This window comes from Pelophylax lessonae (assembly GCF_965119305.1).
Source record: "Pelophylax lessonae genome assembly, chromosome: 2".
Taxonomy (NCBI): Eukaryota; Metazoa; Chordata; class Amphibia; order Anura; family Ranidae; genus Pelophylax; species Pelophylax lessonae.
In genome coordinates, this window is record NC_138769.1 from 443,963,451 (window position 1) to 444,081,230 (window position 117,780).

Below are 117,780 nucleotides of genomic sequence, written 5' to 3' on the forward strand. Positions count from 1 at the left end.
AATCTCCCATAAAGGAGAACAGAATGATTTTCCAGACCTCATGAATTCGCAACTCATGCTGTATAGTATAAATGGATGATTGAAAGGGTGGGTGCCACAGAAGGAAAATGACACATATCCATAAACAAAAGACTTCAGGAGACACTAGATCAGAAAATCCTTTCATTGATGACAGGTATGTAGACTGGATCCTAAATAAGTTACACAAAAACACACTTTAGATTTATTACAACCAATAAAAAGGCTTTAATTCCTCTTATTATGTATATACTCAGCACAGTACATAACGCTATAATTATGTTATTTGCTTTAGGTCTAAATGTAAACAAGGGGGAAAAAAAAATAAAAAATCAGCAGCCTTTGGTCAGACTAAAGGGCATATTTATAAAGACATTCACCACATCTTTGCCCTAGTTATAGATTGGAATTAGGCGTAAAATTAAACCTATAATGAGAAACCTCCTGTTGTTCATTATAGGTTCCTCCTGTCTGAAAATACCTGGCTGTTATGGCTTCAATAGTTTTTTGATACACTAACCTAAACCAGCGATGGAGATTAGGCTGTCTGGGTTCAATATGACCCTCTTCTCTGCATCTGTTCCAGGTCAGTGGCTCAAGATATTGATGTCAGACATCCAGGCAGCTAGTATTTCTACCAGTACAGGTTCCCTGGGATTCAAAGATGTTCGATTTTCCTCTTATGGTTAAACGTCATCACTGTTTGTTTATTTTTTTCCCAATACAACCAGCTCTATAGAGCACATACTGTACATATGTGCTGTACCTTCACCAACATCTGTCATTTCATGGAAAATTGCTTACTGCACTATTCAGCTTGGTTTTAATGTGGCAAATGTAACCTTTCGTTGTGTAAATTTACTTAACGAAAATTACATGTTTAAAAGGCATTTCAAAGCTTGATACTATAAAACCTCTAAATTCAGCATGTGCAAAGCATATGTTCCTGCAATCCCTAACGTCCAAACAGATGTTGCTAGGCAATGCATTGGTATAGCAGGCTCTTTAGAAGCTCAAAGATGGGTAATTCTCACATCAGATCGGATGCTTTTTCAGTGAAATTAGTGAAGAGGTGTCAGGTTACCTTATCCTCAGTAAAGCCTGGTACTAACTTTTATTTAATTCAACCCAGTGAACTAAAAAACTGTGGTTAGTACAGTGATCTTCCTGCTGAGCGATTGTGTTCTGACAGGGGAACTGCGCCCCCCCCCCCCCCCCCCCCCACCAAAACACAATAGTCAGTGCTTGCAGCCTGATCAGATGCTGGTTTTCTAGCGTGCCTGATCGACAGAAGCCGGACATTTGGCCAGCCTCTGTTAGACAGGCTGGTGTACACACGGGCCAAATGTCAGACAACTTCTGTTGAACCGGCTGATATTCAGCCCGTGTACTAAGCTTTAGGCTCAGAAAGTCTCATCTACTTGAAGATTGTGCTTTCCCTCAAGACAAGGCATCTGATGCTGAACTAGTGCAAATTGTATCAGCACTCCTGTCCTACTAGCAAGGACATTTTACACCTTGTCAGAGAGGATCTAGAGCTGCAGATGTGTAGGAATAGGGCTTTGCCTTTGCTGCTTGTAGATTTTGTACTTTGCAGGGAATGCCACATTCAGATTTTTTTGGCTTCAGTCATCTCTGCTTCTCTAGGATGATTCTGGATAAGATTCTGAAACATGAGCAAACATGTTTTAATCAAATAAATACACGTTACACGTTTCCAGAGCAGCAAGTTAAAGCAGTAAGAAACCAGGGGTGGCACTACCAATTGCAACAAAAAACCTATATTTTATGACTGCTGCACAAGATGTCCAATGCATATTAAGGAATGTGTAAATGTAGGGCAACAAGAATACAGTGCACTTCTACATAATGTAAAATATTACCGTTATAATGGTTTTGATTTGACCCACAATTCATATTAATATGCAGTACTTGCATGTTCTCCCTGGCCCTAGTATATGTGAGAGTATGTATGCATGTGAGACAAGGACCTTAGATTGTAAGCTCCTTGAGCACAGGGGCTAATGTGAATGAGCAGTATGTAAAGCACTGTGTAAATTGTTCTATAAATACCTTTAATAACAAAATAAAAAAAAAAGTTTAGTATCATAAAAACCATTATGAATTAATGGTACTATATAAATTCATATACCAGTTTGTACTCTGTAAAAATTACCTTATAAAATCTCGACAAACATAAAGGGACAATTTCCAAGGCCAGATAATTAGTAGATTGAGCTAAACAGAATCTTCTCTATCCTGTGCCATTTGAAAAAGATTCACAGCAGATGAAAAATAGTCTACTGTACATTTGAAATATTTGCCATTAAAAACATTTTCGAACACATTCGCCAAATTATAGGTGCGCTAAAGGTTACCAGCGAATGTGCTACAAAAATGATTAGCCAGGTCTTTATAAATATGCCCCTAGGTAATGAATGAAACCTTTAAATAATCAGCGAGTTATGAGCATATCCACAGAAAGCTGGGCAGTGCTGTAATGTTTACATGTTTATCCACTACAACAGAACCTCTTAATCACGGCAATCACACAGATTCCTGAGCTGAATCCAAAACAAAGCATTATCTCTGCGGGGGGCGCGGATTCCTGAGTGGAGTGGAATCCAGCAGAAGAGAACTTGTTCATCGCTGTGGGGGTCCCAGATTGGAAGGTGGATCACAAGTAACAGAACTTGTTCATTGCTGCAGTCTATACAGATTCCTGAGGCAGATATCCAGAATCAGCGCTATCATGAACAAAATGTTAGAGGATTAAGTACCAGAACACAGGTAACATCCCCTCTAATAAGTGCTTTGCTTGTGTCTTTGTTCATGTTTTCATGAATACATGTAAGAGAGGAGGCAAGAGCAGCCAAACGTAAACATAGCCAACGTCCATGCTGCTACAGTCCAGTACAATATAATATAGATTCCAGATTTCAGCCGAAATATATATCACCTCCAAGAGAAGCACTGAATTCAATGATTACCCCATGTGTAATCAGAGTGGTCTGCATATTAATGTGTCATTTGACCTTAGATTTAACATGTAACAAGTGCCATATGCATTTCTTGGGGAAAGGGTTTGAATATTAAGAAAACAAAGGATATGAATCAGAAGGTTGTAGGCTTGCCATCCTCCTCTCATTAAACCAACTGTCAGTTCATGGCTTGTTTAAACCCGTAAAATTAGAAACAAGTTCTAGCACGTCTTGAAAGGTCCTAGGTGAGGAAGGCTAGTGGGAAGAAGAGCTTCCAGAATTCTGTGTCTGTTCCCCTGTATCTTCGCTGCCAGGATCATCTGCAGAGGAAGAAACAATTATATGTTATATGAAATATTGCTGCACCAATCCCAGTACATTCACTAATTCAACATTAATAGTCTGAGAACCTGAGGTTTCACCACTACAGGCTGGCAGCCTGTAAACTCTGCGAGGCGGACCAAGTTGGACAGGGCACTGCCCAGCACTAGTGTTCAGGGTCATATTCTCCCAGGGACAAATACCCACAAGGCAAGCAGTCTGCATGAGGCCTTAGGTGTAAATAATATTCTGGGCATGTGTTTGTGGTAAATACACCAGAGATTCTTGGCTTCAACTACATGAAATCGCATGAGCAATTCCATACACAAACACAGAAAACGGTGTGCTACCCAAGGCAACCAACCATACAGGAAAACATCATATCTTAACATCAGGCCAAAATATGGCAAGATAAATATCCTTATAAATAATTTTAGACAATTACAAAAACTTAAAAGAAATTAAAGCAGTATTAAGTCCAAAAACAAAAATGTAATATTTTGCAGATTACCAATCTTTAATGGCACCTAAACATTACTTATACATGTCTGTGCTAAAATGTACTTGTAGTAAAAAGTATCCTGTTCTTTGGCTTGTTTCCTTTGTGTGAAATGCCTGGTGATCCTGCCAGTCCCTCTGCTTTCCTATTTTAATTTGACCACACCAGGCATGGAAGCACATCCAGCCCAGCGTGGTCAGTTAGCTTCTTTGCTTTCTATTTCGGAGCACAGCCTGCCTGTAATCAAAATGGTCAGAATTCTGCTGACATACAACCCTGAACAGCAATTTGCTTGAGGCTACGTTTACATCTTGGCATTGCTATTTACAGGCGTTTTTACAGGCATGGTTGTGCAAGCGTTTTTAGGTTGACTAGTGACCATTGGAAAAAAATAAAAACGCCTGTAATCTGCCCAAAAAGAAGCTCATATACTTTGAGCATTGGGCATTTTGCTTAAAAACGTCAAAACGCTCAGATGTGAACAGGGGCCATTGAAATTAATAGGATTTGTCTTGTTGGGCATTATTTGAGCTGATCCTAGAGCAGAAAAATGCCCCAAAAAGCCTACATGTGAACTTAGCCTGAAAGATCAGTGTGCTGCTCTCCCTCTTGCTGACTGACACCCCTCCTGCATAGCTCTTCACTGAACCACAGTTCTCTACTTCCTGCTGACTCAATTCCCTCATCCACACATTAGAGGTGGATGGGGGAATCTTGCCTGCTGAGGTATTGTATTCTGACAGTGGGTAGACTTCTTCACCTTCAGGATACACTGATCAGCACTGCTGGCTACAGCAAGGAAAATCTGACACAGAGATAGGAGCTGGGGATGTAGGGGAAGATGGAACGGGGGTTGGGGTGCAGGCCACTGTATGGGTTGATTTTGTCTAAACCTTGGAGTTGGGTTTAAGACCGCTAAGCAGCCTTTGCGGTATGTGAACCATCACTTGCAATTTCATAATGACACTTTTTATTTTACCTGAATATGGAGAGTTTGAACTATTACAACTCATTGATAGCCATCCACCAATTTTCTCTCTAGGAGGTGGAGTTTAGAGTGAGCTCTTTGTCAAACCACTTCTTCTGTAAATCCACTGGAGGTTTTACAAGTGTTCCTAGCAGGGGACATATGGTCGATTCTACATTCCTAAAACATGCTGAAAGTTGTTTCGTAATGGAACAAGGATCGCAATTTCACAAAATGAAACTCTTTAAAAGCTAGTCTGTCTGGGAACGGAATTGTAAGCAGATAGATATTTAACAAGAGAAGGGAAAAAAAAAAAAAAAAGGGGGGACAGTCACCATATGCTGTGAAAACACCTCTAGAAAACATAAAAAAACTGCTATGAACAAATCATACATACAGATTTTTCAAACCCAAGCAAGTGATTATTACCTAAAACCCAATAGCTACAGAGAATGTAAACAATGTGTATTTTCATACAGCTTGTTTTTTGTTTCACTTCATACAGCATTGAAAACATCCATCCACTGGTAAATCCTAATTTAAGGTGGCTATACATGGTTTTCTCCATTCACACTAAGCTAGGTAGATGGAGGAATCCCACCGCTGGGACATTGTATTCTGACAGCTGCACCCGCCACTGGCAGAATTTGCTTGGAAGAGGCTGCTATGGATTGTGAAGGAATGTGATGAACACTTGTGAATTAAGCAAAATGTCTATTTTTCTATGTCTGTTTCTCTGTATATGTACATATCTTTTTTTCTGAATTCCTTACTCAAAATGGCCGTTACTAGATACCTCCTCCATCGAAATTGAATTTTGTGAGGAAGATGGAGCCTTGGCACGGTGCCTTCAAGAGAAGAGAACATTCATAAGGGGACTACCTTATAATGGACATGACTAATCAGAAAGCTGCAAAAAATCAGTATTATGCTAATATTATGCTTATGACGTACTAACATATGACACCGCCTACTAACTATTTAACTCGCTGTACATTAGAAATAAACAGGAAGTATCATTTACCTGAACAATGTGTGTCAGTGTGATCTCCTCGTGCATGCACCCTAATTACCTATCTAATCAGATCCAGCAGCAAGAAATCTATTTTGAGCCTGATTGAGGTTCGCAAATCTTTACAGGATGATGACAAATTGACAAGTATTTAGGAATTATAATTGCATAGGTTGACTGTTCAAACCTACTAGAAAATGTTGGTTGGATTGAAAAACAAACACTGGCTTGGCCAGGAGACAAGCACTCACCAAGCAATGCCGTAGTCTCCCCTGCATCCTCCTTGGCACTACTACACTGCTGTAGAGTGTCACCTGTCGAAGAAGTAGGCAGGTTGTTTATTTCACTTCGGTTCTCCTCTTGGGCAAAACTTAAAGTCCCCACTGAAAGGCTGCTGCCAGCAATGGATTCAGGGACAGGAATTTCCAGAGGTTCTTCAGGCTCCACCTGTAAAAAAATTTTAAGAGACTTAATTAGGCTACTACAGAAATCACAACCTCAGTGTTAAGGCTTACATACTGATAGCATGTTCTTATGTTACATCAGTATCTCCATGCACATAACTAGAAGACTAGAAGAGCCGCAGCATAGATTATATGGACAGCAATACAGATTTGACAGAGGTTTTAAAACTTTTTTGCTTTATCCAAAACAAAATAAAACATTTTGGCTGGAGTTATGCTGTAAAGAGGATATAATCACTTCTCTCACCTGATTTGCACATATATGAATCTGGTACTGCTTTCCATAGGCAGTTCTGAACATTACAGAATTAACACTTTTTATCAAGCGCAACAGAAAATGAATATTTACCATCCTGAAGAAGCCAATCTCTTGAAGGTCCATGTCATGTTGCAGTTAAAGTGGTTGTAAACCCTTCTATACCCAGTGAAGTGACTGGCCTCAGGTGCTACACAGAGATTAAAAAAATCCTCCTACACAAGTTGTACCCGTTTATCTGCAGTTTTTCCTCACTACATCTGTTTAATTACTTTACCGCTGAGTACCGTAGTACTACTGCGGCAAAGTGGCTCGTTATCGTCAGACTCCTCCCCCTGTAGGCGGCGCTCGCGCGCTGTTTTCATTCACAGCGGGAGTCGGGCCGGGGGAGGAGCAGCGGCGATAAAATTAACCCCTTCCCTGCCAGTGTCATTTTTACAGTAACAGTGCATATTTATAGCACTGATTACTGCAGTAATGTCACTGGTACCCCCAAAAGTGTCAAAAATGTCAGTCAAGGGTCCGATCTGTCCACCGCAATGGCGCAGTCCTGCAAAAAAAAAAAAAAAAAAAAAAAAAAAAAAAAAAAAAAAAAAAAAAAAAAAAAAAAAAAAAAAAAAATCGCAGATCGCCGCCATTACGCGTTAAAAAAAAAAACACCAAAAATGACAGAAATCTTTCCCATAGTTAGTAAACGCAATAACTTTTGCGCAAACCAATCAAAAAAGATTTTTTTTTACCAAACATGGGTAGCAGAAAACAAATTGGCCAAAAATTTAAAAAAAAATTGGTTTTTACATCTTTTTTGGGGGGAATTTCATATAAAAAAAATGTTAAAAATATTGTTATTTTTTCAAAATAAACGCTCTTTTTTTGTTTATAGCGCAAAAAGTAAAAATCGCACAGGTGATCAAATACCACCAAAAGAAAGCTCTGTTTGTGGGAAAAAAAGGACGTAAATTTCGTTTGGGTACGGCGTTGCATGACCGCGCAATTGTCAGTTAAAGTCGCACAGCGCCGAATCACAAAAAGTGGCCCAGACGTAAGACAGCAAAATGCTCTAGTGGTAAAGTGGTTAAAGTGCAGAATTTATAAAGCTTGTCTGAGCTGCCAGAAACAGGGTGCAGAGAGCTCAGTGGGGAGAGCTCAGAGCTAATTGGAAGGAAAGGACACCCCCCCCCCCTCCTTCACACAGCAACAGAGCTGTGGCTGTCAATCAGCTGGAGGTCCCACCAGTCACCATTTTTCTTTTGGTGTCAGGAAAACATGTCAGAAATTACTCCTACAGATAGAGGAACAAAGCAGCAGACAGAAATTACACTTTGTGCTCTGGATTGAGACAAATACACACTTTGGAAGAATATGCTTTGTTCATATTTCATATCTGAGGTTTACAACCACTTCAAACCACCAATACAGTTTGGGGACAGTTTGAACTATGCAAGATTTCTCCTCCCCTGCTGTGAGAAGCCTGTAATTTAGATTCAGGCACCCATATCAATCCAAACACAAGGAGGGAAATTTATCAAAACTGGGGCAGCCAGCATCTGGAATAGGTGGGGTAGAGTAACCAGTTAAGCTATAAAAATGAAAGCTAAAAACTAAGTCAACAAGTTAAAATACAGAAGCCGATTGGTTGCCATGCACAGCAGCTTAAGATTTGTTTTTCTCCGGATATGATAAATTACCCACCCTCCCAATGAGAACCAACACACAAAAGCTGCATACATGCACCTGCGTAGCCCTCAAGAAAAAAATAAAATTCCATCGGAACAAGTAAATAACTATAGTACTATAGTATCAGCCAGGATGGCTTTCCTCTCAGAGAAGTATTATTTGCACTCTAAGCTGAAGATAAATATTGTTGTCTGGCTTGGTTAGGTTTCCTATTCCTTTAACCACTTCTGGACCGAGCCCATTTCTGACATGTTGTTTACAAGTTAAAATCTGTGTTTTTAGCTAGAAAATGACTTAGAACCCCCCAAACATTATATATATTTTTTTGCAAAGACTCTGGAGAATAAAATTGCGGTCATTGCAATATTTGTTATCACAGAGATTTGCACAGCGATCTTTCAAATGCCATTGTTTCGGAAAAAATAAATTTCACTGCATTTAAAAAAAAAAAAAACTAAACAGTAAAGTTAGCCCATTTTTTTAAACATTGTGAAAGATGATGTCACGCCGAGTAAATAGATATCCAACATGTTACGGTTTAAAATTGCACACACCTGCGAAATGGCGACAAACTATGGTACATAAAAAACTCCATAAGCGACGCTTTAAAAATTAACGGTTACCAGTTTAGAGTAGCTTTTTTTTTTTTTTTTAAATTATTGCTCTCGCTCTGGCGATCGTGGTGATACCTCATGTGGTTTGAACAGCGCATTTGCTGGCACGACTTCTGTATGCGTTCTCTTCCATGCGTGAGCTCACAGCGACGCTTTAAAAATTTATTTTTTTCCTATCTATTTTATTTAATTTTTAATATTAGCACAGTTTAAAAAAAAAATAAATCTGCTCACTTTTTATTGCTGTCACAAGCAATGTAAACATCCCTTGTGACAGTAATAGGCTGTGAAGGGGAATTTTAATGGAGGGATCGGGGGTCTAAAAAACCCCAGACCCCTCCACTGCACTTCGATGTATTAAAAATGCCAAAATCTGCATTTTTTGAATACTGACAGTTTTTTAAATTCGGCGCCTTTAGCCGCCAAGTAACCCGGACGTGACATGATCACGCTGCTTCTGGGTTACTACATCGCAGACCCGATCAAAGCCGAATTTGGCTTTCATCAGGACTCTGACCAGCCGGCGGACGTGTCGGCTAGTTGCTCGGGTCCCCAGATGGGACAGGAGACCAAGGCAGAGCAGCGAAGGGGGGGGGGGGGTTGTCCTCTCCTGTTCGCTGGGGTAATGGCCGATCCGCATTGGCCATTATCACCTGAAAGCCGACTGCTGGCTCTAGAAAATGGTGCTGGATGATGCCTCTAGCTGCAGGCATCACCCCGGTACAACCACTTCTCTGAGCTGAGGTAGAGCTATGTCGATTCGCAGAAAGTGGTTAAAGTGATACTAAAGCTTAAGAAAAAAAAACTAAGCATGTTATACTTGCCTGCTCTGTGCAGTGGTTTTACACCGAGCACTTCCGACCCTGTTCTCTTCAAGTCCCCTACTGGTGCTCCTGGGTCCTCCCCCTCAAGCAGTGCCCCCAGAGAATGCCCCTTGCTTCCATAAGACACATAGCACCCCGGCTTGGTATCCCCCCCCCACCCTATCATGAGCATCGCTGGATCGATGGGGGCTCAGGTAAGGATTGGGCAGGCCACTGCACAGGTGTTTTTTTTTTTTTATAGAATGCATGAAGGTTAAAAAAAAAAAAAAATCTTCAGGCTTTAGAACCCCTTATATGTAACTAAACCAAAAAACAAATGTAATATATTGCTTCTTACTAGTTCTTAGATGGGATGGCTGCAATATTTTTTTTACTGTCAACAGGTTGTCCTGCCAGTAATAAAGAACTCCCATGACTATTTTTTTTTATAACAGAAGTGCTGTCATTCTAGAACAGAAGTGTGCTAACCCCCTAACAACACAGTAACACAGGGGTGGCATCCAGGGAGGTGTCCTTGTGTGGGCTGGGAGCACGTTCCCAGCACAGACCGGGCTCTCCCAGAGAACCCTGGGTCTCCCAGTTCCAGGTCACCTGATCGCTGCGATAGCCTCTGATTGGATATCACTGAACTGTGCAGCCTGCCTATGTTTTCCTTTCTCTTCTAAATAGATAGAAAGATACATTATATCCTTCACTCCTTGCAGGGGAGAAAAATGTAAACATATAAATGTGTACTGTATTTTCTGGCGTATAAGGCTCCTTTCAGACGGCCGCTCCGCTGCTCAAGTCCGCTGCGGGACTTTTTTTTTTTTCTTCCACGGAGCGGATGACATTTCTGTCATCCACTCCGTGTGCCCGCATATCATCCCATCCGTTTGCGGATGATATGCGGACATAATGTAAGTATATGGCACTGCGGATGTCAGCGGATGACACCGCTGACATCCGATTTTCCTTCCTTTCTGTTTTTTACACGGATGGAAAAATGGGGTTCTGTTCCATTTGTAAAAACGGAACAGAACTGAAAGGAGGAAAATCGGATGTCAGCGGATGGTATTCCGCTGACATCCGCAGTGCCATTCACTTACATTGATGTCCGCAAAAAAATAGGATGATTTGCGGACACACGGAGCGGCCGTGTGAAAGGACCCTTAGACTACTTTTGAACCTCAAAAAAATACCCCAAAAATGGGAGGTCGTCTTATACGCCGAGTATAATATCTCCAAGGTAACCTAAGTAGAAGTATTACCGGTAGATGAAAATTAGGGGGTCGTCTTATATGCCGGAAAATACGGTACTTAAAAAAAAAAAAAAAAAAAAAAAAAAAGAAGGTTGCTAAAGGCTTGATCTAGGTCAGTGTCAAGGTAAGGGTCAGAGTCAGTATATTTTTTTTTTTAGGTAGGAGTTTAAGAAAAATGCAGTTTTTTAAATTAGTATCAGTGTTAAGAGTTCCAGGGCCCTACTACAGGTACAAACAACAAAATTACATATGTGTGGTATCTCTATGATCGTCAGGGGCAGGAGACTTTTTTTTTTTTTTTTAGGGTTGTTGTTTAGTAGTAGGTTATGGTAATAGCAAGAAATCTACAGCTAAATGCATTAATTTATTTTTTTTAACCATTTTGGGCCAGTTTTCCTTTGATTAAAAAAAAAAAAAAAATCAGGCGATATCCATTACCATTTACCACCAAATGAAGCCCAATTTGTATAATCTACCTGGATACACAAAAGCAGATGCAATCAAATGTATAGTTTTATTAACACATGTCAAGTTGCAAAATTGGGTGTAGGTCTTAGGGTTTGTTTTATCCTCAGTCAAAAAGGGGTCAAGTCCAGGTTCACACCGAAATGGTATAAATTCCATGCGGATTCTGCACCAGATTCAAATCGCACCCTGTTCATACGAACCGCTGCAGGTGTTTATGTTAACGACACCCCGAATTTGGTTCGCAAAATGCATATTTGCAGCATCAGTTAGCATTGATGTTGAGAACCCATGCGTTCAGATTCTGGTGCAGCCCAAAAAAAGGAAAATAAAAAAAAAGGGGGGGGGGGGTGTCCTGCACGTTTTTGGGGCAGATTCAGTGCAATTTAAACCATAAAGAATAATGGCTCAAATCGCACTGCTGAAGAAGCACATGTGATTTGAACAGGAATGTGGTGCAATTCCTGTTAAAAATAAATTGCATGCGGTTCCCCGTACTGCATAGCGTGAAGCGGCAGTAAGACTAGGGAACATCTCCTTCACTCCTTTAACATAGGGAGGGGGGTTGTTGTGTAATCCACAGAAAGAATTGGGAACACTGCTGACTGATGTCAGTAGAAGAAAGCACAGAAAATAAGCTCACAAAACTTTCAGCAAGAAAGTTTTTTTCTTTGCCCTTATTAAATAAAAAAAAAAAAAAAAAAAACCACTTTCTAATATATATTTACCAGAAAAAAAAAGAGCAAATGCAGTAAACGCATTGATTCCTGGTGTGAATTCTATGACATAATTTGTCCATCACTTTTGGTAAAGTCCAACAAAAAAGCCAGTGCAGAGGGACACAGGAACTCTTAATTATCTGTGCAGGAACCAGTTAGGTAAAAAAATACCCTGAATGCATCAGTGTAGCTAGGAATTACCGGTATTTAAACAAAAAATGTTATCAATTCAAGACATCATTTAACAAGATATTTACTGTTTATTGAGGTTTTCATGTAACAAGTTGTAAGATTGTGACCTTGTGATCATAGTAAGAGAGGAAAGGTGTGCTGAATTTCTAATCAACTGCTGTGTGCCTGCCATTGCTGGAGGGGGAAGGAATATAATAGGCCCCAATGAACAATGAACAGATGTTCTTCAGAGTCTAGAAGGGTTTCCTGAGCAAGAATTGCCTCGTTTATTCCCTTCATGAAATCTCACTTCAAACAACTTTCTCAACCACAGCTATTTCACTTAATTCATAAGCACAGATGGCAGTTGATTTTACCTGGAAGCAAACAAACCAGGGATTTTACTGAAAGCAGACTTTTTTTTATCTTCACAAGCTCTATTATACCACAGACCATGTGTTCCATTTTTTGGAATACACATGGAGAAGAATCATCAGATTCCAAGTTGTACAGCTACATAAATAAGGGCAAAATTTGCTTTGCTGCAGATTTATATTTGGTGAACCCAAGGCATGTTCCTCTGGTGAATATCCATCCTGCAAATTGATACATCAGAAAAATTTGCTTTTGTGTCATTTTAAAAATCTATTATTTATTTGTTACACTCATGTTTACTAAGAGACATTTAAAGCCAGCCATAAAATGGAACAAAATTTCCAGTTCAGCAGGGACTGGACAAATTTCGATCCATGTCTGGGCAGGCTGGTTGTTCACTAATCAATTGATAAACTTGTGTACAACCAGCCTGACAGGTTTTTCCCAAAGGATCAGTGCCACCAACTATAGCCGGCAACACTGATCATTGTATTTATTTCGGCAGGGACAGCTCTCTGTTGTCAGCATACAATATCACAGCAGGAAGGATTTCCCCATTCGCATTGAATGTGTGGTTTTGATTTGAGAATGGGATCTTCCACCCCCCCCATTTAATCTGCTGGTTGAAGAAAAAAAAAAATTATATTCAGTGGGTACGGAAAGTATTCAGACCCCCTTAAATTTTTCACTCTTTGTTATATTGCAGCCATTTGCTAAAATCATTTAAGTTCATTCTTCTTCCTCATGAATGTACACATAGCACCCCATACTGACAGAAAAACACAGAATTGTTGACATTGTTGCAGATTTATTAAAAAAGAAAAACTGAAATATCACATGGTCCTAAGTATTCAGACCTAGGCTTGTGACGGTATCAGATTTTCATGCTGCGATTAATTGATTAAGGTTTTGCCACGGTATACGGTATTATCACGGTATTCTATTATTAAATTTAAATTATTAAATTTCCACCTCACTTCAATTTCATTGCTGAATTTAGGGGCTTTGGTTCACTTATGCACATTATTATATAGTCAGTCAGTACAGACTCTGTGAACCAGGCTTAAATAGGTCATCAAGCAGTGTCTGGCCTAACTGGTGATAACTGGTCCTGGCGCTCGGCTCCGATCCGATGGCCTGGTCATTAAGAGGGCAAATCCTTGTGGTCAAGAAGTGGTTAAACCTGAAGGAGGTGTTGTTTATAAATGACTTTACTATTGCTTTAGGCCTGGTTCACATGTATGCGGGTTGGTGGTTTACATGTATGCGGGTTGGCGGTTCACATGTATGCGGGTTGGCGGTTCACATGTATGCGGGTTGGCGGCCCACATTTGCACAGGCATAGCAGCCCATTGATTTGAACGGGCTGCTATGCCCTCATTTTCCGCAGAAAAAAGGTGCATGCAGCATTTTTTTAAAATTCAGTGGCCTTCAAATCCATCCTGCTTTTGCACCATGCGACTAACCTGCAGTTCCTGCTCTGGCAAGCTTTCTGCATTTTTTGTATACGTGGGCACGGCATTTAAAAACAGTTTGCGTGTGCAGCAACGGCAGGTAAGTCGCATGGTGCAAAAGAAGGATGGATTTCATGGCCACTGCATTTTTTTAAATTCTGCATGCACCTTTTTTCAGCTGAAAACGCAGGCATAGCAGCTCAAGCCCATTCACATCAATGGGCTGCTATGCCTGTGCAAATGTGGGCCCCCAACCCGCATACATGTGAACCAGGCCTAAAGCAATAGTAAAGTCATTAATTGGTTAAACCTGCAGGAGGACCGGTGTTTTTATCTATTAATGACTTTACTATTGCTTTAGGCCTGGTTCACATGTATGCGGGTTGGGGGCCCACATTTGCACAGGCATAGCAGCCCATTGATGTGAATGGGCTTGAGCTGCTATGCCTGCGTTTTCAGCTGAAAAAAGGTGCATGCAGAATTTAAAAAAATGCAGTGGCCATGAAATCCATCCTTCTTTTGCACCATGCGACTTACCTGCCGTTGCTGCACACGCAAACTGTTTTTAAATGCCGTGCCCACGTATACAAAAAATGCAGAAAGCTTGCCAGAGCAGGAACTGCAGGTTAGTCGCATGGTGCAAAAGCAGGATGGATTTCAAGGCCACTGAATTTAAAAAAAATGCTGCATGCACCTTTTTTCTGCGGAAAATGAGGGCATAGCAGCCCGTTCAAATCAATGGGCTGCTATGCCTGTGCAAATGTGGGCCGCCAACCCGCATACATGTGAACCACCAACCCGCATACATGTGAACCAGGCCTAAAGCAATAGTAAAGTCATTAATAGATAATAACACCGGTCCTCCTGCAGGTTTAACCACTTCTGGATAACAAGGATTTGCCCCTTTAAAGACCAGGCCATCGGATCAGAGCGCCAGGACCAGTCATCACCAGGTAGGCCAGACACTGCTTGATGGCTATATAATAATGTAATGTGGGCTGCTATGCGTGTGTGTGTGTATGTATAATATATTATTATATATATACAGTAAAACCTTGGTTTGAGAGTAACTTGGTTTAAGAGCGCTTTGCAAGACAAGCAAAATTTTCAAATAAATTTTGACTTGGTTTACAAGCGATGTCTTGATATACAAGTAGCCTCAAGTCACAGCTGAGTATAAAAGAGAAGAGAGGCGCCTCTAAGTGTAGCAATATGGTTAAATTTAATGAAGGTTCAACATTTAGCAACTCACATGGTTGATGATTGGAACAGGCACATCTAAGTATGCAGGCATCCAGGCTAAAGCTGTCCACATAGACCATCCTCCTCACTGCCATCTACGTCATCCCTTCCATGCTGCCCCTCGCTTTCAGATCCCTTTACTGCAGGGTGGTCTTCCCAGTCAGGATTACAGACTGGCAGCCGGCGGTGCAGAAGATAGTCCATGTGGACAGCTTTACCCCGGATGCCTGCATACTTAGATGTGCCTGTTTTATTCATCAACCATGTGAGTTGCTAAATGTTGTACCTTCATTAAATGGAACCATATTGCTACACTTAGAGGCGCCTTTCTTCTCTTTGATACTCTTATAGCTCCTACTGGATTTTGCTTCTAATCCCCTTGTGGAAGCGGCTATTTGTGGATGGACATTTTATGGTTATATAACCTATCGCAATGCTATAATCTTTTTATATGGACTATAAACTGAAGGATTTAGGAATAAATGGTTGTGGAACGAATCATCTGAGTTTCCATTATTTCTTATGGGGAAATTCGCTTTGATAGAGTGCTTTGGATTACAAGCATGTTTCCAGAACGAATTATGCTCGCAATCCAAGGTTTTACTGTATATATATATATATATATATATATATATATATTTTAGAGCTGCACGATTCTGGCCAAAATGAGAATCACGATTTTTTAGCTTGGAATAAAGATCACGATTCTCTGTGTAACAAAAAAAAAAAAATTGGGATAACTTTACTGTTACGTCTTTTTTTTTTTTATTCATTAAAGTCTATTAATTGCGTTTGAAAGACTGCTGCGCAATTACAGTGTGACATAAAATATTACAACAATCACCATTTTTTTCTGTAGGGTCTCTGCTAAAAAAATATATAAAATGTTTGGGGTTCTAAGTACTTTTCTAGCAAAAAAAAAACTGATTTTAACTTGCAAGCAACAAGTGTCAGAAAAAGGTCCAGTCTTTAAGAGGTTAAACTTCCTTTCTCCCTGGCAGAGGGAAGGAAAAGATACAATGTAATCATTTTTGTTTATAGTTACTGGGAGACTTAATGCTGATAGGCTTAGCTGTGTGAGTGAATGAATCATCCAGCTCACTGAAATGTATCAATTCACAAGTCAGACCCAGGAGCAGAGAAACTCTGTATTTTAAAAATGCCACAATAACAATACCGTGGCTATGCAATACCGCGATATATCGAATTACCGAAAACCGGCATATGTCTATTCAGACCCTTTGCTCAGTATTTAGTAGAAGCCCCCTTTTGATCTAATACAGCCAGGAGTCTTTTTGGGAAAGATGCAACAAGTCTTTCACACCTGGATTTGGGGATCCTCTGCCATTCCTCCTTGCAGATTCTCTCCAGTTCTGTCAGGTTGGAAGGTAAACGTTGGTGGACAGCCATTTTTAGGTCTCTCCAGAGATGCTCAATTTGGTTTAAGTCAGGGCTCTGGCTGGGCCATTCAAGAACAGTCACGGAGTTGTTGTGAAGTCACTCCTTCGTTATTTTAGCTGTGTGCTTAGGGTCATTGTCTTGTTGGAAGGTAAACCTTCGGCCCAGTCTGAGGTCCAGAGCACTCTGGAGAAGGTTTTTGTCCAGGATATCCCTGTACTTGGCCGCATTCATATTTCCCTCGATTGCAACCAGTCGTCCTGTCCCTGCAGCTGAAAAAACACCCCCAAGGCATGATGCTGCCACCACCATGCTTCACTGTTGGGACTGTATTGGACAGGTGATGAGCAGTGCCTGGTTTTCTCCACACATACCGCTTAGAATTAAGGCCAAAAAGTTCTATTTTGGTCTCATCAGACCAGAGAATCTTATTTCTCACCATCTTGGAGTCCTTCAGGTGTTTTTTAGCAAACTCCATGCGGGCTTTCATGTGTCTTACACTGAGGAGAGGCTTCCGTCGGGCCACTCTGCCATAAAGCCCCGACTGGTGGAGGGCTGCAGTGATGGTTGACTTTCTACAACTTTCTCCCATCTCCTGCCTGCATCTCTGGAGCTCAGCCACAGTGATCTTTGGGTTCTTCTTTACCTCTCTCACCAAGGCTCTTCTCCCCCGATAGCTCAGTTTGGCCGGACGGCCAGCTCTAGGAAGGGTTCTGGTCGTCCCAAACGTCTTCCATTTGAGGATTATGGAGGCCACTGTGCTCTTAGGAACCTTAAGTGCAGCAGAAATCTTTTTGTAACCTTGGCCAGATCTGTGCCTTGCCACAATTCTGTCTCTGAGCTCTTCAGGCAGTTCCTTTGACCTCATGATTCTCATTTGCTCTGACATGCATTGTGATCTGGAAGGTCTTATATAGACAGGTGTGTGGCTTTCCTAATCAAGTCCAATCAGTATAATCAAACACAGCTGGACTCAAATGAAGGTGTAGAACCATCTCAAGGATGATCAGAAGAAATGGAAAGCACCTGAGTTAAATATATGAGTGTCACAGCAAAGGGTCTGAATACTTAGGACCATGTGATATTTCAGTTTTTCTTTTTTAATAAATCTGCAACAATGTCAACAATTCTGTGTTTTTCTGTCAGTATGGGGTGCTATGTGTACATTCATGAGGAAGAAGAATGAACCTAAATGATTTTAGCAAATGGCTGCAATATAACAAAGAGTGAAAAATTTAAGGGGGTCTGAATACTTTCCGTACCCACTGTATATCAACATATGGCCTGCCAAACCCTAGTTAAAAGATCCAACTTTCCGCCTTCCCCTCCTGCCATGGCTGACCCGAGAACAGCTTTGAAGACGATGGCTGATTAATACGTGCAGCTTGTCTTGGCTGAGCAGTTTCATTGACAAGCAGAATAATGCAGAGTCTGACGCCCCCCTCCCCTTTGCATTCCCCCTTGCCAGCTTGTCTGTGGAAAGTGCTGACAGCCAACAGAAGCAGCACTTATCATAGCTGTTGTCAGATTACCCGTGGCAAAAGGAGGAGGGGGGGGGAAGCAGGTTAGACCTCATAACTAGGGTTAAGGAAGTACTTAGGAACTAGAGACAAAGTACTACTTGTACTTTGTCCCATAGCGGACAGGATGGTAATAAAAACAATGACAGATTTGAATTAAAGTTTTTACTATTTAGGCACAGAGACGCTGACTAAAGCCTAGTACACACTTCAATTTTTCGTTCAACCCAGTGGGCTAAACCCAAAAAAAAAAAAATCCACTGACAGCTCAGGTCAGAGCCACTGTACTAACAATCCGGCGTTAGTACTAACAATCTCCCCTGCTGTTTCATTGTTTTCTGACAGGGGGGAATCTAGAATACAGCATGGCTTCATAGTAGAAGAGTGCGTGCTTAACTAGCCTACCTGCTACCCAGACCTTTCACCAATTCAAAATATTTAGGGCATCTTAAAACAAAAAAATACCACAAAGATGACCTAGGATTGTTTAGCAGTTAGAGTCCTATATCAGGCAAGAATGGGACAAAATTCTTCTTCCAAAAAACTCCAGCAACTGGTCTTCTCAGTTCCCAGACATTTACAGAGTGTTGGTTAAAGAAAAGGGGATGCTACATCATGGCAAACATGGCTCTGTCCCAACTTTGAAACACGTCGCTGCCATCGTTTTTAAACTTATTTTTTTCCCTAAAATGGAACATCTCAGTTTAAACATTTGATATGTTTTCTATTTTGTATTGTGAACAAAATACAGGTTTATGACATTTACACATCATCACTTTCTATAGGATGTAGTTTACACAGCGTCCCAACTTTTTTGGAAGCGTGTGTGCGTCCATCCATAGATCCAAAAGAATTATTCTTTTACAGCTGTAAGTGCATTAATATTGGACAGGAAAAAGCCTTGTCCACTCATTTTTTCTACTTGTATTGATCTTGTTAAAAGAGAAAATATAGCCATAGCTTTTTTTGGCCATACTTCTCTTGTGTTTCACAGAAATGCACTTACTTTTGCACTCCTGTGAACCAGTCAGCTGACATCACCGAGCCCCTTTAGAATCTGGAAGGATGGCAACCAGATTATCGGGATCCACCAAGCTGCCAGATCGACAGCTGGCTCTTAGCCAGTGGCTGATAGCCGAAGCCAGAGGTGTCTCCCCTCCTCTGCAGTCAAGCGCTCCAGAGTGCTGAAGGGGCAGAATGGAGAGCGGTGACCGATATTCACTGGGCTCTTCTCAGAGCTGACAAATAACAAATCACTTATCGGGGGACAGCTGCAGCACCGCACTGATGCTTCAGCATGGAGGGAAGAATATTGGATTTTCTGGAACCCCAAACTTCTCCTTTTACACAAATGTTCTTCTATAAAGAAGGATGTATGAATTGAGCAAATGTGAAAATTTGACAGCACATGTAACTGTAAGGGCAGGTTCAAACTGCCCTGATGTGGTCCCGCTACTCTTTGGGCATAGATATCCAGCTGTTATGGTGTGGTTTCTGATAGTGCACTAAAGATGCAGCATGCAGGAGCTTTGGTGCACTTTCTGAACCCACAGGACCACATAAATGTCTATGGGAAAGCACAGCCAACACGACACAAACTGCAGGTTAGCTTTGCTTTAGCAAAAAGCACAGTGGGGGGGGGGGGGGAGGTTTGTGGGCTGATTCACACCTGAACGTAGTCAGCGTTTGTGCGATTTTCAGCCCATTCATCTGAATGGGCTGAAATTGTACTGGATTGCACCAAAAGTAGTGCATGCACTACTTTTAAAAAATGCATTGCACTGGATCCCTAGGTACAACGTTACTGCGTCCGTAATATGCATTTGAGGTGTCATTAGACATACACTGACACCTGCGGCAGATCACGCACACCCTGTGTGTTTTGAATGCAGTGTGGTAAACACACGTTGAATGCGGGTATCCCACATCACGTTATGCTGCGAATGAGCCCTTTGGGTCTTGCATATGACTATGTTAGGGAGTAAGGCTGTGTAGCATAATATCCACCAGTTGCTATGGTGCCAAGGAGCCACAAATGCAGTGTAATTGTGTGCATTGCAGAAAAGCTGTGTGTATCTGTGTGTGCACAGTCGCCGACACACACGTTTCCACGCACACGGACATAGTTTTCAAAACTTACTGTTTTACTTTGCCTACTGGATAATCAATCATGAATCCACAGTTATGGCACCTTAATAAAAACATGACAATGGTACTCTGCATTCACTGTAGGGTGCACAGTACTGAATGCTTGTACATTTGGCATCAAAGGGTTTGCCATTTTCAGACATTCTGATCTAATGTGTTACTGACTCACCCAATATCCGAGCGCTTTGATAACATCCAATTTACACATTGGACATGTTCTGTGCTCAAGTAGCCATGGGTCTATACACAACCGGTGGAAAATATGCCTGAGAAAAGAAGGGACAAAAGGTGTCAGACATCATATGGTCATTCATCTTTGGCCTTAGGCTCAGGTTTAAGAAGGCCCTATTCTCCAGATTCATATAGATGCAACGAAGACGCATTTTTTTTTTTCACAAGTCCAGACTTGGTCATCTTTCCAGCCAATTCCTCATACACACACGCTAACTATATATACACATACATACAATAACTATATATATATATATATATATATATATATATATATATATATATATATATATATATATATATATATATATATATATATATATATATATATATATATATATATATATATATATATATATATATATATATTATTCTATACACACACACACACACACACACACACACACACACACACATACATACATATACACCCTCATACATACATATACACCCTCGCCAAAAAAAAAAGTTCACACACGTTGGAGCGCCTTTAGCTTTGATTACGGCACGCATTCACTGTGGCATTGTTTTGATAAACTTCTGAAATGTCACTAGATTTATTTCCGTCCAGTGTTGCATTAATTTTTCACCACCATCTTGTATTGATGGGAGAGTGACCACTGCGCAAAGCCTTCTCCAGCACATCCCAAATATTCTCAATGGGGGTAAGTTCTGGACTCTGTGGTGGCCAATCCATGTGTAAAAATGAGGTCTCATGCTCCCTGAAGCACTCTTTCACAATTTGAGCCCGATGAATCCTGGCATTGTCATCTTGGAATATGCCCGTGCCATCAGGGAAGAAAAAAATCCATTGAAGGAATAACCTGGTCATTCAGTATATTCAGGTAGTCAGCTGACCCCATTCTTTTGGCACATGCAGTAACTATCCAATAGGATAGTCACTGCATGCTTAGTCTAGTTAGTTGCTTAGTTAATTCCAGGTGGTGACTTTTCTTTTGGCCAGGCAGTAATTATATATATATATATATATACACACACACACATATATATATATATATATATATATATATATATATATATATATATATATACACACACACACACACACACACACACACACATATACACACACACACACACACACACACACACACACACCGCAAAACATTAGAATATCATCAGAGAGTTATTTTCAGTAATTAAATTCAAAAAGTGAAACTCATATTTTACATAGCTGCGTTACGCACAGAGATATATTTCAAGCATTTTTAGTTTACATTTTGATGATTTTTGGCTTACAGTTATTAAAAACTCAAAAGTCAGCATCTTAGAAATTTAGAACATTACATAATACGAATTAAAAAAAGTATTTTTAATACAGAAATGTTGGCTTAATGAAAAGTATGTCTATATACAGTACAGCAGGGCTTGACAAATTTGCCTGAAATCTAGGAGCCAGCTAAAAAAGTTAGGAGCCAGTTTTTTTTTTTTTATTTAAACTAACCAAGCTTTATTTAATAAAACGGATACTAAATTTACACATAAATACGACTAGAACCCCACTCTCCTCTATAGCGCAATTGGATGGAAACAGACTGTCTGTCTCTTTCCATCCGATGCCATCTGATCCGATCCACGGGAAGGATAGAAAATAGAACCACCATCCGTCCGTTTTTGGCGGACAGGATCAGATGGCGATCTCCATAGAGGAGAATGAAGGGTCCGATCAGGTCTGCCTGAAAAACTGACAGGCAGACCTGATCAGACAGCCCGTGTGAAAGGGGCCTTCGGCTGTGGCATGGCGATGAGGAAAAAAAAAGAAAAAATTATTATTATTTATATTTTTTACATTTAAAAAATAAAATTAATAATAACCACACTCCCTGTCCACTTACCTTTAAGCAAAGGTAACTGGACAGAGAGATGAAGCCTTAAAAAACTTCCCTCTCCTCTCCTCTTTGGAAGGAGATGGGAAGGCATTGAGAACATGCATTACTCCCCGCCACCACAAGAGGGCGCCAGTTCCCCTAGCCTCTCATCTCACAGAAGAAGGCCGAAAAGCCGGGGCCTCAATTTTTGGACAGTGCGGAAGTCCATGCACTCGAGGAGGAGGTGGGGGGCGCAAAAGGGACAGGACACCTCCTGCAGGGCACCCCAGGCGCCAGGTCGCTAATTCTAGTCGCAAATGCGACCTGGCGCCCGGGGTTTGTCGAGCCCTGCAGTACAGTATGCACTCAATACTTGGTTGGGGCTCCTTTTTGCATAAATTACTGCATCAATGCAGCGTGGCATGGAGGCGATCAGCCTGTGGCACTGCTAAGGTGTTATGGAAGCCCAGGTTTCCTTAATAGCGACTTTCAGCCCATCTGCATTGTTGGGTCTGGTGTTGCTTATCTTCTGCTTGACAATACCCCACATATTCTCTACAGGGTTTAGGGCAGACGAGTTTGCGGGCCAATCAAGCACACTGATACCATTGATCATTATACCAGGTATTGGTACTTTTGGCAGTGTCGGCAGGTGCCAAGTCCTGCTGGAAAATAAAATCAGCATCTCTATAAAGCTGGTCAGCAGAGGAAAGCATGAAATGCTCTAGAATTTTCTGGTAGAGCGCTACGCTGACTTTGGACTTGATAAAACACAGCGGACCAACACCAGCAGATGACATGGTTCCCCAAATCATCACGGACTGTGGAAACTTCACACTGGACCTCATGCAAATTGGATTCTGTGCCTCTCCACTCTTCCTCCAGACTATGGGACCTTGATTTCAAAATGAAATGCAAAATGTTCCACAGTCCATGTTGATTTGGGGAGACATGTCATCTGGTGTTGGTCCACCGTGTTTCATCAAGTCCAAAGTCAGCGCAGCCCTCTACCAGGAAATTCTAGAGCATTTTATTCTTCCCTCTGCTGACCAACTTTATGGAGATTAGGATTTCATTTTCCAGCAGGACTTGGCACTTGCTTGCGCTGTCAAAAGTACCAATACCTGGTTTCATGACCATGGTATCACTGTGCTTGATTGGCCAGCAAACTCACCTTACCTAAACCCATAGAGAATCTGTGGGGTATCGTCAAGAGGAGGATGAGAGACACCAGACCCAACGACGCATGTAAAAGGAGCCCCAACCATATATTAAGTGCATACTATACTGTACATGAACATACTTTTCAGTAAGCAAACATTTCTGTATTCAAATTTTTTATTGATCTTACGCAATATAATTTTCTGAGATACAGAATTTTGGGTTTTCACTAGCTGTAAGCCATAATCACCAAAATAAAAGACAGAAATGCTTGAAATATGTCACTCTGTGTGTGCGTAACGCAGCTACATAAAATAGAAGTTTCACTTTTTGAACTGAATTACTGAAATAAATTAACTTTTTGATACTCTAATTTTATGAGATGCGCGTGTGTTATATATATATATATATATATATATATATATATATATATATATATATATATATATATATATATATATATATATGGTGGTCTTGCAATGGTCTGGAAAAATAGACATACTATATTACCTGATCGACCAAGATAAAGTCACACCAAATACTGATTTAACTACACCCACCCATGTATGGTTCTTGCCAATTAGCCACATATAAAATAGATTTTATTTTCATCTATCTCAAAAAACTAATAAAAAAGGTCAGAAAAAAAAAAAAAAAAAAAGGTCTTAGGTTCACAAGCAGTTGATAACAGTCCCTATTCAAATCACATCTCATAAAATCACACTCATATTAGGCTCCACATTTTAGATCTCCCATAGCCCCCTTATAACTGAGACATACCTAATCTTAAGAACTGAAAACACTTTACAGTTAATACAGATTGGGCCCAAAGAAGGAACCAGGCAACCAAATTTTGCTCTAGCATTATTATAAACATCCAAAATATCTGGTTTCTTGATGAATGTGCAGATCCACCTTATGCTTAATACCTTTCAATTGCTGTTTAAAGGACAAGTATGGCCAAAGCTTCTGCACTCCTGTGACCCAGATTCAGCCAACAGCAAGCTCAAGTCTGCTTTCAGCAGATGTCACAGAGCCAGGGCTCTGCAGGGGATCCCGACAATGTGGGGATCCACCCAGATGCCTGACCAGCCTCTTCACAGTGACCCCATGCTCCAGTGAGCGCTGGAGGTGCAGAGCAATCGGCAGTGACTGACAGTCACCAATCCGTGCTCAGAGATGACCCAGAGGACTGGGCTATCCGTGGTCTTTGATCACTTAGTTCTCAATGTAGTTCTGGTGGGGGACAGCTGCAGCATACTGTACATGGCAGCAAGCTTTATTTTTTCTGGCATTGAATTTTCTTGCATAATGGTATGTACTCTATATCAGAGGTCATAGACCTCCTGACTCTTCTGTAATAACTGTACAAGTTGGTCTCTTACTGTTTCCCTCAGCTGCCTCTGAGCTGCTATGAAAATAGGATCATCAACCTATACCTTTCGTTAAGAACTTAAAAAAAAAAAAAAAAAGAAGAATAAAACTTGAATCATTACAATACATACTTGCATGGAAGAATGCGCACGACATCTTTGGGTTTGTAGTTTTCTATACATACTGCACAATTCTCTGCCTCAATATCGACTCCCTAGTTTGAGGAAGAGAGAAACACAAAACAATAGGTGGAGGGAATTTAATAAAAGCAGATCATCACATAAACAGCAGTGACAAAGTTTGAAGTCAGTAGGATTGAGTCATAACCTGCACAGATCACACTGCAAATATTTCCGAGGACAAGCCCTTGATGACAATAGCTGAAAGCTACCACACACCTAGAATACAGGAGACCTGTTTGCCTAGGTTCATTCAGCACCTGTACTGCAGAACACATGGATACACAAAACAACTCTGTGTATTGCACTGTAGAAATCTAATCTCCAATACTTACTTACCAACTCTCATTCATGGGTAAGGAACACATGCCCGCGCCCCCCCCCCCCCCAAATTCTTTTGATGGCAGATAACTAGATAAATATAAAATACTCTCCAAGAGTTACAGTAAACCTGGACATACACTAGAAGAATTTTCGGTTGAAATGTATTGTTTTTTTGAAAAGTTTGATTTTGTAATGGTTAATATGGGTCAAATCGACGTTTGTTTTCAAAAGCAGAGAGGAGAAAGTGTGAGGGATTAGGATGGAACTTTTTTTCCTTGAACAAAATTAATTTCTATAAAAATGTAATGTCTTTTAGTTTGGTAAATTCCATTCAGATCCAAGTTGACTGTTAAAAGCAAACAAAATTTTGGAGTACTTTTGCACATCATTTATCAAGTCTCGGTTGGCCTTATCAAATGTACTGGCAACAGTTTTCATATGAACGTTTGAAAATCTACCAGTGTACAGGCAGTTTAAGGGTTAGTAGTTCTGGAATAGAGCACAAATCTCAGTGCTAAATGCTTTGCACTGAAGACTAGCAGCACCAATCAAAAAATTGCAGGGGATGTCATTTAAAGGAATATAGCTAATGGACTCAGGGTGGTCTCCAGAGTTCAGGGCTAGGGAGGGGGCAGGCGCAGTTGGCTCTGACTCCTAGTAGTGCGTTGAGACGCTGAGCCAGCTGCCGATATTGTTAGGATCCTTCCAGAGCCTGGAGCGGCTCTACCTAATCAGCTGATGGCGGGCAACAGCTCACCATCGGCTGATTCTGAGTCAAATGAGAACAAAAAGTAAAATGTACGTATGTATGTAGTAAAAAGATCTGGCCATACTTCTCTTTTAAAACCTGGGCTTCAACAGCCATGCTATAAAAAAATAGTGAGTGAGAGGCAGGATGTGATAAAGGCCCCCGAGACAGAGCAGGTCTGACCAGTTTGGGAAAGGCGAGGGAGCGCATACTAGTAGTCCCGAGTAGGTCTGTATACCAGGTTCTCCTGGGCCACATTGGTGCAGTGACAATCACTTCTTCTCTTGCTATAATTGTAGATTAGGTAGAATGCTTATTGGAAGGAAGGAATAAATTAGCTTGAAAAGGAGACCAAGGGATTATCAAGGCATCCGTTGCCAGTGATAGAGAATCCTTAAGTCTTGGCCACACACAGGAAGCTTGTTGGTGAAGCTGGAGTCCAAGATAGCCACGTCCAGGATCCATTTCTGACATATCAAGTGGACGATGCAAGGATGAAGGGCCCATTCCCTTTGATCCAGGCATTGGTGGCTTAAGTAATCCACATTCCAGTTGTCCATTCCTGGGATGTGGACCGCAGAGATTGCTGGAAAGCAAGTCCCCAAGTGAGTTTTTGAATCTTTAGGCTGTGAAAGTAGAACCTTCCCTCCTGGGACAACTTTATTTGATTTGTCACATGCCTCACCAAGAGACATCCTTCCTCAAAGGGCATGTGTTTGAAGGCATCTTAAAGGCAGCTTCAGCAATCCAGGCATTGAGCAACAAAATTCTGCGCATGTGAAAGGAGATTGGAACCAACCTGGAAAGTGGCTTCATTACATGTTCTAGGGCATCCACACACAAAAGAGCAAGACAGAAGGCAAGTGTATTTGCTCAGATAAAGCATGGTTCTATAATACACAATCGTGTTGGTTGTTCATTTCCCTAGTGCATTTAGCTGCAGTTTGACAGAGAAATCACAGCAATAGCTTTAAGAGCATCTCAAACTTACTATCTATAGAACATTTTAATGAAGGAACATCTTCAATTGGTACAGTAAGATGTTTAAGACTGAGATGGCAGGATGGCAGAATTAGTTACCAGAAAATGTCAAGAGAGCCAGCACAGCAAGTGTTTAAAACAAGAATTTATCGCAGGATCACTTAGAGTTAAAATTCCAAGGTTCTGTATACAGGTCTGGTGGTGTGGTATGCAAGGCCGGCTGTCAGTTAAACTGGATGGACTGGTGAGAAAAGTCGCAAAGCACAGAGCCAGGACATGGCGCAGACTGGCGGAGTCTCCAGCTAACACAACCGCCGCTGTCAGTAAACCAAGAGCAAGCAGGAGGGGCAGTCCTCAATTTGTTTGATGCCATGTCTCCATCAGATAAGCAAGCCCCATGGCAATAGAACGCCTTATATGCTATCAGTATGGCTGTAATTGGACCAATCAGGGACGGAGATGGGCCAAGCCAGCTCCACAAAGCAGAAACCTGTGCTTGTAACACTAGGAAGACACGGACAAAAAGAACGAACAGCTGCTCGGGATACTAGCAGCTTCCTCTTCCTTCTCAATTAACCTTCTGTGCACGCCCAAAGCGAACCCTCACCGTAAAAATGGTGCCCACATATAGGAGACCACAGGGGCAAGAAAGACAGTAAATCACAAACTCATTGGAACTTTTTATGGAGTTAATCTTGCCGGAGGAGTCCTTAAAAATCTTTTTCCGATGTTTTACAAAGCGACATATCTTGCATCTGATCTTTTTGCACTGAAACATGCCAGTCAGATTACAAAAAGGAGACTAGGGAATTGCAAGAGGTGGCAGCTGTGTTAGAAATGGCCACTGTTTTTGACATTTTGGCTCTTCTATAAAGGACTCTAGGTATTTCTGACAGAATAGGGCTTAGCTTAGGGTCCTGCAGGAGGATGCCCCAATGGCGCTGAATAATGCTCTCCATCTATTTAGGTTTGTAGTGATATTGAGTGATAAACTTCACTTTTGAGTTGGCCATCAAAGGTGTGGTTCTAAACATAGGGGTTAGGGTTGGCGATCTAAAATGGCTAGATTAACTAGATCAAAATCATATCCCTTATCAGGAAACGTATTCATCAAAATCCTACCCTGAGCAATGTAATCAACTTCCAGGGTACAATTTTTTTCTCAAATGGCAAAATTGGCCTTTAGGGATGTTTATTTGGGATGGTGACAACTTCCAAAGTGGAGTTACCCGCAGATGGCGTAAAATGAGGGATTCCCAGTCTTGTTTAAGGCGCTGCGGGTGAATGCTGGTGTTGATCATCCCTGAATTGAAGATAACCTAAATGTCAAACTGTCCACTCTGTGTTCATGAACTGGGAATGTTTTGTTTGAGATTCAGCAGGTCTCTTTACCTGTAGAGGCATGGCAAACTGGAGAAGAATCAAATCCGGTGTTCTAAAATTTTGTCGGACCCGTGAAAAAAAATCGGACCTCGTCACTTCCGGTGACAGAGCGTCACAAAACAGTTGATAGGAGTCGTCCGTGCGCATGCGCAGAAGACATTTTTCGAGGTTTGGCAAAATTATAACAGAGAACGGACAGGTGATTGAGAGAAGGCGGGGCTGAGGTGCGACGGGACGGAGGCACATATGCAGAGCTGGCGGAGGAGGCGGGACGGAGGTGCGGCCGTGTAATAAATGCAGGGCTTAAGCGACTCCCTGTTTTATTATCTTTAGTAATTATCGTATTATTTATCCTTCGGATTTCATGACATTTAGTATTTCTATAATGCAAAATAAGAAATACTAAATGTAATGAAATCCTAAGGGTAAATAATACGATAATTAGTAAAGATAATAAAACAGAAGGAGTCGCTAAAGTCCTGCATTTATTACACGGTCGCACCTCCGTCCTGCCGCCTCTATTCAGCTCTGCAGATGACGCGGCGGTGTCTTCCGTCCCACCTCAGCCCCGCCTCCTCTCATTCAACTGGTCGCTCTGTGTTATAAGTTTACCAAACCAAGATAATGTCTGGTGCGCATGCGCACTTGAGACTCCCATAACCGGAAGTGACGAGGTCCGATTTTTTCACGGGTCCGACAAAATTTTACAACACCGGTGTTCCGTGAGAATTACCTACCCTGTGAGAATTACCTACCCCTCGTCACTTCCGGCCAGAAGCATCTGAGCAGCGCAGCAGTGCGCATGCTCAGAGCGCCGGATACCTAATGGCAGAACAGAGGAGCTTACTAGTGCGCATGCGCACTAGTATAAAACGATCACGGTGTACCGTGAAAAAAACCTACCGACGCGGCACTTACCTAAAACAGCTGTGCTGACATACGAGTCATCCCCGCTCCTGTCCCGGTCACTTCCCTGCTCACGGCAAGTAAATATAAAAGCGGCTGGCGGCTCAGTGATTTATGTTTTCATACAGCCGCCGCCGCTTTTATATTTACTATCCGAGAGCAGGGAAGTGACCGGGACAGGAGCGGAGATGACTCGTATTTCAGCACAGCTGTTTTAATGTAAGCGCTGCATTCCATACAGTGCCGTGAACCGGAAGTGACGAGGGGTAGGTTTTTCTCACGGGTAGGTAATTCTCACGGAACACCGGCAATGCCAAAGCTTTTGCACACAGCACAAGTGAGCATATCCACATTTGCAAGCATATTGTTTGAAGCTTTAGGAGTCAGAGGTTGAGAAAACTTCTGCAGCATTCTCTAGCACAGTCTACTGGTCTTCATTTCTTTCTATATCTGCCTCTTCTAGTTCAGGCATTTCAGGATCAGAGACGGTGGAGCTAAAGAAGGGAAGTGTGTTTTAGAACAAGGTGCCAAGGTGGGCGCCAATGTAGGATCAAGTGCCTGAAGTGAAATTATAAGCAGTCCCTATGGGGTGGCGTTGGGATGGGGTTCGGGTCCAAGGGCTGATTCACCCCAAAAAAATGCACTCCAGATTTATTCCGGATGTGTTTCTGCATGCTTTGGATGCTTTTTTAAAAAAATTTTTTTTTCTTTTTTTCCACTTTACAGGGGTCTGTTGCATCTTTGATATATTCCAGTGCATTTTGCCACGTTTCAGATATTCCAGTGCATTTTGCCACGTTTCAGAACAGGAAAAATGCAGTATGCTCTACTTTTATTTTCTGGACCTGGAATGCACTGGTGTGAACTATGAAACTATATAACCTGCTTTCCATGCATTTTTTATGCAAAAAAAAAAAAACCGCAGTGGACTGCATGTTGTGTGAACTGTCCCTCAAGTTTTTTTTTTTTTTTTTTTTTACTGAGGTTGCACTGATGCGGATGAACTGCTTCTTTTGTGGTATTAGAAGACAGTGATGAGCTGATCTGAAGACAAAGATATTTATTAGTTAAGTTCAGAGTGATTTCTCCATAAGGGTGATGAGGTCCATCAACTTAGAACACTAGTAAACTAAAGACTCACAGAGATGGATAGGGGTTTAGGGAAGGCACCCAGGGGTCATTTCCTCAAAAGCTTTACCAGTGTCCAATCACCTGAAGGTATAAGCCTATAACCCAGGGTCTGTACTGTTTTGAACTGTACAATTAGGATATATTACTGCACATGTGGGTCCTTGATCTTGTCTAGAGATACTTCAGCCTTCCTAATACTAGTTGGTAAAAGGGTCCTAGCATTCAGACCTCACACAATTGAAGAATGAAGATAAATAAAATTTACAGGCATGTCACAGGGGTGAATGAATTACTTATAATACTTTACAAAAGAGCCATTTTACTTAATTCTCTTTTGTATGTTGTCATTAAAGTTTACTTTTGTGCCATCTTGATACTTGGTTTACTCTCTGCAAGCACAGAATTCAAATCTTTGCAGGCTTATCTATACTATATTTGACAAAAGCTTGCAAGGTTAGCAAGAAGATGACTATTGTGTAGACAAATGTCTCAAATGGAGCACAAAGTTCATAATGTAAAGAGAGGTTGTTGTATCCTGCATACTGAATGTCTTGGTCTACAGAAAAAAAAAATCAAGAATCTTAGAGGGCGAATACAGGCCAAGTTATTCATCAGAGAAAACCACTTTGCTATCACTTGATAAGTATAATAAAAAATCCATTTACCTTTTCTCCTCTTTTCACCCTGTGTAGCTGTAGCTGGCTGATTGCTTTTTTGGTTTCTTTGCGGTTGCTCTTGAAAAGCAGAGGAGAAAAAAAGGATCAATATTTAGGACCAAAAAGCCAAGCTTCAGAAATATAGACAGCACTGTTTGATGCCAAGAAAACAAGTTTTTTTGCAATGTTATGCTATTTTAGTAATTTTGCATAATATGTTGGAGAATGATCGCTTACACTTGTGTATTGAAGGCAGCATCATTAAAATACTGTATGTATGGAGGTCATCTTTAAAGAGACCCTGGTCTCTACAGGTTTTACTCCACTGCAAGAAAAGACAGGATTTATCTTCTCCCACCTCTCTTCCATTCTAGCACTGCAGCCCAGTTGAGACATTCAACCTTTGGACCAGGAGTTTAGATGCCTGTGTCCCCTGCCACAAGCTGATTATTTCTGCCCGCCCCCTAGGTCACTACAGGACACAGCAATGATGTAGGGGGTCAGAGGAAGGAACCAGCGGACAGAGAGCGACACATCTGCATCTGAAAAGCCTCAGCTAAAAGAGGCTTTCCAACGGGGTGGATTTGATTTAAATCAAATCGATTTAAAATCACTAGTAAAAAGGCTTGATTTAAATCAACTGAATTAAAAACATAATTTTTAAAGAGCAACTGTCATCTGTCCTGCAGCGGACGCACTGACAGTCCTATGCACTTTAATGGGACGGCTGGTGATGTGGCAGTGACACAACAAGGCAAGGTACATGGTGGCAGCAGGTGAGCGGATGCCTGCTAACAGGCGCAGCCATGATGGATCTGAAAGGACAGCTGTTCTTTAGATGGAAGGACTTATTCTTGCTGGTAGTTAGAATCTTTAATATTGGCAAACAAAATGAAGGTTTCCTATTTAGAATAATAATCTGCCAGGTTAGAAAAACAGCAATGTCAGAACTGATTCAATCATACAGTTTGTGGTGTACATAGATTTGCAAAACAAAGGGATAAGGGAATATTCCTGAACTTTGTTTTATCTCATGTTTACTGTGAAATTGTGTGAATGCATCAATGCAGTGCATGTTATCTAAGGCCCCGTTCACATAGGGGCGACGCTACTTCGCACCGCGCCGCGACCTCGGAGCGGCCGCCACGGACTTCATAACATTGAAGTCTATGGCGGTCGCCTCCTGGTCGCCCCAAAGAAGCTCCGGACCCTTTTTCTAGGTCGGAGCGACTTGTGTCGCTCCTATTAGAACGAGTCCGCAGCTTCCCTATGGGAGGCGACCTGTGAGGCGACCTGTGAGGCGACCAGGTCGCCTCACAGGTCGCCCTAGTGTGAACCGGGACTTATCTTGCAGAGCTTAGATTAATTGAAGGAGTTTATACCAAAAATTTAAATATTGCAGAATATACAGCCTTATGCTACATAAATAAGCTCCAAATTAGAAAAAAAAAAAAAAAAATCAGATTTTAAAAAATAAATCATTAGTTTTTATTCACCCTGCTTTACAAGCCTGCAGCACTGGAACAGAGGAGAGGTAGGAGAAACATGGTGCTGCAGAGGAGAGTATATGCCGTGTTTTCTTGTAGGGGAGAGAAACTTTTAAAGCCGTTTAGAGTAGAGACACAATCTAATACTTCTAAAGCTTTTAAAAAAAGATGAAGATTGCAGATGTGTGAACTGTCAGGATTCTGTGAACTCCTATTTTCCTGTATGTTTTGGTAAAAATCACAGGGATATACATAGCATCATACAGTACATAAATCCCAGCTGCTTGGATTCATACATTGTATATTCCTTAGAGGATCAAGAAAATGGAAAGGTTTATTTTTAATACAGCAGGACAACTATTTATAGAGCACAATGGACATCTCATCCTTTGAATAGCCTTACTCCAAGTAATATAACTGAATTTCTTTTAAAATGTTAAAGTGGTTGTAAATGCAATTTAAAAAAAAATGATATATATATTCATTAACAAACAGGTTTATATTTACCCGCTCTGTGTAGTGGAACTGCACGTAGCAGCCCCACACATACTCTTCTCGGGTCCCCCGATGATGCTTTTGGGCCCCTCCTTTTTGACAGATGACCCCACAGGAAGCTGCTTCCTATGGGGGCACTTATGTGGGCTCACTCCCGAGCCTCACTGTCTGCATCTACAGACACAGACAGCAGGGCTTCACCCACCGCTAACTCATCACTAACTTTGATTGGCAGAAGCAGGAGACAATAGCCCCTGCTGCCTCAGGATCGAGTGAGGGCTCAGTTAAGTAGATAGGTTTGAGGGGGTACTACTACCTAAACATTTTTTTTACCTTAATGTAAGAAAAAAAAAAAAAGAAATCAAGAGTTTTCCTAGCAAATACATGGAATAAAGTGAAATCATTATTTACTAAGCTTGGTGAATAGTCACTTTGCCAAGCAAACTTTCCCTGCTCTTTTACTGCAATGAGCCCCGTCTTCCATATTCTGTCTGCAGCAAATGGGAGCTTTTAGTTGGCCCTGCTCACCCATCAAATTTATTAAGGAAAGCAGTTCAACAGCCAATATTAGTGCTCTCACTAGACAGTAGGAAAGCATACGTTTTATATACATACAAGTTGACATTCTACAGTATTGGTACAGCATTTCTTCCCTTCCATTGGTTCATACATTATTTGTATGAAATTGTTTGATGAATCTGCATTAACTATAACCACTAGCACCTATGTCCTAGGAGGTAATGCGTTTGTTTCTAGTTGAAAATGTTAAATATATAAAAACATCTAATTCTTAGTTGTTAACGTATCACTTTGCAGCATTAGAATTCAAGCACAGTCAGTTACGGGACTTAATGTTAGGCTATGTTCATTTAGAAGTCAGAACTAGGCTTAAATGATTCCATTTATGTATCCCTTTCTGTCTTTTCTACATTTTGTCTATCAGCAATTCTACCACATTTTTTTTAACCACTTCTGGACCTGAATATTTTAAAGGCAGCACCTGCTCCAATCACATACCTACTGCTCTTGCCAATCCTACCACATCCCTGTACTCACTGCCCAGCAACATTTTTTAGTTCTCAATTCAGTCCTTTGTTCTGAGCCTGGTTAATAATCTGCTACAACCTTTAAGGGCTCATGCACACTGCAGCGCAAAAAAAGCTGTGCTTTTACAGGCATTTTATTTCTCTTCAAGAAGCTTGTACTTTTCTGTGCTGTTTTACAAGTTTTATGAACCTTTGTGCTTTTGTGAGCATAGGCTTTTTTTTTTACCCACAAACCCTCACCTCAGCTCATTTTTCCATGTGTGTGTGCGCACACTTGCTTCTTTTGCACTTTTATGCTCACGCTTTTTGGGTGCTCATGCATCTTTTCGGCTCGAAAGCTCCACCCAAAAATGTGAGTTTGGGGGGTTCTGCCTGTAAGCTCCTGAAAAGGCCATAGAGTGCATGGACACATTGGATAACATGGAGAGGAGTTTGCAAGCAGAGCAAAAAAATAAAAAGCAAAAAAAAAAAAAAAGCAAAAAAAAAAAAAAAAAAAAAAAAAAAAAGCTCAATAGTCTGTACCAGCAGTTCCTTTGAGATGCAGTCTGCATGGACCCTAAGGGCTCTTTCACACGGGTGGTCCGATCAGATCCGCCTGTCAGTTTTTTAGGCGGATCTGATCGGATGCCCCATTCAGCCCTATGGAGCAGCGGATGTCAGCGGTCCACCCGCATCCGATCCTGTCCGTGAAATCCGGACGGATGGAAACCCTATTTTCCATCTGTCCTGGGGATCGGATGGGATCGGATGAGAGCGGACAGGTGGTCCACTCTCATCGATCCCCCATAGAGAGCAGCGGGGGCTGTGACACCTCCCTCTCCGCCATGCAAGCTGAGACGGAGCTGTCATCCGTCGGCTCAGCGGGGATCGCGGATCGATCCCCGCTGAGCAGCACAGATCCACCTACGGAGGCGGACCGTGTGAAAGAGCCCTTAAACATACACAATGGTTCTCTGCCTAATAGGATGTAATATATCACTACCCTAGCACCTTTCTCATTTACTATCAACAGTTACACACACACTAAATCAGTAGTCATAGTCACCTGATTTCCATACTGAGCGCCTGTATACAAAAAACGCTGTATATAGTAGAAAATGAGCCAGGCCAAGGATATGATCATCATGGTGATGAAGGCAATAGCCACAAACACAACCGACTGACCACTAATAAATTCCTGGACATGGCGAGTGCCTACAGTAATCGTCATCTTCACTGGAATTTGTCTTCTTAAAACTTCCATAATATCCATGCCTTTAGGATAACCAACCATTATTACGACTGTATTGCCAGTTCCTGCAAAAAGACCAAATAATAGGATACAATTATTGTCAAAGCCAACACAAAGAACTGGAATACAACTCATTGTGCTTGGGTCCACAGATAAAATAGAATTTCTGCAACTTATTAAAAAAGAAGAGGTAAAATAACATGTAAAATGAAAGGACTGAAAACATGAGTACCCTGGTTTCCAGAAGCTGACAACAATTTAACATGAAAACCTAGGTAGACAGGAACAAAGCCAGGCAGACCCATTTTAATAAAGCAAAAAAAAAAAAAAAAAAACCCTGCATGTGCAGAGTGTACTTCTAATTAAAATCTCACTTTGAAGTTATTCTGTAAAGAGCCAGTCCACTGGCTCTGAACAAAAACCATGTGTACACCACATGCAGCAGTGGAGGCAAGCCTCACACAAACATAAGTGGCATATTCTTTTTGCACAGCAGAAAAATCAATGTAGTCACACTTCAGCAAGTAGTTACAATGTAATAATACAACATACAGAGCATCTGGAAAGTGTTCATAGCCCTTCACGTTTTCTACATTTTGTTGTTACAGCCCTATTCCAAAATTGATTCATTCATTATTTTCCTTAAAATTCTACAAACAATACCCCAGAATGACAACATGAAAGAAGTTTGTTTGAAATCATTGCAAATTTATAAAAAAAAAAAAAAAAATCCTACATGTATATTATTAGGTATTCATAGCCTTTGCTCAATACTTTGTTAAAGAACCTTTGGCACTAATTACAGCCGGACTTCTTTTTGAGTATGATGCTACAAACTTGGCGCACCTATTTTTAGGACGTTTCTCCCATTCTTCATCGCAGAACCTCTCAAGCTCTATCAGGTTGGATTGAACAATCGGCTCGATTGGAGAAACCGTTGGATTCGTGGACAGGTACATTTCCTAACATTAAAAGTAAGCAGCTACAGTATTTGTAACTGCTGACTTCATTTTTTTTCTGAAGGAGCCTGGAGCTTTGCTTTAAGCAATGGAGGTGTATGGATTATTTAACCGCTTGCCGACTGCGCACAGTATATTTACTGCGGCAGTCGGCCCCGGCCAGGCAGAGCGACGTAGGTCTACGTCGCTCGCCTGTCACTCCTTCCAGAGCCAATAGCGGGCGGGCGCGCGCCCGCCGAGGCGCGCGCCCGCCTCGGCTCGTTCACGGAGGAGTGCGGGAGTGTGACTGGCGGACCCGATGTCCGCCGGTCACACTACGATCGCCGCTACAGCGGGAGAAAGACAGAGCGGCTTGTGTAAACAAGCCACCTGTCAGTTCTCCCTGTGTAAAAGTGAAGATCAAACAGTTCTACTATGTAGAACTGTTGATCTTTGTTTTTACACTAGTAGACCTGTCCCTACACAGTTAGAATCACGCCCCTAGGACACACTTAACCCCTCCCTGTCCAATACTGTTAACCCCTTCCCTGCCAGTGTCATTTTTGCAGTAACAGTGCATATGTATAGCACTGATTACTGCAGTAATGTCACTGGTACCCCCAAAAGTGTCAAAAATGTCAGTCAAGGGTCCGATCTGTCCGCCGCAATGTCGCAGTACCGCAAAAAAAAAAAAATCGCAGATCGCCGCCATTACTCGTTAAAAAAAAAAACACCAAAAATGACAAAAATCTTTCCCTTTGTTAGTAAACGCGATAACTTTTGCGCAAACCAATCAAAATACGCTTTTTGCGATTTTTTTTACCAAACATAGGTAGCGTAAAACAAATTGGCCGAAAATTTTAAAAAATTTTGATTTTTACATTTTTTTTTGGGGGAATTTCATATAAAAAAAAGTGAAAAATATTGTTTTTGCAAAAATTACGCTCTTTTTTTGTTTATAGCGCGTGATCAAAAAATCGCACAGGTGATCAAATACCACCAAAAGAAAGCTCTGTTTGTGGGAAAAAAAGGACGTGAAATTCGTTTAGGTACAGCGTCGCACGACCGCGCGATTGTCCGTTAAAGTCACGCAGTAAAAAATCGCAAAATAACCCCTGGTCTTTTAGCAGGAAAATCCTCCGATGGTAAAGTGGTTAAGAATTAATTTTCTTTATTTTGGTGTCACTTTAACTTCTTTTTATTACATCCATGAACGTCCCCGGGTTGCAGTAGTGATACCGGGATCATGCCTACACCTCCAGGTATCATCCCTGTATTTAATTTTTTTAACTGGCAGTTCCCTTTGTAGCAGAAGCCACTCAATCACTTCTGCGGGTGGCGCGAGGTCCCACCCCATCCTGCCACCGCCTCTCCCGGGCAATCCGATTGCGGAGGCCGGGAACATCGGCTGCACAGAAATGCAGAGAGGAAGGGACTTCGTTCCTCTCCCTCTGTGACCCCCGTTAACAGGAAGCGATGAGTATGTCATCACTTACACCTCTTTGTTGACAGGAAAGCACCCAGACTGATCTGTGTCTGATCGGCTGCATTGAAAGCCAGAGGAGGGATTTGGGGACTAACAGACCCCAGATCTCTCAAAGAGGACCTATCACAGCCCATGCTGTCACAAGAGATGTTGTTCAGCCCTTGTGAAGGCAATAAAGTAAAAAATAAAAACATGGAAAAAATAAAAATTAAAAAAGAAGGATCCCCTCCCGTCCTTACGCACAAATGAGAATGCATACTTTACTCCCGCATGCATATGTAAACATGCCACATGTGTGGCATCGCTGTGAACATTAGCGCAAGAGCAATAATTCTAGCACCAGACTACTGCGTAACTCTAAACTGGTAAACTGTAAAGGTGTTTAAAGCAACGCCTATGGATAATTTTTACCATATTTTGCCACCATTCCATTGGCAGATGCAATTTTAAAGCGTGCCAGGTTAGCTGTTTACTTGGCGTATCATCATCTTTTAATTGGGGTAACTATTTTTTTTTTTAATTCATTAAAAGTGTTCTTTTTCCAAACCAATTGAGTTTGAAAAACTGCTGCACAAATACTGTGTGACATAAAAACTTGCAAGGATCGCCATTTTATTCTCTAGGGTCTCTGCTATATTATATATTTATATTTGGGGGGTTCTAAGAATTTTCTAGCAAAAAAAGTTGATTTTGACATGTAGAAGCGGAATGTCAGACATGTCCTGGATACGAAGTGATTAAATTAATATTAAACAGACTTACGAATTTGAAAATGTAAGTAAAACCCACATCTGCCAATGCGGAGATGAGTAAAGCTGTCAATACAGTCTCCAAAGTTAATTACCATAACTGACCCACCCTGGATAATAAATGATCATGCTATTAATGCTCTTACAATGAAGACTAAAATTGGTACTTCAAAAAAAAAAAAAAAAACCCACGAATGAGCCAAACCAAGTTGTTCTCTGCATTTCATGCCAGACAACACGAGGTTCCTGTAATCTGACAGACAGACAATGGAAGTTCTGTTGAGTTTAGCAACACAAGAGCTGGTAACAGAGAATATTTTATTGCTAATGCAGTGCAGGAACTGCAAACTCAGGCATAAAAACTCAAGGGAGGAATATGCCCTAGGACATTTAACTAAAGTATTCTAATAAACCACTAAGATAGCTTGAATCCATTTACTTAAAAATATGAATCCGCAACAACTATGCGTAAACGGAAAATAAAATGGAAAAATACAGTGCTTCTAAATAAATGAGGCATATACTTCCATCCATATAGGCCAGGCTCATGCAGAAGGCAGATGTCCAGACAGGTGCTGGGAGAGAGCTGAACACACGAACAGCTTGACTCAACCTCTCTTGGCAAAACTATGTCAGCAAACCCCCAGGGACACTCTGTGCGTAAAGAGAAGGACAACTTCCTATTGCTGTGTCCGTTTATATCATAAGGGGAGCTTTAACTCATTCACAGCTCTTAGACTATATACACTATACCTATATAGCATTATCTGAAGACAAGCAGATTAGCAAACAAAACATAAGAATTTAATTCAATTTATGCAAAGTGCAAACTAGACATAAAATATATTCTGATTTAAGGGTTTGTTTCACAGTGCTTAGAGTATGAAAGCTAAAAACACAATTGGCTGTTAAACATTACAGCAAAACAAAAAAAAGTGCAGGGAAAAATACATCAGCACTTTTGCTTTTAGCTACATTTGAAAGCCTACTTTGCAGTTTAAAAAAAAAAGTTGAAGTTAAATAGTTGTCCAGCAGAGGTAAAGGGGAAAAAAAGCTGCTTTGCAATAAATCACCTCCCCCTGCATAATCACTGCTTTGTGGATCAGAGCCCATCTTCTGAGTTGAATGACGTCTAGATTCAAAGTTCTCTGAACCTAGGCTGGCATTGACAACCCCAGATGTTTTGTCATTCCGTCAGCATGGGGTTGTACCACGTTCCTTTAGCAAGCTGATTGCCAAGAGGCAGGGTCGGCTTTAATGTAACCATTTGACCAGTCACCATATTGTGCTAAAAAAAAAAAAAACTGCATCCTTTGCACCCCTTTATTCCTAAAGGTTCTTATAAAGGAATCTTATTTTTTGAGGTTTAATAAAAGCTAAAAAAACGGGACACTCACAAACAAATGCACTCTCAGTGCCATTATCTGTGCATAGTATGAGGACATGGTACCTATATAATCACCAATTCAAGGGGAGGTCATTACCCCAACTCCCCACACATATTGAACTTTAGGTTCATGGTACTTCATATAAAAAAAAAAAAAAAATATTACCACGTTTCCATATAAAATCAATCTGTCTGCTATCATTTATCATAATACATCAGGGCTTGACAAATTTGCCTGAAATCTAGGAGCCAGCTAAAAAAGTTAGGAGCCAGTTTTTTTTTTTTAAACTAAGTGCCGGTTCACACTCATGCGGCGATCGCATGTAATATCGGAGCGCACTGCTCCTTCATTACATGCGATTGGCTGTGCGGTGCGAGTTTAGCCATACACTTTGTATGGCTAAATTCGCACCGGACCCGCAGCAAAGACGCTCAGGACCCTTTTTTGCAGCCGCATCAGGATCGGATTGCACAGCGGTTCACATTTGTGCGATCCGATCCTGTGCGAACTGCAAGATCGCACTGCGATATGCGATCAAACTGGGGGTGTCATTAAGATTACATTGACACCCCCAGCGTATCGCATATGGCAGTGTGAACTGCCAGGGGCGCGCTTGCAATGCGGGAACAGGCTGCGAATTCGCAGCCTTCCCGCATCGCATAAGTGTGAACCGGGGCTTACAACCAAGCTTTATTTAATAAAACGGATACTAAATTTACAAATAAATATGACTAGAACTCCACTCTCCTCTATAGCGCAATTGGGTGGAAACAGACTGTCTGTCTCTTTCCATCCGATGCCATCTGATCCGATCCACGGGATGGATAGAAAATAGAACCACCATCTGTCTGTTTTTGGCGGACAGGATCAGATGGCGGCAGATTACTGCTCCATAGAGGAGAATGAAGGGTCCGATCAGGTCTGCCTGAAAAACTGACAGGCGGACCTGATCAGACAGCCCGTGTGAAAGGGACCTTCGGCTGTGGCATGGCGATGAGGAAAAAAAAAAAAAAAAGATTGATAGATATATATATATATATATAATCTATCTTTTTTTTTTTTTAATAAGAATTGGAAAAAAAAAAACTTATTTTTTTTTAATAATTAAAAAAAAAAAAAAAAAAAAGAAAAAATGATTTAATTTTTTTTTACATTTAAAAAATAAATTAATAATAATAACCATACTCCCTGTCCACTTACCTTTAAGCAAAGGTAACTGGACAGAGAGATGAAGCCTTAAAAAAACTTTCCTCTCATTTCCTCTTTGGAAGGAGATGGAAAGGCATTAAGAACATGCATTACTCCCGGCCACCACAAGAGGGCGCCAGTTCCCCTAGCCTTTCTCATCTCACAGAAGAAGGCCGAAAAGCCGGGGCCTCAATTTTTGGACAGCGCGGAAGTCCGTGCACTCGAGGAGAAGGTGGGGGGCTCAAAAGGGACAGGACACCCTATGCAGGGCACCCCAGGCGCCAGGTCGCTAATTCTAGTCGCAAATGCGACCTGGCGCCCGGGTTTGTCGAGCCCTGTAATACATACATATCATTGAGCTATATCATAAACTACATATTGCACATACAGTGCCTTGTAAAAGTATTCAACCCCCTTGGTGTTTTTTGTGTTTTGTTGCCTCACAACCTGGAATTAACATGGATTGTTTGAGGATTTGCATCATTTAATTTACAGAACATGCCCACAACTTTGAAGAGGTTTTTTTTTTTTTTTTTTATTGTGAAGCAAACAATAAATAGGACAAAAAAAAAAAAAAAACAGAAAAAGTCAATGTGCATAACTATTTACCAGAGGTGGTGGACTCGAGTCACATGACTTGACTTAAGTCACCAATTTGAGGATTTGAGACTTGCTTGACTAAAATTAAAAAAACCTCGACTTGACTTTGACTTGAGACATATGACTCGAAACGACTTTACTTTTCGAAGTTATTAAATATTTGCATTTTCTCAAGATGTGTTAAAGAAAAATGAATGTGCCTGTTATGTTTCTGACAGCACAGTCACTTAAAACACCTCAGTGTGTTCTGATTTTTAGGACACTGGCTGTTTAACAATGGAAATACTTAACATGTTTTTAGTGACTGCGGTGTTGAAACATGACCGGACGAAGGATTTTGAGCTGTTTGGGCATTCAAAGTGTTTCTTTAATATGCCAAGAAAAAAGCACTAAAGCAGTTTTGTTAATATTGAAAATCAAAACAAAACCTTTCCTAACCACTGACTTTTAACTCATTTAGGGCCGGTTCACACTATAGCGAGTGCGGCGATCGCATGTAATATCGGAGCGCACTGCTCCTTCATTACATGCGATCGGATGTGCGGATGCGAATTCAGCCATACACTGTGCATGGCTGAAATTCGCACTGCACCCGCACAAAAGACGCACAGGACCCTTTTTTCCAGCCGCATCAGGATCGGATCGCACAGTGGTTCACACTTGTGCGATCCGATCCTGTGCGAACTGTCAGATCGCACTGCGATATGCGATCAAACTGGGGGTGTCGTTAACATTTAATTGACACCCCCTGCGCATCGCATATGGTAGTATGAACTGCCAGATGTGCGTTTGCGATGCGGGAACAGGCTGCGAATTCGCAGCCTTCCCGCATCGCACAAGTGTGAACCGGGACTCAAAAATGAAAATTGGGGTAGATCAGTATTTTGACTTATTTGTGACTTGACCAAAATAAATGATTTGCTTAAAATCTAGCAGTGACTCGACTTGACTTGCTTGCTTTTCACCACAGTAACTTGGGACTTGCTTGAGACTTGAAGGTTAACTACCTTAGCGGTAACCCCGAGCGCGACTCGGGGTGGTTTTTTCATGCTAGGATCGGTATCCCCGAGTCACGCTCGGGGTAGATGTGCAGAGCCTGCAGCGGGGTTCCTTATCTTTTCCTGGTGATCCAGTGATGATCTCCTATTGCTGTGATCGCCGCCGAGATCCCCGCTGCGCCGTCCATCGCTCTGATGACTTCCTGGTTCCGTTCCCTGAAGCAGCAATGCTGCATGGGAGCGGAACTGGGAGGGAAATTCAAATGTTGCACCAACACAAACACATAAAAAGGAGGTGATACAATGTAATCTGAGAGGATTACACTTTATCACCTTAGTAACAGAAAAATATAAAATATTATGATATTATTAATATATAATAAATATCAAAAAATTGTACCGATTTTGGTACATAATTCCTGACATAATCATACCGCCAGGGAGGTTAAGACTTGAGACTTGCACATGTGTGACTTACTCCCATGTCTGCTATTCACCCCCCTAAAGTCAATGCTTTGTAGAGCCACCTTTTGCGGCAATCAAGTCGCTTTGGATAAGTCTCTATGAGCTTGCAACATCTTACCACTAGGATTTTTGCCCATTCCTCCTTGCAAAACTTCTCCAGTTTCTTCAAGTTGGAGGGATTGCGCTTGTGAACAGCAATCTAAGTCTGACCACAGATTTTCTATTGGATTGAGGTCTGGGCTTTGACTAGGCCATTCCAACACATTTCATGTTTCCCCTAAGGGTCCTTTCACACGAACGATCCGATCAGATCCGCCTGTCAGTTTTTTAGGTGGCCCTGATCGGATCCACCATGCATCCCTATAGGGCAGCGGATGTCAGTGGACACCCGCAGAGACATCTCCACTGACACCCGCTGCTATCTGACTCCGATCCTGTCCTGTGAAATCCGGACGGATGGAAACCCCATTTTCCATCCCTCCACCGGATCAGATGACAACAGACAGGCGGTCCATTCTCATCCAATTCCCCCACAGAGGACAGTGGGGATCTGACAGCTCCCTCTCCGCAAACAAAGCAGAGACGGAGCCGTCATCCGCCTGCTCAGCGGGGATCGGACCTTGTGAAAGGAGCCTTAAACCACTCAAGTGTTGCTTTAGCAGTGTGTTTGGGGTCATTGTCCTGCTGGAAGGTGAACCTCTGTCCTAGCCTCAAATCACGCACATTTGAGTGGTACAGGTTTTGCTCAAGAATATCCCTGTATTTAGCACCATCCATCTTTCCCTCAACTCTGACCAGTTTTCCAGTCCCGGCTGCTGAAAAAAATCCCCACAGCAAGATGCTGCCACCACCATGTTTCACTGTGGGGATGGTGTTCTTTGGGTGATGTGATGTGTTGGGTTTGCAACAGACATAGCTTTTTCTTTGATGGCCAAAAAGTTAAAAATTTTAGTCTCATCAGACCAGAGCACCTTCCTCCATACATTTTGGGAATCTCCCACATGCCTTTTCGCAAACGCAAAACGTGCCATTTTGTTCTTTGCTGAAAGGTAATGGCTTTCTTGTGGCCACTATGCCATAAAGCCCAACTCTATGGAGCGTACGGCTTATTGTCGTCCTATGTACAGATACTCCAGTCTCTGCTGTGAAACTCTGCAGCTCCTCCTGGGTTACCTTAGGTCTCTGTGCTGCCTCTCTGATTAATGCCCTCTCTGCCCGGTCTGTGAGTTTTGGTGGGCAGCCATCTCTTGGCAGGTTTGCTGTTGTGCCATGTTCTTTCCATTTGGTTATAATAGATTTGATAGTGCTCCTGGGAATCATCAAAGATTTGGATATTTTTTTTTTTTTTTATAACCTAACCCTGACTTGTACTTAACAACATTGTCCCTTACTTGTTTGGAGAGTTCCTTGGTCTTCATGGCAGTGTTCGGTTAGTGGTGCCTCTTGCTTAGGTGTTGCAGCCTCTGGGGCCTTTCAAAAAAGGTGTGTATATGTAATGACAGATCATGCGACGCTTAGATTGCACACAGGTGGACATCATTTCACTAATTATGTGACTTCTGAAGTTAATTGGTTGCACCAGAGATTAAGGGCTTCATAACAAAGGGGGTGAATACATATGCACATGCCAATTTTCTATTGTCTATTTCTAAAAAAATAGTTTTATGTATATATTTTTCTAATTTCACTTTACCAACTTAGACTATTGTGTTCTGATCCATCAGATAAAATTCAGATTTACAAAACATTGAACTTAAGGCTGTAATGTAACAAAATAAGGTAAAAAGTCAGTTTAAGAGCCCATTCAGACTAGCGCGACACGACTTTGGGGGGCGACCTGTGAAGTCGCGTGCACCACGACTTTGGCACGACTTGCAGAGACTTCACATAATGGAAGTCTATGCAAGTCGCCTCCAGGTCGCCCCAAAGTAGTACAGGACCCTTCTTCTAAGTCAGAGCGACATGTGTCGCTCCTATTAGAACGGGTCCTGTGCTAATCAATGGACCCGCGACCGAGCGCGACTTGTCAGGCTGACAAGTCGCCTGACAAGTCGTGCTAATGTGAATGGGCTCTAAAAGAATACTTTTGCAAGGCACTGTATTTTTAGGTTTGAAAGCATTGTTGTAAACAGCCAAGATTATTTTCTAATAGTACTGCCCAGTCTTACAGATACTGTAATCACAAGGTTGTCACCCTTTTCTGCGCCTTCTAATCTCCTTGGAGCAGACCGTTCTAAAATTTTCTTGGAACAAAAGCCAATGTGAGAAATGCAGCACGCAGCCCTGCAGCCAAGCTTTTTTCATGTGATTCTCCCCTTTAAACGGGCACATCAAAACAACAGATCAGAGCTAAAATAAAAAGCTTGCTCTTTTATTTATATTCATCTGGGTGGGGATTCTATCCTAGGACAACACAGAGAATTAAAAGTTTCTACTTTTCTTTGACATTCACTTTTACATCTGCTTACATGGCTAAGAATACTATAGTAAGCTGAAAAAAAACATGATATGAAGATGGCTTCTGAAATACTCATTGTGGAAAATTAAAGCTACATTATTGCCTATTACTGAGCATTAGTACTGCTATAATAAAATTGGAGCCAGGTTTTCAGTTGTGCCTTTCCACGAATCTGGACAAGTACTATTTTGCCAGGTTACTTTGACAATCAAGGTTGCCCCCAGATAGGCATACAGTATTTCAAAACGGACAAAGGTAGCTGTGCAGAGACCAGTCTGTTTTAGGCCTGGTTTACACTTGGTCAGGTTTGCGTCATGGCAAAAGTTATACCTCCAGTGGTATCCGGTGGGCAGTGCCGCCATCGAACAAGACACATTCAAGTGAATGAGGCTGCGTCACAGAGGTGGGGGATTTTTCAGGGTTAAAACAGGTACTGACAGATAACATCTTGCCTCCCAGCCACATGTCAAATACTCTCTGAAAAGCAGTTCTTAAAGCTGTAAAGCCTGCATCACTGCACTTGGTTACATGGCAGTCCTATGACAGAGGGTGTAATGCAATGAGGGGGTAGAATTTCTGCAGCCCTACAAAGTGAAGCATGTGTTCAATCCCCTCAAGTTAGAGGTGGGGGGGGGGGGGGTAAAACCAGGGCGCAGCTTTGTTTGCATTCCCTAGTAAATTTATATTTTTATTGCTAACACAAGGGATGAACAACAGCCCTTCTGAACCCTGTAAAAGCGATCAGGCAGCTGTATAATAAAGTCAGATTAAGTGTGTTAGCACTCAACACCGGATTTCCATTTTATTATATGGGTCCTATTTACATCTGAGCAATGTGCAGTCTCTAGCTGCACCAAATAAGTACATGAGCTTCTTTAAAATGGGAACATCTGAAAGACCCACAAAAAAATGAAAGTGACACACATTTTTCTCACCCATCGGTCTCCTAGTAGCAGCCCTCTTTGAATTGGCCTAAACGCTTACACCTGCAAACGTGTCAAATACACTCCAAAATGCATGTACAAACACACTTTCCGGGGACACAAAGACAGCAATAAGACTCATCAAAAGGTTTTAGGCCTTCCACACTAGGTGGAAAGCAAAAATACGGAAAGACAAGACTCTACATGTTATTGTCCTGCATGGATAGGTGAAAAAAAGTGCAGCCCTATATCAAGTAAATGTAAAATATTGCACCAAAGGAAATGTGTTAAATATCACATAACTGCATGCATAGCACTGCAGCGTAAATCTGAATTTTCACTAAAACATGCAAAAAAAAAATACTGTTATTTCTCAAGGATGGTCGGCAGACACATCCCTGAGAATATGTTCACCTCTCATCTACAACTGCATCTCCCAAAAGCCAAAAGGAAGCTGGAAGGAACTGCAATTATCACATAGTAGCATGTGTTGTCAGTGCTTTCTTCATTGTGACAACACTGATAGACTCTGCGCTTCCTGTGATGTATGTGACAACATAATCCAGAGAGCAGATGCTGTGGGGAGGTAGTGGCAATTTGATCAGAAGGAGAAATATCTGCTCAGCAGTCTTGCAACATCGTCGGCCCTTTACAGGAAGTGAGAAGAAATGAGCCATGCTAGCAGGCTCATCCAACAGGTAAGTGGTGAAGAGAAAGGGGGGATAAGGATTGCCAATTATTAAGTATGAAAGTAACCATTGAGAAAAAGCCTTTTTTCAGAGACGCTGTACCCAAAAAAAAATTGATGTTCTTTTTTTCCACTAGGGTACAAAAATATTTGTCAGCAGGCACACTAAAAATAAGTTTTTAGCAGGAGCTGGGTTTTCAGGTTTTACAAAGCTCAAGATTTACCCTGTGTGGGATCTACAAACCCTTAGGGCTCTTTCACACGGTCCGCCTCCGTAGACGGATCCGTGCTGCTCAGCGGGGATCGATCCGCCGATCCCCGCTGAGCCGGGGGATGACAGCTCCGTCTCCGCTTGCAGTGTGGAGAGGGAGGTGTCACAGCTCCCACTGCTCTCTATGGGGGATCGGATGAGAGCAGACCGCCTGTCCGCTCTCATCCGATCCCTGAACGGATGGGAAAATAGGATTTCCATCCGTCCAGATTTCACGGACAGGATCGGATACGAATGGCAGCGGAGGTCTCCCTGCTGACATCCGCTGCCCCATAGAGGTGCATGGAGGATCCGATCAGATCCGCCTAAAAAAAAAAAACTGACAGGCGGATCCGATCGGACCACCCGTGTGAAAGAGCCCTAATGTGGATGCTTAAATTGGAGACTGAGTATATTTAATACTTTCTAGATCTGAACACCCATCAAGATCATCAGTAAAGTCATAGCAGAACACCTTCTTGACCACACACACTTATTAAATATGTCAAAACATAAAAGAACGGCTATCAGGACCATTTACTGAAATCTTTGTTTCATATTAAGAGAAGGGTGACCTTAATACAATACCATTAAGTGGTTTGATTTTATGACTAAGAACCTCAATTATGTGTTCAATCTTCACCGGGATTATTTAGAAAATGAACACAGTTTAACCACGAGCAATCAATCAGAAGCTAAAAATAACAACCTTGACTATGCATTGAAAATTTCAGCAACCTTAAAGGTTTGAAGGATGACAGTGAATTCACCACAAGGAAATATTGTGGAAAATCTTGCAATACTCAGCAGTAAGAAAGTGGGCTTGGCATACATTGTTATGTGAAATATGAAATCAGTAATTCTTTTTCTACAAACTTTGGCAAAATTACCAAGAACCCCAACTGTAGCAGGGCTACCCTAATTTACAGGATTAAAAAATATTAGGATCAGAAATCATTTATACTTTGTGCAAATCTAGCAAAGATTTCAGCTTGTTTCAGAGTGTTATGAGAACATTTAGTGCTCAAATCTTCCCCATCACCGTTCTGTGATTATCAATGTAGTAGGGAGCCAGAAATGAGACTGCCTGCTCTACGTAGGAAAAGATCCTAAATAAATGAGGGGGGGGGGGGGGGGGAGTAAAAACTGTAAAAAATTGGAGAATATTTACTCCCCTTCATGACCAGGCCATTTTTTGTGATATGGCACTGCGTTATTTTACCGGACAAATGCGACGCTGTATCCAAAAAAAAAAAAAAACTGATGTCTTTTTTCCCCACAAATAGAGCTTTCACCTCTACGGTTATTTTTTTGTGCTCTAAACAAAATGAATACCAACAAACACTTTTGGAATAAAAAAAATAAAAAATTATATATATATATATATATATATATATATATATATATATATATATATATATATATATATATATATATATAGAGAGAGAGAGAGAGAGAGAGAGAGAGAGAGAGAGAGAGAGAGAGAGAGAGAGAGAGAGCTTTTTCTTTTTTTACTTTCTGCTATAGAAAATATCCAAAAAAAAATTTCTTTATCAATTTAAGCCAATATGTATTCTGCTACATATAAGCATATATTGATTGGTTTGCACAAAAGTTATAGTGTTGACAAACTATATGATATTTTTATGGAATTTTTATTTTTTACTAGTAATGACAGATCAGTGACTTACAGCGGGACTGCGATATTGCGGCAGACAATCATTACACTAACCGACACTCTTTGGGGACCAGTGACACTAATACAGTGATCAGTGCTTAAAATATACATGAATTCTGTACTGACACTGGCTGAGAGGGAGTTAACATCAGGGGCGATCAAAGGGTTACATGTGTTCCTAGCCAGTGTTTTACTAAACTGTGAGAGGCGCTTGTACTAGGCAGAGATCTGTGTCCCTGCTTGGCAAGAACACAGCATCAATGCCATCCCCGCTGAAAGAAAAGCAATCTTAGTTTACATAGGCAGCCTGCCGTTCTTCCTGTGTAACGAACAATCGGCAGGTGCTGGCAGACATCAAGTCAGCGATACCCACTGATTGACTCCCACTGTGAATAAATCACAGTGGGAATAAGCCGCTGGCAACGCCCCCCAACCTGGAAGTGCTAGATCACGCAGGAGAGCCGCCTTGTCGCCTTATATATGTATAATGGTCGGCAAGCGGTCTTTAGACAGACAGACTAGGAGAGCTACAGAAACTCTTTCCCTGGCCGAAGTAAAGTTTAGAACTCTAGTAATACTAAAGTCTTAGTTTTTTTTTTTCTCCTGGTTTTGCACAAAGCAGCCCGGAACCTCCTCTTTTCGGGTCCCTCGACGGTGGTCCTTGCCCCTCCCTCTTGTCAAGTGCCCCCACAGCAAGCAGCTTGCTATAGGGGCACCTGAGCTGAGCCGCTGCTCTGTGTGTCCATTCATACATGGAGCCGCAGCTCGGCCTGGCCCCCCTCTCTCCTCATTGGCTAACTGACTTCAATTTAACAGCAGCGTGAGCCAAGGGCGCCGCTGCTGTGTCTCAGCCAATCAGGAGGATGAGTCCCGGACAGCCGAGGGAATTGTGCAACATCGCTGGATCGAGATGGAGGTCAGGTAAGTATTGGAGGGGGCTGAGCGGGGCCTGCTGCACACAGGTGTATCTTAATGTATATATCTTTTTAGTTTTGGCTAGAGAGGCAAGTTGGGGGGGGGGGTTCCCCCTCTTTATTATTCCTGTTTACTATTATCAAAAGTGAAAAAAAAAAAAAAATGCTGAACATTTCATGTGTCATTTATATAAAGAACATTTGAGAATTTAAAATAGAGGATAAAACCCTGTGATCCTTGCTGTCAGCTGAATAAATATTTAACAGTAGTATTTGCAGTCGAGTTCACATGCAGGCGTACAGGTAAACGAATCCGTGACACTGGTGTCCAAGACAGACACTGAAACTGCTATGATCCCCATTGTGTTATTGAAAGCTGAAATCCAATGACACAAGGAACCAGCGGCATTAGCCCAATCCTAGCTATCATATGAAGAGATTCTCCAGAGACAGAATGGTTAGCTGGTGAACTGCACAATCTGATAACAGATACAGTCACCAACAACCACCTCCCTAAGGTTCCGTAGGAGCTGCCAGGAGAAAACTTAACTGTACAATCCCCATTGCTAATGGCTCACATGTCTCAGACAAGTCTAAAAATGAAAACTACTGAAATAAAACACACGACGACTACCTTCTATAGGATGTGGATACTCCATGCAGCTATAATTTCTGGTTTGTGCAGAGGGTTACTAAGAAAAGTTTCAACAAACAATGTTGTACACCTCAATGAGATTTATTTTAGATAGGGTTTCCTGAAAGGAGAAATACGTAGGCTAGGCGTGTGTGGTCACCACCCCATTGTCACTGTGAAAAACAAATATATTTATAACCGTGACTTAACCCTGTGCTTTATACAACATAGCCTCACTTCCCCAAAAAAAAGCTCTATTTTACCATGTTAGGTAAGGGTCTATGATTCCTCAACCCCTTTAGTAGCAGGACACGGACACTTATCTTGCACTTCAGAGGGTTGACACAATCTGTGAACAGAAAACTGCGTTAAAAAAAAAAAAAAAGGGGGGGGGGTATCTTTTTTTGTTCTGTTGGCACACTAATGCAACCAAAATTGGAAGTGTTAAGGGTGAATAGGCATAAGACATGCTACACAACCCAAAACACTTTACTAAAGCACACAATGTACATGTAGCATGCCTTGTCCTCTCCCACCCCCCCACCCACCTTTGACATTTGCCGAACTGTATATATTGTCAATCATACCTATCCAAACAAATAAAAAATAAATACCTGTAAATAAAGGGGCTTAGTCAGGCGAATAACTTGAAATCACATGACCTCATAGCAATTTTTATGGGGTCCAATCCCCTATTCAAAAAGAAAAATGCTATTAGATTGTGAGCTCTTCTGAGCAGGGCCCTCTTAATCCTCTTCTATTTTATTGTATTGTATATGTACTGTCTCCCTCTAATATTGTAAAGCGCTGCGTAAACTGCTGGCGCTATAGAAATCCTTAATAATAATAATAATTGAACACCACTGAAACCACCAAGATAATATGGTATAGGCCCTGAGCTAAAGCATGAAACAGCAAGGCAGATAACATCCAGATTTAGGGGGGGGGGGGGGGGAGAAAAAATATCTAGCTGACCCTTTTAGTAAGGGTCAGTTCACACCACAACGCAGTGAGCTGAACGTATCTTCATGTTCATTTTGCTGCATTAGGCAAAACATTTAAAATTGACAGCAAAGCACCACAAGACACAAATCTAGGTGCAGTTTTCCCTTTATAGCAGTTTAACACATGAGGCACTATGCCTTGTTCTGCATTGCAGTGTTTTGGAAATGTGTTGAGGTGCCAGTCATGAATGGCATCAGTGCCCCAACCCACGTGCCTCACTGCAGGGCAATGATTTGATGGGGCTCTAAGCAGCTGACTCTTTCATTATGCGATTGGCCCTTTGGATTAATAGTGCAATTGTGTCCACCAATGCAGACCACCAAGTGTGGGACACATTATCCGCCAGCCTCAGTCAAGACCAAGACATGATGAGCCATGAATCCTGTCCTTACCTGCCCATAATTATTAGCTCCATGGCAGTTATTTCATGTACAGGGGATCAGGCCAGCTCCCCATGTACACTGGACTGCCCCAACGCAGATCTTCATAGTCTGAGACGAGCCAATGTACAGCTAGAAAACAAAGGGCTCCTTTTTGGATAAAAGGAATTTAACATTTTATCCTGTCTACATCAATAAATTGAGGTCAAGGAACTATGACCCAGATGTTTCCTTACTGCTTTTCTATTGTTCTTTTCCAAACTGCTTTGTTTGTCATCTCCCCTGTGGATAAACACATTCCGAGAGCAACTTTATTAAAAAAACAATATTCTAGACATGAACAGGAAATCAAAAGTAAGCACAGTGAGAAAACTGAAATTAACACTAAAATGCAGCCAATCCCTCTGATGGCACCCAACAAATGTTAGCATTCATACAGACCTCGGATGAAGGGTTGACTTCTGTTGCAATGCCATAATCAGCTCTGGCCAGAATTTAAATGGAACCCAACAACTCTATTACTGCACATGTAGAGCAACTGGCAAACAGGAAGGGCAGCCCATGTTAAGCAAGACTTTCCATTGATTTCTATAGTTCAGGCACAGTACAGTTATAGTTCCATTTCTTAATAGAACATTGATTAGTGCTGTACAGGGTGTGCATTACAATTGGACAGGACCCTGCATTGGAAGCCTATACAGCTACTTATGTCTTTCATGAGCAATTTGTTGACATTTTATTTCAAAGCACAGTGGCACTTAGCCCCCGTTCACACTGGGGCGACGCTACTTCCCGGGGCGACCTCACAGGTCGCGGCGCGCTGCTCGCACCGCGACCTCGGAGCGGCCGGCACGGACTTCATAACATTGAAGTCTATGCAGGTCGCTCCGGGTCGCCCCAAAGAAGCTCCGGACCCTTTTTCTAAGTCGGAGCGACTTGTGTTGCTCCTATTAGAACGGGTCCACAGCTTCTCTATGCGAGGCGACCTACGGCGGCCTGACAGGTCGCCCCAGTGTGAACGGGGGCTTAAGGTTAGTTTAAGTTTTATCATTACTTTGGATTTCCTGTTGACCACCCGACAATGCTTTTGTAATGCCCTGCGCAACAGAATGTGAACTCTTCAGGCTTAAACTATAAGGCCTCATGTACACAAGACGTTTTTAAACAACTTTTTAAAAAAGGCATTTTTTTCTGCCACTAAATGCCCCTCAATTAAAGCCTGTGCGTTTATGCACACACAGGCATCTTAAAAAAAAAAAAAAAAAAAAAAAAAAGAAAAAAGTGCCTGGTGGTTTACGACGACTACAACAATCTCACATTTACCTGGAAAACACCGGACAACTTGGTGTGATGGACTGAGAAGTTTGGGTTATTATTGTTCTTTTTTTGGACACACCATACATTAATCAGCAAACATATAGCTTGTGGTAGGTGCGATGCAGCTAGCAGTCACCTAGAGTCTCAGTGACCATCACAGCCATAGTAGGGGATTAAGTCTGCGTGCCCAATTACCATCTGCTGCCTATGGCTGGCTAGCTTGAATGCAACCAGAACACATACACACACACACACACTTTATCTGTATACACAGACATTGATGCAATACAGCTTATCTAATGCTTAAAGTGTTACTAAACCCACACAGTAAAACCAGTCTGTATATGCAGTAAAGCATGCTTGTTAAACTCACTTTGAAGGGGTTAATCCCCCGCTCTGTGTAAAAAGGCTGTTTGATCCTGTCTTCTGTGATCCTCCCTTTCTTTCACAGTCCGCAATCCATCTGCTGATAGTACAGAGCCCTAGGAGGCACTCTTCACATGCTCAGTTTAGTGTGTATTGCTAGAGGTTTTTTTTTTTTTCGAGGGTGCATGTGATCGGCACAGGGCACTGTCCAGACAGAGGGTCAGGGGTCATGCAGCCCCATAGGACAGTCAGAAGAAAATGAAAACGCCTCCGTATAAGCTTTAACCAGTGCTCGGCTAGACACTGATGGAAGTCACAAAACTGCTATATACGGCTGATTAGAAAAAGGTATTTAGCAGTTTATATTTACTAAAATGATTGCATTTCCATGTCCTGTGTACTGTGGGAGACCGGATCTAGTGAATACAGGGTCCTGGGTTTAGTAACACTAAGAACTGAGTACTATTATGCATATGTAATAAAGAGCTCTTCTAATCATTTGGTTGCATTATCAGTCTTTAAATCTGTTTGTTTTCTTAAGCTCTGTTCACACTTATGCGATTTGTCATGTGACTTTGGACACAATTTACGTGACAAGTTGCAGGCTATTATTGACTGCAATGGAACCCGTTTAAATCAATGTAACTTAAAATCGCAGTGGCTTTGAATTTGGCAGTGTAAAATCGCATCAAAGTTGCACTCCAAAGTTACTCAAAAAAAAAAAAAAAACCCGCACAACTTGAGAGTCACACTAAAGTGAATGGAGCCTTATGGGTGTAAGAAAAATAGGTTTGCAGTGTGACACTGAGACACTGTGGTAACATCCATAATATGTATCCTGGCTAGCACATGGATTGTCTAATGAGACAGAGTAAGAAACTCATCATTTTCTAAAAGTCAATGACAGCTGCCAAAAAAGTAGATAAACATTACACTGATATTTAGTAACATCATTGGCAACAAAGGCACCGTATACCACATGTAGTTTCAGTGTGTGTTTATACATATTTGCCATTTTAAATGCATTAAAAAATCCTCATACATGTGTTTTTATTGGCATTCTTCCGTAGGCAAACTGCAGCATGTACAGATTTTTTTTATTTTTGTGCTCTTTTTAATAAACTTAAGTGCAGCCGTGTGAACTAACCCCATCATCCCCTGTCATATTACTAGTCTTGAATGTAGGGCATTCTAAAAATTGCACAATAGTGAAGTCTCTTGGCAACAAAATGACAGAAACACAATGAGGCAATACAAAATAGCATTCTTGTTTCCAGCCTGCAGAGCGTAAATTATGGCTTTGCAAGACCAACTTGACAGACCTCCTAATTATGGCAAAAAACAACAAACAAATCTATATATATGCAACACACATTCATGTGTGCAGTTTTGTCCTATGGAAAAGGTCCTTGCACCAGGACATATGAAAACAAGTTGAAGCAATGATTGCCACACACAATGACCAGCCTCTGGTGTGACTCGAATTCTCAGTTTGATACTCTAGTCTAGCATTTTGTTAAAAGCAAAGCTCAACCTAAAAAGGGAAGATTGCTTGTTTGCACCCTCCACTGCCACATTTGGCACTTTTTTTATATAGGGGGGGCGGGTACCTGATTTTGATAGGTACCCACTTTCGGGTAAGATGGCCAAACTATGACATATGTGGCCCCTCCTCCTTCCCCCTCCTGCCTTTGGGGAACACATACAGGTCCCAGAAGATGGCAGGACCATTCAGATAGTACAGCGGCTTCCCTCACCATGTAGGCATCACTGCCGGTTTCCCTCACTTACAATGCCATCACGTACACCTGAAGCCGCCAATTGACAACATTATGGGATCCCTGGACAGGTAAGTGTCCTTATGTTAAAAGTCAGAAGCTACAGTATTTGTAGCTGTTGACTTAATTTTTTTCCCCCAGACTGGGGTCATGGAGACCACGCAGAAATGGTCTCTTGGTTTACAGCCAGCCATTTGACTGGAGTTCAAACAAGTATGGTACGCTTTTTCCCCAAATACTACAAATATTCCCCCTTTTGTATAGGACATTTTTAGGAGTCTTACTTTTCCTAGACGGTTATTCTTACACAGCACTGCAGTAACACCATAGAACTGTTTGAGACCCTATTCACACTGGGGCGACGCTACTTGCCGGGGCGACCTCACAGGTCGCGGTGAGCAGCTCGCACCGCGACCGGCACGGACTTCATAACATTGAAGTCTATGCAGGTCGCTCCGGGTCGCCCCAAAGAAGCTCCGGACCCTTTTTCTAATTCGGAGCGACTTGTGTCGCTCCTAATAGAACGGGTCCACAGCTTCTCTATGGCAGGCGACCTACGGCGACCTGTCAGGCGACCAGGTCGCCTGACAGGTCACCCCAGTGTGAACGGGGTCTGAGGTTCCTCAATCGCAGTTAGTGTTTAAACAAACAAAAAAACACTTTCATAGCTTCAAAAATACAATGCAGAGGTGCATCATGCTTTGCTCCTTGTTCACTGTTTAACCCCTTCGGGTAAGACAAATGTTATTGCCTAAGCACAATTTAGCAAATTTGACATGTGTTAAATAAACTGTACACATCACCACAACTACTTTGTGCATCCAGGTGGATTATACTTTTATTTTTCCAGGACGTAGATCAGACCTTGATCTAGGTATTTTTTTCTTTATACAACAAATCTCTCCCCTTCATTCTGAGAGAGAAAACACAGGGGTGGGCTTCACAGTGACTGATTACTGCGATAGTCAGAGGCTATCACAGCAATCAGGTGACCCAGAACCAGGAGTTTCTGGTCCCAACCAATAGTACGGGACCTGGGACTCCGGGTCTCTTGGTTTCTATGCTGGGAGCATTCTGTGTGACGTGCCCCCAGCACAAAGACAGATAAACATATAAGCGGCCCCATTGACAAAATGCCCAGTCGAGTTAGGCCGCATATATGCGTACTGTCAGCAGGAAGTGTTAAAGGCTAAGTCCACCTTTTGCAAATGCACACATTTTTGCTGAAAAAAAAAAAAAGGGGCATTTATTATTTTGTTTGCAAATGAGCCTGAAAAGCATTACAACTGAGATCATTGGATTGCAGATGAAAGGCCAGGCTCCTGCAAATTCTTAGCGAGGTATGGACTTTAACCCTTTTTCACTGCCAGAGCTACTTTTTGAATTTTTTTGCACACATAAAAAGCAAAACGCACAAACATTATATATTTTTTGAAAGAAAGTTGGCAGACACCCTAGAGAATAAAATAGTCGTAGTTCCAATTTTTTATGTCACTTGACATTACTGCAAAGGTCTAGGAAATTAAAAGAGTCACTAAAAAACTCACAAGTGAATCTAGAGCAAACAAACGCAGTAAGCTACCAAAACTTTTGGCAAAATATGGCCAAGTAAATTGATACCAAATATGTCAAAAGTTAAATTTGCGTGTGCCCATAAAATGGCAACAGACTTCAGTACCCTAGATTTTCTAAAGGCAACACTTCAAAAGCCCCCTAAAGGTCATCCATTTAGTGTTACAAGGACTCCAGGGTGTGCAGTGATATGCAACATGTGAATCGCAATCAACATTTTCACACATAGGCGCCCCCGAAGTGTGCAATTTATGTTCGTACATGTGTATATATGAGGGGGCCTCAAAAAAATTTGGGGGAGGGGGGTGAGGGCTTTACGTGCTTGGGTATAACTATTTTTTTTGCCTTTGTCCTCAGTAATGATTTTAGATAAGGTTCTCTTTATTGAGACATGCAAGGTCTAAAAGACACTGCAAGGCTCCTATGGGCTCCACTGAATGTATTGCAATGCAGATCACCACATTTGTGTTTCAAGGACTTGTAGTTTATCCTTTCACAGATCTGAGCCCCACGCAGTTGCACAGATTTTAAAAATGTGACAGCTGCTGCAGGGGAGAAGAACCCACAAACCATTACATAAAACTAGGCAGTATCACCCTACTCCCACAGAGTGGGGGATATTTACAAAAAATGGATTGCGCAAAATCTGGTGAAGCTGTGCATAGAAACAAATCAGCTTCCAGGTTTTTCTCAAACTTAATTGAGCAAGCCGAAGTTACAAGCTTATTGGCTACCATGAACAGCTGCTCCATATTTAGCACTCGCAAGTTTTAGTAACTTTACCCCAATGTTTCTATTATATAGTATAGTCAGTTTAAATAAAGAAACAAAACCAAAAAAAAAAAAAGCAAAATATAATAATAATAATAATAATAATAAGAAATATACAGTTAATATAAAAAGTCTACACACCTCTGGTAAAGTGTCAAGTTCTGTGATGTAAAAAAAATGAGACAAAGATAAAATAATTTCAGAACTTTTCCCACTTATGTGACCTATAAACTGTACAACTCAATTGAAAAACAAACTTTTTGGGGGTAAAAATAAATATTTAGGGCTCTTTCACACAGTCCGTCCGTCAGACGGACTCCGTTTATCTCAGCGGGGGATCGATCCGCCGATCCCCCGCTGAGCAGGAGGATGACAGCTGTTCTCCGCGCTGTGTGCAGAGACACAGCTGTCAGCCCCCATGCATCTCTATGGGGAAAATCGGATGGGAATGGACCGTCTGTCCGTTCTCATCCGATCCGCTGGACAGATGGAAAATAGGGTTTGACGGATAGGATGTAAGCGGACATGTCTCCGCTGACATCCGATGCCCCATAGGGATGCATGGGGTGACCATTCAGATCCGCCAAAAAAAACTGATAGGTGGATCTGAACGGTCCGCCTGTGTGAAAGGGGCCTTAAGCAATCACATTCAAAACTCCTGTTATATAGGAGTCAGTACACACCTGCCATCATTTAAAGTGCCTCTGATTAACCCCAAATAAAAAGTTTAGCTGTACTAGTAGGCCTTTCCTGACATTTTCTTAGTCGCATCCTACAGCAAAAGCCACGGTGTACAGAGAGCTTGCAAAGCATCAGAGGGATCTCATTGTTAAAAAGGTATAAAAGTCAGGAGATGGGTACAAAAAAAATTCCAAGCCATTAGATATAACATGGAAAATATAGTGAAGACAGTCATCAAGTGTAAAAAATATGGCACAACAGTGACCTTGCCAAGAACTGGATGTCCCTCCAAAATTGATGAAAAGACAAGAAAAAAAAAACAAACTGGTCGGTGAGGCTGCCAAAAGGCCTACAGCAACATTAAAGAGCTGCAAGAATATTTGGCAAGTACTGGCTGTGTGACACATGTGACCACAATCTCCTGTATTCTCCATATGTCTGGGCTATGGAGTACAGTGGCAAGACGGAAACCTTTTCTTACGAAGAAAAACATCCAAGCCTGGCTAAAATTTGCTAATACACATCTGAAGTCTCCCAAAATCATGTGGGAAAAATGTGTTATGATCTGATGAAACCAAGGTTGAACTTTTTGGCCATAATTCCAAAGATATGTTTGGTGCAAAAACAACACTGCACATAACCAAAAGAACACCGTACCCACAGTGAAGCATGGTGGTGGCAGCATCGTGCTTTGGGGCTGCTTTTCTTCAGCTGGAACAGGGGCCTTAGTCAAATAAGAGGGAATTATGAACAGTTCCAAATTCCAGTCAATATTGGCACAAAAAAAAAAAAAAAACGCTATGTGTATGTCCACCCAGTGCTAGATACACCTAAAAAATGCCATACGCGATTATTATACAGCGCTTGCAAATCAAAACATATAAATGTAATGTGCTCAAAAAACATGAAAAACATACAATGCACGGTCTTTCAAAAGCTCTCATACAAGGTGCTCAGTGCTCCAAAACCCATATAAAAAAGGTGCTTAAAGCAGAGTTTCGGCCACAGAATCGTTTTTTTATTTTTTTATAAATACTTCCCAAAGAGTGATCCCCCTCCCTTCATACATCCGCTAATCCGGTTGTAGACATTTTAATAATAAAATCTTACTTTATAAAAAAGTTTGCTGAGCGCCGCCATCTTTGTCCTGGTCACCCGAAGCCGCATTATGCAAATGTCTGCCCTGCTTCCTGGTTCAAGATGGAGGGGGCCGATGAATGCAGCGCAAAATCTCGCGCATGCCCAGTACTATGCGATTGGCATAGTAAGGGTTTCCTTAGGGACGGCTGGGCTCCGCCTATCATCGCGTCATTTCCTGTTTGCAAATAACGCAATGAGAGGAGGGGCCGGCCACCTAAGTCACTGCCCATTGCCTCCTGGGAGTGATGAGTAAGAGCTCCCAGGACGCATTGCAGGACAGGAAGTGACGGCACGGGCCGCGGCCACAGATGGATGAAGTTGAAGGAAAGGTGAGTATATTTTCTTCTGAAACAAGTAAAAAAAAAAAAAAAAAACAAATTTGGGAATATCCAATTCTGTTCTAGGCCGGAACTCCGCTTTAAGTGCTTCGTGTAACATGCTGGGATTTGTGTCGCACTGCAAATCACATGTGATGTCTGTGCGATGCGAATTCAGCTATACAGATTGTATAGCTGAATCCACATCACATTCAATCCAAAGTTGTGCAGAACCCTTTTTTTGGTATACATCAGAATTGGATCGCATGGCTGTTCATACCTATGCGATCCGATTCCTGTCCAAATTGACAGTTCACACTTCAATATGCAAACTCATTTGGGGTGTCATTAACTTTGTATTGACACTCCCAGCAGTTCGCAAACGGCAGTGTGAACTGCCTGCAAGTCGGGTGCAATGCGGCAAACCGCAGTGGATTTGCAGGGTTCCTGCATCGCACCATTGTGACCTGGCACTAAAACCGCATTTCCTCGATTCAAACAGAGCAGTGCTGTTCTCTGCTCACTCACAGCTGTCAAAAAAAAAAAAAAAGCCTCCAGCAAAATGTTTACCAACATTGTTAAGGCTGCTAGATATCTTTAATCACAATGTATCATTTAGTTCTTTTAGATCAGGGGGTCTTCAAACTATGCCCCTCCAGTTGTTCAGGAACTATAATTCCCATCATGCCTAGTCATGTCTGTGAATGTCTATATTGTTTACAATGGGATGTGTAGTTCCACGACAGCTGGAGGGCCGTAGTTTGAGGATCCCTGTTTTAGATCAAAGGAATGAACTTCCGTCTGTAAAGGAGGGCATTTTAACCTCGTAAAGCCTAAGCCTTTTTTGGACACTTGGTGCTTACAAGTTGTATTTTATTGCTAGAAAATTACTTAGAACCCTTCAAACATACATTGTATTTTTTTTTTTTTTTGCAGAGACCCTAGAGAATAAAATTGTGAATCTTGCAATCTTTTATGTCACACAGTATTTGCACAGAAGTCTTTCAAACACTGTTTTTTTTTTGGGGAAAATACACTTTAATGAATTTAAAAAAAAAACGTAAATGGTAAAGTTAGCCCAATTTTTTTGTATAATGTAAAAGATGATGTTACGCCGAGAATCGTGATCTTTATTCCAAGCAAACAAATCGTGATTCTCCTTTTATCCAGAATCGTGCAGCTCTAATATTATATAAGTGCACGCATTATACTGCAAGTCACTACCTGTAATTTTTTTTTGAGAGAGAGAGCGCGCGAGTATATTCAACCCATTAACGCTGAATGGCAGAAAGAGATTTTGTTACATTGTTTCACCTTGGAACCTGTGGGACTGCTGTGGAAGCAGAGAATCACTATTGTAGTGACCAAGTTCTATATTGAGAAGCTTCCCTGCTCCATAGTAACCACAGGGAGTCGCTTACTTGGTGCGGGCAACACTTATTTAACACCTTATATTTCCCTCCATTAAAGCAAGTTATTCTCTGATTGAAGGAGGTGGAGAGGCAGGGATGGTGATGTCCTAATACCCACCTCAAGCAATCCGATTGCTTTTAGCACAGAACCTGGAAGACCAGGGTGATCACTGTGGTAGGGGCAACTCCTATACAGAGTCTCTGCTTCCAGTGGTACCACAGGTACGGCATATACATATTTACATTACATATAAACTGGACCAATGTAACAATGCAATGAAGATCATACCTGGGGGTATAGACTTAAAAACAAGCAGGAGATTTGAACTGAAAAAGCCATAACGGTAATCTTCCATCTGACCTGCCTTTTAGCTATTCATTGCAAACGCTACTTCAAAACAAGACAGACACACATCTGACATTACTATCCATATCAATCATGTTATTTGTATACACATGAGCTTTGCCAAATCTGGAATGGACATGCTGCTTGTTAGTCTCTCTTGCTAATCCCAGATTTATCCATTAGCATTTGTCTATGAACAAAGGTGAAGACCAGTACTCAGTCATGTATATTATTATGTATACAGCAGAGTCTACAAAACACACACATTACTTATCCAAGAGACATTGCTGTCGCAGACACACTATTGCATCACAATTATTCAGAGCTATGAGTTAACTTTCACTAAGATCTGTGAAAAGTCTCACACCAAAACTATCTCCATAGTGTTACGGAATAATCTGCATAAAGTTATAACCAATCTGGCAAGACCACACCTGGTCTAATAAAGAATAGATCACTAACACTACCCACCTACAATGCACAGAGGGACAGACAGCTTGGGTACAATGTATCTCCACCCCTCGAGTACCTCAATCACTTTTATGAGCTTGGCTCCATGCAAGAGCTTCCTTCTATAGCACTGATCAAGGTCTGATTGTCTGGGATTGGGGTGACTGAAAGAAAAAAAAAAAAAAATCTTTCTCCATCCATGCTAAACGGTGCAGGTGGACGAATCGCCTCCTGTGGCCATTGCATTCTGACATCCATCACTGCATCAGCCATCTGGCTGCATCACTGCTCAAGCAACAATTATCTGCCAAGCACCTTCAATCTTCACATCTAAGTCGATCAAGCTGGATGAATCAAATGTTAGTTAAATCATCATGAATTGGCCAGAATCTGATTAGAGTATAGTCAGCCCTATTTTAACTCCTCTTCTGCTCCATGGAGTGAGCTAAAAACCCACATCACTGTAACTCACACCTCTGACCTCAACAGCTCACATAGTCTACTTGCTCTACATACTTGGTGGTATATCTTAAAGATTGTAAAATCTAATTGAAACGTTCATGTTGAGCATTAAACAGATTCTGGGTTGTGTAATTAAAGCGGAGGGCTACTCAAAAGTGGAACTTCCGTTTTAAGGCCTCCTGACCCCTGTTCGAAATAGACTTCTCAGCTGTTGCGATACTTCAGGAAAGTTGGTTTATTTTCTTAAAGTACAGCAAAACATGCGAAATGGAACAAAACAAAGATTGACAGAAGGAGAGAGAGAGAGAGAGGGGTGTTACATGTCTTCAGAGTGTAGTATGTTCTTTTCTCATCTCTCTCTCAATAACGTCTAACATAGTGTATTCTTATACTGTATGTAAAGACAATGTCAGCAAAAAGTGTGTCCCAAGAAGGTAGTAATCCTAAATATAAAAGTAACACCCACTCTTGCATATATGGTTTGCATCTATAGGGACACAACTCCAACCAATATAGAATCTCAGAATAGAAATACATAGACCATGATGTAACAGAGCGGAAAGATCACTGATAGTGACATTGATATCGTTAACGAGCAGGATGCTCCTGAGCAGTCACCGGATGCTTTTAACTTAAATTGTGAGGGTTTTCTGCATTTGTTGAATACATTTTTATATATATACTGCACTATGAGATTATTCTTTTTTTTTGTACCCTTATCCTGCAACATATGGTGGGATGTATTTGAGCAGTCCCTGAAAGCACCAGCCAGCCATAAGGCTGATATAACATTGGAAATAAAAGGGCAGAGGACACCTAGTGGCAAAGAAGGCATATGGCTACTTCAAGAATGATTTGATTCTACAGGCTTACAAGTACCATTGGGGTGAGAGGCTAGGGAGCACAGGGGTGGCATGCAGATGAAGAAAAGCACCATATAAAGAGTAATCAATACTGATGAAAGGACACACCTGAATGTTCATTGAGGACTTATTTGTACACACCTGATTTTGCCGACTTATTTTTTGATTATATTCTTGTATATGTATTTATATATTGGAGATTACACTATCGCATGGTGTATTCTGTAGATTTTTGCACTGTATGTTAAGATGATGGCTATCAAATATTTCTATGCGATTTTTTACTGTATTTATTTAGGCATATTTTATAGACCACTTTGTCAGCACAACACATATTCCATGTGCTTTTGCACTTGATTTATCAAAGTACCATATTTTACTTAGCACTTTATGGGCAGCGCAACACTAACACCCATTTAAACACCCTAAACTTGTTGTGTTCCTCAAATCATAAGCCAGCTTCTTCCTTTGTTCTGTGATCCAGTTCTGTTGTAATGTGTCAATTGTCGGTGCTTTTGACTGTGGACATGGGTCAGCATGGGCATCCTGGCCTGGCCAGTCTTCAGTTAGACAGCCCCATACACAAGAAACTGTGATGCACTGTGTGCTCGGACACCTTTTTTGTTGGAACCAGCATTAACTCTTTCAGTAATCTAAGCCAGAGTGTCTCAACCTTTTGTCAGTCAAGGCAACCTATGAAATTATGAGACAAGGGAGTGGTCCTGCTGTCTGTGTCAATAGACACAGCAGCAGGACTTTAAGCGAGCCTGTATGGATGCCCCATGCAAAACAGCTTTCTGTGAGGGCACCAGATAAAGAAGAGGAGGCTGGAGCACTGGCGGGAGACCCCAGAAGAAAAGGATTGGGGCTGCTCTGTGCAAAAACATTGAACAGAGCAGGGAAGTATAGACTTATTTAAAAAAAAAAAAAGGTTTACAAAACTAGGATGTCATGCAGTCTGCAGTCACCCAATGTCCTCCTTATGAACTGATGACATCATTAGTTGTTAGGACACTGACAGCTGGAAGGTTGTAATGATGCACAATGAAAACCTGTGGCTTTGTGTAACTAAAATGATTGCTTGAGCCACCTGCTGGCTTGCATACAATTTTTGGCCAATTTCTAGGCCAGTGATGGCGAACCTTGGCACTCCAGATGTTTTGGAACTACATTTCCCATGATGCTCACCTACACCGCAGAGTGCATGAGCATCATGGGAAATGTAGTTCCAAAACCTCTGGGGTGCCAAGGTTCGCCATCACTGTTCTAGGCATTTGGCTAAAGCACCCCTGAAGAAACCTGAAGGCACCCTGGTTCAAAAAGGCAGGTCTTGCCTTGTCAGAGTGTATACGTGCAGCTGCGGGCCAGGAAATGCCCCACTGCCTATGATTGGCAGTGTGCAGTGACGACTTCCTTGCGGGATTGCCCAGGTGGGTTGGGACTATGACCCAAACATGCCCAAGCCCATCCCTAGTCCTGACCACTGCAGACCGGGATCATCCCACAAAAGCTGCAGTTTTGGAGTTGCTCTGACGCAGACGTCTAACCATTACAATCTGGCCCTGGTCAAAGGCACTCAAATCTCTACCCTAGAACTGCACTATTGTTTAAAAAAAAAAAAAAAAAAAATTGCGATTGCGATCTTGATTTTAATTCACCCCCTCACGATCTTAAAACAGCATGCCCTTGATTCTTAGGCCTCTTTCACACGGGCATTCTGTATGTCCGTATATCACCCCATCCGTTTGCAGGTGATATACGGACATAATGCATGTCAATGGCACTGCGGATGTCAGCGGATGACCATCTGCTGACATCCGATTTGCGTCCTTTCAGTTCTGTTCCGTTTTTTGGAACAGGACCCTATTTTTCTTCAGTTTAAAAAACGGAAAGGACGCAAAATCGGATGTCAGCGGTGTCATCCGCTGACATCCGCAATGCCCATAGACTTACATTATGTCCGTATATCATCCGAAAACGGATGGGATGATATGCGGACATACGGACCGGATGACACAAGTGTCATCCGTGTCTGTAAAAAAAAAAAAAAAAAGTGACTGAACGGAGGAAATAAACTGAGCAGCCATGTGAAAGAAGCCATACAGAGCTGTTCTCTGCTCATAGCTGCCCAAAAAAAACAATAAATAGCCTCCGCAAATGTTTATCAACATTGTTAAGGCTGCGAGAAAACACAATAAAGGGCTCTTTCACACGGACGTTCCGTATGTCTGTATATCACCCCATCAGTTTGCGGGTGATATACGGACATAATGCTTGTCAATGGCACTGCGGATGTCATCGGATGACCATCCACTGACATCCGATTTCCGTCCTTTCAGTTCTGTTCCGTTTTTTGGAATGAAACAGAACCCTATTTTTCCTCCGTTAAAAAAAAACGGAAAGGAAGGAAAATCGGATGTCAGCGGTGTCATCCGCAATCCCCATAGACATACATTATGTCCGTATATCATCCGCAAACGGATGGGATGATATGCGGACATACGGACCGGATGACACAAATGTCATCCGTGTCCATGAAAAAAAAAAGCGCCGGAGCGGAGATAAAAAAACTGAGCAGCCATGTGAAAGAGGCCTAAGTGTCGGTTCCGATCACTGGCGATCCGACTTTGGGGGCGACCTGTGAAGCCGCGTGCAGCGCGACTTGCAGGGACTTCACATAATGGAAGTCAATGCAAGTCACTCCGATGTCGCCCCGAAGTAGTACAGGAACTATTTTCTAAGTCGGAGCGACTTGAGTCGCTCCTATTAGAATGGTTCCCGTAGCACAGAATGGACCGCGACTTGTCAGGCTGACCAGTCGCCTGACAAGTCGTGGTAGTGTGAACCGGGACTTAGAATATATAATTTTGTTCTTTTAGATCAAAGGAATAAACTTCTGTCTGTCAGTGGGAACCCTGCAAATCCACTGCGGGGTCCCACATCGCACCCGACTCGCAGGCAGTTCACACTGCCATATGCGAACTACTGTGAGCGTCAATACAAAGTTAATGACACCCCCAGATTAGTTTGCATATCACAGTGTGAAATGTCAATTCGGACAGGAATTGGATCACATGGGAGTGAACAGCCATGCAAACCGATTCTGGTGCGGACCGGAAAAAAAAAAAAAAAAAGGTTCCTGTGCGACTTTGGCCCGAATGCAATGTGATTTGCACAGCAGTGAACTGGCACTCAAGTAGGGCAGTTTAGGCTACGTTCACATCTTAGCGTTGCTATTTACAGGCGTTTTTAGGTTGACTAGTAACCAATGGAAAAGAATAAAAACGCCTGTAATCTGCCCAAAAAGAAGCTCATGTACTTTGAGCGTTGGGCGTTTTGCTTAAAACGTCAAAACGCTCAAATGTGAATAGGAGCCATTGAAATGAATAGGATTTGTATTGTTGGGCGTTTTTTTGAGCTGATCCTAGAGCACAAAAACGCCCCAAAATGCCTACATGTGAACTTAGCCTTAACCATTTCAATACTGGGCACTTTCACCCCCTTCCTGCCCAGGCCAATTTTCAGCTTTCAGCGCTCTCACATTTTGAATGACAATTGCGCGGTCATGCTACACCGTACCCATATGAAATTTGTATCTTTTTTTCACACAAATAGAGCTTTCTTTTGGTGGTATTTAATCACTGCTGGGTTTTTTATTTCTTACAAAAAAAAAAAAGAAGAGAATTTTGAAAAAAAAAAAAAAAAAGTTTTTTTCATTTTCTGTAAGTAAATATTGAAAATAAATATGTTTTTCTCCTTCACTGATGTGCGCTGATGAGGCAGCACTGATGGGCTGCACTGACGAGGTAGCACTAATGAGGTGGCACTAATGAAGAGGTACTAATATGCCACACTGATCGGTGGCATTGATGGGCACAGATGGGCAGCACCATCAGTGCCCACAATCAGTGCCCATAGTGCTGTCAGTGCCTAGATGAGCACTGACTGGCAGCAATATGGGCAATGATGGTGGGCACTGATTGGCACTCTATTTCAATCTTCTGTAATCAGGGCACTGATCATCAGTGCCCTGATTACATGTCCTTGTCTCCCCTTGTGAGGAGGAGCCGCTGATCCGCTCTCTTCACCTCACAAACTGACAGTGTGAGGTGAGGTGAGGTGAGCCAAATAACAGCACTTCCTCATTTACATGTGACGGCCTGTGATTGGACACAGCCGATCACATGGGTAAAGAGTGACGTCATTGACTCTTTACCAAGACCGGGGTCACGCCATGGCCACAATCGCCGCTCTGTGCGCCCCCGCGAGAGAGAGGCTGTTCTGGTGCGCTGTCATATGACAGCGCCCAAGAACAATAGATGCACCGCTCTGCCTTCATTTGACGTTGGGTAGGAAGCGGTTAACCTCCTAAAGAGTAAGCCTCTTTCTGACACTTGCTGCTTACAAGGTAAAATCAGTATTTTTTGCTAGAAAATCACTTACAACCCCCAAACATATATATATATATATTTTTATAATTGTTTTTAGTAATACATACATACATACATACATACATACACACATATACATATACATATACATATACATATACACATACATATACACACATACATATACACACATACATATACACACACACATATACACACACTTTTTTTTTTTTTTAACTTTAGCAAAGACCCTAGAGTATAAAATGGCAGTCATTGCAATGTGTCACACGGTATTTGCGCAGCGGTCTTTCAAGCGCAATTTTTTGGGAGAAAAATACACTTTAATAAATAAAAAAACAGGAAAATGAGCCCAATTTTTTTGTATAATGTGAAAGACGTAACGCTGAGAATCTTGATCTTTATTCTAAACAAAACAAAAGTCGGGATCCTGATTTTATCCAGAATCGTGCAGCTCTACTCTACACGTGCCCATTTTAGGGCTTTCAACGCATCGACTTCAGGGACAACATGCTCATTTGCTTCCTAATACAGTGTTTCTCAACCCTTTTTTCCAGTCAAGGCACCCCAACATTATGGACAGTCTCAAGGCACCCCAACATTATGGACAGTCTCAAGGCACCCCAACATTATGGACAGTCTCAAGGCACCCCAACATTATGGACAGTCTCAAGGCACCCCAACATTATGGACAGTCTCAAGGCACCCCAACATTATGGACAGTCTCAAGGCACCCCAACATTATGGACAGTCTCAAGGCACCCCAACATTATGGACAGTCTCAAGGCACCCCATTCTAAAATTATTCCAATAGTTTTAAATAATGCAGCAGCAACAACCACACAAGTAGGACACCAAACATTAGAGGTGATTTATTCTTCCAAAACAAATACACTTTTGAAAACTGGTACTGACTAGTATTCCAATGTTTCTCTTCTCCCTCACTCAGCTAATGTGACCCCCAACGCTGATGGAGAGAGGCAGAGGAGGGTCAAACAAGGATGCTAAGCAGGTGACTGACATCCTCCTTATCAACGGATGATGCCAATTGGTCGTTAGGACGCTGGCAGCTAGAAGGTTGTGATGGCGCACAATGAAAACCTGTGGCTTTGTGTAATTAAAAAGGCAGCTTCATCCATATATACAATTTTTTAGGCAAATTCTTAAGCATTTTGCCAAGGCACCCCTGAAGAAACCTCAAGGCACCCCCAGTGTGCCCGGGCACCATGGTTGAAAAAGGCTGGCCTAATATATCCCACCCACTTTCAGATGGCATTGTAAAGAGACAATCAATGTTATTGACTTTAGCTGTCAGAATGTAAGGCTGATGGGGGGGGGGGGTATAAAGAGAGCAGTCCATACACAGGTCTACCCCCCCCCCCTTGGCAGACACATTTCTTACCTAGGTGTGCCATGGGCACGGTGGCATTGCCGCTCTTAGCCTCATTGTAGATGACCACAGCCGATGCCTTCCTGCGGGCAGCGTTCACTACCTTGTCCTTGAAGGTACACCCTCCGCGGGCTACCAGCGCTATCCAAGGCTCCCCTTCCTCCATGGCCTTGGGGCTCATACCGGGTACTACATAGTGGGTGTCGGGGTGGCAGCCCTCCACATGGCCCGGTTCCCGAGGGAAGCCCACCAGTCCCTGTACACTCTCCTTGGGGGAGCTGTCCCCGTAGCGGCCGCTCTCGGTGGAGCCGTGCACAGTGCTGTTAGTGAGAGGCTCGGTATACTCCGTACGGACCAGGGCAGTGAACCATTCCAGAGAGTGTGCGGAGGAGCCCGGCCACACAGCACAGTATAACAAGAAGCACACACACACCCAGCCGGACATCCTCACACAATAGGGTTATCACCGACCCTTCCTGGCCGGGTCACCACACACAAGCCAGCATAAGGGGGAGGCTCCACACACTGGGGGGCGCTGTTTGCTAGGAGCGACTTGCCCGGCTTATCTCCTCCTCACCGCCCAGTGCCAGCTCCGATCTCCGTCCTGTCACCGCTCTCCCCGGACAGGTACAACAAACATCGCTCCGCCTCTATGATTCCACTTCCCTTACACGGCTGACTCCTCCCCTTCCTCCTCCCAGGAAGCCCAGTCTTGTGTCCGTATACTCTGATTTCACAACAGCTCTGTGTCATGTGTGTGTGCTGCAAGACTTCCGGTCCCGCTACTCACCACATAAACACAGTGCCAGCATTGCTCCACAGCCCTCAGATCACATTTAACCTCTTCTCTACTGAGACAATAAGGGGGGGGGGGGGGTTTGCTAAAACTGGAGAATGAAAAATATGCTATAGCTCTGCATAAAAACCAATCAGCTTCCACCTTTGTTTGTCAGAGCTTAATTAAATAAGCTGAAGCTAGAAGCTGATTGGCTATCATGTATAGCTGCACCAGATTTTGCACTAAATATACTTTTTTTTGCTAGGAATTACTGTAACCCCCCCCCCCCCCCCCAAAAAAAAATGTATATTTTCGAAATGCTTGTAGTCGCAATTTCTTATGTTGTACATTATTTGTGCATCTATTTATCAAACTTATTTTTAAGTAAAAAAATAATTTTAGTGCACACAAGCAGTATTACACCCATTTGTTTGGTAAAATACAGTGTATCTGGAAAGTATTCACAGCCCCTTTCTTTTTTCCACATTTTGTTATGTTACAGCCTTATTCCAAAATAGATTCAATTCATTATTTGCCTCAAAATTCTGCAAACGATACCCCATAATGACAACATGAAAGAAGTTTGAAATCTTTACAAATTTATTGAAAATACAAAAGGAAAAAAATCCCATGTGCATATATATGGCCCCTTTCACACAGGCTTTCCAATCAGGTCCTCCTGTCAGGTTTTTAGGCAGACCTGAATAGATGCTCCATGCACCTCTATGGAGCAGCAGATGTCAGCGGTGACATGTCCGCTGACACCCACTGCTATCTGATCGGATCCTGTCCGTGAAATCCAGATAGATAGAAACCCTGCCAGCCGTCTGGAGGATAGGATCGGATGATAACGGACAGGCGGTCCGTTTTCATCTGATCTCCCATAGAGGACAGCAGAGATCTGACAGCTCCATCTCTGCACAGTGAGCAGAGATGGACCTGTCATCTGCCTGCTCAACGGGGATCGGTAAAACGGAGTCCGCCGGGCAGAGAGCCCGCGTGAAAGGACTCTAAGTATTCACAGCCTTTGCCATGACACTCATAATTGAGCACAGCTGCATCCTGTTTCCACAGATCATCCTTGATGTTTCTACAATTTGATTGGAGGCCACTTATGGTAAATTCAGTTGATTGGACATAATTTGGAAAGGCGCACATCTGTCTATATAAGGTCCCACAGTTAACAGTGCATGTTAGAGCACAAACCAAGCCATGATGTCCAAGGAATTATCTGTAGAACTCTGAGGCAGGATTGTATAGAGCAGGGGTAATTAATTAGAATTCAAGGAGGTCCGGTCGCTAAAATTTTCTTTGGGCCGAGGTCCGAATCTGAAGTCTGTGCTATGACTCAGAAAGATGGGCAAAACAAAACGTGTCCATCAGCGTTGCTCTTAACATAAAATATGCCCATTTGAGTGCCCCTTAACATAAAATGTGTCCATCAGCGTGACCCTTAGCATAAAATTTGCCCATCAGCGTGACCCTTAACATAAAATAAGGGGCACGCTGATGGGCACATTTTATGTTAGGGGGCACTCTGATGGGCACATTTTATGTTAGGGGGCACGCTGATGGGCACATTTTATGTTAGGGTGCACGCTGATGGGCACATTTTGTAAGGGGGCACACTGATGGGCAAAACAAAACGTGTCCATTAGTGTTGCTCTTAACATAAAATATGCCCATTAGAGTGCCCCTTAACATAAAATGTGCCCATCAGAGTGCCCCCTAGCATAAAATTTGCCCATCGGCGTGACCCTTAGCATAAAATTTGCCCATCAGCGTGCCCCCTAGCATAAAATGTGCCCATCGGCGTGACCCTTAGCATAAAATTTGCCCATCAGCATGCCCCCAGCATAAAATGTGCCCATCGGCGTGACCCTTAGCATAAAATTTGCCCATCAGCGTGCCCCTTAACATAAAATATGCCCATCAGCGTGACCCTTAACATAAAATAAGGGGAACGCTGATTGTCACATTTTATGTTAGGGGGCACTCTGATGGCCACATTTTATGTTAGGGGGCACTTTGATGGGCACATTTTATGTTAGGGGGCATTCTGATGGGCACATTTTATGTTAGGGGGCACTTTGATGGGCACATTTTATGTTAGGGGGCACTTTGATGGGCACATTTTATGTTAGGGGGCATTCTAATGGGACCATTTTATGTTAAGGGGCACGCTGATGGGCAAAACAAAACGTGTCTATCAGTGTTGCTCTTAACATTAAATATGCCCATTAGAGTGCCCCTTAACATACAATATGCCCATTAGAGTGCCCTTTAACATAAAATATGCCCATTAGAGTGCCCCTTAAAATAAAATGTGCCCATCAGCGTGACCCTTAACATAAAATAAGGCGCAAGCTGATGGGTACATTTTATCTTAGGGGGCACTCTAATAGGCATATTTTATTTTATGGGGCACTCTAATGGACACAAATGTGTGCCCCTTAACAAAATATGCCCATCAGTCTGCATTTTATAAAACTGTGCCCCACATACCTTTGGGAGCGAAAAATGTGGGAGCCAGGAGCAGCGAACATCAGGGGGGCAGGGCGTGCATGTGATGTCCCGCGGCTAGGCTGAGTGTGAGAGTCAGGAGCCGCAGTTAGGAGCAGGGGGGCGGGGCACGCACGTGACGTCACGCCCCAACTCGCGGCTGGCTGGGAGGGAGCCGAAGAAAGAAGCAGGGGGCGGGGCGCACACACGGAATGTCACTGGTTGCTGGGACACCCGCGGTCCCAGCAAACCAATGATTACTTACGGTGGTGGCCTGACGGGTCCGGGCGGAAGCCTCGTGCGGGCCGCTCCTGGACCGCGGGCCGCCATTTAGTGACGGCTGGTATAGAGGCACAGATCTGGGGAAGGGTACAGAAAAATGTCTGCAGGATTTAAGGTCCCAACGAGCACAGTGGCCTCCATCATCCATAAATGGAAGAAGTTTGTAACTACCAGGTTTCTTCCTAGGGCAGGCCGCCCGGCAAAAATGAGCAATCTGGGGAGATTGGGGGAGAACGGCCTTACCTAGGAGGTGACCAAGAACCCAATGGTCACTCTAAGAGAGCTGCTGCATTTCTCTGTGGAGAGAGGAGAACCTTCCAGAAGAACAACCATCTCTGTAGTACTCCAACAATCAGTCCTGTATGGTAGAGTGGCCAGAGAGAAGCCACTCCTCAGTGAAGGGCACATGACAGCCCGACTGGAGTTTGCCAAAAGGCATCTGAAGGACTCTAAGACCATGAGAAACAAAATTCTCTGTTCTGATGAAACAAAGATTGAACCGTGTGGCCTGAATGGCAAGCATCATGTCTCAAGGAAACCAGACATCGCTCATCACTTAGCCAATACCATCCCTATAGTAAAGCATGGTGGTGGGTGCATCATGCCGTGGGGATGTTTCTTAGCGGCAGGAACTAGGAAACTAGTCAGGATCGAGGGAAAGATGAATGCAGCAATGTACAGAGACATCCTTGATGAAAACCTGCCCCAGAGCGCTCTGGACCTCAGACTGGGGTAAAGATTCACCCTTCAACAGGACAACCACCCTAAGCACACAGCCAAGATAACAAAGGAGTGTCTACGGGATAACTCTGTGAATGTCCTTGAGTGGCCAAGCCAGTAAATAGTTATGCACATGTAATTTGTTTTTTATAAATTTGCAAAGATTTCAAACAAATTTCTTTCACATTGTCATTATGGGGTATTGTTTGAGGAAAATAATGAATGTAATCCATTTTGGAATAAGGCTATAACATAACAAAATGTGGGAAAAAGTGAAGCACTGTGAATACTTTCCAGAAGCACTGTTTAAAAAATGGGGTTGCATCAGGTAAATAGATAGCAAACATGTCAAGTCTTGAAATGTGCATGCCTGTGCAATCGCAAAAAACAAAGGTATCTTCTATTCCCTTTGAAATGAGAGTAAACTCCCATAGATGATTTTTGCCTATAGGTAAGCCTATAATAAGGTTTACCTGTAGGTACAGTAAATATCTTCAAAACGTGCACTGTTCAGGAGATATTTACTTGTGAAGCCATGGCATGCCTTACCGTGCCGTGAACAGTGGGAATGACGTCACTGCGCCTTGTCCACTCAAATGACCGAAGCCCGCCAACCTGGAAGGAAGACCGTGTGAAGATGGAATCCTTGTCTGCGGTGAAGGCGTGCTGCTGGAGGGCTTCACTTTAAGGTAAGTTTCACATAATGTGCTAGTATGCAATGCATTTCAAGTATTGCCTTGTAGGTTTAAAAAAAAAAAAGCTAGCTGTTTTGCACCTAAATATCTAAATATTTATATTTAAATATCTTTGAAAATAATTGATTATAAAAGAACAAATACATTCAACAAATGTTTTGGTTACATATGAACCAGTGTCCTAGATATTGGATGTTGAAGCCCACAAATAATTCATATTAATTAGGTCCCTTGAAACTGGAAACTTCCTGTAAATCAGTGTTGATGGACTACCAACATCATGACAGCAAGTCTGGTAAGGGGGTACAGTCAGCCCGACATGTTTTGCGCCCAATATGCGCTTCTTCAGGGGCTCGATAACACACCCGCAATTTCTAAAAACACTGATGACCAGAGATCACTTCTTTTGCTGTAGGTAGTCTAAATTATAGGCATATTGCTTCAATCATTTGATTATAGTGGTCTTTAAGGCCCCTTTCAGCGGGGGATGGCAGTTCTGTCTCCGTGCTGTGTGCGGAGACAGAGCTGTCAGTTCTCCGCTGTTCTCTATGGGGGAATCGGATGGGAACGGACTGTCTGTCTGTTCTCATCCGATCCGCTGGACGGGTGGAAAATAGGGTTTCCATCCGTCCAGATTTGATGGATCGGATGTCAGCGGACATGTCTCCGCTGACATCTGATGCCCCATAGAGATGCATGGGGCATCTGTTCAGATCTGCCTGAAAAACGGACAGGTGGATCTGAACGGACCGCCTATGTGAAAGGGGCCTAAGAGGTTCCAATAATATGTACATTAGTGGAGGCTTGAGCCAGCCATTATTTTCTAAATGGTGTTGCCCCAGTAAAAGGTATATGTTTATAAGTGTAATATATTTCCAAATTCCGTTCCACCATGGAGATGACTTCCCTGTCGTCATGCTGTGTTCCTACTGGTACCGCTTTCATTGGCTGCAAAAAAATGTATCTAAGCAAAATCTTTTTTTAAATTTTAGCTAGAGGAAGGATTATACAGTAGACAATTGTAGTGGTGTCCGTATCCTCATTACTCCTCCTGACCATTTTTTTTGTACTGGTGGCCATTGACACCAAGAAAGAAAATGAGAGGAAAATGGCAAATTTTAAAGTTGTCCCTAGAAAAAGAGGAACATTTTCCAAAGGGGACATCTGTCTGAGGGGGGAACATCCTTTCCTGTGGGAAATTTCCTCTAACTTCCTATTGCATTTCTGGGATGGTAAATTTCATGTAAAAGAAAATTTCACCAATGGTACTCAGACAGCAAAAAGAAAAGAAAAAAAATGCTAAGAGGATTATTAAAGTGTATGTAAGGACAACACCTTTTTTCCATTTTGGATAAACTACAGAAGGAATAAAATGTTTATTTTTTTGTAGCTGTGTACAATTGTGAAAATGTCCCTGTTATTTCCTGTCCTAGAGACACAACAGCAAGTTAGAGAAAATCCCTCAAAGTCATGGAAATTCCCCTCTTAAGCTGGTCATACACGATTTGTTTTGTTCATTCAGTCAGAGTGCTGAACGGAATAAAAAGAACAGCTTCCTCCATCCACACAAACAAGGTGAATGGGGACATTGTATTCTGACAGTGTCACCCACCCACCATTCTCAGAATACACTGATCAGCGACTGCAGCTGATTGGCTCCAGTCACTGACTGTGAAATTTTTTCCAACATCTCCCTTCAACAGAAGTCACTTAAAAACAGGGAAAGCCCTCCCAATCCAAATTTGTATGGCCCCTGCTGAACCAGTGTATGGCCAGCTGTATACCGTTGTTCTGAGTTGTAAATGTCCCCATTGGAGGATTTCTCATTTCCTTTTGTTGTGGGGACAACACTAGCATTTTGGGTTTCCCCTCTCTTTCTGTTTCATTGGCAATAGCCATAGGACAAGCAAAATGTTGACTCTTCCAGTGGGGACAGAGACAGCACTGAACACTTAACAGAGGGTCAACCCTTCTCTATGCCATCTAAAACGAAAACAAAAGTTTGTCTGGAGATACAATTTAGTTCTCCCTGACTCTATCCAAGACATAAAAATATATATAAATATACATACATATTATTGGTAAATAAAATATTTTATCTCGGCTAAAATACAGTTTAGTAAATGACTTGAAGTTGGTCTCTTCCTCCATGGACCTGTAGGGTTATTCTAAATAACTAATTTAGAAACATTGCACTGGCTTAGGGAAGTTGATTAGTGGTTTACTCTGAATGAAAACACTAGGGTGCACGAAGGGTCATGGAATCCTTTGTAAACATACCTGTACCTGAAAGAAAATATGTAGGCAGCCCTTGTAATTATAATTCCAACCTGCTTATCTGTCATCTAGACTAGATAATCAGGTTCTCTAATGTAGTGTTGTCTGTTTCTTAGGTCATATGTGAAAACAAAATAATACATAGTTTACATATAAGCAAAGATAAAGTATAACTATATAAGCAAAAAAAAAGATAAAAGCATATTAGCACATAGAAAAAGGGGGATAACCTCCCACGTTTAATGCGCTTGCAATGATCTATAAGTGTATTAAATATGTGTATATAGTAACACCTCAAAGATTGTACGAACAACCAACTAAGTGCAATTATACCAAAGTATTACAACCAGCCAATAAATGTATAGATAAATAAAAATTGGGATAACCACCAATATTTGAATAATGTCCACAATTGGTTAATCTATACGTAGTATAAACCATACATATAGAAATAAAGTCCAAAATTCCCAAATGTTAATACTCCAAACAAAAAACGAGAGGGAAGGCGGTGATGAGAATGTTCATAAGGGGTCACCACGGTGCTCAAGGGGGTTTGTCAGGAGGCTCACCAGATATGTTGGATCCCATCTAACCATACGGTAGGGGGATCATACAGGCTTGTAACAGTTGGAATTCCTCTCTCCAGGACTTGAAGCAATATAGCTGGTCCTCACGCTGCTCCTGGGCACAGGGTCCCTTTTAGTGCACTCCAAGGACGGCCAATGGTAAATAAGACAAAATATATAGGGAGCCTCATAGTGAGATCCATTTAAAATTTTATTTTTATGCAAAAAAAAAATGTAATCTGTCATATAAAAACACTGCACATGCATAAGAGACAGATTCAGGAACTAGTCAGAACTAGTATAAAAACATATGATAAAACCGGATTAATAATAAGGAGGCAGGCATGGACTTAATCGCTGGAGTCAGTGAGAAAAAAGATGGGGAACGCCGCCTTCCGCGTGCGTTCCACTCCGTCTATCCGACTACTGGTCACGTGCCCCCTGCGTACGTTCCAAAATGACGCGTTTCGTCATCAATGTGCGACGTCTTCAGATTCTGGTGAGCCTCCTGACAAAACCCCTTGAGCACCGTGGTGACCCCTTATGAACATTCTTATCACCGCCTTCCCTCTCGTTTTTTGTTTGGAGTATTAACATTTGGGAATTTTGGACTTTATTTCTATATGTATGGTTTATACCCCATATAGATTAACCAATTGTGGACATTATTCAAATACTGGTTATCACAATTTTTATTTCTCTATACCTTTATTGGCTGGTTGTAATACTTTGGTATAATTGCACTTAGTTGGTTGTTCCTACAATCTTTGAGGTGTTAAGGCCCGTACACACGTACCGATCGTCGGCATACAAACGTCGGTGGACGAAGGATCTGCCGATTGTACGCGTGTTAGTATGGTGCCTCCGACAGATGTCTGCGCACAATCCGCGGACAAAAGTCTTTCGTGCAAACATGAAAATATTTGTATGCCGACACCAGAACGGACGATTGTTCGCCTGTCAGTACACAATTCGGCCGACAGACCGCAGATTTGCAAGACTGGGCATGCTCAGAAAATAGAAAACACAGGGAAAGTTAACCATTACATGACATCACTTCTGCAGTCGGCGGACAAAATTCTTGTGCTGTCCTTGTGCTGTCTTTGCACTTTTCAGCAGACACCGACATCCCGGGGAGAAAAGAGGAACATTTGTAAGCCGACCATCGGTACGTGTGTACGGGGCTTAACTGTATACACATATTTAATACACTTATAGATCATTGCAAGCACATTAAACGTGGGAGGTTACCCCCCTTTTTCTTTGTTTACATTTACCCGTCTATTGACGGGCAGGAGTTTATTGCAGCTGCATCTTACATTATTTATACTATTTATAATATTTATATACAAACTTTCACAGAATTATATATGGTGCACTTATTTATATAACTTATTTATTACTAAGTACCCATTGGCGCAGGTGAACCTCCTGTTTTATATTAGCACATAGAGCAGCCTTTCTCAACTTTTTTAACATGGGGGAAACCTTGAAACAACTTTCTGGTCTCAGGGAACATCAACTAATAATTACTATATCTACAGCTCAGTGTACATCAGATGGTCAGCGGTAAAAATACTTGTTACATTTGTAGTCATTGGGAATAATTTCAGATAGCTAAAAAGATCATTGGTGTCAATGGTAATTCATTTAATCGCTTGCCAACCTGCTGTAGTACTTTTACTGCAGCAGGTCGGCTCATACCTGTACCATATACCTGTATGTCACGGCTTTCTTCTGGGTCCGCTCACAAAGACTGTGCTGCCATTCACTGCAGCACAAGCCCATCAACAGGTCAAAGCCAATGATTTATGGCTAACATTCTCTAATTGGCTCAGAGGTTGAATGAAGAGAGCCCTGTGTTGGTAAACAACAAAGGGCTCTCTTTAGGCGCTTTTCCACTGCATGGTACGGCTCGGTTTGGCGCTTTTCCACTGCATGGTACCGCATGGTACGTGTTAGAACGGTTCGGTACGGTTTGGTACAGCGGCGCTTTTCCACTGCATGGTACGGCTCGGTACGGCTCGCTTAAACAGTACCACCTTGGTTGGGGTTCCAAGCAGGCCGTACCTATACCATATCTCACAATACTTTGCATGCAGCCTTGATTGTTTGTCACTACTAGCCACTGATTGGTCAGAGAATCGTGGTAATCCCACCCACTTATTACTTGGAAAAGCAAACCGAGCCAAGTAGAGCCAATACAGTGCTGAAATGTGCCAACTCGTACCACGCAGTGGAAAAGCAAACTGAGCCGAGCTGGGCCAAGCAATGCCCAGTGGAGCCGAGCTGGTACTTGCAGTGGAAAAGTGCCATATGTACAGCAGCGATGAGCCGCTTTTTTTTTCTCCCTGCTTAGCAGGGAGTAAAACCCAACACATTGCTTAACTACTTCAGCTCCGGAAGGTTTTACCCCCTTTATGACCAGGCCATTTTTTTGCAATTCAGCACTGCGTTACTTTAACAATTGCACGGTCATGCAATGCTGTACCCATATACAATTGATGTCCTTTTTTTCCCACAAATAGAGCTTTCTTTTGGTAATATTTGATTACCTCTGCAGGTTTTTGGATTTTGCGCTATAAACAAAAAAAAGAGCGACAATTTTGAAAAAAACACAATATTTTTTACTATCTGCTATAAAACATTCCCAATAAAAAAAAAATAAAAATCACATTTTTTTATCAGTTTAGGCCAATTTGTATTCTGCTACATATTTTTTGGTTTAAAAAAAAAATCCCAAAAAAGCGTATTTTAATTGGTTTGCACAAAAGTTATAGCATTTACAAACTACGGGATAGATTTTTGGACTTTTTATTTATTTTTTTGTTTTTATTAGTAATGGCGGCGATCAGCGACTTTTAGCGGGACTGCGACATTGCAGCGAACAGATCGGACCCCTAACTGACATTTGATGCTTTTTGGGGACCAGTGACATTAATACAGAAATCAGTGCTAAATAATATGCACTGTTACTGTATAAATGACACTAGCAGGGACAGGGTTAATACTGGTGGTGATCAAAGGGTTAAATGTATGCCTAATTGTGCTTACTAACTGTGCGGGGAGGGCTCTGTGACAGGCGCACATAGATTGGTGTTTCAGCTTAGCTGAAACTGCTGATCTCTCTCTGCCTGTGTGACAGAAGAGCCACCTGCTTTGTTTACATAGGCAGGCGGCTCTTCTGTCAGTTTCTGTGAAGATCACGGGAGGCCGGCGGTGATCTGCCCACTCCTCCTGTGGTCTGGCTCCCGCTGTGTCTAATCACAGTGGGAGCGCGGCTCCGGTGGTGTGCGCGCCCTGCCGAGACCACGTGCACATAATCACATAGATTTCCGTGATTATGTGCAGCCGAGCCGCCCTGCCGCAGTAAATCTGCGTGGGGCGGTCGGCAAGTGGTTAATAAAACAGTACACACACTAAACATTGTTAGGCACACATTTAACCCCTTGATTGCCCTAGAATGTTAACCCCTTCCCACAGTGTCATTAGTACAGTGACAGAGTGACAGTGTATATTTTTAGCACTAATCACTGTATTAGTGTCATTGGAGATGTCAGTGTCAGTTAGTCAGCTCCTCCCCAGTGTCAGACTGCCCGCCCCACTATAAGTCACTGATCCCCGCCATTGGTAGTATAAAAAAATAAAATAAATAAAAATTCCAGTAGTTTGTAGGCGCTATAATTTTCACGCAAACCAATCAATATACATTTATTGGGATTTTGTTTTTACCAAAGACATGTGGCAGACTACATTTTGGTCATAATTTTATGAAGATATTGATTTTTAAAAAATTGTTAATTGGATAAATTTTATAGCAGAAAGTAGAAAAAAAAATTTTTTTTCAAACTTTTGGGTCTTTTTTCATTTATATCACAAAAAAGGTGATCAAATACCACCAACAGAAAGCTCTATTTGTATGAAGCAAAATTATATAAATTTAGTTTGTGTATAGCATTGCATGACCAAGCAATTGCCAGTGAAATTAGCGCAGTGCTGAACTGCAAAAAATAGCCTGGTCATGAAGAGGGTAAAATACTCAAGTGGTTAAAAGGCAGAAGTTGTTCATTGCTCAAAGAACTCCCATAAACCTCTGGAAAAACCCTGTTTCTGAAAGGCTGATTTAAAGTAGAAGAATAAGACATACCAGTGCAATTGGAAAATCAACATATCAAAGTCGTTGTACAATTTGGACTAAATCTGTGATCCTCATATGTGTTCATCCCATTATAGGGCATATACAGCAGAGGCCCTGAAAACATGGACATCATAACGTGGCTTGTTATACACATTCCCAGCCCACGTCAAAGACTCCCTTACTAATGTAACAAAAAGAGTATATACTGAACAATACACGCAGGCACTAGAAGAAATGTTTGCATCGCTTTGTTCTGATCCAAGCTAAATAAAATGCTTTCTGCATTGTGTTTTGAGATTCACACTGTTGCCATTGTTCTCCTAAATGCCACAACTAAATGAGAGAATGTTGGAACCAGGGCCAGAGGTGGGAATTTCTAACATGACTTCTGGGTGCTCTTTAAAATTCTGTGCCTATGTAGACACACTACCTTATTGAGCTCTTCAGATTTCCGAGTTGAGTCATCTAAGAAATAAAACAGGCTTAGTCACATACAGCATGATCTAAAGGGGTGTGAGTTCATTACTTCTGTACTTGCGTCTGAACTTGATCATTCATGACTAATGTGACAGGAGGTTATCCTATTAAGAAATGGCAGGTTTACAGCAAGTGTAATATTGGGCACTGATGGTTGGAAGTCCTTGAAGTCTTTGGAAGAATTACACAGCGTTTGACCAGGACCTGGGAAAGCAAGAATAGTCTATTTGTGTGGTTACCTTGATCCTAGACTAATGCCTCGTACACACGCAACGATTGTTGGCCGTGAATTTTCGGCCAACGTCTGATCGGTCGATTGTCGGCTTGTTAGTATGATGCTTCCCGACAACCGACTGCGACTTTTCGGCCGAACAAAATCTGGTGTGCATGCTATAAAATTTTTGTTGGCCGTCAACAGAACGGCCGATTGTTCGTCAGTCAGTACAGATTTCGGCAGACAAAAATCAGATGAGCAAGACTGGGCATGCTCCGAGTAGAAAAAACACACGGAAAGTAAACCAGCACATGACATCACTTCTGAAGTTGGTTGTTGTTGGCCGAAAAAATTTGTGTGCAGTCTAGAGCACATTTCAACCAACACAACAACACTGGACAAAAGACGGCCGATCGGTCGGCCGATAATCGTTGCGTGTGTACGAGGCATTAGTCACTTGAAGCTTAGTCCAAGGGTGCATGTGTTCAATACTTAATAATAATAATAATAATACTGTATTTTCTGGCGTATAAGACTACTTTTGAACCTCAAAAAAATCCCCCAAAAATGGGGGGTCGTCTTATCGTCTTATACGCCGAGTATAATATCTCCAAGGTAACCTAAGTATAAGTATTACTGGTAGATGAAAATTAGGGGGGTCGTCTTAAACGCCCAGTCGTCTTATACGCCGGAAAATACGGTAATAAAATACTTCTGTGAGTATGAAGAAAGATATCCCTATGTCTGTACATCCATGTCATCCCAGGTGTAATGGTATATGGCAACCTCTGCTTGGACTCCAACCAGGCTATGCCTCCAATGCGTTTTGCTCCGCCTCTCGTAGCTTAGTCTCTCCCAGCGGTGGACATATAGGATTAGTACCCCCTCCAGAAAGTCTTACATTAGCCAAGTACATTAGTAACTTTGGCACGTAGCTCGTCTATGGTGAAGGTTCTGCAGGAACACTTTAAATTAGAATCAAAGACAACACTGGAGCACCGCACCCACATACTGTATAAGAGTCATTTACGACTATTTCCATGAAAACAAATCAGATAAAATCTCATTTGTGTTGGCAACACGTTTCAGGGGCACAGGAATGCCCCCCTTTATCATGGCTGAATCAACAGAAATAATACATATGCATGTGAGCCAACATAAAAAATGGTATGATAGACTATGGGTGAGATTTACTAAAACTGGTGCACACAGAACCTGGTGCAGCTGTGCATAGTAACTAATCAACTTCCAGGTCGGTTACTATGCACAGCTGCACCTGATTCTGAGTGCACCAGTTTACTTAATCTCACCCTATTTATAGCAAACACAGTATGAGGGCAAATGGGACTAGAGAGGGGAGAGAGACTACCTAGGAATCAATAAAGTGCCATTAGTAGCACATATGTGAAATCAAATCATTATTGTCTAGACCAGTCTTTTTCAACTGGGGTGCCTTGAGGTTTCTTCAGAGGTGCCTTGGCAAAATGCCAAAAAATTTACCCAAAAAATGTAAAAAAGCCAGCGTGTGGATAAAGCTGCCTTTTAGTTACACAAAGCCACAAGTTTTTTATTGTGCACCATCACAACCTTCTAGCTGCCGGCATCCTAACGACCAATGGCATCATCAGTTGATATGGAGGATGTTGGTCGCTTGCACAGTATCCTTGTACCCCCCTCTCCCACCCCTCTCAATCAGCGTTGGGGTCACATTAGCTTAATTATGAAGAAAAACTGAGGGAGAAGAGAAACAAGGGGTACTAGTCAGTACCAGCTTGCAAAAGTGTACTTGCTTTGGAAGAATAACTCCCGTCGTTGGGTGTCTTACTTGTGTGGATGTTGCTGCATTATGTAAAACTATTACAACAGTTTTTAAATTTTAGAATGGGGTGCCTCGAGACTGTCCATAATTATTAAAGTGTACCTCGAGACTGTCCATAATTATTAAAGGGTGCCTCGAGACTGTCTATAAATATTAAAGGGTGCCTCGAGACTGTCCATAAATATTAAAGGGTGCCTCGAGACTGTCCATAATTATTAAAGGGTGCCTCGAGACTGTCCATAAATATTAAAGGGTGCCTCGAGACTGTCCATAATTATTAAAGGGTGCCTCGAGACTGTCCATAATTATTAAAGGGTGCCTCGAGACTGTCTATAAATATTAAAGGGTGCCTCGAGACTGTCCATAAATATTAAAGGGTGCCTCGAGACTGTCCATAAATATTAAAGGGTGCCTCGAGACTGTCCATAATTATTAAAGGGTGCCTCGAGATTGTCCATCATTTTTAAAGGGTAAATGCATATTGGATTTGGGGCATTATTATATACAGTATATATATATATATATATATATATATATATATATACTTGCCTCTCTCTCTGAAATTGCTCATGCAATGCTCAAGAATATAAATATAAAAAAACTACTGCACTTACTGGAGAAAAAATAAAACAGCTGCTGGCACTACAATACAACAATATTGTTAAAAGCAACTAAAAACAAACAGTGGCGTGCTAAAAACATGAAAACAAGTCAGATAGATCTAACATGTATGGTATCACATAATTGGATTTAAATCATAAAAAATACAAACTTGTATGGTATCGCATAATGACATTTCAATCATAAAATATACAAACAACTAAAGTACATGGTGCAAAACTATGCAATATATCAAAGTCTCACACTGTATGTCTACATATACTTCCACATTTCAATGGAATGTATAACAGTGCAAAAGTCCACAAGAATAACAATAAATAGTGTCCAAATCAGAAAGTGAAATCCGTGTTCAAAAGGAGTGCTCTGTGTTCCAAAATAAAAAAAAAAAGGGGGGGGGATCACCTCCAGTGCATCAATCACCGAAAGGAAGAATCGGCAGTGCTTACCAGAGATAGTTGACTCCAATGCCGATGGCAAAGTGTCATATGAGCATTAGGTTATTAAGCCTTGTTACCACGACCCTTGTTTACTACAAATTCTAAATGCTGTTTACAACAAAATAAACAAAAACTTAAACATGCCAAGAAAGTATACTATTCATCTGTGGATTTATAAGAAAGTTGGTATAAAATGTATAACAGTTTATAATTATAAAATTAGATTGTAATAAACATAAACTGTAGATAGTTATAAGACAGAATATTTAAAATTATATTAAATTATATTAAAACTTTGGATTTTTTTACATTAAAATACTAAAAACGTCATACTTACCTGCTCTGTTGCAGTGGTTTTGCACAGAGCAGCCCCGATCCTCCTCTTCTGGGGTCCCCCACCAGCGCTCCAGGGCCCTCCCTCCTGCCGAGTGACCTCAGAGCAAGCAGCCCCTCCCTCTCCTCATTGGCTGTGATTAACAGCAGTGGGATCCAATGGCTACTGCTACTGTCTAAGCCAATGAGGAGGGAGAGTCCCCAGAGAGCCGAGGCTCTCGTGCACAACGCTGGAGGAAGATCGGGCTCAGGTAAGTAGTAAGGGGGTTGCTGCACAGAGAAGGTGCATAAAATGCATGGAGGTAAAAAACCTTGAGCCTTTAGAACAGTGGTTCTCAACTCCTGTCCTTAGGACCCACAAACAGGCCAGATGTTAAGTATTACTTTGGGGAGATGCAAACTAGAATACTGCAATCACTGAGCAGCAAATTATATCACCTGTGATGTATTTCAGTTATCTTGCAAACCTGGCCTGTTAGTGGGTCCTGGGCACAGGAGTTGAGAACCACTGCTTTAGAACCACTTTAATAAAAGGTATGCAAGTACAGGAATATCAAGAAGAACATTTTCTCAAGTTAACATATGTGTCACTCGTTTTCTAGATATTCCTGTACTCACAAATTTGTTTTACTTCAATAAATATAACTGATACTAACAGTGATGATACACCTAACCACTCCCTGCACGTGTATCTTTACTCACTGTACCTTTTGTGGTTTCATCTATTAATGTGTGTCTTTACTAAAACATTAGCACCAACTTGTGTAAGTAGAGAAAGTACTGGCAGGAAAAGTTATCAGTGCCCCTAAGCTATGTTCATATATGTGGTCTGAAATCAAGAAAAAGACAAACTCATTTTTTCCAATTCCATACTTGTTCTAACATGTACAGTTAGGAGGCAGTATTTAACACTTGGATTCAAACAGAGCCTATATACAGTACAGATGTTAGAGCAATGCTGCCTATACAATATGAGGCATATTTATAAAAAGTCAGTATAAGAAGTGAATGTGACTTTCATTAGGCAATCACGGATGGTGAATCAATCACTGTAATTAAAAACACAAGCACCTGGAAGTTTCATCTGCAGTGAATATTTGGTGAATGTCAGATTCACTACCTTATAAATAAGTTCTTATGTTATTTTGGTAGGAGATACAACAAACTTGAAGAAATCAAGTGCTCATTAGCAAAGAAAATGAAATGTGTATCATCAATGTTTTATGTCTATTATTAATAAATGATATGCAGTACAGGAAATAACAGTTTATTCTGATATATAAATTATCTACTCTGTCTTAAATAATCGAAAGCCAATAGCTGTTTTATTTTTGTAAATTAATCCACACTGACAGTTTACTACTTCATAACTTCAGTGTCAAAGTATATTATCCTCCTTTTGGCCATCTCTTAGGACTCATTTACCAATAATTTATACTTTCTGTTTTGTTGCCATATTCCCCTTATGGATTGTGAGTTCTAACACCTTCTGCATCATTGGCATATACACCCATAGTCTGTGAACTCCAATTCCTTTTGTATCATTGGCATACACCCCTATAGACTGATTTCCAACACCCTTTGTATCATTGTCATATACCCCCATGGACTTTTACTTCCAACACCTTTTGTATCATTGGCATATACTGCTATAGATCGTGAACTACAACACCTTCTGTATCATTGGCATATCCCCCTATAGACTAATCTCCAACACCTTTTCTATCATTGGCATATACTCCTATAGACTGTGATCTTCAACACCTTTTCTATCATTGGCATGTACCCCTATAGACCGTGATTTCCAATACCTTCTGTATCATTGGCACATACCCATATAGACCGTGAACTCCAACACCTTTTGTATCACTGGCATATACTCCTATAGATCGTGAACTACAACACCTTCTGTATCATTGGCATATCCCCCTATAGACTGATCTCCAACACCTTTTCTATCATTGGCATATACTCCTATAGACTGTGATCTTCAACACCTATTCTATCATTGGCATGTACCCCTATAGACTGTGATTTCCAATACCTTCTGTATCATTGGCACATACCCCTATAGACCGTGAACTCCAACACCTTTTGTATCACTGGCATATACCCCTATAGACTGTGACGCCCAACGTCTTTTGTATCATTAGTATATACCCCTATAGATTATGAACTCCAATGTCTTTTGTATTATTTGCATATACCCTTATAGATTGTGAATTCTCTCTTTTGTATCATTGGCATACACCCCTATAGACCGTGAACTCCCAAAATCTTTTGTATCATTGGCATATACCCCTATAGATTGTGAACTCCAACGTCTTTTGTATAATTTTCATATACCCCTATAGACTGTGAATTCCGTCTTTTGTATCATTGGCATATATACCCATATGGACCGTGAACTTCAACACCTTTTGCATCATTAGCATATCCTTTTATAGACTGGTCTCCAACACCTTTTCTATCATTGGCATATACCCGTATAGACTATGATTTCCAACATCTTTTCTATCATTGGCATATACCTCTATAGACTGTGAACTCCAATGTCTTTTGTATCATTGGCATATACCCCTATAAACTGTAATTTCCAACACCTTTTGTATCATTGGCATATCCCTTTATAGACTGATCTCCAACACCTTTTCTATCATTGGCATATACCTCTATAGACTGTGAACTCCAACATATTTTGTATCATTGGCATGTATCCCTATAGACTGTGATTTCCAACAACTTTTGTATCATTGGCATGTACCCCTATAGTTTTGATCTCCAACACCTTTTGTATTATTAGCATATACCCCTATAGACTGTGATGTACAACACCTTTTGTATCATTGCCATATACCCTTATATAGACTGAACTCGCTTTTCCATCTAGCACAAAACTATACTGCGAAAAATCTTGAAGTAAGCTAAGAAATGTCTTCATCATTACACAAGTCCAGTTTAACTACTACAAGCTATACCATGACCAGAATAAATGAGAATCTTCACAGACAGTAGTGTAAAGTATTGAACAAAATGTATGCAATTAATAGCAAGGATAGAAGGTTAGGTTTACACACACACACACAGATATATATATATATATATATATATATATATATATATATATATATATTTATATATAGTATATATAGACTTAGTGCATGGCAAACAGGTGACTCTTAGTCTGACACTCATTGTGTATATATCTCTTTGGATCACTAGCCAGTCAGAGCCATTTTGACCTGTGTCTTGTAGGGGTGTACAATAGTGACTGGTGGATGGAATCACATCACTCAGTGGGGAACCAGGCAAATGACCTGACAGATACACAAGCAAATATTGGTAGGATGGTAGTGGGACATGTAATTTTCTTATATCAATTGAGAATCCATAAGAGAAAGTATTGTACTGTGTTTGGCCCAAAGATAAGAAAACCTGATAAAGCCTCAGGAAAGGGACCTAGTCAGACAATTTTGGCACTTACAAAAGTAGATGGTCTGTTTGAATGTACTCCAAGGGTAGGCAACCTTTGCACTCCAGCTGTGGTGAAACTACAAATCCCATCATGCCTCTGCTGCTGGGTGTCATACCAGTGGTTGTCAAAGTCTTTCAATGTCTCATGGTACATGTCTCATGGTACTTGTGCTGAGTTTAGTTACCCCTAAAAGACTCATAACACAACAAATTTCAGTGCAGCCTAAAATATTTCTGAGCAATGTTACATAGTATTGCTCAAACATATTCCTTCATAGCTATTTCTGACCTCCTTCTTAGTTGCTTTGGGCTCTCCTTTGCATTGCAATTGACTTGTGCAAGAAGGAAAGCAGATCTTGTGCAAACAAATTCCCATGTACTCAAGCCCTCAGTTCATAAACTTGTAAGACCTAATTTGTAAAGCTTGTGTTTTAATATGTGTATGAAGCCTGGTAAATATTCAACTTGGTTTAGTGCTTTTTAGATGAGAGAATTCACAACTAGAATGCAGACTTTGCCCTGAACCAGCTAGCCACATGCTAAAAATGTTACTCATATTTACAAACAAATATGTTTGATTAATTGTGTATATGAACTAAAGAATAATCTCTCTTGGATTCCTGTAGAACAGATAAGTATTTGCTTAAAGCCAAACTCCAGGAATTCAATCATTTTCTAAAATGTGCTTGCTTTCTATGTTAAGTCCAATGAGATGCATGACTTCTCCGGGAGTTATCTCTTTTATTTACAACCGACAGTTTTACTGAGCATCAGGAGTACAGCTATTGCTTAACTCCCAGCGCACTGTCAGGAGTGATACTGCTTTCTCCCACAGCAGCTGCTTTGTCCATCCCTCCCTTCTGCTGTCTATTCACTGAAGACCTTTTTTTTTTTTAATGGGTTTACATAATACAAATAGTTTGTGACTGAGCAGGAGGACAGGAGGGGAGGGGTGGACAGAGCGGCTACACACAACTCTGCAGCTGCAGGAGTGGAGACTCAAAGGTCCAGTGTCTGAGCATCAGAGGTATAGCGATAGCTATATTCCTGGAGGTTAGTAAAAATTTAAAATTATAGAGCTAAGTCCACAAGGTAGCAGGCACCTCATTGGACCTAACTCATAGTAATCCAGCACATTTTATAAAGTAGCTGAATTGCCGAATTTCAGCTTTAAAAATGTCTCTTTCTCTGTTATCGCATGTGGGCTGGTAGAGGCTGACAAGGGGCAAGAAAGCATATGCTAATATGTTTAGTACAGAGAATCCACTGTATACATAGCCAACTTACATAATATAGGTTACCCTAATTCCAGCTTAACTAGTCTTAAAAATGTACCCCCCTTCCTGCTACCTATGGTGCCTTACCAGTGTTAATAGGGATGTGTATACTTACCAGGTTATAGTCCACTCTGATCCAGTCAAATTGCAGCTCTGGCTACCTCGTGTCTGTGAGCACCTGCAGCTGCAGGAGACAGTAGGGAGTGCCGACAATGGCTGGGACATAGGAGACTATGGGTGATGTTGCAGCTCCTAGAATTCCCAGCCATTGTTGAGCACTCCCTCCTCTCCCCTGCAGCTACCGCTCAAGGACACAGGGGATCACTTGACCGGACCAACTAAAAATAGATAGATATAAATACTTTTTATTACACAGGTTAGGCAGTATAGGAAGGAGGGGGGGAAGGGAACATTTTTAAGACTACTTAGTGTTAGGTTGGAATTCTAGGGTAGGGGTAACTCCACTTTTGTTGGGAAAAATATTTCATATAGCATATACAAGTGCGACACAAGCCATATTGGGATATAACGTAATTAAAAATTACCTTTTCATTTCAATCTTCAGAGCTGTAATGGTCTGTAAAATGCAATGCAATATGGCTACCACCAGCAGGTGTTCTGTACACAGATGGTATACGGGACACCCCCAGAAATAAAAATTTCCGTCTTGCATGGTTGACTCATTGACTTTACCGTAATTCTGCACTAAGATACTAATCAAATATTGAGCATCCTCGCATCCTCTGCAACAAAAATGTCAGTTTTGGTGAGATAGTTCCAAAGGGTTAATCACGTCTAAATGATTTCATACCCTGCCACTTCACTTATTAGAGCCCTGCAAGTTCAGCAGCTGATCACTAATGAAAAAGTCACTCCCGTTCACATTCACTTTGCACATGGACACAGACAAACAGCTACAGTATTTTTTCAAAATGACAAAAAGTAGGAATCTGCATTATACATAAATTACCCAAAGGGAAATTTTTTTTTTTTTTTCTCAACAAAAGAGCAGCCCTTGACATCATCAAACTGCCACACGTAAAATTTCCATTATACAATATCTACACAAACAGATAATAGGGTTGGACAATGTAGACATAAAAGTAGGATTTTGTGAAAGAAAGAAATTACATCAGCAAGTTTAAAAAATATTTCTCCTTTGCTGGCTTTAGTATGCAAAAAAACACAGACTAATATTGAGGACAGCATAACTAAGTGCCAAAGGGCCCCTGAACTACAGTTTGGGCAGCAAGGGTACTGATGATTAACCAGAATCAAAACTAGAGGAAACTTGCCCTGAACAGGGGGTGGGCATGGAATTTGAAAAGGTTCTTTTGCTGGGCTACTCTTATACTGGGAGTACATTTTTCTGTGTATGATGAGTTAAATTAAACAGTCCTTAGAATCTCATGGTATTTTACCATAGCAGATGACTCACATCCAATCATTTGGGCTAGCACCCAAGACCAAACAAGGATAGCTGTTTCCTGCCCATCTGATGCAATCATGAAACCAAATAATTATATAACCAAAACCAGTAAAAGATTATAACCTGGATATGCCTTTATCATGCTTGAGCTTTCATTTATATGTGCTAAGTGGTGAAATATGTAAGGTCGATATAAAAGGCACACTTCAGAATGTGCTTCCTGTTCAAAACGTGTTGTCATATTTATTAATAGGATAGAAATGTAATGCCTAGTGCAAAGAAATAACATTTATTCTTTAATGACAGCATGCAGTTCAGAATGATGCAAACTAAATTCACAGGCAAATGGTCCACAATTTTATTAGTTTAAGAGTTCAGCTGAAAAAAAAGCAATCATTCATAACAATGGCACATGAATGAAATACATAATATAAAGGTATGTTTAGCAGAAAGTAAGGCTCTTGTTTAAAGCTAAATTGTGTAATATATCCTAACACATAAGTATAGATCCACAATAGATTGTAGAAGACAGTCCAGTCAAAAATAACTGGAGAGCACTATCACTAGACATCCACTGGTAATTCAGAAAAACATCAGAAATCATACTCACCTTAAGTCAACAGCTACTTGTGCATATAGGGTTTTCCTGGCGCCAACACGGCCGCATACTACCACATGTATGCTGCTATGGATTGTCGCCAGTTAAAGAAAATCACAGTCAGTATTAGACACAATTTTTTGTTTTCCTGGTGCCAACATGGATGCATACTATCACATGTATGCTGCCATGGATTGGCACCAGGAAAGGAAAGTTATGGTAAGTATTTGATACAATTTTCCATTATGCCCTCCCTAGAAAGGTTTTAAAAAGGAATGTTTTTACCTTCAAAGTGAATATTGCAACTACCCACACTGTCAGGGCTGTACTTGCAATACTGAAAGATATTACCCCTGGCCTGCATTTAAAAACAGAATAAAAACATAGATACCAGGGCACTATATAGAACAGCAATTTGCTGTAAGCAATAGCAGAAAATTAGAAAACAACTCTCATAGTTTTATCAGCAATCTAAAGCGAGCCATAAACTCTTAGATTTTGGAGTCTAACAGATTCCTCCATCCAAGCTAAGCTGCATAAATGACCAAATCCCCTGCTGCTCCTACTGCATTCTGCCACACACTGCTGGTGGCTGTCAGGATATCTGAACACCTGTTGCATTTGATTGGATGCAGCCGTTCCTCGCCCAACAATTTTTGATTCGGCTACTTTGATTTTTCAATTGAAGGATGTCCGTTGGGAAGGTGGCCAGAGGTCCACTCACAGAGTGAATTTTATTTAGTTCATGAGAAACCATTCAAAATTGGCATAGTGTCTAGCCAGCTTAGGTGAATTGTATAAGTTATTCCACTGTCAATGAAGGAAGAGGCTGTCCATTGAGATAAATAAAAAAAAACTTTGCAATTAGACCTGCTAGAAACACAAAAGTTATGTAATAAGGTATAAAACAAAAAATGTGGGTTCACATCAGGCACACTGCACGGCATACTGCTGTGGGCATTAGCCTGTGTCAGAGAGACAAGATTGATTCCACCCACACAAGTTTCCCTAGAAAATGCTCAGCCAGGGATCTTATAGGATAACTCCAGCCAAATAACAAGATAAAAATAAATAGTCTAATAAAAGATAAAATAAAACAACAGCTTTTGCTCCAATGGTTATCATAAATCCAGAGTGCTTTTTTTCTGCAACTACTTGTCCTTAGTATGACAGCCAGCATCATTCAACCCATTTCTTCTGAACCCAAATCATCCTGGACCTGCAGCAGTGTCAAGGTCTTACCTTGCGCTCCTGTTGGCAGCCATCTTGGACATGTGCAGACTGCTGCCTCTTATAAACTCTGATTGCATCATCACTTGCCTGCTGCCTGGGTGTCGCACAGTGATGATGCTTCACACCAGACTAAATCAATCACCTGATGGGTTGCAGTCCTTGGCCTTGCGTTTGTGCTCTGGGGTGTATCTATGCTAGCAGTCTTCTGTTCTCCGTGTTCCTCCGTGTATGACCTGACTTGGCTGATGACTCTCCTGGCTCTCGACCCAGCATTGGTAGACTACCCGCTTCTGGACTGGACCCCCCGGCTTGGATGACTACCCGCTTCTGGACTTGACCCGGGCTTGTTCCTGCTCTCACTTCCTCACTGTTGCTGTGCCTTTGATGTTGTTTGCTCCAATAAACTGCTTTATTTTAGCTGCATCCCCATGTGGTCTGATTTCCTGGCATCCTGACAGTACACAAGGGCCATGAATCCTGACAATGCAGGTGCTCCTACGCTCCCCATGCTGGTTACCAGGCTCGATCAACGAGATCATCTTTTGGGTCAGTTCACTCAGGCGTTGCAGATGTTTCTTGCACGCACAGAACACCTTGCTCCTGGTGCTGCTAGGCCGGTGGTTCCTCCTGTTGTTGCACCTGTTGCTGCTCCTATTGCCGCTCCTGCTCCTGCAGTTACAGCTGGAGTCGCTGTTACCAGAGGGATGACTGGTTCAGCCCCCCTTCTGCCACGCTATGGGGGTGAACCGAGTCAGTGTCCTGGCTTCCCAAACCAAGTAGGCATTTATTATGAGATGGTTCCTCAGGTGTTTCTTTCGGACAAGTCCAAGGTGGGTTTCTAATCTCGTTGCTCTCAGACAAGGCTTTGGCCTGGGCAAATCCCTTATGGGAGAACAATAATCCTGTGATACTCAATTACCCGAGTTTTGTTGCCTCCTTTCCTAGGGTATTCAATATGCCTGCTCGCTCTGCCTCTGCTGCAAAGCTGCTCCTGTCCATTCAACAGGGTACTGTATATGAACCGTTGCCGAGTATTCCATTGAATCTCGTACCCTAGAAGCAGAGGTGGGCTAGATTAATGAGGCTCTGATGGCTGTCTTCTCTCATGGTCTCTCCGATGCATTGAAGGACGCAATTGCAGCCAAGGATCTCCCTGACAAGCTCGAGGCTCTCATTTCCTTCCTGATTTTGATACCAGGCTCAGGGAGATACCATCGTTTAAGTAGCGCCTGCAGAGTCCTCCTACCAGATTGGCTCCTACCTTTTCTTTCTCACCAATTCCTCCCTCACCTCCCACGCCTCCTGATGATGGTGCCTCTAGCTGTGAAACCATGCAGCTGGGGTTCTCTTGCCTTTCTGAGGCTGAGCGGGACTTTTGGAGGAGCGAGGACTGGTGCCTGTATTGCAAGCTTGGTGGGCATTTCCAGAAATCTTGTCCGACGCACATAGGGTCCTGTCGAGGGCAGATCTTAGGTGAAGTTTCCTCGCCCCCGGTTTCCTGTGAAGATAAACAGCTAATCACAGTTGTCCTCTTCTGGGCAGTGGGTTCGGTGGTTACTCAGGCTTTGGTAGACTCCAGTGCTGGTAAATATTTTATTAACAGTACGTTTGCCACTAGTTATCGAGGAGATTGAAGGCAGACCCCTGCAACTGGCACAGGTTACCCACAAGACTGTTCCAGTTGATATGGCTATAGGGGCTGTTCACAGGGAGTGGACCTGTTTCCAGGTTATTTTTTCCCCACACTACTCCGTTGTTTTGGGGTACCCTTGGCTTCAGAAACACAATCTGATCTCTGATTGGCAGTTGGTCGAGATCCTCTCTTGGTCTCCACAGTGTGGCACTGTTTGTATCCGTGGGCCAGTTAAGGTACTTTGTACCTCCTCGGATTCAGTGTTGCCTACTGAATATCATGAGTATCAAGATGTATTTGACAAGGTGTGTGCTGGTACTCTTCCTCCTCATCGTCCGTACGATTGTGCCATAGACTTGCAACCTGGTGCCTTTCCCCCTTGTGGCAGGGTTTTTCCTCTCTCGATTGCAGAGAATAAGGCCATGGAGGAGTACGTTGCAGATGCGCTTGCCCGGGGGCACATTTGCAAGTCCACTTCTCCAGCAGATGCCGTTTTTTTCTTCGTAAAGTAAAAGGGGGGTGAGTTGAGACCTTGCATTGATTGTAATGGCCTCAATCGCATCACAGTCAAGAATGCATACTCGATTCCGTTGATTACTGAATTGTTCAACCGCCTCAAGGGAGCAACAGTCTTCACCAAGCTTGACCTCGTAAGGATCAAGGAGGATGACGAGTGGACGAATCTCTGGTGATGCCCTTTGGCTTGTGCAATGCGCCCTCTGTCTTCCAGGAGTTCATCAATGATGTCTTTCGTGATATGTTGCAGCAATGCGTGGTAGACTATTTGGACGACATCTTGATTTACTCGGACTCCATTGAATCACACTACCTGGATGTCAGATGGGTACTGCAACGGTTACGTGAGAATTGGCTTTTCTGTAAGCTTGAGAAATGTGAACTCCACCTGTCTCAGGTTGCCTTCTTGGGCTACATCATTTCTACTGAAGGGCTCTCCATAAACCCTCAGAAGGTTTCGGCTGTTCTACAATGGCCTCGTCCCAGTGGTCTCTGTTCCATTCAGTGTTATCTTGGGTTTGGCAACTATTATCGGAAATTTATCAGGAACTTTTCCTCTTTGGCCAAACCTATCTCAGATCTGAGTAGGCACCCTCCTGTCTCAGCGTCGGACACCTGATGGACCCTTACTTCCTTGTGGGTTCTACTCCAAGAAGCTGTCTCCAGCTGAATGCAATTACAAGATTGGAGACAAAGAGCACTTGGCCATTATCCTGGCTCTCAAAGACTGGAGACACTTGTTCGAAGGTTCTGTGGTTCCAGTTCTCATTCCCACCGATCATAAGAATCTGACATATCTCTCGGAGGCCAAGAGGTTCACACCCCGTCAGGCCAGATGGGCCTTATTCATGTCTAGTTTTAACTATGTGGTCTCCTATTTGTCTGGCTCCAAGAATGTTAAGGCTGATGCCTTGTCTCGCCAGTATTCTGAGTTGTCCAGGGCGGACTCAGTGCCGACACCGGTCATACCTTCAGATCATATACCGGCTGCCATCCACACCAACTTAACCTCTCCTCTTGTGGAACAGATCTTGGCTGCCCAATCTGATGCTCCCACAGAGAGACCTGCTGGAAAATGTTTTGTACCTGAGGGCTTGAGCATCAGACTGTTGCGCACGTACCACAATTCCAAGACTGCCGGTTATCCTGGTAAGAATCAGTCCTGTCAGGTCTGGTGGCCATCTCTCTGCACTGATGTTGCTGCATATGTGGCTGCTTGTTCGGTCTTTGCCAAGAACAAATCTCCTTGGCACCTTCCCTTGGGCCTACTGCATCCCATTCCCAATTGGGAGCATACCTAGTCTCACTTGGCCATGGATTTTATTGTGGAACTTCCTGCGTCTCGAGGTTACGCGGTTATTCTCGTGGTTGACGACCGATTCTTCAAAATGTGCCACTGTGTTCCATTTAAGCGACTGCCTACCACTCAGAAGCTTGCCTCTGTGTTTGCCAGGGAGGTCTTCCATTTACATGGGTTGCCTAAGGAGATTGTCTCGGACTGTGGGAGACAGTTTTTCTATAGGGTTCTGGCACGCCTTTTGCTCCCAGTTGGGTTCTCGACTCTCCTTCTCCTCAGCCTACCATCCGCAGTCCAATGGTGCCGCTGAGGATTCCAACCAAGCTCTGGAGCAATTTCTCTGCTGCTATATCTCTGACCATTAGGACAATTGGCTTGATCTGCTACCCTGGCCGGAGTTTTCCAGGAAATCTGCCATCAACTCTTCTTCCTGAATGTCTCCAATTATGGGTTTCAATCCGCTGTGTTGCCCGAGTTGTTCTCGCCACAAGACATCCCGGCTGTGGAGGATCATCTTTGTGCCCTCCGTTCCTCTTGGGTGCAGATTCAAGAGTCTTTACAGGTCTCTGCACAGCGTCAGAAGCTCCAGGCAGACCACTGCTCCTTCATACCAGGTCGGGGAGAGGGTGTGGTTGTCAACCCGTAACCTCAACCTCAGGATGCCCACTCCAAAACTGGCACAACCTGTTTTGTTGGGCCTTTTCGCATCCTCTATAAGGTGAACCTGGTGGCCTATGACCTTGGTCTTACCCCTGGCATATGTATCTCCAATGTCTTTCACGTTTCACTTTTGAAGCCACTGGTTTGCAATCGCTATACTTCTTCACTTCCTCGTCCTCGTCCCATTCTTGTGGGCAATCATGAGGAGTATGAGGTTAGCAGCATCTTGGATTTTCGTCTGCTCTGAAGGTCAGGTTCAATACATGGTGCACTGGAAGGGTTATGGTCCTGAAGAGCGCTCCTGGGTTCTCTCTGCTGATGTTCATGCTCTCGCCCTTCTCTGCGCTTTCCATGCTCGCTTTCCTCAGAAACCGTTTTTTGCTCCTTTGAGGGGCCGTTGAGGGGAGGGTACTGTGAAGGTCTTACCTTGCCCTCCTGTTGGCAGCCATGTGCAGACTGCTGCCTCTTAACCACTTAAGCCCCGGAGGATTTGGCTTCTAAAGGTCCAGACCCCTTTTTTCAACTTGGCACTTCGTGACTTTAACTGATAATTGCGCGGTCATGCAATGCAGTACCTAAACGAAATTTACGTCCTTTTTTTCCCACAAACAGAGCTTTCTTTTGGTGGTATTTGATCACCTCTGCGCTTTTTATTTTTTGCGATATTAATAAAAAAAGAGCGAAAATTTTGCAAAAAAATGACATTTTCAACTTTGTCTTTTAAAAAATATCCAATATACTCAATTTATGTCATTTTTTTTGGCCAAAATATATTTAGCTACATGTCTTTGACAAAAAAAAAATCAATGAGCGTATTTTTATTGGTTTGCGCAAAAGTTATAGCGTCTACAAACTATGGTGTAAATACTGAAATTTACGAAGCTTTAATTTCTGACTGCCTATCTCATTTCATGAAGTGCTAAAATGGCGGGGCAGTACAAAACCCCCCCAAACTACCACTTTTTGGAAAGTAGACATCCTAAGGAATGTTCTGAGGGGCATGTTGAGCTCATTGAATATTTTATTTTTTTGTCACAGGTGTTTGAAAAATGACAAAAATAATTTTTTTTTTTTTTTTTACACAAAGTTGTCATTGAAATGATATATTGCTCACACATGCCATGGGTATATGTGTAATTACACCCCAAAATATATTCTGCTGCTTCTCCTGAGTACAGGGATACCACATATGTGAGACTTTTTGGGAGCGTAGCTGTGTACGGGAGCCGGAAAACAAATCACCACCATCAGAATTTCAAAGGGCGTACATTTTTCATTGCATTTTCTCACTACCTATAACGGTTTTGGAGGCCCTGAAATGTCAAGATACCACAAAACCCCCCCAAATGACCCCATTTTGGAAAGTAGACACCCCAAGCTGTTTGCTGAGAGGCATGGTGAGTCCATGGAATATTTTATATTTTGCCACAAGTTTCGGGAAAATTACAATTTTTTTTTTTAATTTTTTTTTTTTACACAACGTTGTCACTAAAAGATAAATTTCTCACACATGACATGGGTATATGTGGAATGACACCCCAAAATACATTCTGCCACTTCTCCTGAGTATGGGGATGCCCCATGTGTGAGACTTTTTGGGAGCCTAGCTGTGTACAGGACCGCGAAAACCAATCAACACTCTCAGGTTTTCTAATGGCGTAAATTGTTCATGTCACCTCTGCACTACCTGTCGCAGTTTCGGAGGCCCTAAAATTCCAAAATAGCACAAAACCCCCCCAAATGACCCCATTTTGCAAAGTAGACACCCCAAGCTGTTTGCTGAGAGGCATGGTGAGTCCATGGAATATTTTATATTTTGCCACAAGTTCCGGGAAATATATATATATATATATATATATTTTTTTTTTACACAAAGTTGTCAGTAAATGATATATTGCTCACACATGCCATGGGTATATGTGAAATGACACCCCAAAATACATTCTGCTGCTTCTCCTGAGTACAAGGATACCCCATGTGTAAGACTTTTTTGCAGTCTAGCCGCGTACAGGACCCGGAAAACCAATCTGCACCTTCTGGCTTTCTAAGGGCGTAAATTGTTGATCTCACTCCTTACTACCTATCACACTTTTGAAGTCCATAAAAGGCCAAGATGGCACAAACCCCCCCCAAATGACCCCATTTTGCAAAGTAGACACTCCAATCTATTTGCTGAGAGGCATGGTGAGTATTTTGCAGCTCTCATTTTTTTTGGAAAATGAAGAAAAAACAGGAAAATGCATTTTTTTCCTCTTTTTTCAATTTCCAAAACTTTGTGACAAAAAGTGAGATCTGCAAAACACTCAACATGCCTCTCTGCAAATAGCTCAGGGTGTCTACTTTCCAAAATGGGGTCATTTGGGGGGGTTTTGTGCTATCTTGGAATTTTAGGGCCTCCGAAACTGTGATAGGTAGTCAGGAGTGAAATCAACAATTTACGCCCTTGGAAAGCCTGAAAGTGGAGGTTGGTTTTCGGGGTCCTGTACTCGGCTAGACTGCAAAAAAGTCTCACACATGGGGTATCCCTGTACTCAGGAGAAGCAGCAGAATGTATATTGGGGTGTCATTTCACATATACCCGTGGCATGTGTGAGCAATATATCATTTACTGACAGCTTTGTGTAAAAAAAAAAAAAAAATATATATATATATTTATTTCCCGGAACTTGTGGTAAAATATAAAATATTCCATGGACTCACCATGCCTCTCAGCAAACAGCTTGGGGTGTCTACTTTCCAAAATGGGGTCATTTGGGGGGGTTTTGTGCTATCTTAGAATTTTAGGGCCTCCGAAACTGTGATAGGTAGTCAGGAGTGAAATCAACAATTTACGCCCTTGGAAAGCCTGAAAGTGGAGGTTGGATTTCGGGGTCCTGTACTCGGCTAGACTGCAAAAAAGTCTCACACATGGGGTATCCCTGTACTCAGGAGAAGCAGCAGAATGTATTTTGGGGTGTCATTTCACATATACCCGTGGCATGTGTGAGCAATATATCATTTACTGACAGCTTTGTGTAAAAAAAATATATATATATATATATATATATATATATTTCCCGGAACTTGTGGTAAAATATAAAATATTCCATGGACTCACCATGCCTCTCAGCAAACAGCTTGGGGTGTCTACTTTCCAAAATGGGGTCATTTGGGGGGGTTTTGTGCTATCTTAGAATTTTAGGGCCTCCGAAACTGTGATAGGTAGTCAGGAGTGAAATCAACAATTTACGCCCTTGGAAAGCCTGAAAGTGGAGGTTGGATTTCGGGGTCCTGTACTCGGCTAGACTGCAAAAAAGTCTCACACATGGGGTATCCCTGTACTCAGAAGAAGCAGCAGAATGTATATTGGGGTGTCATTTCACATATACCCATGGCATGTGTGAGCAATATATCATTTACTGACAGCTTTTTGTAAAAAAAAAAAAAAATATATATATATATATATTTCCCGGAACTTGTGGCAAAATATAAAATATTCCATGGACTCACCATGCCTCTCAGCAAACAGCTTGGGGTGTCTACTTTCCAAAATGGGGTCATTTGGGGGGGTTTTGTGCTATCTTGGAATTTTAGGGCCTCCGAAACTGTGATAGGTAGTCAGGAGTGAAATCAACAATTTACGCCTTTGGAAAGCCTGAAAGTGGGGACTGGTTTTCGGGGACCTGTACTCGGCTAGACTGCAAAAAAGTTTCACACATGGGGTATCCCTGTACTCAGGATAAGCAGCAGAATGTATTTTGGGGTGTCATTTCACATATACACATGGCATGTGTGAGCAATATATCATTTAGTGACAACTTTCTGTAAAAAAACAACAAAAAAAAAAGAAATAATAATTTTCCCGACACTTGTAGCAAAATATAAAATATTCCATGGACTCACCATGCCTCTCAGCAAATAGCTTTGGGTGTCTACTTTTCAAAAAGGGGTCATTTGGGGGGTGTTTGAACAGTCCCGGCATTTTACGCTCAATCTTAGCCACACATCACCCACTCTTCTAACCACTTGAAAACCAAGCCTTTTCTGTGCCTTTTTGTTTACATGAAAAAATATTTTTTTTTTACTAGAAAATTACTTTGAACCCCCAAACATTATATATTTCTTTAAAGCAGAGGCCCTATAGAATAAAATGGTGGATGTTGCAATTTTTTTTGTCACACGGTATTTGCGCACAGATTTTCCAAACGCAATTTTTGCGAAAAAAATACATTTTTTTTAAATTTATTGCACAAATACACTATATAATTCCAATTTGTTTGGTAAAATTTAAAAGATGATCTTATGCCGAGTTCATAGACACCTGACATGACATGCTTTAAAAATTGCGCACACCTGCGCAGCGGCAAAAACGTACGTACATTTTTAAAAACCTTTAAAAGTCTCTACAGGTTACCACTTTAGACTTACAGAGGAGGTCTACTGCAAGAATTACTGCACTCGATCTGGCGATCGCGGCGATACCTCACATGCATGCTGAAATTGCGGTTTACATATGACACTAGACCAACGCGTGCGTGTGCCATTGCGCGCAAGCACGGGGGAAAGGGGGCGGAGCTCGATTTTTTTTTTTTTTGCTCTTTTATGTTATTTTGACACCTTTCCTTTAATTTTTTTTTTTTTTAAATCATTTTTATTGCTATCACAGTGAATTTAGATATCCCCTATGATAGCAATCGGTAGTGACAGGTACTCTTTTTTTTAAAAATTGGGGTCTTTTATACTCTAGATCTCTCCTCTGACCTTAATGCTTCTGACCACGCCAAAATTGGTGTGATAAAATACTTTCCCAATTTCCCAATGGCCCTGTTTATTTCTGGCGAAAAAGAAGTCATGAAATGCTCGTAGCCTCCGGCATCTTAGGCCATAGAGATGATTGGAGCCATTCTAATCTTCAATTAGCTCTATGGTTAGATAACTGAACCACCGGCTGCACTCTCGGGTTAACCGGTGGGACAGGAGAGCCCGAGAAAAACCACGGAAGGCTGCGGAAGGCGGCGGTGGGGGGGGGGGAGGCCCCTCCCACTGCATGTAAAAGCAGTCTAGCGGCCAATTACCTGCTAGGATTGCTTTTACATGTAAGCCGACCGCTGGCTGTAAAAAACGATACCAAGATGATGCCTAAATCTGCAGGCATCATCCTGGTATAACCACTCAAAGTCCAGCAACGTACCAGTACATTGCTAGTCCTTGTTTGGCATATAGGTTTTTTTTTTTTTCATGCAGCCTGTGGGCTGAACGGAAAAAAAGAGAACCTATCAGAAATCAGCACAAGAATAATGCGTAGTATTACTCATCATTAACCGCCCAAACAACCACCCACTGAATTTAATGATGGGTATACACGGCACTATCCACGTATACCAAAATAGGATTTTAACTGCAGTGCTGAAATCAGAAAATCACCACAGCTGCTATCAGCAAAGGTATCCATATATGCTGAGCGCAAACACTGTTTGTGTCAGAATATATAAAATCAATGCGTGGTAGCCGACGAGTACCTGCAAGAGAAACAGGTCACAAAAGAATGAAAAAACAAAGTACATTAAAAAAAGTACATTAGGAAGAGTAGGACATATAAAATGACTGACAACAACAAAAGTTTTTGGATTCTCATCATTAACCGCCCAAACAACCACCCACTGAATTTAATGATGGGTATACACGGCGCTATCCACGTATACCAAAATAGGATTTTAACTGCAGTGCTGAAATCAGAAAATCACCACAGCTGCTATCAGCAAAGGTATCCATATATGCTGAGCGCAAACACTGTTTGTGTCAGAATATATAAAATCAATGCGTGGTAGCCGACAAGTACCTGCAAGAGAAACAGGTCACAAAAGAATGAAAAAACAAAGTACATTAAAAAAAAGTACATTAGGAAGAGTAGGACATATAAAATGACTGACAACAACAAAAGTTTTTGGATTCTCATCATTAACCGCCCAAACAACCACCCACTGAATTTAATGATGGGTATACACGGCGCTATCCACGTATACCAAAATAGGATTTTAACTGTAGTGCTGAAATCAGAAAATCACCACAGCTGCTATCAGCAAAGGTATCCATATATGCTGAGCGCAAACACTGTTTGTGTCAGAATATATAAAATCAATGCGTGGTAGCCGACGAGTACCTGCAGGAGAAACAGGTCACAAAAGAATGAAAAAACAAACAAAGGACATTTAAATGTACAGTAAGAAGAGTAGAAGGACATATAAAATGACTGACACAACAACAGTTTTTGGATCCTTTTATTTTTCTTTCTAACTGTTTCTTCATGTCTTGATTTGGGAGGGACTGCGATCTTCTGCGATCTTCTCTTCCAGCTTGGGTCTCTCAAAATGTCGATGGACATCCAACATCCTTCCAGACCCTGTGTTTGTGTGCCCTACACTGTGTCGTGCTGTACCCTACACTAATACTCCACTAGTGTATGGTAGCGCTCAAAACATTCCCCGATGCAGAGACCAGGTTGGTCAGGACATTTGGGACAATAATAACGGGTGTCACGCCTAAATCCGCGCCTGCGACAGACACGACATCTTCTTTGGGGCCATCTTTGGGTAGGGGTACTCGGGAGGGCATAAGGAAAATGCCTCTCATGCAGCCGGCTCACTGCATCTGGAAGGGGAAGTTGGGCAGGCATGCCTCCTGGGTACAGGTAGGCAAGGATGATCTCTTCCTGGAATTCCCGGAAAGATCCAGTTCGTCCTGACGCCTTGTATAGGACAAAGGCGTTCAGCATCGCCAATTGGAATAAATAAACAGACACTTTTTTGTACCAGCGTCTGGCTTTACGGGCAACTAAATACGGCGCCAAAATCTGGTCGTTAAGGTCCACCCCTCCCATGTTAAGGTTATATTCGTGGACACAGAGGGGTTTCTCCACAACGCCAGTTGCCGTAGTGATTTGGATTGTCGTGTCTGCGTGAAGGGAGGACAGAACATAAACATCCCGTGTATCCTTCCACTTCACCGCAAGCAATTTGTCCGTTTTCAAGCAGGCTCTCGCCCCCCGACTAAGACGGGAATCTACAAGCCGTTGGGGGAAGCCCCGGCGATTAGGTCGCACGGTGCCACATGCGCCAATTTGTAATTCGAGCAGGTGACTAAATAGTGGCACGCTTGTATAAAAGTTGTCCACGTACAAATGGTACCCCTTTCCGGATAAGGGTGACACCAAGTCCCAAACGATCTTACCGCTGCTCCCTATGTAGTCTGGGCAGTTGGGGGGCTCCACACAGCTATCTTTTCCCTCATAGACCCGGAAACTAACTGTATAGCCTGTGGCCCTGTCACACAATTTATACAGTTTGACCCCGTATCTGGCACGCTTGCTGGGGAGGTACTGTTTCATAGCAAGGCGGCCAGTAAATTTAATCAGGGACTCGTCAACGCAGACAACTTGTTCGGGGGTAAACAAGGCTGCAAACCGCTGATTGAAGTGGTCTATGAGGGGCCGAATTTTGTGGAGCCGATCGTATGCAGGGTCTCCCCGAGGACGACAGATTTCATTGTCGCTGAAATGCATAAATCGCAGAATTTGCTCATATCTCGCCCTGGACATGGAGGCAGAGTACATGCGCATATGGTGAAGTGGGCTAGTGGACCAATATAGCCGCAATTCACTCTGTTTAGTTATGCCCATGTGGAGGGAAAGGCCCAGAAAGATCTTAAATTCGGAAACCGTTAAAGGTTTCCAGCCGAATTGTCTGGCAAGGGGCGAATTTGGGTTGGCGGCGATAAATTGTTGAGCATATAAATTTGATTGATCCACAATAGATCTGAAAAGATCTTCCGTGAAGAACAGCTCAAAAAAGTTCAGGGGCGTAAAACCAGCTGTCTCCACGTGGATTCCAGGTTGGGCGGTGAATGGGGGAAGTACTGGCGCTGTAGTATCAGTGGGTTGCCAATTAGGAAATGCCAGCGCATCAGGGAGGGCACTATGGGCTCTACGGGCCTGTCTTCGAATACGCGGTGGCTGCGGGCCACTACTTGTGCTAGCCACCGCACCAGCTTCAACTGCACTTAGGGGACTCGCCACGTCACCAGGTCTTACTGCAGTGCTGGTTGTACTAGGTCCAGGGTGTACTAGGCCGCTGGCGCTTGCCAGGTCGCCAGAAGGATGAGCGGCACTAGTACCCACACTCTGCTCCATACGAGCACCCTGCGATTCCTGCATCTCAACAACACCAGAATGGGGTCGGGTACGCCTGGGTCTAACAGGGACCCATCTGTCGTCGGAGCTATCTGTCAGGGAGCCGCTGCTGTCATTTGGTTCGTATACTGACCCTGATTCTGCCGGTGAGGCTTCCCCATCGCTCTCACCTGGCATGGTCATTATACTGTAAATAGCTTCATCACTGTACGAACGTTTAGACATTTTGGTAACTAAATTTACCCGTACAGTGATGCGACTCACAGGTAATAAAAGCACCTGGTTGTCGAAGATTATTTCAAGCGCTACCAAAAAAACTGCTAATGCTAGCAGGGATCAGGCCTGACTCTGCTAACACAGCGGTTTTGTGTCTTGTGTTTTTTTGTAAGTGACAGTAATCTGTTGATTACTACACTTACCTGGGTGAAAGGGTTAAACGCAGGTGCTGGCAGGAATCAGTGCTGATCGTGCAAACACTGCGTTTTGGGAACCCTAAACTATGGGGGCGCTAGTATAGCTCTGATCAGATCAGATATTGATCTGTTCAAACACTATACTAGAAATGGAAGTGTAGGTGCGTGCGTGTGTGTGTGGCAATCAAGGGGTTATTTCTAAACTATGCGCTGGGGATCTGGGGGGGGTGGCGGGGACCCTAAACCTCCTTTGGGAAAGAAACTAGCTAGCTAGCACAACCTCAAGTCACAATGACACCAATACAAAATACAGTAAAAACAGTATATTATGTGTGTATTAGTGCTAATGTGACAGAGGGTGTAGGGGTTAACGGGATGTGATCAGGGGGGGATCAGGGGTTTAAATCTTTATTGGAAGGGGCTGGCGGGTATCCTAAGGATAAAAGGAACGGTGGCAAGCGCTAAACCTGGTCACAAGTCACACTTATACAGGTATATAGAAAATGCTATATACTGTATACAGTGTGCGTTGTGGCAGGAGGTGTAGGGGTGATCAGGGGGGGATCAGGGGATTAAATCTTTATTGGGCGGGTGGGGGGGACCCTAAACCTGCTTAGGACACAAACTTAGTCGCCTGCGCTAATTCTGATCACAATCACACTAATACAAAAATACAAAAACACAGTATATTACGTTTGTATTAGTGCTGATGTGACAGAGGGTGTAGGGGTTAACTAGCGGTGATCAGGAGGGGATCAGGGGGGATCAGGGGCTCAAATCTTTATTAGGGGGGGGTGGCGGGTAATTCAAGTGGAAAAGGGGGGGTCGCAAGCGCTAGACCTGACCACAAATCACACTTATACGGGTATATAGCAAAATGCTATATACTGTATACGGTGTGTGTTATGGCAGGGGGTGTAGGGGTGATCAGGGGGGGGTCAGGGGCTTAAATCTTTATTGGGCGGGTGGCGGGGACCCTAAACCTTCTTGGGACAGAAACTTAGTCGCCTGCGCTAATTCTGATCACAATGACACTAATACAAAAATACAATAACACCGTATATTGCGTTTGTATTAGTGCTGATGTGACAGAGGGTGTAGGGGTTAACGGCGGTGATCAGGGGGGGTTCAGGGGGGATCAGTGGGTTAAATCTTTATTAGGGGGGGGTGGGGGGTAATTTGAGTGGAAAAGGGGGGGTCGCAAGGGCTACACCTGTTCACAAATCACACTTATACAGGTATATAGGTATATGCTATATGCTGTATATAGTGTGTGTTGTGTCAGGTGCTGTAGGGGTTAATTGGGGGGGCGATCGGGGGTGAAATGTGCCTATCTAGCTGTGTGTGATGTGCTTGGTGCAATTACTCACAGTAAGATGTGCTCTCCTCTCACCCTGGATCCAAAAAGACCGTTGGGAGGGGAGGGCACATCTCCTCTAAGCCTGTGTTTACATTTCACAGGCTTAGAGGGAGATCTGATTGGGCAGGACCGATCAACAGGTCCAGACCAAAAATGATTGGCCTGGACCTGATGACTGATCGGTTCTGAACCCAATCGAGTCATCGGCGGCGGCGGCGGGGCGCGGGAGCGCGCACAGGGCCGGCAAAAAGTGCTGACGTAGGCCTACGTCAGTTTGCCTGGCCGGGGCTGAGCGCCGACGTAGATCGTCGTGCGCCGGTCGTTAAGTGGTTAAAAAAATGTGATTGCATCATCACTTACCTGCTGCCTGGGTGTCGCACAATGATGATGCTGCACACCTGACTATATCTATCACCTGATGGGTTGCAGTCCTTGCCCTTGCATTTGTGCTCCAAGGTGCATCTCTGCTAGCAGTCTTCTGTTTTCTGTGTTCCTCTATGTATGACCTGGCTTGGCTGAAAACTCTCCTGGCTCTGCATTGGCAGAAGACCCGGCATCGGTAGACTACCCGCTTCTGGACTCGACCCTTGCTTGGATGACTACCCGCTTCTGGACTTGACCCCGGCTTGTTCCTTCTCTCATTTCCTCTCCTCACTCTTGCTGTGTGTTTCTTGTGCATAGGCCACCTGGCACCCTGACAAGTAGCCTGTGATTGGACAGTGAAAGAAGAAGCAGCACAGTGATGAACTTATATCTCTGTCACTCTGCTTTCTCTTCCTATCAGCACATGAACGCACATTCTTCAAATGCTATATCTTCCTACACTCCAGTTCTGATATACAGGGACTGCAAGAGACTGATGCCAAGCCAAATTGAGATACTTACACTGCTTTTACTTAGAAAAATCCATTTAATAATATATTAATGATTACTGTGTGCATTAAAGTAGTTCTAACACCTGGACATTTTTTTAACTAAATGCATTCTATGTTTTTTTTTTTTTACCTAAATGCATTTTTTGCCTAAATGCAAGGTAAAAAAATGTCCAAGTGTTTGCATCCCCCCCCCCCTTTATACCTACCTCCTCACTCGATTCAGCGGTGTGTCCGTCTGCAGCAGCTCTCTCCTCTCTCTTTGCTCACAGTGGCAGCAGCCTTTGGCTTCTGCTGCTGTTAATTAAAATCCCATGAGTAGACAGCGGAGGGTGTAGCTGAGCCATGCTGTGTGTTTCAAAAGATGCACACAACCCAGCTTGGGATCAAGCCCGCACGTCTGCCCCCATAGTTGTTGGCATGTGCTTGGGATGGGGACATGCAGAGAAAAGGAAAAGCCTAGAATGCCAGCGGAGGACCATAGAAGAAAAGATTTGGGGCCGTTCTGTGCAATACCATTGCACAGAGCAGATAAGTATACCATGTTTGTTATTTTATTTTAAAAAAGTTATCTTTTCAACTTTTTAACTTGTGTCCATCTGCCTAGAGTTCAGATTTAAATTTGGCTGAGCAAAAGAAAATGTAATAATAATACAAAGTGCATCAAATATAATACTAAGACACAGTGATAAAAAAAAACAAAAAAAAACCTAAGGCCCCTTTCACATGGCTCCGTTCCATCGACGGAGCCGTGCTGCTCAGCGGGGGATTGATCTGCTGATCAAACCGCTGAGCAGGCGGATGACAGCTCCGTCTCCGCTCTGTGTGCAGAGACAGAGGTGTCAGATCCCCGCTGTCCTCTATGGGGGAATTGGATGAGAACGGACCACCTGTCCGTTCTCATCCGATCCGATAGACGGATGGAAAATAGGGTTTCCATCCGTCCAGATTTGACAGACAGGATCGGATCGGATGTCAGCGGACATGTCTCCGCTGACATCCGCTGCCCCATAGAGATGAATGGGGCATCCGTTCAGATCCGCCTGAAAAACTGACAGACGGATCTGAACGGTCCGCAAGTGTGAAAAGGGCCTTAGAAAGGTTCTACCATTCCCCATTGTTTAGACCTTAAAAACAAAAACTATTTTGCAGTTAAACACTAACAGCTACAACAAATGCTAATCGTCAGGACTTCTGTCCTTTATTATAGTTACATTACATTTGGCTTAAACATTCACTTTGTCTGTTCATATAAAGATTAGAGAGAATGGCGGCTGGAAACATACAGTATGTGCACCAATATTACATTACTACATTGTTTTATTTACAATAATACTGTAACATAAATGAGTTGACAGCAACATAAAAAAAAAAAAAACTTCTCATATGGTAAATTTAAAATAAACTCACATATTCCTTATGTCACACCTGAGCTCAATGTTAGCCTTTAATGGATATGGTGAGGGCAGACAATTCAGAAACATGCAAATAAATTAAAGGGAAAATATAGCCTTTTGAGAATATATATATCAATATATATATTTTCTCAAAAGGCTATATTTCCCCTTTAATTTATTTGCATGTTTCTGAATTGTAGATATATATATATAAATACATATACAGCAAGGTCCATAAAGACATGGATGAGTGAGTTTGGGGTGGAGGAACTTGACTGAACTCAACTCAACCCGACAGAACACCTTTGGGATGAATTGGAGCAGGAGAGCGGAGATTGCGAGCCAGGCCTTCGCTCCAGCATCAGTGCCTGACCTCACAAAAGCGCTTCTGGAAGAATGGTCAAAAATTCCCATAGACACTCAGTATTGAACCCTACGAATTAAGACTGGCATGCCATTAAAGTTCATGTGCGTGTAACGGCAGGTGTCGCAATTGTTTAGGTAAAACAGTGTATATATATATATATATATATATATCACATCACTGGCTGTTAATGACTTTGAAAAGCTAGTTTGTAAATGTATACCTATGTTTAAGCAGCCATATTTGCTTCATTACCAATTCAGTTTCCTGCAAACCAGTACTGCAAAATGATTGTACTTCATTAGCTCCCCTCTCTCAGTGCAAGTCTTTGCATTAGGTCAATCAGTAAGCAGGGTTTCTAACAACATTCCTTTTAATACAGATACCCACTTGAGGGAGCAGTTACAGATTCATATATTTGAAATGCAGTAGTCAAAATATGAAACAGCATGCACATAAAGTGTGCAAGCCATGTACAAAATTCGGGTAAATTAGGTTTTAAAAATTTCAAAATACCCTATATTTTCCTCCCACAAACTTCAATTTAAAGTCCAGGCAGTGAAACAAAATATGTTCAGTCTTCTGAGCTGAATAATGTCAAGAATAATTCAACACAGATGAATTTGGACATTCTATGAATGAAGGGTGTCATGGCCTTGCCCCCTAAAAGTGCCATCACTACAGTGCCTTCAATAGTGTATTGATGCAGAAGACAGTGCTGAGATCATGTTGTCAGCCCCGCTCTCTACATCTCCAAGGACCTCACACTGCTTAGAAAGAATAGGACCAGACTTGCCACAAGACAGGCCAGAAGGCATCTAGAAAAGGTAAGCATATTAAATAAATGATACAACATACTGGTGATGCCTCTATGGAAAAGAGAATATGAGGTCAAGCAATTAACAGGGCACAAATGTTAGACTTTGGTGACCTGTAAACACTAACCTATTAGCTTAACAGACTGGCAGTAAGCAAACCTAAGCAAGGTGCAAATATTAGTTGGATTTAATAGTGGATTTTGAGATTTCTGCATAAGTTAAAGGGGAACTAAGGCGCTATAGGGAAGCAGAGTAGTGAGTAACGTGCCATAATGTATGCTGTGCATACTTGCACATTGTAACAAGGGCTCTCCCATGCAGCAGTTCTGCAAATCATTTTTGATTATTTTTAAAACATACAGAGCCTCATATGACAGTGCCATACAAAGAACAGTTTTTTGCTGCCTAAAGTCAAACATTCACCCTCCAAATGTATTTTTTCAGGAAAAGTTTGTTTTTTACACATCTAGGAAGATTAACAAAGCAAATTATGTCTGTTTTTAGTGTTAATATAGGTGCAGAAGCTGCTCTTTAATTAGGCAATTTAGGTAGTCGCCTAAAGCTTTGTGCTCACAGAGGCCTTGCGGCCGCCTAACTTGCCTAACGCATTACCCCAGTTTTGAGGGACAGGGGACCTCAACGCTGCTGTGCTTAAGCAGCATTAAAAGCCCTGTCTCACTTAAGTGGGCCTTGCGGGGGCCAAACAGCTGATTTGCAGCACAACTTTATTTTAGATGTGATAGGACACCTTAATGCTGCTGTGTGCAGACAGCGACAAGAGCCCTGTCACACTCACATCTCATGTAACCTAGGACTTCTGGAGCTCTGCCCACCAGCCAATTAGGGGTGACGTTGCATCCGCACATGTCATCCCTCCCATCCACCGCACGAGGATCTCAAGCCAGAAAGGCCTACCCAGGATTTCATTCTGGGAAGGCCTGCACCTGCTGACGGACAGATGGATGGTAAAGCCCCGTACACACGTACCGATTGTCGGCCGTAAATATTCAGCCGCCGACCGATCGGCCAATTGTAGGCTTGTTAGTATGATGCTTCCGACAGCCGACAGCGCATTTTCGGCCGAACAAAATCTGTCGTGCAGACTTTAAAATATTTGTTGGCCGTCACCAGAACGGCCGATTGTTCGCCAGTCAGTACAGATTTCGGCCGACAGACAGCAGATTAGCAAGACTGGGCATGCTCAGAAAAGAAAAAAGACAAGGAAAGTTAACCATCACATGACATCACTTCTGCAGTCGGCTGTTGTTGGCCGACAAAATTTGTGTGCAGTCTTTTGCAGTTTTCAACAGACACGACAGCCCTGGACAAAAGACGGCCGATCATTCGGCCGACGATCAGAACGTGTGTACGGGGCTTTAGTAAGCACAGTTCATTTTTATCACCTGAATTCGTTTTTCTATTATGGGAGTGAGTGGGGCCTTATGTCTGAGTTTGGCCTTAGGAAGCCTAGAGCCGCCTCTGTATAGGTGCATTTTTTATGTGCCAAATCAAAAATGCCATTGCACAAGATCTATGTCTTGATACCCCAGCCATGCCAAATCACAATAAAAGTGCTATGCAACAGTTTATATAAGTATCTGATCACGTGTGCCAAAATAATGATACATTTGGGCCAATGTTCTAATTTCAACACAATACAAATTTATACACTGTTACCATAGTGGCTTAAATATTGTAGTGAAGAGGGGAGGACACTGAACATTAACAAAAAATTTACGTTCAGATTTATGCCAAATTTTTGGTGAATGCTGAAATAAGTACGATCAAATCTGCCACCTCACCACCTTGCAACAAATTAACAGACAGGCGTATGCAACTTTTAATACCATAATTTGTCAGCAGAAGTACTAATTAAGCAGGCATATACTGTAAAAATTGGCAGATTTTTCAGCATGCGCCAGTCTTTGTTAATCTCCGCAGCATGTTAAACTATGCCCTGGAAGATGACAGCTGGAGAATGACCGTTAGAATCTGATTGGTGGAAGATGAGCAAAATAAAACAGTTCCCTTTCAAAAAGGAATACATGATATTATTTTTATGGTAATTGCATCACATATTAAAAATACCATATTGTAGTCATTGAATGCATATGTTGTTATCAACTTGCTATTATAGTATAAGAGAAAAGCCAATAACTATTTAAATCAAACAGCTAAAGCTGGATACACACTATCCAACTTTTGTGGTTAGATTTCCTTCAGATTTACATTTTCTATGTAGTGCAAGGGCCGGCCAGATTGCATACAAATTGAAAGTGTTTAGGTTTGACCTCATATTATATGGTTTTGGTAAGTCTAAAGGATAAAGTCTTCAGAAAATCTTATAGTGTGTATGGCCCATTAGGGTAATTTGTTCAGAGCTTTCCTAGAAGCTCTGAAGATTGGATAATTACTGAGGGGGAATTTATTAAAGCTGAAGCAGACAGAATCTAGAGCAGCTGTGCATATTAACCAACCAGCTTCTATCTTTTGCCTGCTCAGTTAAAGCCCCATTCTGGGTTAAAATTATAATTTTTTACTATGCCTCTTTCCCACTACCCTCTAATCCATACTTATTTTTTCCTCTTACCTTGTGAAGCCAGATATGCTCACCTATATCGTCCCTCACTGCCAGCAGGGAGACGGGAGAGGGGCGTGGTAAATTCAGCAAATGTAGCCCAAGATCGATGATGTCACCCTTTTTTGGATCCCAAGAGGACTCTGATACTGGATATCCAATAGGAAGCACTAATGTGGACACCCGAATAAGGACACAAGCAAGAAGTAAGAAGAAAATGAGAAGATTTAGGCTGTGGAGCCATGTGACCGCAGCTAAACCACTTCAGCCCCCGGCCAAGTCTGACACTTCTCATACGTATGTAAAAATCTATATGTTTTGCCAGAAAATAACTTAGATACCCCCCCCCCCCCCCAAATATTAGATACCAATATGTCACACTTTAAAACTGCTTATGCCCATTGAACGTCAAACTTCAGTACATTAAGTTATCAATGGGGGCTCTTTAAAAGCCTTTACAGGTTACCACTTTAGATTTGCACAGGAAGTCTGGAATTATTGCTCTCACTCTGACGTTCACAGTAATACTTTACTTGTGTGGTGTGATAGCAGTTTAGGAATGCATGGGGGCATAGGCGTGCGCACAGGGTGTGCCGGGTGTGCCTGGGCACACCCTAATCACCCTGTGTCTGTTAGTGTTGGGCCGGCTTCTCCATCTCTGCCACTGAGGGTAGTGAGATACTTGGTGGAGAGGCGGCTGTGCTGTTGGCTCCAGCAGATAGTGAGGCTTGTCAGAGCCGCTCAGTGTGTGTGTGACACTGTTAGGTAATGTTAATGCTTGCAGGGAGAAAGACGAGCTGTCAAAACTCAGGGGTGATGTCGGGGGTGGGCGGGACCGAACAGCTATCAAACACCAGCCAATAGGATGGGGTCTGGGCGGCCGCTTCGTTTATGTGGCTCCGCCCCTTTCTTAAGCAGCCCAATCATTGGCTGGTGTTTGACAGCTGCTTGATCCCGCCCACCCCCGACATCACCGCTTTTTTTTACAGCTGGGCTTTCTCCCTGAAAGCAGCTACATTACATGACAGTGTCATACACACAGTGGGGTACCAATTTGGGGTGTCAGCCGGCGTTCTCTGAGATCCCACATCGCAGGGTGAAGGCAGCTGCAGTGGCAGCTCCTTCAGTCCGTGCTGCTAGCGGGGGGCGGAGCCGGGATGGGAAGAAGGGGGCGGAGCCTCGCGGGGAGGGGCGGAGCCTCGGCGGGAAGAAGGGGGCGGAGCCTCGGCGGGAAGAAGGTGAGTGCGTTCCCATTGCTCAAGTGTGTGTGCTGGATAGGAGGGGGGTGGGGAAGCTGCATATAGAGGGATTCATCTTTCCCTATTCTTTCTGCAGCTGCTGAATAACTGATTCTCCTCCTCTCCCTCCTGCAGGAAGAATAGGGAAAGATCAATTCCTCTATATGCAGCTGCCCCATCTCCCTCCTATACAACTTCTTTTGCTAGCCCCCCGGTGCTCGTAATCCCCCCCTCTGCTCTTAGCCCCCCCCAAAGGCACTAGACCCCCCTGTTCTTTAGCACCCCCCATGCTCTTCAGCCCCCCACAGTGCTTTTCATCTCCCTCCCCCCAAGTGCTCCCTGTCCCCCCCAGTGCTCTCCACCCCCTGGTTTTCCTTGCCCGCCCCCTAAGTGCTCCCTGTCCCCCACCCAGTGCTCTCCACCCCCCTGGTTTTCCCTGCCGCCCCCCAAGTGCTCTCCACCCCCCTGGTTTTCCCTGCCCGCCCCCCAAGTGCTCGCTGTCCCTCCCAGTGCTCTCCACCCTCCTGGTTTTCCGTGCTCGCCCCCCCCCCCCAGTGCTCCCCCCCCGCGCCTTCCAACCCCCCTACAATGCTTTCCAAATCCCCTCTTTATTCTCTCCAGCCCCCCCCCCCCACCGTGCCCTTCAGCTCCTCCAGTGCTCTCTGCTTGCCCTGTGCTCTCCGGCCCCCCTAGTGCTCTTCTATCTTCTATCATGTCCTCAGTCTCCGAGCATCTCCTGTATCATGTCTGTAGTCTCTGACCATCTCCTGTATCACGTCCTCAGTCTCCGAGCATCTCCTGTATCATCTCTGCAGTCTCTGACCATCTCCTGTATCATGTCTGCAGTCTCTGACCATCTCCTGTACCATGTCTACAGTCTCTGACCATCTCCTGTATCACGTCTGCAGTCTCTGACCATCTCCTGTATCACGTCCTCAGTCTCTGACCATCTCCTGTATCATGTCTGCAGTCTCTGACCATCTCCTGTATCACGTCCTCAGTCTCCGAGCATCTCCTGTATCATCTCTGCAGTCTCTGACCATCTCCTGTATCATGTCTACAGTCTCTGACCATCTCCTGTATCACGTCTGCAGTCTCTGACCATCTCCTGTATCATGTCTACAGTCTCTGACCATCTCCTGTACCATGTCTACAGTCTCTGACCATCTCATGTATCACGTCTGCAGTCTCTGACCATCTCCTGTACCATGTCTACAGTCTCTGACCATCTCATGTATCATGTTTGCAGTCTCTGACCATCTCCTGTATCACGTCTGCAGTCTCTGACCATCTCCTTTATCATGTCTGTAGTCTCTGACCATCTCCTGTATCACGTCTGCAGTCTCTGACCATCTACTGTATCATGTCTGCAGTCTCTGACCATCTACTGTATCCTGTCTGCAGTCTCTGACCATCTCCTTTATCATGTCTGTAGTCTCTGACCATCTCCTGTATCACGTTTGCAGTCTCTGACCATCTCCTTTATCATGTCTGTAGTCTCTGACCATCTCCTGTAAACACATTGCTAATAATATTAGCTATCTATTTATGCTGAAGGTAGGACTGTGCAGGGGAGGCAGAGAGTGCAAAAGGGGGAACTGTGATTAGAGAGACAGGGGGCAGACTGCAAGGGGCACTGTGATTGGGGGGGGGGGGGCTGTGAATTTTGTGCAATAAATATTCCTGAAAACATTACAAATTTTTGTGGGTGCTTACATTTTAAAGTTGGGGGGGGGGGGGGGGTGCCAGATATAGGATCCGCCCCGGGTGCCAAATTCTCTAGGTACGCCACTGCACACACACTGAGCAGCTCTTGCAAGTCTCACTGTCTGCTGAATGTGAAACTCCCCCTCTCCCCTGTTAGTGTCCATAAGTGGTGCCCAGTAGTGCCACCTATCAGTGCCCAGTAGTGCCACCTATCAGTGCCCACCAGTGCCACCTATCAGTGCCCACCAGTGCCACTTCATCAGTGCCCATCAGTGTCACCTAATAGTGCCTATCAGTGCCCAGCAGTGCCGCCTCATCAGTGCCACCTATCAGTGCCCACCAGTGCCGCCTCATCAGTGCCCATCAGACACATCTAACAGTGCCTATCAGTGCTTCCTATCAGTGCCACCAATCAGTGCCCACCAATGCCGCCTATCAGTGATGCCTATTAGTGCCCATCAGTGCTGCCAATAAGTGCTGCCTATCAGTGCCACCTATCAGTACCCATCAGTGCAGCCTCATCAGTGCCAGTCAGTGCTGAGAACAAGCGCCTATTAGTGCTGCCTATCAGTCCATATCAGTGCCTCACATGTAATTTCACCTGTAATACTCATCAAAAGGAAAATAAGGCATACATCTTTTTCAAAACTTAGCAGTGATGGTGGAACCCCTCTACAGATATTTGCCATACAATTTAACTTAAGTGCAAAAACCTTTTAGTGTCCCAATACTTTTGACAAGTGTTTATGTGTGTGTGTGTGTATATATATATATATATATATATATATATATATATATAGTGTGTGTATGTGTGTGTATATATATATATATATATATATATATATATATATACACACGCATGTGTGTTTGAGCTTTGGGGTGCACACCCTAATGCAATAGGCTGCGCACGCCTATGCATGGGGGACCGATGCCTGCGCTCACCTTTGTGCACAAGCACAAGGGCACTTTTAAAAAAATTTATTTTATTTTAACACTCTTTCATTTTTTTATTTTTTTATCAAGTTTATTGCTGTCACAAGGGATGAACATTCCTTGTGATAGCATGGACAGTGACAGATGCTCTTTACTGAGAGATCTTGAGCCTTTTGTACCCCATATATCTTCTCTGCCCTTAAAAGCAAAGATTGGTTTGATCCAATGCTTTTACAGGCCGGTAATGCCCTGTAATGGTTTACATAGAGATGATCAGGAACTTGGTCATCTCTTAAGTCAGGCCCGGGCTCCCCTTCCAAGCCTGTAAAAGTGATCTTGCGGCTAATTAGCTGCTAAGATTGCTTTTACATTACAGAGCATCGACCAAAAAAAAAAAAGATACCAGGATGATGCCT

General features: G+C 42.4%; 1 protein-coding gene across 1 annotated transcript; it reads right to left on the reverse strand.

Moving 5' to 3' along the window:
- Positions 1 to 1,791: 1,791 nt before the first annotated feature.
- On the reverse strand, positions 1,792 to 70,219 carry RNF149 (ring finger protein 149). Its single transcript, XM_082245399.1, has 7 exons — positions 69,557 to 70,219; positions 35,343 to 35,593; positions 31,279 to 31,347; positions 25,093 to 25,175; positions 20,536 to 20,632; positions 6,050 to 6,245; positions 1,792 to 3,319 (listed from the first exon to the last, which is right to left on the reverse strand). The coding sequence occupies exons 1-7, from the start codon at positions 69,987 to 69,989 to the stop codon at positions 3,255 to 3,257; spliced, it is 1,194 nt and encodes a 397-aa protein (XP_082101525.1). The 5' UTR covers positions 69,990 to 70,219; the 3' UTR covers positions 1,792 to 3,254.
- Positions 70,220 to 117,780: the final 47,561 nt, after the last annotated feature.

Coding starts and splice junctions, on each gene's coding strand:
- RNF149 (XM_082245399.1), bottom strand. CDS start 69,989: ATGTCCGGCTGGGTGTGTGTGTGCTTCTTGTTATACTGTGCTGTGTGG. Junction 25,176..31,278: donor GGGTGAAAAGAGGAGAAAAG/GTAAATGGATTT, acceptor TCCTCAAACTAG/GGAGTCGATATTGAGGCAGA. Junction 20,633..25,092: donor GTGCGCATTCTTCCATGCAA/GTATGTATTGTA, acceptor TTCTTTTCTCAG/GCATATTTTCCACCGGTTGT.